The sequence below is a fragment of the Balaenoptera physalus genome (genome assembly GCF_965194825.1).
Source record: "Balaenoptera physalus genome assembly, chromosome: 10".
Taxonomy (NCBI): Eukaryota; Metazoa; Chordata; class Mammalia; order Artiodactyla; family Balaenopteridae; genus Balaenoptera; species Balaenoptera physalus.
Window position 1 is genome coordinate 42606684 of NC_138889.1, and position 106574 is coordinate 42713257.

The 106574-nt window shown below is 41.2% G+C and overlaps 1 protein-coding gene and 1 long non-coding RNA gene across 2 annotated transcripts; both read right to left on the reverse strand.

Annotated features, from left to right (window-relative positions):
• Positions 1-21181: 21181 nt before the first annotated feature.
• LOC309636726 lies at positions 21182-106360 on the reverse strand. Its single transcript, XR_014250180.1, has 2 exons — positions 106294-106360; positions 21182-21756 (listed from the first exon to the last, which is right to left on the reverse strand). It is a non-coding gene; the product is annotated as an uncharacterized lncRNA (long non-coding RNA).
• Positions 35625-43295, reverse strand: IZUMO1R (IZUMO1 receptor, JUNO). Its single transcript, XM_082410099.1, has 4 exons — positions 40067-43295; positions 39145-39333; positions 38572-38707; positions 35625-38437 (listed from the first exon to the last, which is right to left on the reverse strand). Exons 1-4 carry the CDS (start codon positions 40355-40357, stop codon positions 38169-38171), a joined length of 885 nt encoding a protein of 294 aa, XP_082266225.1. The 5' UTR covers positions 40358-43295; the 3' UTR covers positions 35625-38168.
• Positions 106361-106574: the final 214 nt, after the last annotated feature.

The following is a 106574-nucleotide window of genomic DNA, read 5'->3' on the forward strand; positions in this document are numbered from 1 at the left end:
ATTTCCTCTGGGTTTGATGATGTCAGTGGCCCCATATGGCCCCCTAGGATCTACAGGCAAATAGGAGGTAGTAGGGCTGGGTCTTGAAGAGGCTCGACATTTCATTTCAAGGAATCCTCTGATGAGGTTAGTACCGGTCTGTAAGCAGGGGGGACCAGCCTCATCAGATGGAGAGGAGGAACTGCTTCTTCGTGCAAGAGAGGCTCAGTGAAGTTTGGGGTTATTGGAGTCATCTTAATCCCCCACAAACATTCCTATTCCAATTTCAGGTGCTGCCTTTCCCCAGTAAATGCCTTAACTTTCACGTTAGAGAACAAATGAGGCTGTGAATTCAACCTATATTGAATTCAACTTATGTTCAACCTATGTCTGATTAACCACTGAATTAGCTACACGAGCCCTGCCTCTGCAGTTTTGAGATACAGGAAATTCTTTTAGGGCAAGCATGGACTATCCCTCATTCTCTGATGTAAAATCTTCAGCCCGTCATTTTCTTTTTAAAACTATTACAGCTGAGTTAGAAGCAGCCATCCCATCTCACAACTTGTCTATTTCTTATGTCCACTAAAATGGTCAATCACCGTGGCCACCAAAGCTTTGCCTTCCATAGGCAATTCATTCCAAGTGACTATGGTGGATCACTTAAGTCAGTGGTCCCCAATCCCCAGGCCATGGACCACCGGTCCGTGGCCTGTTAGGAACAGGGCCACACAGCAGGAGGTGAGCGGCAGGAGAGCAAGCGAAACTTCATCTGTATTTACAGCTGCTCCCCATTGCTCACATCCCGCCTCCTGTCAGCATTATGGTGAGCTGTATAATTATTTCATTATATATTACAATGTAATAATAATAGAAATAAAGTGCACAATAAATGTAATGCCCTTGAATCATCCCGAAACCATCCCTCCCCGCCCCTCCCCGCCCTGGTCCGTGGAAAAATTGTCTTCCACGAAACTGGTCCCTGGTGCCAAAAAGGTTGGGGATTGCTGATTTAAGTGACTGCTCAGCCAAAGCATGCTCTGGAACACCTGAGCCTCTTCCTGTGATGCTAAACCAATCCTCATTGCCTTCAAACCTATGAAACGAGATAATGAATTCTGGATTCCCATTCCCTTGAAAGTCTGTAGCCTGCCACCATTTCTGGAACAAAAATTTTTTTTTTGATTCAAGCATTTAAAAAAATTTATTGAAGTATAGTTGATTTACAGTGTTATGTTAATTTCTGCTGTACAGCAAAGTGACTAAGTCATACATATATATATTTTTTTCTTTTTCATATTCTTTTCCATTATGGTTTATCACAGGATATTGAATATAGTTCCCTGTGATATACAGTAGGACCTTGTTTACAAATTTTTTATTAATCAATGTTCTTTGTTACAGAAAACATAACCCACTCTAGCTAGTTTAAATCACTGGAAGAACTCTTTGACCTTCACATAGTTCACTTCTGCCTTTCAGGTATCTGTGTATCTGCTTTCCAGAACCTGGGTCACATGAAGATTGCTAATTGCAAATGTTATGGCATATGTAATTCTTAAAAAAGCATTCCAGGCTCTGTAGTATAAGAAAGCAGTTGGAATGGATGTCAAAATGAACCAGCCTGATGTAGCTCATATAGCAAAGATCCATAGGAAGTAATCTCTCTTGGTCTTTGAAAGTCTAAAAATTACTTTATTATCACTCTGAAATGGTAGTTTAGCTGTATAAAGAATAGCAGGTTGACATATTTTCCCTCAGCACTTTGAGGATATTATTCTACTGTTTCTGACATATATTGTTCGTGATAAGGAGTCTTCTGTTAGAATGTCTTTTCTTTGTGGGTAGCTTTAAAGATTTTTATCTTTGATGTTTTTTGAAATTTTGCTACTAAGTATCTGGATGTATATTTGTTTTTATTTATTCTATTTAGAACTGTCTAATCTTTCACCATAAGGATTTATGTCTTTTTTTCAGTTCTGAAAAATTACCTGGCAATATCATATTAAATATTATCTATTCCCATTTTCTCTTTTTCTCACCCTGTAACTCTTGCTTGCCATTCATTAGAACTTCTTATTAGATCCTCTTTGATTCTTAGTTTCCCTTTCATACTTTTCATCTCCTTATCTCTGTTTTCCATCCTATATGCTTTCCAGAGATCTTTTAATTCACCATTTCTCTTTAGCTGAATCTAGTCAAGTATTGATTGTATTTTTAAAAATTTAAACGACTCTTATTCCTAGTGTGACTACATACTCCTTTTTGAGATATATCTGCACTTTTCTCTTAATGTCTTCTCCTAGTATTATGGACACTATTCTTCCCTTTATCTTTTTGAACAGGTTAGTGATTCTTATGGCAAAGTCTGTCAGAGATTGAGCTAATATCTGTAGTTCCTTGGCTGCAAATCTTCCTGTTTGTTGTACCTGCTAACTCTCCTTTATGAGGGTGGATTTCCTTATGAAATCTACAATAATTTGTAGATTTCAATTATTTAAATCATGCAATTTGTTTGGCATGAAATATTTCCTCTGGGTTTAATGATGTCAGTGGCCCCTTATGGCCCCCTGGGATCTACAGGCAAATAGGAGGTAGTAGGGCTGGGCCTTGAAGAGGCTTGACACGTGTAGTGTTGTGTAATTTTTGCCTAAGAGCTCATATTTAGCAGAAGTTGTTTTCTGGAGAAGTACTGTGGAAATGCCAGGCGTGTGCATTATCCTGAGGAATGGGTTAGCATTTGCCTCTGTTGGGGGCCCCTGAATTTCAGATGAATTGCTTCGTTGTGGTTTAATCAAACTTTATTTTTTGACTCCATCATAATTTTAAAATGCATTCATTGATATAATAATCCCCTATCTTTAGATGAAAGTTTGGAAAGTCTCTATGCCTTTTAAAAATAAGCTTTTATCTTTTAAAATAGTTTTAGATTTACAGAAAAATTTTGAAAAGAGTACAGAGGGTCCTCTTCTACTCCACACCTGGTTTCCCCTATTAGAAACATCCTATATTAGTATGGTAGATATATCACAAGTAATGAACTAATATTGATACATTGTTATTAACTAAAGTTCGTACTTTATTCAAATTTCCTTAATTTTTACCTAATGTGCTTTGTCTGCCGCAGGATCCCACTCAGGATAGCACATTATAGTCAGCATGTCTTCTTAGTCTCCTCTAGACTGTGACAATTTCATAGATTTCCTTGTTTTTTGATGATGATTTCCTTGTTTTTGACTTTGAGGAGTACTGGTCAGGTCTTTTGAAGAATGTCCCTCAACTGAGACAGGTGTGATGTTTTTCTCATGATTAGACTGGGGTTTGGGGAAGGAGGTAAGGTGCTATTTTCATCATATCATATCAGAGGTACATATTAAGAACACGAATTGTATCACTATTGGCATTAAACTTGATCACCAGGCTGAGGTACTGTTTCTCATGTCCGTTTCTCATGTCCCCCCCCAACCACCCCTTTTTATACTTTACTCTTTGGAAGGAAGTCACCATGTACAGACCACACTTAAGGAGAGGAGTTATGCTCTACCTCCTTGAAGATGAAGTAGCTGCATAAATTATTTGCAATTCTGCTTTGCAGGAGATCTGTCTCTCCTTTCCCATTTATTTATTTATTCACTCATTTGTTAACATCATGGACTCATGGATATTTATTGTATACTTCAGGTTGCAATCTATAATTACCTTATTTATGTTGCTTCCCAAATTGTTCCAGTTTTGGCCATTGGAAACTCTTTCAGTTGGCTCCTGTATCCACTTGATATACCCCCATCAATGTGGGTCTTTTTTAAAGTACTTCCTTACTTTCTGTTACTATAAGATATGCTAGGATCATCTTGTTTATTTCCTGCCCCAGGCTTAGAATCAGCTAACTCTCCAAGTATTCTGGTTCATTTTTTTGGAGAATGGTATTAGAAACCAAGCTTTGCGTGCTAGGGGTGCCCATTGTTACTGGAGTGTCTTTAGACCTTCCAGGACCTCTCGGTTAGAAGAGTGAGGAAATAAACACATGCATACTAACCTTGTATATGTACGCATATCTATAAATATTTGTATATGTAACTCTCTATACCTGTATTAAGGTTGACATGAGTTCATACTGATATCTCCAACTTTAGTCCATTGCCAGATGGATCCTTGGCCTCTCCTTGTGTATATCCCTTGCGTTGTAAACTCCCACTCCAACAGTGAGAAACCTGGCTGCCACCATCTGCTATCCTTTTACTTAACTGTGTAAGTAAAAGTGTGCATGTATAGTAGTGAGGAGAGATAAGAGTCCTACCTTGATGGGGTGACTTCATCCTCTCTGGTATGGGCAGATGGTTAGAGCCAACTTTTTCTTGTAGGTGCTCTCAAGGTCTCTGCAGAGACCTTCCAAGGGCCCCACCCATCAACCACAATCCTCAAAACAAAGGAGATGCATTTGATTCCCTGGAACACTCTGCCCTCAGCCTCTGGTTCACATGCTGTTGTTCATGCCCTTCCTCATAGCTCCAGCTCCACTGTCTTTCTCCCATGTGATTCATGTTTGTTCACAGAAAAACACTTGGACATCCTTTTTCTATACATTAGAGCAATGCAGGCTATTCTAGCGTGGCAGCCTTCTGTTGGCTACACTACCAAAGCAATGAGGTAAAGTCATTCCTTATCCTGCTTTCCGTGATTGCCTGGACCCAAGTCAGACACGTGTCCACAGTATCCCCAGACTCCAGAGGACACATATCAGGCTCTCAGGGAAGCTCCTTCATTAGGCTTGAGATGAAGAAAGTAAAATCTCACACTTCCCATCTGAAGCAGGGGTGGGGGGTGGAGGGGAACTAATAGGCAACAGCTCTCTTCAAATAATGTTTTTCTGGAAATTTCTCCCCCTCTTCGAATCCAAGTCATTTCTATATCCTTGATTTAGCTGAGGGATTCAAGAAGAGGAGGTATGGTTTGAGCTCTGTCTCACATTCACTTTGGCATCCATCTGATAGCCATAGAATTGGTTCCTCGGTGAAACTAAAACCAGAAGAGTCCAACTTTAACAACTTCTTGTGTAACATAAGAATCAGAGATTCTAGGAATCAGAGGCTTCTAGCCTTGACAGAGCACAGGTACTCAACCCAGACATAGTCACTTCAAAGAAAGCTCTGTCTAGCGCTGAGCCTCAAAAATGCTATATGCGTGTTTAGATCTTACACACTCAAAGTAATTTTATCAGCCAGAGGCTTGGTTTTCTTTCTGGGGCGAGCTGAAATCTCTTCTCTCCCTTATTATACAAAGTTTTGCTGATGCGCTTTTTCTCACCTAAATTTTTGTTTTATTAAATTTCCTTACCTCTCCCAGGCCCTAAGGGTATTTGTTAGGTCATCACTTTAGAACTTCTTGTTCCTTCTTGCAGATCCAGGCTATAGAAAACAATTTTTTAAAAACTGAAGTCTCATCCTGCAACTATGCTAAATCAGTAATTCATTCTAGTAGATATTTATATATGTGTGTGTGTGTGTATATTTGAATATATATATATATATATATATTAGATGCTTTAGAATTGTCTATGTACATGATCATGTCATCTGCAAAAAAAGACAGTTTTACTTCTTTCTAATATATATAACTTTTATATCTTTTCCTTGTCTTATTGTACTAACTAGATTTTCCTGTACAATAGTGAATAGAACTGGTGAGCATGGATTTCAGATGTTGTATTTTTCAGTTTTAAAATTTTCACTTCCGGATTTTGGCCATCCAAATAGGTGTGTAGTGGTAACTCTCATTGTTGTTTGGATTTGCATTTCCCTGATGACAAATGATTTGGAGCATCTTTTCATATGCTTATTTTCCATCTGCATATCTTCTTCAGTAAGGTGTCTGTTGAGGTCTTTGGCCCATTTTTTAATCGGGGTTTTTGTTTTCTCATTGTTGAGTTTTAAGAGTTTTAACAGTCCTTTATCAGATGTTTTTTTCAAATATTTTCTCCCAGTCTGTGGCTTGTCTTCTTATTCTCTTGACATTATCTTTTGTAGAGCAGAAGTTGTTTTAAACAATTTAGTCCCATTTTAATAATTTTTATCTTCAAGAGCAATTGCCTGAACTTTTTATACCACCAGTACATATATCCCATCCTTCTCCTTTTGATTGTTTTTTATAATTTCTATTTGTTTGCTGAGATTATCAATATGTTCATTCATTTTGAGTATATTTTCTTATAAAATAATTGAGTAATTATAATAATGGTGGCTTTAAAGTTCCTTGTGTGCTAATTGGAACATCTAGGTCATCTCAGAACTGGTTTCTATTGCCTGATTTTTCTCTAGCATATGGGTTACATTTTTCTGTTTCTTTGCATTCCTATTGATTTTAGATTGATTGCACACTGGATACCACGATGCTATGTTGAAAAGACTATGATTTTATGTTTTTCTGAAGGATATTATTTTTCTTATATTGGTCTAGCAGGCAGTTAACTTGATATACCCTGTGGTGGGCAGCAGCTGAAATCTTTTCTCAATCCCCCCAACTCCCACCCACTGCTTATCAGCTGACTTCTCTGGGGCCTCCCTAACACATGTACAGTTTAGTGGTCTGCCAAGAATTTGGGCTCAGTTTATATTAAGATTTTGTGGCTCATGCCTTCTGCAGCTTCTTCTCCACAGTTTCTCCCCCTAGCTTTCCAGCCACTCCACAAGCTCTGAGCTTTGTCTTGTGCTATCTCAAGGAGTAAGGCTCTGGCTTTCTGCCACCCCAAGCTTCCTGCATATTGGGGAATTTCTGTAGGCAAAAATCCTCAAGTTTCCAAATCACACCATTTGTAATTGTTGTATTTTAAGAGTGGACCCTTGTCCAGTGTGTACATGCTTTTTGTCCCTTTGCAATGCTTTCATACAGATGTTTCAAAATATTTTCCCAGATTGTTAGATTAAGAAAGATTAATCTAAGCAAGCTATTACTGCCATAGCCAGTCTGAATGAGTTTCTAAGGTTGTTTCTCAGCCTAGGCTTTCCATACCCCAAGAGCAGTATGAATGTGGCCCCATATCCAGGTATAGAGCTGGGTTAGATTTCTAATTTCTTGTAACTCTATTTTCCACCCATGGTCCATAAGTGGGAAACTTCTATAGCACACTTCCCCTGGCCAATCAGTATTCTAGTTCCACTTCTACCATTCAACCTGATAGCAGCCACTTACAGGCTTGCAGCTTTAGGCAGAAAGTTCCAGCCCTGAGGCACCCCCTCCCCTGCTCCATGAATGCGGCCTTCAAATTCACAAAGGCAATACAACCTCAGCATTTAAAATGTATATTCAATCCTTTTCTTTTACTTTTATTTATTTTTTGGTTGCATCGGGTCTTAGTTGCGGCATGCGGGATCTTTCCTTATGGCGTGCAGGCTCTTTGTTGCGGCATGCAGACTTCTCTCTAGTTGTGGCATGTGGGTTTTCTCTCTGTAGTTGCAGACCATGGAGCGCAGACTCCAGGGTGCGTGGGCTCTGTAGTTTGGGCACGCGGGCTCTCTCATTGAGGCACACGGGCTCAGTAGTTATGGTGCGCGGGCTTCTCTCTAGTTGTGACGCAGGCTTAGTTGCCCCGCGACATGTGGGATCTTAGTTCCCCGACTAGGGATCGAACCAGCGTCCCCTGCATTGAAAGGCAGATTCTTTACCACTGGACCACCAGGGAAGTCCCCATAAAATGTATATTCAATCTTGATGTCCCTGTGGGCAGTTCTAAATCAACTCCTACTTACCAGTTTACCTGTTCATTTACTCCTTATTTATGGATTTCAGAGTTTTTTCATTTCTTAGTTTTAAGCAACATTCCTATGTGTTGGTAGTAGGCATGGAGCATCTTGCATAAGCCTGGTCACACATTTTCAACAAAAGCCCAATAATTCACTTCGCATAAGGATGTCTTAACGTATTTTTTTAAAATTCAGCTTCTATTATGCATTAACTACTTGAGGGATGGTGTGCAATTTAGTCAACTTCAAGTTAAAAGCTTACTTAAGAGTCACCATAAACAGAAAATGATGTGCACATTTCAAATGAGAATTCTGAGGGAAATTGCAATTTTATAGACAAATGAAAACATTCAGAAATTATTCAAGTATTTATTGATATAGGCACTTTAAGTGCTAGAAATATGGTAGGGCATTCTCACTGCAAACACTGTACTGTGAAGTGTTACTAGCCCTCTTTTATAAATGAGGAAACAGAGACTCAGAAAAGTGAGGCTGAAGTGATTTGTCCACACAGTTGGTAAGAAGTTTTTACTGGCTGTTAGACCCAAGTGTTTCTAGCTGCAGTGGTCATGCTTTTGATCACTATTCTGTGCAGCTGTGGGTCTTGTCAAGAATTACCTAGTAGCATCTTGAAGACCTGGAGTAGATAGCCCAAGGAGGTAGCTGACTTGGGCCTTAAATATCTATCTATGAGACTCTTGGGGCTGCTAAATGAATTTGGAGCTACCCGAGGAAGCCCCACATCAAATAGATTCTTGGCAGTCAGTGAGTTAAATCTGTGGTTTCAACAACTCACTAAGGACCCCAGAAGTCCATGATGTGTAGTAACTTACAAGTATGAGGCATGAATTTTTTTCATCCTTCAAAGTTTTTCGATATTATGTTTACAGTTTTAAAAATTATTGGACATGGAAAATATAAAAATAGGAACAAAAGTCTCTGGACCAACTACCTTTATACATTGTCTCACACCTTAGAAGCAGGTACATTGAACCATCTCAGTAACAGACGTGTAGGTAAGGTTAACAGAATACCATTTCCCCTTATCCCTTGCAGCTAAGAGTGACCAGGTTATGACTGCTATGGCCAAAAATATAAGCTAGTCCTCTGGTGCTATACCTTCTCCCTTACTTTTTATTCCTGCCTAGAATGAGGAATTAATGCCCAGAGCTGCAACATCCAATTTGTGACCATGAAGAAAAGGCCGAGAGAACTGCAGTGATGTTGGTCCTGACAGTGGATATTTCTGAGCCAATGCCAGCAGCTGTTTACACCTGCACTGCTTGTTATGGGTGATGGGGCTGGAGGGGAGAAACAACTCTATTGCTTCAAACTACAGCAGTCAGATTTCCTATTTTGAAGCCTAAAGCATTCTTAAATGGTTCACCTTTTTAACTTTGAATAATGTATTTTAAATTCCCCTTTCTTGAATTAACAATTCTCTCCAATATCTACTGATTTCCTTGCTATAAAACATGAGTAATTGGGACTTCCTTGGTGGTCCAGTGGTTAAGAGTCCTCCTTCCAATGCAGGGGACACGGGTTTGATCCCTGGTCGGGGAACTAAGATCCCACATGCCACGGAGCAACTGAGCCTGCACACCATAGCTACTGAGCCCACGTGCTGTAGAGCCCACGCGCCACAACTAGAGTCCGTGTGCTGCAACTACTGAGCCCACACACCACAACTAGAGAGAAGCCCGCGCACCGCAACGAAGATCTCGTGTGCCGCAACTAAGACCCGACACAGCCAAATAAATAAAGAAATATTAAAAAAAAAAAAGAGTAATTAGTTCACTTGCAATCTACCACTTCTTTACTTCTCTTGGACTCTGTCCCAGACCCTTACCGATTCCTACTTTTGTTGGTTAAATAATCATGTTAGATCTATCTAGGGGTATCATATTAGTTTGCTAGGGCTGCCACAGAAAATAAATCCAATAAACTACCACAGACTGGGTGGATTAAACATCAGAAGTTTACTTTCTGACAGTTGTGGAGGCTGCAAGTCCAAGATCAAGGTGCCATCAGGGTTGGTTTCTAGTGAGGCCCCTCTTCCTGGCTTGCAAATAGCACCTCCCCACTGTGTCCTCACATGGCCCTTCTTCTGTACAGACTTGGTGGGGTTGGGGACTGGAGAGCCAGAGAGACCTCTGGTATCTTGTCCTCTCCTTATAGGGACACCAGGCCTATTGCCTTAGGGCTCTGCCCTCGTGACCTCACTTAACCTTAATTATGCCCTTAAATGCCCTGTTTCCAAATATAGTCACACTGGGGCTTAGGGCTTCATATGTTGATATGAATTTAGGAGGACACAATTCAGTCCCTAACAAATACCATTATAAATAATTTGCTGAAATTTTCCTTCCTTGTTCTATTACCTTTATACCATTTATCTTGGTGACTCACCATGAAAAATGACTGAAGTAGCTTCCTACACTTACATCTAAGAGAAAGTAATTGTGATGGTCCAGAGATTAGACATTCAGGTTACTTTAAAGAGGGACAGGTTAGGAAGGACTCAAGTCTTGTTTTTTTTTTTTTTAATTTTTATTGGAGTATAGCTGATTTACGATGTTGTGTTACTTTCTGCTGTACAGCAAAGTGAATCAGGTATATATATATACATATATCCACTCTTTTTAAGATTCTTTTCCCATATAGGTTATTACAGAGCATTGAGTAGAGTTCCCTGTGCTATACAGTAGGTCCTTATTAGTTATTTATTTTATATGTAGTAGTGTGTATATGTCAATCCCAATCTCTCAATTTATCCCTCCCCCCTTTAGGACTCAAGTCTTTTTTTTTTTTTCTTTTTTCTTTTTTTTTGGCTGCACCACGCAGCTTATGGGATCTTAGTTCCCCACCCAGGGATTGAACCCGTGCCCCCTGCAGTGGAAGCACGGAGTCCTAACCACTGGACCTCCAGGGAATTCCCAGGACTCAAGTCTTTAATGTGAACAGGACAAATCCATACAGAAAAAAAAAAAAGATAAAAGGAGATTTTATGGCACTTTCAGTGAGTGTCCAATTTGTTTGTTAAGTAGAAGTTAAAACTTCAGTGAAAAATGAAAACTTAACTAACTTAGATTGTGAGGTTGTATCTAGGAAACATATGACTTGACTAAACTGTAATTTGGAGGGCAGTTAGGTGCCAGTATAAACGTTTTCACAAAGGTCATTCTGAGGGTTTTGTCAAAGTCTTGGGAGTAGCCCTTGAAACTGTCAAGGATTGCTGTCTTATGTCAATGAGACCTGAACAGCTTGTTTTTTCTTCTTTTGAAGGAAAATAATCAAAGTTCAGTATATGTTGTTTGGTGAATATTTGTCATTGGAACCATATGTTGCTAGAAATAGGCATATCTGTGGATGTGCAAGATGCAAGGTTGCTCTCAAACTTCAACATGAGAAAAAAAAGTATAGCAGTTAGTTAGAAAAGAAAGTACAAAGAGAGGAAAACAATAGCTTGGAGAGCATGCTAGATTTTTATCTCATCCCCCCACCCCCCGAATTCTATTCAAGGAAAAATAGTTTTGAGCCTCAGTCCCTTGGCAATGAATAATTTTTATTTTGCTCCCCCCGGCAATTTTATTTTCATGAGCTGGAGCATGATCTTGAAAATAATGAATGAATCATTGCTGCCAAAGAGTCCAAGGAAAGGCGAAGCTGTTTCTGATGAATGATGGCGACATCAGTATTTTGAAATAGCACTGTAATTTCATTTTCTTCTAAGTCTTTTTGAATAAACTAAATAAGAGTCCATGAGTTGAAATTACAGCAAGAAGCAATTAGGTTTTGACAGAAGAGAGAAGTTCTTGGGGCAGTCCCAGGGTGAGGCTTTAAGACATGGAATTGTTTCCTCAAGAAGGCTGAGACATCTCTCTCCTCAGAGGTCCTTGTCTGGGAAGTAGGGCTCAGTGAAGAGTCCTCTGCTGGGTATTTGTCTCATCCTGTGACTCTGAAGCCAAGAGGGGCAGGAGGGTGTGCTGGTTAATGTCGTGGCTCTGCTGGGGTTTGACAAACCAGGGCTTGAATCCATATCAGCCATGTGTGCTCTTGGGCAACTAAATTAACTTCTCTGAACCTCAATTGTATGACCTGTAAAATGGGCCACTTGAAAGGATGAAACAATGCACGTAAAGTGCTTGCCCTGTTGTAATTGTCCAATAAATGGCAGCTGCCATTATTATCTGTAAGGTGCCCTACAGAGCTCAGAGAGGAAGGGTGCAATGAATTGACAGCGGTGGAGCAAAGACTGGCTGGTACCATATGCTACCAGGACCTCCCGCTCACTCTCTCACTTAATTTTACAACTACATTGCACGGATTTATTCTTTCCATTCTTCATTCCGATGTGTTCCCATCCTTGAGGCTTTTGTTTTGGTTTGTGATTGGTTTATTTAGGGGGCATCACACTAAACGAGTTTGAAGGCCATTGCCTTGGAGCACCCTGTGGGCACCAAGGGGCTTAGACTCTTCCGAGCCTGCCTTGGGCATGGATAGACACTGGCCTCCTCAGCATGACTTTGGCTCTTAAAACTAAGCTACTCCTACACTGAAAAGCCACCGTGTCCTTTCTGATAAACTTGCTTCCACATTACAAGAAAGAACAGCTCTTTCTCCTCCATTGTTATGACCGTCTCCCAAGAACCCCCTCCTGAGCAGTCAAACCCACCTGGTGCACCACAGGAGAAAAGAACGAGCTCTTTTTGTCACACTCCTGGGCATGTTTACGTGTGCTATCGTGAGCTGGGCACATTAGAATTTCATTTTTAGTAAATACTCCTCTAGCTGTAGGGTTCCTTTTACAAAAGCAAATGTCTCAGTGACCATGTAAATGATCAGTTATTAATGCATGAGCCCATATTTGCCACCAGAGCTTGGACTAGGGTAAGCCAAGTGACGTGCTGAGGTCACAAAGTTTAAGGAGGCCCTTGCACAGCCCTGAGAGTGAGTACCTTCTTAAGTTTTGCAACCTTTGCACCTTGTTTGCCTCATCCTGGTTAACCCAGTGGTCTCTGAACAAGTCTGCATGTGCTGGTCGGGTCCCCTTCAATTAATTCTTCGTGCCATGGGTTAAGGTGACTCAGCTGAGCCTGTCATCTCCAGACTGAAACTCCTTAAAGGCCCCCATTGCCTGCAAAAGCCTACCTACCCATGTAGCCTCACCTGTCCTCTCTTTCCGCCTCAACTCCTGCTGGGCTGGGCTACTAACTTGAACTTCCTATGTGTTCTGGACCTTTGCACAGCCAGATCCTCCTGCCTGGGAGTCCATCCACCCTTTATTTACCAAGAAATTCTTTTTTAACTCCACTCTGTCTTTCAAGTATCAGCTGAGGACCACATCCCCACATCCTGACTGCCTAGTCTAGGTTAAGAGCCCCTCTTCTGTGAAAGCACAGAGCCCTGGTCTTCCTCCAGCCCTTTTTTTTTTTTAATCAGAATTGCTTCTGTGCTTGTCTGTCTCTCCCGTTAACTTGGTTGCTGCCTGTGGAAGGAAGTTAGACTTCTCTTGAGTGCCTAGCACAGGGTAATTGGGAATAAGTGTGGGTCAGATGTCTATGTAGCACAGGTAATATTTTACAAATACTGCTGTGTTTCTCCACCCCCAACAAACCTTAAGACATTAGAATTAGGCCATGAGACATACTGCCTCAGAGAAAAGGGTTGTAAATACCACCTAGAAGAAGACCACCAAGCAAGGGAGAAGGAAAATATGATGTAAAAGGGAGCTCCTTACACACGGGAAAAGGAAGGAGAAAGCCCCTGGGGTGCTGGGAAGATGAAAGGGAGAGAGAGTGAGAAAAGAGGAAGAAGAGGGAGAGGGAGAAGAAGAAGAAGGAGAAGGAGAAAAAGAAGGAGGAGGAGAAGAAGGTGTAAAAGGAGGAGGAGGAAGTGTCCTCCCAACTCATGCTCCTCTCCCCAAACCTTGGAGGGGTTGAAAGTAGAAACATCTGAACAGGGCTTAGATGCCCTGCCTTCTCAGATATGGATTGAGGAGACTTCATGCTTCACAGAGAGGCGTGTGCCTTGTCAAACATAGCAAGGGAGCCGTAGAGCAGCAAGGATGGAGTGAGGGTGGCTCTGTGTGAATAGTATATACATACTTAATTATTTCTTATCATGCCACAGGTATTTCAGTGGTGGCACTTGCTCCCTAGGGTATCTGATCTCATTATAAACAGTGCCATTCCATTTTGGGGGGAAAATACAACAATAGGGAACAGTGCCTGAGAGATGCTTAGAACCTGTGAACTCATCAGCTATTCAGCTCTCATGTCCTACCAGTCATTTCTCATTAGGATACAGAGCCGAGAGACACACACAAATTAAACTCCTGGGTAGCAGGGAGCCTCTGTTCTTCAGCAGAAAAAAAAAAAAAAAAAGAGCTGCTATGGTAGAGTGGAGCAATTACCCTGGTCTGTGCAAGAAAGAGTGAAGCAGAAGGAAGGCATCAAGTGGAAACTAAGGGCAGAGAGATGGGAGCACGGAACAGAAGGGTCACACATCCACCTATTTATCCACGAGCTCGTTAAATATGGACTGAGCACCTATATTTGCCAAGCACTGTGGAAACACAAGTAAAACTGATAAGGTTGAATCTTTTTCTTTCTAGTTGAGGAGATTTAAAAGTACATAAATATATCACTCTACAGTGTATTTTGAGATAGCACAGAAGAGGGAGGGGTTATTCTCTCCAGAGAGGGAAAGGCATCCAAGAAGGGGTAAATCTGAGTTGGTATTCCATTTCCACTCCTACTTGCCTAACACTAACTGGGTGTACTGCAATTCAGGTCCTACACTACCTACCCAGAGTTAGCACAGACCACAGAGTTTCAGGGCAAACTCCTCCACAAGGCTATTTTCACTTGAGATGTCAGCCACACGTTCCAGGGGCCCCCAGGCCACCTGTACTTCTGACTGCCTGGCTACAAATTCAGGGGTTCCCGTAACTCCCTCGGGTGGGATAAATCACTAGAAAGACTCACAGAACTTAGGAAAGCACTCTACTTAAGATTACAGTTTTATTATTATAGATACACCTAGAGTGAGGTATGGGAGGGATGCAGGGCTTCTGTGCCCTCTCCCTGTGGCGTCCACCCTACTGGCATATGGATGTGTTCACCAACTATATGAAGATCCACTGAGCTTCAGTGTTCAGAGTTTTTACTGAAGTTTCATTTCATTATATAGGCAGGATCGATTACATCATTGGCCATGCAATCTCCAGGCCCCTCCCATCCCTGGAGGTCAGTCTGGCCTAAAGTTCCAAGCCTCTAATCATGGAGCTGGACTCTCTGGTGATCAGCCCATCCTGAAGCTATCTAAGGGGTCCACTGGGGAATCACCTCATTAGCATAACAAAGGCATTCCTATCATTCAGGAAATCCCAGGAATTCCTGGACAAAGACAGACAAATTCTTCATCAGAGCACAGTTGGGTTTAGAAGGTTGACCAGAAGTTCAGTAGTTGGATATCCCAAGTGAGTCACCAATTTTTTATGTGACTGAGGAGACACTGCCAACCCTGGCCTCCAAACCATCTCTCCTCACTCTGCATGATGCAGGAACTGTAATTTCTACAATTATGACCACTACTTGGGAGTAAGTCATTGACAGCTCAGTCTGTCAACCTGGAGAGGAGGTGAGTGATCAAAGACCAATTCAAAATCAATTATCAGGTTAGTTCTGGTAGAGAGCAAGATCCCAGGAGGATCAAGTCTTAGGAGCAGAAAAGACTATGGTTTAGGGGGTTTGGGTTTAAACCTTGTCCTGGTAACTTAGCTGTGAAATCTTGGGCAAGTCACTTAACCTCTCTGGGCTTCAATCCCTCTTATCTCTAAAGTGAAGGCTTAGGACCACATGCCCTCTAAAGCCTGTGGCTGATACTACATGTAGGCTAACCCAACACCCTTTTGAAAAGGCCAAGAGAATCTCAGAAGTGCTGGCCTAAACCGCTGAATCTAAGCCAGCCACCTACTTCCCTGAGAGCAAAACACTGTCATGTGAGCAAAACAAGCCCCTATTTATCTGAGCACGGTTAGTTGGATTTTCTGTTCTATGCATTTGAACCCCTTGCTAACTGATACCAGGTTCCTATAGGTCTGGAATTCTAAATACTTATTGAAGGCTGATAAGGCATAAAGCACTGTGTGAGGTGCACAGATAATCATTACATATAGTCCTGCCTTCCAGGAATGCACAGCTTCAGGGGAAGAAGGGCTGGGGGGGGTCCATGGGCACTTTGCATCCTCTTTGAGGTCAGACTGGTTTGAATTCAGGCTTTATCGCTTCTGGGCTCTGCAACCTTGACTGAGCTCCCAGGCTTGTAACCTCATTCACAAAATGGGTATGATAATGTCTTTGTTAATGTGTACTACTCTCTGGAGGCTGAGCGTTTATCTTTACAGAAGCCTATTTCCCAGCACAGTAGGTTTTTACTGCCCTAAAACAAAAAAAAAAACAAAGCAAAAAATTAGAATATGCTTACTCTCCTCTGGTGTCCTGTATTCTAATGAGTGATCTGGCAAATCTGGTGAGTCACATTTTCCCCAAGGCCAAACACCTCTTAACTACTTTGTTTATGTAGTTACCTTCCTTTGTTACATTCTGTATTTCCTCTTAATCTGCAGTGTTTTATGGCCCTCCTGATAGGAAATTGTTTCCTTTGTTGAATAGGTGGAACTTTAGATACAGGAACCCCCTGCTTTTCACAAGTTCACTAAGCACTGCTTCACTACAACCTGTTTTCACTAACCGAAAGAAATCCAAGATGTGAATGAAAAACGTCACCTGCCATATAAAGAAATCCAAGATGCGAATGAAAAATGTCACCTGCCATATTAGTAAACAGAGGATGTTGCAGCCATCAAGCCAGCAGCCCACTGCAGCAGCCCCCAACTGTGCACCCCCTCCAGATGGAGAAAAGCAGGATACTGGCCCGAGATAGTTAAGGTGCATGTCAAAGAAATGATTTCAATGAGCCCAGACTCTTGCATCTTCCCATACATAGAAAAGTGCTAAATTCATTAACTTGAGATATCTGATTTTCTTCAATTAACAGTAATCTTTTGATGTTCTAGTTGCCTGGGTTTTGTTGCAAAAACTCCTGTATATCCTGGCTTCTCCCTTATCTCTTCAGAGCAGTCCCTCAGAGCAATCTGAGAGGCTGTCTTCCGGGCTCAAGTCCTCAGAAAATCCACCAAAGAAAACATAATTCTCAACTTTTGCATCATGCATCTTTTTCGGTCAACAGAGGATTTTCGTTTCTACAAAAAAAAAAAAAAAAAGGCAAAAATTGAAAATAGCATTCAACATTTGTTTTCAGGGAGTCTTAATAGAGGCAGCACACGTGCCAGGAGCAAAAGCAACACCGCCAAACTCCTTTCCCAGGAACCACATTCTCAGCATCTCAGCATCAAGCCGCCATAGCTTTGAACTGTGTGAACATCCATGCTTTATCTCCATTGATTTTGCGCATGTGGTAGCAAGATGTATCCCCAGGTAATTGTTTCTTTGCTTTACACTATTTTGGCTTACAAAATGTTTCATAGGAACGCTGTACTTTCAGATAGCAGAGAACACCTGTACTACAGTGAGTGCCAGAAAGTTGGGAATGGTTGGAGAAGCAGAGAAGTTATTTGAATATCAAGGAGTTTCTAGAAAGCTGTGGAAAGAAGCTAAGAAACTCCTCAAGCAGCCACATGTTGTTACCGTGTCCAAGCTCGCTCTGCTCGCTGCACGACAGGCCAATAAATCAGGAGACAAGGTGTTGAGGCTAGGAATACGACTTTATTTGGAAAGCCAGCAGACCGAGAAGATGGCAGACTAATATCTCCAAAAAAACCATCTTATCAGGGTTTGGATGCCAGTTTCTCTGATAGAACAGAGAGGGGGAGGAGGAAGTAAAATAAAAAGCCCATAAGTTTTACAAATATCTCCTGGAATGGCCAGCCTCGGGGAGGGGATGTGTTAATTTCTTCTTTCTTGTAACCATCCACAGGTGGACAGGGTCAGGATGTTTCCCTGAACAAAGGCACTTTGGTTTAACATTCAGGCGGAGGGGAAGGGTTCCCTGAGGCAGGCGATTGTGTATAGACAGTATCCTTTTAGTGAACGAAAGCGACGGGAAGCAAAGGTTAAAGCAAAAGAAACAGATCCAACATGGAGTCTGATTTCGCTCTTCCCTGTAACAATATCAGAAATCTCCCTGCTGGCCTCTTGGGTTTTCTATGGGATGGGAGGAAGTTGTATTTGATCGGAGAGAAGTAGTCTTGATAGAAAGTTGCAAAAGATTCTTTCATGCCAAGGGCCGGATATGTACAATTTCTGTGAAATTTCCCTCCTCTGAGATGGACTTGAGACTTTGCATAGCCTGTTCCCAAATGGTTTATGGCCACCTGAGAAATAGAAAATCGGAGATTCTATAAACCCAACACAATGTTCACTTCTCCAGTCTTGGTTTTTATAGATAAAAAATGGAAAGTGCAGAAACTGGCAAAAGTGTATGGGTCACTCAGCCTGCAGTCTAGAAATTATTTATAAATAATAGTAATACAGTGAAACAAGTGAACAGCAAGTAGATCCCAAGTGGTGAGGGGCAACTTGAGTTCATGGCCCAGAGGTGAGGGGTTGGGGAATGGGATGGTACAGAGCCAGAGCAGGCTAAAGAGGAATTTATGAGATAACATGGAGAAAGCATTTAGGACACTGCTGACACCTACAAGTGCTCAATAAACATTTTCTCTTCTTCTTATTTTTCCTTTCCTTTCCCCTCTTCCTCCTCATCTTGCCTGGGCTGCAGGGGCAAAACAAGGGGGATTGGCTTCCCTGGCAGCAGCCCAATGTTGGAAGCAGGAGGGATGGGAGTGGAAGTGATGATGTTGAATTTGACCTGAGCCCTGTGATCCTGGAAAGCAGGGAAGGTTAAGAAATCTCCTCACCCTTTGTGTTCTGGCAAATGGTTTACTGCAAAGACCTACCCTTCCCTATATGACTTAGATAAGGCTCAGGGGAACCCCCCTTGTTACCCTATGACAAGGCCAGACATAGACATTCCAAATTCCCATTCTTGGCCTCAAAAATGATTAGGTGAACTGTTTGGCCTCACTGATCAATAGGGACAAAATGCTGTTAACCAAACTTTGGTTAAAATTCTCTCATTTCTGAAACGCTATATGTTAAATGTATCTTATGATCATTCACAACACATATTAACATAGTAAAATTTGTAGTAAAGAAAAAAACATTTTTTTTTAAATTCTCTCATTTCCTCAGGCCCCTGACCTTCAGCCCACCCTAAGCTTTAGCCAACATATAGCCCCTCATTATGGTTTCTTTTGGAAAAGAGGCTGGCCTCAGGGTAAAACGTTCTCTGAACTACTGCATGGGACCCTTTCATCCCCCTTCACCCCATGGGTTCTTCCTAACCTTGTGTACTCTGCTCTACAAAAGAAAACTCCTTTCCCCCACACTCTTGAGATGCTTGCTGATCTTTTGGACAGTGTTCTCCTTATATAGTCCCTCTCCCCACCTTGCAATAATCCCTTTTAATAAAATCTTACATTTTTTTTTTTGACAGAATGTTGTGATAGACAGCTTCCAAGATGGTCCCAATGATCCCCACTCCTGGAATTCTCTCTTCACTCTTGTATAATCCCCACCCCTTGAATGTGAGATGGACCTAGTACTTTGCTTCTAATGAATAGAATACATGGCAAAAGCGATTGGATGTCCCTTCTGAGATTATAGGTTGCAAAAGACTCTGATTTCTGTCTGATATCAAATTTTCTGGCTGATTTCTGTCATAGGCTAATGAGTGGGAGGATTATTCCAATTATTTTGGGGAAGGGGCAGGGATTTCCAGGAATTGGGCCCCTGCCCACTTTTTGACCTTTTATGGTTGGCCTGAGAACTGTCATGGCACTGGTGGGTGTGTCATTTCAATGCTAATGTATTACAATGAGCATATAATGAGGCTCAAGGTCCACTGGAAGTCAGTCTTCCACCATCTTGGACCCAGTTGGTTCTAACCAGTCTTTGTCATGTCCTATGGCTATACCATTCTTTTAAAGGTTGTGCCCTGCCCCATTCCCTCCCGTTTCAATACCTTTGTAAGGGAACAAAATTTGCTACCCCAAAGTGTCTCTTTGGCATGCAGATTATTTCAAGCTGAGAACAGTCAAGGCCCAAAAGACTCAGGAAGATCTGTAGAAGCTATAAGGCTATAGTAAGGAGTTTATATTTTATTTTAAATGTGAATTATCTACACAAATCCTTTGCCCATATTTTAATTGGAGTGGTCATATTTTTAAACTGATTTTTAAAAATTCTTGTTGTATTAGGAATATTAACATCTATGTGTATGTGTTGTAGATATTTCCCTCTGTTCTTCATTTGTCTTTTTAACTTTGTGTACAGTGTATTAAAAAATCCCTTTCCCTTTCTTTTTTATTTTGCTTTTTAAAAATATTAGTAAATCTATGAATTTTTACTTTATAGCTACTGGTTTCAGAAAGTTCTTCTCACCAAAATTATTACAATATTCACTCAAATTTCCATCTTACTCATTACTTTCACACATCATCAATTTTTCAGTTATTTTTAAAAATTATTAAATCATGTGTAAGACAAATATTGGTCCCTCCAAGAGGTCCACCTCTGGACCTCTTGGAGGGACCAAGGCTGAGAAATGGGTTAGAACTGGGTGATGTTATACCTCTTACTTAATAACAAAACCATAGCAACATATATTACTTAATGTCTTGCTGTAGCTATTTTGATGCTCTTGGGGTGTGGAGGGGAACACACTGACTTATGTCCACAGAGGATAAACTCTAAACTTAGCCATTGGTGAGAAATGGGCCCCTTCTGTCTGCTTCCCTTTGTCCCCATCTATTATCTAGCTTCCTGGAGCTCTCTGCTAAGGCACCAGGATCCACCCCAGGGAAAATTGCTCCTTCCTTCCAAAGTTCACCCTTGAATTGAAGTAATCAGAGCCTGGTAAGTTCTAGGTTCTTCTTCTGCAAAGCAGGAGTCAGAGTACTGGAGCCCAGCAGTTTCAGTGGCTATTCTGGGATGGGGAACCACAGCCCCTGTCTCTATAGACAGATGCAGAGCTCAGAAAGGCCGGGATAAATTTAAATTTTAGGCTTTTTCATTGCTAGTGCCAACTCTTAGCCTCTCTACTCATGAAATGTCCTGGCCCTGAGAAAAATCCTGTCTTAGTTTTTTGAATCTCACCCTTGAGTGGATTTTCATCCTCTGGAAACTTTCCACAGATGGTGTGGGTAAGGATACACAAGCTGCCTGAGCTGTGAATTTGGAGAGCAGGAAGTGTAGAGCAGCTGCTCAGGCTTCACACTTTGGCTGGAATGCTCCCACTAGCCCAGGGGTTTGAGCTTCTAAACTCCCAGCAGGTGGCAAAGCCCCTAATGTTAATTGATTCAATGGTTTATATTTGAAGCATATTATTTTATTTATTTATTTATTTATTTTAACATCTTTATTGGAGTATAATTGCTTTACAATGGTGTGTTAGTTTCTGCTTTATAACAAAGTGAATCAGTTATACATATACATATATCCCCATATCTCTTCCCTCTTGCGTCTCCCTCCCTCCCACCCTCCCTATCCCACCCTTCTAGGTGGTCACAAAGCACTGAGCTGATCTCCCTGTGCTATGCAGCTGCTTCCCACTAGCTATCTATTTTACATTTGGTAGTGTATATATGTCCATGCCACTCTCTCACTTTGTCCCAGCTTACCCTTACCCGTCCCCATATCCTCAAGTCCATTCTCTAGTAGGTCTGCATCTTTATTCCCGTCTTGCCCTTAGGTTCTTCATGACCTTTTTTTTTTTTCTTAGATTCCATATTTATGTGTTAGCATACAGTTTTTGTTTTTCTCTTTCTGACTTACTTCACTCTATATGACAGATTCTAGGTCTATCCACCTCACTACAAATAACTAATTTTCACTTCTTTTTATGGCTGAGTAATATTCCATTGTATATATGTGCCATATCTTCTTTATCCATTCATCTGTTGATGGACACTTCGGTTGCTTCCATGTCCTGGCTATTGTAAATAGACCTGCAATGTACATTGTGGTACGTGACTCTCTTTGAATTATGGTTTTCTCAGGGTATATGCCCAGTAGTGGGATTGCTGGGTCGTATGGTAGTTCTATTTTTAGTTTTTTAAGGAACCTCCATACTGTTCTCCATAGTGGCTGTATCAATTTACATTGCCACCAACAGTGAAAGAGGGTTCCCTTTTCTCCACACCCTCTCCAGCATTTATTGTTTCTAGATTTTTTGATGATGGCCATTCTGACCCGTGTGAGCTGATGTCTCATTGTAGTTTTGATTTGCATTTCTCTAATGATTCATGATGTTGAGCTTTCTTTCATGTGTTTATTGGCAATCTATATCTCTTCTTTGGAGAAATGTCTATTTAGGTCTTCTGCCCATTTTTGGATTGGGTTGTTTGTTTTTTTGTTATTGAGCTGCATGAGCTGCTTGTAAATTTTGGAGATTAATCCTTTGTCAGTTGCTTCATTTGCGAATATTTTCTCCCATTCTGAGGGTTGTCTTTTCATCTTGTTTATGGTTTCCATTGCTGTGCAAAAACTTTTAAGTTTCATTAGGTCCCCTTTGTTTATTTTTGTTTTTATTTCCATTTCTCTAGGAGGTGGGTCAAAAAGGATCTTGCTGTGATGTATGTCATAGAGTGTTCTGCCTATGTTTTCCTCTAAGAGTTTGATAGTGTCTGGCCTTACATTTAGATCTTTAATCCATTTTGAGTTTATTTTTGTGTATGGTGTTAGGGAGTGTTCTAATTTCATTCTTTACATGTAACTGTCCAGTTTTCCCAGCACCACTTATTGAAGAGACTATCTTTTCTCCACTGTGTATTCTTGGCTCCTTTATCAAAGATAAGGTGAACATATGTGCATGGGTTTATCTCTGGGCTTTTTATCCTGTTCCATTGATCTATATTCTGTTTTTGTGCCAGTATTATACTGTCTTGATTACTGTAGCTTTGTAGTATAGTCTGAAGTCCAGGAGCCTGATTCCTCCAGCTCTGTTTTTCTTTCTCAAGATTGCTTTGGCTATTTGGGGTCTTTTGTGTTTCCATACAAACTGTGGAATTTTTTGTTCTAGTTCTGTGAAAAATGGCAGTGGTAGTTTGATAGGGATTGCACTGAATCTTTAGATTGCTTTGGGTAGTATACTCATTTTCACAATGTTGATTCTTCCGATCCAAGAACATGGTATATCTCTCCATCTATTTGTTTTTTTTTTTTTTTTTTTTTTTTTTTTTTTTTTTAATGAAATGTCCATAGCACAGGTTTAATTATTTTTCCCCAGGGAAATAGGTGAATACCTTGAAATAAACTTTTACAGAATCATGGATCTTAAGCATAAGACACTTTAGGGATAATGATATTGGTTGTCTTGATGGTCTTCATGTTCAAAGACGTGAGTGCAGAATCAGTGGTGATGGTGGGGTGTAACTGACCGGAGAAAAAGACGATCACATGAAATCCCTTTTGCTTCCTCCAAAATCATATATGTCATTTTCATAAGTATTACATCACTATACCAAATTTTTAATCTTCAAAATAAAACCATTACAAGATAATAACAGCATTTTATAGCTCCCATTAATTGTAACTGTTTTTTTATACTTGCTGATTTGCATATTTAAAATCCAGTATGAGTGTGGTGGTCTGGCAGACCCCTGGAATGGCTTCCTAGCTCTGTCTTTGCCTGTGGGTCCCTCAGGCCAGGAGAGGGTCAGCCAGGTGCCTGACTCATACTAAGTGCTCAGTAAACTTCTGTGGAACCAAAAATCACTTTATTATTATTATTTTTTTTACCAAAGGAATGTGTTGATGACTTCTGAGTTCCCTTCTCTAACATCGTAGAATTCTCATATTGAAAAATTGTAATTCTTGCAAGTTGATCAGTAATTCATATTAATGGGGGAGGGATGCTTTTAAAATTGTAACCTTAATTGGGTTGTAGCTGAGAACAAAATCAAACAGCAGAGGTGAGAAGGTCTTACTTTTCACTGTGATTTCTTGTCCAGACCCCCTATTTAGGGAACCAACACAGAAAGAAACATGAACTACACACTGAACCATTCTCAGGGCCTTTATAAGGATTCTGACTCTGTTCAAACTCTGGAATTTTCATAGAGCAGCTTTCAGCTTCCAGATGAGAACCTTGGGCCAGTGACCAATTCACCCCACTAGGGGTTTGTCATATCTCAACTGGGAGCAGCCCTAATAGCAGCAGCTACTTTGAACTAGAATTTGTCTGTACATGTGAGTGACTCACCAACTCTATATTTGCCTGGGTCTCGGGTGGATTTTTGCAGTGGGAATAGGTGTGAATCTGCAGCTGTGCAAGGTCAAAGTGTGTTGCTTTAAGGACAGCATTTTAATTTAGTTTGATTTATGTTGGCTCCTCATCTTCAATTCGTGTCCATCCATTTGCCCAAATGCTGGTACCATTTTCATAAAGCAACATTTCCCAAACCTTTAATGATTTTCCTCGCTTCACTCCTCCAGGCTTAGATTGTAGATTCTCAGGTTGGTTTTGTGCGATAGTAAAGGCGTGAATATTGTTTTCATTTCTTAAGATTCATCTCACATCTTCTGTGGGGCTTTTTCTGACCCACCCGAGTTAAAAATGACTCCTCTCTTTATTATCCCTTCCATATCTCATATGTCATAGAAACTATGGCAATACCTTGGTTTTCTGGGTTGTCGATAAGCTTTTTGAGAGCAGAGTTCTGTGTTTCTTTTCTTTGAATCCCCATAGCCTAAAATTAGGTGGTGAACAAACAAGCATACAAATGCACAAACAAATGCATTAATGCACTCATGTGTTTAATCAACAAATATCTACTGCACATCCATCATTTACCAGTCCTGGAGTGCTAGGAGTTGGGGATCCTATGAAGGAGACAGATAGGGTCTATGCTCTTGTGGAGTCACAGCCAAGCAGTGGAAATACATTAAATGAACAATTCAGCAGATGCTAGTAATTTATTATTAGGTGAAGGGAAAGCCCTAGTGTTATGAGAACATTTCCCAGAGATATGAGTGAGGTCAGGGAAGGATCCTGGAGGAAGCACTTTCAAACCAAATCTGAGGTTTAATATGTTTTTGAATGGAAACCATTGAGCATGCTTATGCATGCTACAGGAATTCTTACTGAGTACCAATTATGTGTCAGGTGCGAAGGATACAGTAAGGAAAAAGTCAGACCCAGTTGCCCATGGGTTTCACAGAGCTAACAGTCTATGAAGACATATTTAGATGACTCTTTGTGTCCCTCTTAATGTTGTTTAACTCCAAACTGTACTTAGTTTTGCAACAATGGTATACATTCAGTTCATACAAATGGTACCTATTATTTGCACATGACTAACTTGTGTACAAGTTCTGGCCATCATTTGTACATGGGCCTGGTTTTTCCACTCTTTTTTTTTTTTTTTTTTTTTTTTTTAAAGATTTGATGAAAGTTCATAATAATGCAGTTGACAAGAAAATTAGTTATTTCTGAGATATACATTTTAAAGTAATAACTAGGATTATGACTTATAACATTATACCAGAACATATAAGATTTTTAGAAATTTCATGTAATGTCTGAAACATTTATATTAACATATTTCCATACATATTTCCATACAAATACAAATATAAGATTTTTAGAAATTTCATGTAATGTCTGAAACGTTTATATTAACATATTTCCATACATATTTCCATACAAATACAAATATAAGATTTTTAGGAATTTCATGTAATGTCTGAAACATTTATATTAACATATTTCCATACAAATAACCCAATGAAAGTTTAGTATTAGTTGTTTTGTTTGTTTTTTTATACTGCAGGTACTTATTAGGCATCAATTTTATACATATCAGTGTATACATGCCAATCCCAATCGCCCAATTCAGCACACCACCATCCCCACCTCACCGCAGTTTTCCCCCCTTGGTGTCCATATGTCCATTCTCTACATCTGTGTCTCAACTTCTGCCCTGCAAACTGGCTCATCTGTATCATTTTTCTAGGTTCCACATACATGCATTAATATATGATATTTGTTTTTCTCTTTCTGACTTACTTCACTCTGTATGACAGTCTCTAGATCCATCCACGTCTCAACAAATGACTCAATTTCGTTCCTTTTTATGGCTGAGTAATATTCCATTGTATATATGTACCACATCTTCTTTATCCATTCGTCTGTTGATGGGCATTTAGGTTGCTTCCATGACCTGGCTATTGTAAATAGTGCTGCAATGAACATTCGGGTGCATGTGTCTTTTTGAATTACGGTTTTCTCTGGGTATATGCCCAGTAGTGGGATTGCTGGGTCATATGGTAATTCTATTTTTAGTTTTTTAAGGAACCTCCATATTGTTCTCCAGAGTGGCTGTATCAATTTACATTCCCACCAACAGTGCAAGAGGGTTCCCTTTTCTCCACACCCTCTCCAGCATTTGTTGTTTGTAGATTTTCTGATGATCCCCATTCTAACAGGAGTGAGGTGATACCTCATTGTAGTTTTGATTTGCATTTCTCTAATAATTAGTGATGTTGAGCAGCTTTTCATGTGCTTCGTGGCCGTCTGTATGTCTTCTTTGGAGAAATGTCTATTTAGGTCTTCTGCCCATTTTTGGATTGGGGTGTTTGTTTCTTTGATATTGAGCTGAATGAGCTGTTTATATATTTTGGAGATTAATCCTTTGTCCGTTGATTCATTTGCAAATATTTTCTCCCATTCTGAGGGTTGTCTTTTCGTCTTGTTTATGGTTTCCTTTGCTGTGCAAAAGCTTTGAAGTTTCATTAGGTCCCACTTGTTTATTTTTGTTTTTATTTCCATTACTCTAGGAGGTGGATCAAAAAAGATCTTGCTGTGATTTATGTCAAAGAGTGTTCTGCCTATGTTTTCCTCTAAGAGTTTGATAGTGTCTGGCCTTACATTTAGATCTTTAATCCATTTTGAGTTTATTTTTGTGTATGGTGTTAGGGAGTGTTCTAATTTCATTCTTTACATGTAACTGTCCAGTTTTCCCAGCACCACTTATTGAAGAGACTATCTTTTCTCCACTGTGTATTCTTGGCTCCTTTATCAAAGATAAGGTGAACATATGTGCATGGGTTTATCTCTGGGCTTTTTATCCTGTTCCATTGATCTATATTCTGTTTTTGTGCCAGTATTATACTGTCTTGATTACTGTAGCTTTGTAGTATAGTCTGAAGTCCAGGAGCCTGATTCCTCCAGCTCTGTTTTTCTTTCTCAAGATTGCTTTGGCTATTTGGGGTCTTTTGTGTTTCCATACAAACTGTGGAATTTTTTGTTCTAGTTCTGTGAAAAATGGCAGTGGTAGTTTGATAGGGATTGCACTGAATCTTTAGATTGCTTTGGGTAGTATACTCATTTTCACAATGTTGATTCTTCCGATCCAAGAACATGGTATATCTCTCCATCTATTTGTATCACCTTTTCTTTTTTTAAAATTTATTTATTTAATTAATTTATTTTTGGCTGTGTTGGGTCTTCGTGGCTGCATGGGAGCTTTCTCTAGTTGCAGCGAGTGGGTCTACTCTTCCTTGTGGTGTGCGGGCTTCTCATTGCAGTGGCTTCTCTTGTTGTGGAGCACAGGCTCTAGGCGCACGGGCTTCAGTAGTTGTGGCACGCAGGCTCAGTAATTGTGGCTCACAGGCTCTAGAGCACAGGCTCAGTAATTATGGTGCTGGGGCTTAGTTGTTCCGTGGCATGTGGGATCTTCCCGAACCAGGGCTCAAACCCATGTCCCCTGCATTGGCAGGCAGACTCCTAACCACTGCGCCACCAGGGAAGCCCTGTATCACCTTTAATTTCTTTCATCAGTGTCTTATACTTTTCTGCATACAGGTCTTTTGTCTCCTTAGGTAGGTTTATTCCTAGATATTTTATTCTTTTTGTTGCAATGGTAAATGGGAGTGTTTTCTTTTTTTTTATTTTTTTTATTTTTTTGGGGAGTGTTTTCTTAATTTCACTTTCATATTTTTCGTCATTAGTGTATAGGAATGCAAGAGATTTCTGTGCATTAATTTTGTATCCTGCTACTTTACCAAATTCATTGATTAGCCTTAGGAGTTTTCTGGTAGAGTCTTTAGGATTCTCTAGGTATAGTATCATGTCATCTGCAAACAGTGACAGCTTTACTTCTTCTTTTCCAATTTGGATTCCTTTTATGTCTTTTTCTTCTCTGATTGCTGTGGCTAAAACTTCCAAAACTATGTTGAATAATAGTGGTGAGAGTGGGCAACCTTGTCTTGTTCCTGATCTTAGTGAAGATGGTTTCAGTTTTTCACCATTGAGAACGAGGTTGGCTGTGGGTTTGTCATATATGGCCTTTATTATGTTGAGGTAAGTTCCCTCTATGCCTACTTTCTGGTGGGTTTTTATCATAAATGAGTGTTGAATTTTGTCAAAAGCTTTTTCTGTGTCTATTGAGATGATCATATGGTTTTTATTCTTCAATTTGTTAATATGGTGTATCACATTGATTGATTTGCATATATTGAAGAATCCTTGCATCCCTGGGATAACTCCCACTTGATTGTGGTGTATGATCCTTTTAATTCTGTTTGCTAGTATTTTGTTGAGGATTTTCGCATCTATATTCATCAGTGATATTGGTCTGTAATTTTCTTTTTTTGCAGTATCTTTGTCTGGTTTTGGTATCAGGGTGATGGTGGTCTCATAGAATGAGTTTGGGAGTGTTCCTCCCTCTGCTATATTTTGGAAGAGTTTGAGAAGGATAGGTGTTAGCTCTTCTCTAAATGTTTGATAGAGTTCACCTGTGGAGCCGTCTGGTCCTGGACTTTTGTTTGTTAGATGATTTTAAATCACAGTTTCAATTTCAGTGCTTGTGATTGGTCTGTTCACATTTTCTATTTCTTCCTAGTTCAGTCTCAGAATGTTGTGCATTTCTAAGAATTTGTCCATTTCTTCCAGGTTGTCCATTTTATTGGCATATAGTTGCTTGTAGTCATCTCTCATGGTCCTTTGTATTTCTGCAGTTTCAGTTGTTACTTCTCCTTTTTCATTTCTAATTCTATTGATTTCAGTCTTCTCCCTTTTTTTTCTTGATGAGTCTGGCCAATGGTTTATCAATTTTGTTTATCTTCTCAAAGAACCAGGTTTTAGTTTTATTGATCTTTGCTATCCTTTCCCTCATTTCTTTTTCATTTATTTCTGATCTGATCTTTATGGTTTCTTTCCTTCTGCTAACTTTGGGGTTTTTTTGTTCTTCTTCCTCTAATTGCTTTAGGTTTAAGGTTAGGTTGTTTATTTGAGATGTTTCTTGTTTCTTGAGGTAGGCTTGTATAGTTGTAAACTTCCCTCTTAGAACTGATTTTGCTGCATCCCATAGGTTTTGGGTTGTCGTGTTTTCATTGTCATTTTTTTCTCAGTGTTTTTTGATTTCCTCTTTGATTTCTTCAGTGATCTCTTGGTTATTAAGTAATGTATTGTTTAGCCTCCATATGTTTGTATTTTTTACAGATTTTTTCCTGTAATTGATATCTAGTCTCATAGCATTGTTGTTGGAAATGATACTTGATACGATTTCAATTTTCTTAAATTTACAAGGCTTGATTTGTGACCTAAGGTATGATCTATCCTAGAGAATGTTCCATGAGCACTTGAGAAGAAAGTGTATTCTGTTGTTTTTGGGTGGAATGTCCTATAAATATCAATTAAGTCCATCTTGTTTAATGTATCATTTAAAGCTTGTGTTTCCTTATATATTTTCATTTTGGATGATCTGTCCATTGGTGAAAGTGGGGTGTTAACGTCCCCTACTCTGTCTAGAAGTGATCAATAGCAGAATAACTGAGGCAGAAGAACGGATATGTGACCTGGAAGATAAAATAGTGGAAATAACTACTGCAGAGCTGAATAAAGAAAAATAAATGAGAAGAATTGAGGACAGTCTCAGAGACCTCTGGAACAACATTAAACACACCAACATTTGAATTATAGGGGTCCCAGAAGAAGAGAAAAAGAAAGGGACTGAGAAAATATTTGAAGAGATTATAGTTGAAAACTTCCCTAATATGGGAAAGGAAATAGTTAATCAAGTCCAGGAAGCACAGAGAGTCCCATACACCATAAATCCAAGGAGAAACATGCCAAGACACATATTAATCAAACTATCAAAAATTAAATACAGGGCTTCCCTGGTGGCGCAGCGGTTGAGAATCTGCCTGCCAATGCAGGGGACACGGGTTCGAGCCCTGGTCTGGGAAGATCCCATATGCCACGGAGCAACTGGGCCCGTGAGCCACAATTACTGAGCCTGCGCGTCTGGAGCGTGTGCTCCACAGCAAGAGAGGCCGCGATAGTGAGAGGCCCGCGCACTGCGATGAAGAGAGGCCCCCGCTTGCCACAACTAGAGAAAGCCTTCACACAGAAACGAAGACCCAACACAGCAAAAATAAATAAATTAAAAAAAAAAAAAAGGAATTAAATACAAAGAAAAAATATTAAAAGCAGCAAGGGAAAAACAACAAATAACATACAAGGGAATCCCCATAATGTTAACAGCTGATCTTTCAACAGAAACTCTGCAAGTCAGAAGGGAGTGGCAAGACATATTTAAAGTGATGAAAGGGAAGAACCTACAACCAAGATTACTCTACCCAGCAAGGATCTCATTCAGATTTGACAGAGAAATTAAAACCTTTACAGACAAGCAAAAGCTAAGAGAATTCAGCACCACCAAACCAGTTTTACAACAAATGCAAAAGGCACTTCTCTAGGCAGGAAACACAAGAGAAGGAAAAGACCTGCAATAACAAACCCAAAACAATTAAGAAAATGGTACTAGGAACCTACATATTGATAATTACCTTAAATGTAAATGGACTAAATGCTCCAACCAAAAGACATAGACTGGCTGAATGGATACAAAAACAAGACCCATATATATGTTGTCTACAATAGACCCACTTCAGACCTAGACCTAGGGACACATACAGACTGAAAGTGAGGGGATGGAAAAAGATATTCCATTCAAATGGAAATCAAAAGAAAGCTGGAGAAGCAATTCTCATATCAGCCAAAATAGACTTTAAAACAAAGACTATTACAAGAGACAAAGAAGGACACTACATAATGATCAAGGGATCAATCCAAGAAGAAGATATAACAATTGTAAATATTTATGCACCCAACATAGGAGCACCTCAATACATAAGGCAAATACTAACAGCCATAACGGGAAATTTGAAGCATTTTAATTCTGAAACTGCTTTCTCACATTTTCTCTCTTCTCCTCCTATTTCAGTGGAAAAAGTAGCCCACTTCCTTCCCAAGGTCAATCTTTGTGTTTATACCCTAGTTTACCCACCGCCCTTGAACTTATCTCCCCAGTTCTTCTGTCGTCTTTTAAGTTTATCTCCACTAGCACTTTTTATTTATCTTACAAACATGGTCCCCAACTCTCTCTGAGTCTCTTGTATGTTTCCTTCCTAATAATTGTCTCATTTGTAGTTATTTTAATTTGTATTGTTTGCTCATATTTTTACTGTATCCCTCATTATTATTTATGTTCCCTAAGGACTGGAATTATGTTTGCCCTGTTCATTATTGTATCTATGGAAATAAATGAAGAGCAACCAGATAAGAACAAGCAAAACCTTTTTATAAAGAGCTTGCAAGGGAGTCAGCTACCATCACTTGAATTTTGGCAGAACCTAAAAGGCAGGCAGAACACTGGAAAAAATAGAAGGCTTCAGGTATGCCCTGATTGGAGGCTGTTAGCATGGGGATGCTGTAGGCATGCTAACTAGAAATGAGGCATTGATGTGATTGGTTAGAGAAGACTCTTTGGCTTTCTCCAGTTGGTCTTAAGTTGGTAATAGGGACCAAAAACAGAGATGCTATCAGTGCTTAATCAAGTCTGGCCATTTAGGGCTGATTGTTAGAAGGGTTATTATTTGGCTTCCTAGACTGGTTGTTGTAGAAAATAGTTTGACTTCTTGGACTGATTATCACAGATAGTAGGTTGGCTTCCCTCACTGGTTGTTACAGGTTATGGGGCATAATCTTAGTTTTATATACAGTCTAGTCATTGTTTATTTGTATATTCAGTCCTTCAGTCCCCAGGACCAGCAATGTCTAGCACAGAGTAATAACTCAATAGTTATTTATGAATTAATTAATATATGATGGCAACTCAGAATATGCCATTGCCCCTCTGAGATGCAGTTCTTTGCATTTCTCTCCTACCCCTAGCTTCTGCTTTCTGTCCCTTCACTAGCTTCTATTTGTAAGCAGCTCTTTGCAGGAAACTGCCCTCAGTAGGAAACCCCTTCTCTTGTCACTTTAGCAAAGCTACACTGTAACTAACTTTTACATAAGGCACCCCCATGCTCTACTCATCTCTGGCCCGAGCACACCTTTCAAATATTTTGATCACACAATACTTTGCCTAAACTCTTGGTTCTTTCCATAGATCAAAGAAGTAGAAATTAATAAGTAATTAACAGATGACCAGATCTATTCCCTAGCTTCCCCTTTAGTAATCTCGTGAACAAACTATGTGAACAAGATAGCATCTAAAGAAAGATCACAAGACGTTGACAAGCTTGCATGCAGTGGGAGATGATGATGAGTCTGATTCCCTATCTCAATGATTAACTGAGATTACGTCCCTTTTCCCTTTAAAAGCTTTCATGGCTGAGCAGAATCTTCAGAGTTGGTTTTGGGGGTATGTGTCTGCCTTCTCCCCAGATTGCCAGCTTTCTGATGAAAAGCAACTTTCCTTTCTACCAGCACTTGCCTCTCTCTTGGGTATTGATTTTCAAGCGGTGAGCAGCTGGACCTGAGTTTGGTAACAATGTCACCTGTCATCTTCCAACTGGCAGGTAAGCCAGAGTCTCTCCACAAGTGTTCTGTTTTCCGCTCTACATTTTTCTTAGAACTTGTCTACTTCCACAACTCCAAGCAACACTTCCAGGAAAGTGATTCCAAATTACTCATCTCCAGCCCTGACCTCTCTCGTGCACCCCAAGCCAATTATTTGAAGGACATCTCCATGCTGACATCCCACCAGCATCTCCAAGACTATCAGCAGTCCCTCCTCCCTGGGAAGGCCTCTCTCTTCCTCCAGATTTTTCTATGTGGTTCATTTGTGGCAAAAGCAATACTGAAAGTGATTTCTGATTTTGGGAGAAGGTAAATCTGAGGATGGACTTGAGCAGAACAGAAGGAAGGACGGAAAATGAAAAATGGGTGATGATTGATTTTGTTGGCAGGAACACTGCCTCCTTGGGATGCAAGAAGAGACTGGATACTCAAGCTGTCTCAAGGGCTGGAGCTGGGAAATATGATCCAATTTGAAAGACACCAGCCTGGGACACCAGAAAAGTCTCCAAATCTTGGTCCCCCAATAGCAAAAGCAATGGGACATTGGCGAGTACCCAAGGAGCAGTAATTTTTGTGGAGTGGGTCAGTGGAGATTGGATGGGAAAGGACTGGGCAGGGACATGGTGGCAGAGGAATGGGAAGGGTGGTCACCCTTTTCAGGCAGCAGAGGAGTGGTCTGGGAACAGGATCTTAGGGCATGAATGTCAGGCTGCAGGGACTTCTGCACTCGGGGAAGGGGTCTTACTGAGGAGATTTACTCAGAAAGGAATCTTAAAACAAAGGATGCATACAAAAGAGGGCCATTTTGTTTTGTTTTTCACCTGCTACTTAGGACTCCCCAGAATTCTCTGAGGAAGGACTTGAATAGAGTTTGATGTTACCGTAGCGGAAAAGTGACTGGGTTGAATCCAGTAGAAGGAATGCCCTCTGCCATCTCCCCTCCCACCCAAGACCTAGCACAGCCTAGGCTAGGGAAAGGACCTCTTACAAACGGGAGTGTCACAGTCGAATTATCCAGGACGGTTGGTTCCTTTGAGATAGTTCTCTCCCACATTTCATCTTATACTTGCTTTGTGGCACTGTATACACAAGTATGGCCCAAATTTCTCTAGGTGCTATCTTCCTAACAGTTCCTGAACTTATACCTTTCTGGTCCACTGTCTCTCCTGTAGCCTGACATAATACCTCCTAGAGCATAGCTCACAATTAGGTTCCTATCACCTGCATTTCTTATTTCATTCCCCACCTGCAAATTCATCCTACACATTGTCCTCAGCCTCCTTGTCTTCAGTTTGGCCCCCTTTTTAATGTACTTATTACACAACAATGAGATCTTTAAAAAAATCTGCAGCTGCTGGTTATCGAAGGTGGAATGACTAACTGGGATCTCGCTAAAATGATTATTTCTTTTTTTAAAAAATACATCTTTATTGGAGTATAATTGCTTTACAATTGTGTTAGTTTCTGCTGTACAACAAAGTGAATCAGCTATATGCATACATATATCCCCTGACTGTTTATTTCTAAGTGTTCCCTTACTAAGAGAGTGTGAAGGAAACCATCACTGAACAAGAGATTTCAACAAATATTTAGAAGATGAAAAGCACAGGAAAACACACCAAGGGGACCAGGGGTTGCCAGAGGAGGAGGAAGCAGCTGCAGCAGAAGGAGCTGATCTGTGGGGCAGAACCTCGGAGAGGCTCTGAGTTGGCAGGTGTGGGAGCAGAGAGAGAAATACTACATGCTCCCTCCTGTGACCTCTGCCCAAATCTAGAGCTCAGGCAACCTAACTTTAACCCCTGAGGTTGGGGGATCCTGGAAGACGTTCTCTAAGTTAAATTCTGGATAGTGCTGCAGTTTTACATATGATGAAATAGCTGATGCTGGCACCCCAGGGAGAACCATCCTTATTCCAGTATTTGAGGGGGTCTGCACTCCAATATAGCTCCTGCTGACTCCGTCTTGAGACTGCAAATGGACAATGGCCAGATGTATATAAAAATAGAATTCTAATCCATCATCTGCAGTAATCAGCCCAGAAAGCCAGCCTACTATCTATAAGTCAGAGTGATAGGAATTTGGACAACTATCTTTACAAACAGCCCAGGAAGCCAAACAATAATCCCTCTGACAATCAGCTCCACATAGCCAGGACTTGATTAATAGCTAACAGCTTCTTTGATTTTCCTCTCTCCTTTCAACTGAGGACCAATCAGAGAAAGCCAACTATGCACCTCTAACCAATCACCGGAGGACCTGCTTTGTTATCCTACCTCCAGCTTCCCCATGCCAACAGCCTCTAATCAGGGCACACCTGAAACCTTCTTTTTTCCACTCTAAAACTTTCTCCTTTGAGTCTCTGCCAAAATGCAAGTAATGGTGGCTGACTCCTTTGCTATAGCAAGCTCTGAATAAAGAGGCTTTGCTCGTTCTCACTTGGTGGGTTTTCATTATTTCCACACTCTGAAGCAAAGTCTTCCAGTCAACGAACCCTCCCCATGTACCCAGAACTCCCCACCAGCTTTGTTAGTCAGGGGAAAGGAGACCCACATATACAACCATGGAGGACACCTATACCGCTTGCATAGAAAAATCAACCCGGTGCCTCATTCTTAAGTACGGACACACAGCCAAGGTCACCAAACACAGAGAAAACCAGCAGCACATAGGAGATCAAGATAAACAGATTGACCTTGGAGAAAACAGGTCATTCAGAGACTAGAAACAAGCTTTAAAAAAAATTCTAATTAGGGCTTCCCTGGTGACGCAGTGGTTAAGAATCCACCTGCCAATGCAGGGGACACGGGTTCGAGCCCTGGTCCGGGAAGATCCCACATGCCACAGAGCAACTAAGCCCATGCACCACAACTACTGAGCCTGCACTCTAGAACCCGCGAGCCACAACTACTGAGCCTGCGTGCCACAACTACTGAAACCCCTGCCCCTAAAGCCTGCGTGCAGCAACAAAGACCCAACACAGCCAAAAATAAATAAATAAAATAAATTTATAAAAAAAATTCTAACTAGACCTTCAGTGAGATGTGAGAAGATATTACGGCCATAAAACCAGAAAACAGCAGGCTGTGAAGAACAAGGGAGTTAAAAAAAAAAAAAAGTTTCCTGGAAATTAAAAATGGATTTCCAAAATTAAAAAGATTGGAAGATTAAGTTGAAAAACTAACAGAACAGAGAGCAAAAAAATAGTCTGAACGTGTGGCAGAAAGATAAGACACCTTTTGTAACTTTCTCATAGCTAGATCCAGCAGTGGCTAGACGTGGGCGCCTCTGGGCAGGGGCCCTGGGGCCTAGGGGCCGGCCGCGGCTCTGTGGCTCAGTGTGTGCTAGAGATCATTTGACCTATGTGTTTTAACCAAGTGCATGGATACTCTGATTAAAACAAACAATCTAGCTGCAAATCTGACGGTTCCACTCCACTGCTTGAAACCCAACACTCCTCACAACCACATATGGGGAGAGAGATCAGTCTCCTTCCTGACCACAGCCTGTCAGGAACCAGCCTCCCTCTCTCCATTCCCCACGTCCGCCCCAGCCCCACTCAACAACCTGCCAGGGTGTTCAGTGTAAGCCTTACGACCTGGAACTCTGGGGTCACACTTACCTGGTTTCAAACCCACATGCTTCTGTCCTAATTTGAAAAATGGGGGTGCGAGAGTACCTCTCAAGGCTTTTGTGAGGATCAAATGAACTAATGCATGTGAGGGGCTTAGCAGAGCCCCGGGCACAGAGTAATCAATAAATAGTAACAGTTACTAGGGCTCCCAGAACTAGTCTTCCTTTGTGCGTCTCAACTTTAACCCTACTTTGACTAATTTTTATATTTATACATAAAAACACTAAAAAACAAAAAACAAAAACCAAACCTCATTAAACTCTCAGCTTTATTACCAAAGACACACTCTCAGACACTTCATTCAGTCCTCAACTCTCAAGAGATGTTACCTATACATATTTTTGAAGCCACGATTGATTGATTGAAGAAAAATGAAAGGTACTGCTTCCCACAGTTCATGCCTTGGGGACCCGGCTGGGTTTTATCTCGCAATTTCCTCCCTGTTCTCAGTGAAGTGACCCTTCTTCACCCAGGCTCAAGCCTCACCTTTTTTGTGAGGCCTTCCTAGGACCCCACCCAGGCCCAGGCGTTCCTGCAGACTGAAGTGCTTTGTCACCGCTGCTGCTGTCTGCTTCCTTCTCCAGACTCTGAGCACCTCACTTGCAGGGCTCTCTTCATGAGTTTTAGACCTCGAGTGTCCTGCCTGTAACAGGCTTGTGCTTTACGCAGTGAACGAGCACATTAAAGGTAAGTGTGGGAGGGACGGGGGTGGCGTTGGTTGGCTTTTCTAACTCAACTGCAGACATATTAGAAGCCTCTCTTTGACAGAGAAAAGTTTGTGGGAAGGCACCATCTATGCTGGGAAGCTGCTGGGCTTCAGGCTCCAGAAGGTTCTGAGTGGGTGCGTCGGCTGTCGGTCCACTTACAGACGGGATGTGAAGGCTGTCTTGATGTCCCTTCTCGGGTTCAGTTCTGACTCTTCTCCCTCAGTCTTTAGGACATGGCACTGCCCAAGAAGCACAGTCTGTATCCCAAAACACAATGGCACTGCCTTTTTCCTTTTCTTTTCGTAAGTTAAAATCATCTGGCCCAACTTTCTCATTCCTCCAGCAGAGGGAAACCACGACAGTCTTAAATGAAGGTCAAAGGACTTGCCAAAAGTCATACAGAAAGTGGTAAAGACATTAGAACTTAGGTTTCCAACATTTCAGACCAGCATGTTGCGATTCTGGAGTTAAAAAGAAGAGGGAAAGCCGAAAGCACTTGAGACAGCTGCTTCAATCTTGGTACCCAAAACAAAGCCGATGGTCTGGGTGGCACCACGGTTGTCCCGGCTTTGGGTCTTTTTTATGGTGTGTTGCTTATTGAAGAAAAGGGAGTGTTGAAAGCACTCCCACCAGAGAGCTGTTGTGAGGATGTAACGAGAGGGCCTGGCATGTGTTAAGAAGTTTATCATCATTAGGAAAGTAACAACCAACTAGGAGATTTCAGTGCAGAGGGCAAACCGGCTCCTGCTTCCTGCAGCCCGATCCCTGACTATAGAGCTAGGACCGAGTGGGTCAGGCAGAAGGAAAGGTCGACTGCTGTTTTGTTGGAGACACCATCGTGGGAGGGGAGGCCAGGGCAGTCACCCTCAGCTCTACTGGGTAGGGGGTGGGCGTGCACTGGATGAGAAGGGCCTGGAATCCCACCTCAGAGTCCCCCATCCTTAAGACAGGAGGGGATGGTCACCTGTGGCTTCCCAGCCCCCAGCTGCCTTCCAGGCCAGGAAGGTGAAGCAGAGCAGAACCAAACGTGGGAGGCTCAGGCCCCAGCCCCCAGCCTGTGCTGCTCATTTCAGGAAGGTGCTAAGGAAGGAGGCTGCCATGGCCGGGCCTGGCCCACAGCTGGGGGAACGCAGGCGTGTGTGGAAGGAGGAGGGACTCTCAGGAAAGGAGTAGCTGGAACAGAGAGAAAGCCAGGAGCATGTCAGAGAGCTCCCAGGATGGGGCAGGGCTGGCAAAGAGGCGGGCCACGGCCACATTGGGGTTGCCCCCAGCAGGCTTGAACCACTTCTGCAGACACCGCCCGCTGGTCCTATGCTCCGGGCTTGCCTTGAAGGAGTTGCTCCAGATCTTCTCACATAGGTCAGCCGGGGTGGGGAAGTAATGCAGGAAAGGGTGACAGAGGGCTCTGGCAGGGCAGCGGGGCTTCCCTGAGGGGAGATCCAGGCACGGACAACTTACCCGCTCCTGTCCTCACATCCCCATCATTTACCCCCAGGGGAGCGGAGGGCTTGCAGCTGCCCTCGGGTGGGGGGCCTCCCGGGCCCTGCCTAGCATCACTCACCCCGACTCCAGGTCCAGCCGCCGTGCCAGTTGGATTTGCAGGTGTAGGATGTGCGGCAGTCGGCCCACCACTGCTCGCAGTCTTCCCGGCACAGGGGCGCGTCCAGAATCCGCTCCGCCCGCCCACTCGGGTCCAGCTGGGTGCGGGCAGAGCAAGAGGCAAGAATTATAATAGCACCAACCTGAGGACTATCAAGAGCTACAATGGAACTTGGGTCAGGTACCATCAGAACATATTCTCTTACGAAATCACTAAATATTATTTTACAAATGAGAATGCTGAGGCTGAGTTAAATAGTCTGTACACAGCTCTGTTCCTACAAACAGAAGACGTGACTCAAATAGTCCCTCCATCCCGCTGTTCTCCTGTGACCACTCTCCATGCATGCCGTTCTCTAGGGCCAGAGGTGACCTCCTCTCCATCTCTGTCCCCCACAGCGGCCTCTGACTCTGCTCTTGTCCCTAGGGGGACAGCATCTCCTGTTCCCGCTAGCAGCCTGGAGCTCAGGCGCTTATGAACAGGGCACTGATGGACGCGTCTCCTGCCCACCCACCCCAGCCCACTTCTTCCCACCCGCTGGATCCAAGGCCCCAGGTTGGGAGAGCACTCGTAGAAGCAGATGGCCTGGAGGAAGTGCTTCTGACAGCCCGGCATCATCAGTCCGCAGTGAGCCAAGCTGAAGTTGTAGAGCAGGGACACTTCCAGGTGGGCTTCCCAGCTCGTGTTGGCCGTGCAGCAGGCACTGTCCTTCCAGGGGATGCACTGAAGGTGGATGAAGAAGCAAAAGGCGTGGGGAGGAGGGGCAGGGGGTTGATGAGTGTCTGGGCCAGAAAGGTGAAAATGTCCCCTAGAAGAGGACCCAGCAAGTGGGATGCCTTCAGGCCAGCGACCCCTGGATAGAAGGAATGCCGATAAATTGTCAATATTCACACCCAGAGGGCGCCTGCACACTGGCCTCCCCGCAACAGACTGTGAGTCCCCTAGGAACGGGGCTTTCAAGGTCTCAGATCCTGGGGGTGGCGGTAGCAAGGTTGTCCCCAAGACCCAGGGGAATGTGGGGTTGCACTGGGGCAGGGCACGTGCGGCTGAGAAGGGCTCATAGGTACATGCCAGCCCTGCTCGTCCTCCCTGCTCCCTGTCAATTGCCTTTAGGGACTTGGGGAGGGGTCCCTTAAGTCTTATTTTTTTTCCAGGGCCTGCTGGTGGGAGGGCAGAAGAGGGGGACCTTGCTTCATGGAATCTAGGCTGAATATCTATGAGTCTCCGGGATCATCATCTGCCCCTGCTCCGAGTGGCCGTGCAGCTCAGGGATGAAAACTGTAAATCATTTGGCAATTAGCACCCCCCTCCAGTGGCCTTTGCCGAAACCCAACCTAGGGAACCAAATGAGTCAAGATGGATAGGGGTTCAGAAGCCATCTTGGCCTTTGTGTCCCTTCCCCGATCTAAGAAGCCTCCACCCACCCTGCACCCCATGCCAGTTCTGGCTTCCATACCTCCTCGTAGAGCTTGGCCTCCGGGCTGGGCTCTGGCTTGTGGGGCTTGGCGTTCATGCAGATGTTGAGCAGCTCGCGCCCAGCCCACACGGGTGGGACTGCCCACAGCCCCAGCAGGAGCTGCCACCAACACCCCATGGCCTGCTGCAGAGAGGAGCTCCGCCTGTGATGGAGAGGACACCTCAATCCACGCCCTCCGTCATCCCTGGGAGCAGGCATGGGCTTCAAGCCTCCCTCAAGCAACCATGATACTCTGGCTGCTTCTAGAACCTTTATCTGAGGCAGCGTCATAAAATATCCAGTGAGGTCTGACACTCACCCCTAACAACCTACAGATGCAGAAACTGAGGCCAGGGAGGGGAAGAGATCAGCCCCAAGGTGAAGGAGGGTCACGGGTAGAACGGTTCCAGCTTTCCCTGGGGGAACTTTCCCTGGCCCTTCTCCACTCAGAGGCAGCCTTTCTAACTCAGTGACATAGGGGCTGGGAATTCAGAGCTTTGATCTTGAGTAACTGAACAAAGGCTCAGTAACTAGATTCTACATGGGGCCAAAGGCGCAGTGGGACTGGGTAGTGTGAAAAATGCGATCCTTACTCCATAGAGTGCCAACCCTAACGCTAACTCCGGCCCCTCTGAAAGGTGCACACAAGGCCCACAGCTCCTCAAGCATCTGGCCTCCTCCCCAGTTCCCTCTGGCCAGAGTCCCTTCCCCTAGAGCAGTGGTCCGCCTCCACCAGCCTCAACCCATCTCAAACCCAGCCTAAGCACAAGGCTGAGGCAGCCAGGCGCCCAGTGGCCTTGCTGGCATCTCAGAGCCAGGGAGCGTGACCAGGCGTGAGCCAACTTCAGTCTTCCACATCCAAAGCTGGTCCCCGTTACTGGAATGAGGAGGCTGGCTTTTCCCTTGATGTTTGTTGTGCACTGTTTCCCACTCTGCCCTGGGTAGTTCTCATAAATGGAGAGAGTAGAAAGAGAAGCAAACAAAAAGGGCAGAAGCACATCCTGCCCCAAGCACCCAATGATGCCCACGGCCTTCACCCACCCAGGAGCCCAGGCCCGATGCCTCTCAGGAACCGGCTGTGGACCCATCACGATGAACCTGAAAACCTGTGGCTCAGCTCAAGTTGAGAGCCTCAAACATCGGAGGGGGAGACGCTAGTTCCACCTTCTGAGCCCATCTTTGAGCCTAAATCTAAAGCTGCTCTCTCTCTGCAGCTCCAGTTTCCAGCACGGCCGCGGCCATGGAGTATTTCAAGGAATCGGGTGTGTCAGGTGAATAGAGGAAAATGCCGCCTCTTCTAGCGTTTTCTTCATACTCACTTTCAAAGCAGGAGCGGCGCTCTCCCGCCTCCAGAGATTGTGAGGCTGAGGAGACGTCTGTGATCCTGCCTATTTATTACCCCTCCGGTTCCTGTTGGGTCCAGGTGCAGGAGCAGAGCTCCAGGTGGCTCTCGTTAACACCATCCATCTTACCCACGTGTTGGGACCTTCTGTGGGCAGAGTCAGGAGGGTTTCACTTTCCCAGAGAAACAGACCCCATAGAGGGTAAGATCCTGTGCTCCTTAGTCAGCTACTGAGTTCTGCTCTCAGCTCTGCTGCTTACGAGCTGGCCGACCTTGAGAAAATGCCTGAAACTCTCTGTCAGTTTCTCTACCTGTAGAAAGGGCTGTTATGATGGGACTGTTGGGGAAAAGAAATGAAAGAGAAAGTTCCTGAAAAGGACTTGGCATCAAGCCTGGCAAAGATAAATCTAAATGGTTTTTATTCTTATCCTTTTATCCTACCAAGCCTTTCTCTCTCAGCCCTATTCCAAAGCTCTACCTGCCTCTTCATCAGCTCAGTTACCTGCCATGGACCACCTGGGTTTTAATGGTAGCGATATCTTCTCTTAGCCCACAGGAGCTAGGCTTCCTGCTGCAGTGGAGACTGGGCAGCCCAGTGATGCAGAGATGAAATGGGGCCTCAGGGACCCAAGGATTTAAATGTATGTCCCAAGCCAAAGCAAACAAAACCAAAAAAGTCCCTCCAAACCCAGGAAATGGCCTCCATTAGCATGCAGAGACCGCTGTCCCGTGAGAGATTCTGCAAGTGTCCTCAGCAGTGATGAACTTCACAGGAATGCCTTCCTCAGCTAAGGAGAGGCTGGAAACTTGGCCAGGACACTTAGGAGAGTCTCAAAGATGATGAAAATGATGGAAAAGGAGCCCATTTTTTTTTTTTGCTTGTTTCTTGTAACAATTTCCGTTTCCAAAGAGAAGTAACCAAAGTCACTGGCATTTTCTTCATACACAGGAAATTGAAGCACAATAAAAGCATTTTGTAATTGAAGAAAGCATGCTGTTCAGCTACATAGGTGATGTGCAGACATGAATTAATCATCATGCTGGAAAATTACATTCGCCACACCTAGGTCATCCCAGCCACTGAGTTCTGAGTGCCATGAAGGACCCAGGCACTGGGCTGGAGCCTTCAGTATATGGTCTGGCTTACTCCTCACAATGACCCCCCCGAGTGAACGCCCTCCCTCATTTTACTTGTGGGGAAACTGAGGCTCAGATGGGGAGTGGCAGAGCTAGGACAGCCATGAACTCAGATAGCCATGACTCCATACCTGGTGCATGAGGACCGGGTGAGGGGAAGACCTCCAGGACTGAAAGGGTAGATGCTGTCTGGGTCTCAAGTCAAGTCTGTTTAAAAAACAAACAAAAAGTCAAATTCCATAATCAGATTGTATGTTGGGAGACACGTGTGGGCTTTATCTGAGAACAGAAATGATTACAGCCCAGTCTCCCACATTCCTGCCTTAAACAGAGTCAGGAGTCTCCTTTTTTTAGGGTCTGGTACCAAGCAACCCAGGTCTCTCCCCGCGGCATCCAGGGGAAGAGCAGGTGTGCGTGTCTTGTTCAAGGCATCACAAATATGCAGGAGGCCCTAAAGCTTGACGAGGTAAGAGAGTTTGGGTTTAACATTAATCGTCAGATGGCTGTGGATGTGGCAGGGACAGAAATCCAGCAATGAAGTGCAGCCCTAATTACTAAAATGGAAAAACACGTCCTCTGGTAAATGTCCTTCACACAGAGGGATGGAGGACGAGGGGGAATGTGCTGGCGGTTGCTGGGACAAGGCTGTAGGAAATGAGCTGAAATGACAGCCAGCGCAGGTGCCAGGGGAGGGAGGGTGGGAGGGATTGCAGAGCTGCTTCTCGGAACAGGCTGACACCTGTGCTCCCAGAAAGGCAGTTTGCGGCCCTTGAGGAAAACTCAATTTTGCCTTATTGTGATCGAGTCTTCCAGAGAGATCTGCTTTCTGCCAGATGGCTGATAAACCAAAGCTGGCCGCGGATGAAGCCGTTTGAAACTGCTGGTCACAAGCAATTTTGTTCTTAAACAAAACAGGACAGTTACATTGCCAACAGCAGAGCTAGAGTGGCGTCTGGAGGGTTCTGAGAGAGGGGGGAGGGCAGGGCAGCGAAGGAGCAGCCCAGGCTCTGGTTTGGGACCACAGCACAAGGCGGGCAACGGTAATGCTCTACTCCCTACACACCAGTTCGTCCATGGTGCTGAAGCCCACAGACTTCCAGAACAGACTCAGAAAGCAAAGAGCTAGTGCCAGGAATTTCCTGAACCCGAGGTCAGAGGCCAGCGGAGGGAACATTGGTAATTGGAGTTCTTAGTGGACCTTATGACTCCTTCCTCTCACCCCAAAGACCCCAAGACCATCCTTGTCTCAACTTGTAATTGGTCTGTAGCTAAGGTAGGTAAAACGGGGCTGCTGTTTATCTCAACCTCTTCCTTCCCTCTAGATCCATCATCCCATTACCAGAGCGATTGATTTAACTTTCTAAACACCTCTTGAATTCCAATCCTTTAATCCCAGTTTCTCTCCCTCCGATCTGGTCCTTGACCATCTCTTGCCTCCATTACTGCCAACAACCCCCTAACGGACTCCTTTGCCCCTTTCTGAAGCTTTATCCAAGCAGCAGCCAGAATGATCTAATATCCGAGGATTTTATTATAAAAAATTTTAAACATAAAGAAAGTTGAGAGAATTTTTCAACGAACCCCCATATAGCCACCACTTAGATTTTGCCGTTACCATTTTACTCTATTTTCTTTCTTTTTTTAAATGAATTTTTAATATCAGTGTGTATTAGGGTTCTCCAGAAAGCAGAATCAATAGAATGTATATGTGTGTGTATATGTATATATTACATATATAGAGAGAGAAAGAGAGAGAGAGAGAGATTTTGAGGAATTGCCTTGTGCAGTTACTGAGGCCAAGAAGTCCCATGATCTGCTATCTACAAGCTGCAGACCCAGGAAAGCAGGTGGTATAATTTAGCCTAAGTTTGAACGCCTGAAAACCAAGGGAACCAATGGAGTACATCTCAGTCTGAGGTCAGGAAGAGATGTCCCAGCTCAATCAGTAAGGCAGAAAAAAGGAGTACATTCCTTCTTCCTCCACTTTTTGTTCTATTTAGGCCCTCAATAGACTGATGATGCCCACTCCCATTAGGGAGGGCAATCTATTTTACTGAGTCCACCAATTCAAATGCTAGTCTCATCCAGAAACACACTTGCAGACACACCCAGAATTAACATTTAATCTGGGCAGCCTGTGGCCCATCTGAGTTGACACATAAAATTAACTATCACACAGTGTCATCATCAAATGGGGTGACTTTTTTTAAAAATTAATTAATTAATTTATTTATTTTTGGCTGTGTTGGGTCTTCATTTCTGTGCGGGGGCTTTCTCTAGTTGCGGCAAGCAGGGGCCACTCTTCATCGTGGTGCGCGGGCCTCTCACTATCGCGGCCTCTCTTGTTGCAGAGCACAGGCTCCAGACACGCAGGCTCAGTAGTTGTGGTGCACGGGCTTAGCTGCTCCGCGGCATGTGGGATCTTTCCAGACCAGGGCTCGAACCCGTGTCCCCTGCATTGGCAGGCAGATTCTCAACTACTGCGCCACCAAGGAAGCCCTGCATTTCTTAAAAACACTTTCAATTCAGACACTTCCCTGGTTTAACCTGACCTAGCTCTTCTCCTTGCCCCGCCCTCTTCCTGCCCTCCTCTCTTCGTCACTCTCCTTTATCCTCACCTTACCTGTCTTTCTCATCTCTGGTTTGAAGTGACTTCTCTTTTCTTTCCTTCCTCTCTCCATCCATCTCTCCCTCCTTGGCCCCCATCTCTCCCCTGCCCTTCCCTCCTCTCTTTCCTTCACTCTCTCCCTTCCCATTCCTTCATTCTATCCTTACCTACCCTTCTCCCCTCTAGTTTAAAGTAACCTCTCCATTTCCTCTTGCCTCCCCCTCTCCTTACCCATCTCCTCTCTCACTCTGTCTCCCATCTGCCTTCCCTCTCCCTTCTGATTTTTCTCCCTCACCCTCAGACTTTCAGATTGGACCATCTTCAGTTTCTGATGATTTCTGTGAGATTTCAGAGTGTTACTGCTCGGCCCTTTCATCACCACTTGAAGAAGGCCTCTTTTTAGGTCTAATCACAGCAAAGGAAATGAGTGTGAAAGCTATCAGGTGTTGAAGAGAGTCCAGGTAAGAGGAGACAGATAGATAACATCAAAATCCTATGGGGAAGAGATTAGCTGAAAATCAGAGATGGGAGAAAGATCGCATAGAACAAGTATCTTTATTTGCCTGCTTATTTTTCTACTTGGATTGCTAGCTCCTTCTCTCTTCAGTGTGAACTTTCCTTGGTGCCAATGTCCCATTGTTACATTCAACCCAGGCTGCTGCTGGGTCCACCAGACAGGGTTACTACTAAGTAACTAAGGTTTACATGCAGTTGTACCATGTGCAACTGAACTCCATCATTTTCTCTTTCAATCCTCCCAGCATCCCTCCTTCCAACTGTCCCTTGACCAAGGGTGAAGCCACCAACTTGTCTCTTGTCTCTTTCTCTTCCCAGACGTTTCCTATAACACCTGTTCATGTTCCCTGTGGCTCCTCTGTGTCACCTCACATTCATCAACCACTGCCATTCAGCTTCTACTCACCACCCCATGGAATCCACTCTCGCCAAATTCACCAGCAGCCTTCAAACTGTTCTATCCAATGGGAAGGGTCAGTCCATAGCCCACTTGACCTCTCAGCTGCCTTTGACCAAGGGTATCCCTCCTGCCTTCTTGAAACTCACCTTTTTATTGATTCCCAGGGCTCTACCCTGTCCTGCTTTTCCTCCTACATCTCAGCGTGTTCCTTCTCGGTCTCCTCTGTGGCCTCCATTTCCTCCATGTGTGTTTGAGTGTTTTCTTGAGCTCTGTCCTTGGGCCTCTTTTCTTCTCACTGTACGTATGCTCTCTCTGCAACTTCATCCCCGGCATGGCTTCCATGATCACCTATATGCGGGTAGCTCCTAAATCTCTCTCTTCAGTCCTGACCTGTGTGTGTGTGTGTGTGTGTGTGTGTGTGTGTGTGTGTGTGTGTGTGTGTGTGTGTGAATGTGTGTGTATATTTATGTGTACATGTGATCTCTGTTTCTCTCTCCCTCTCCCCTTTTACCCCCTCCACCCCCAATAGTTATAATAGTTAAAATCCAGTAGTATTTTACTTGGATTTTCCACAGGTACTTTACATTCAGTATGACCCACCTGTTCTTATCCCCCCATTCAATCTGCTTTTCCAAGCTGGTTGATGAGACCCTATACCCTTAGTCACTCAGGCCATAGGCCAGGAGTTGTCCTGGACTCCTCTTCCTCTACCACACCTCATGCAAACACTTGCAAGGCCCTTCATGGTCTGGCCAGTGGTTACTACTGACCCTTCTCCCCTCCCCTCACCCTGCAGGCTCACCATGCTGGATGACTTGCTGCTCTCCGAACGTGCCACTGCTCTGGACCTTTGCACCTGCAGCCCCGTCTGCCAGGAGCGACCTGTCCCTGCTTCTTCACTCAGCTTCTTAGCCTTTAGGGCTTCACTCAGGCGTTATCATCTCTAGAAAGCCTGCCTTTGCCCCTCCCTGGTGTAGACACCATGGCTTTCTGAACTTCTTTTTAGTATTGCATTTAGTACAAGGGAGTATAAACTTCTGCAGATTTGCTTGCCTCCCCATTTTGTTCTGACTTCCCTGAGGGTGAGGACTTTACCTTGTCCTTCTGTCACTAGCCCCTAGCACAGTTTATGGTGCACAGGAGAGCCTGAGTTAATGAGTGAGAGCTCTGGCCTGATAGCCCACAGGGGCCTGAACCTGTCTGTAGCATCCAGTTCTTCTGAGCCCATGGACAGTGCTTTCCTCATAGTTTACTTTTCAACACCCATCCTTGGCATGTCCCATCCTGCCAGCCTAGTACGTTTAAAATTGAAAGTATGTTTGAACAGGCACAAACCTCTCAGTAGCTCCTCTCAGAGGACTGAGACACACCTGCATATGTTTCTTTGAGACTGGGACAATTTTGCGTGGTTATGATACACATGGTCCAGTGTGTTCTAATACATATGGTCCATGCCTGTCCAGACATGGCTGCTTAGAGCCTGACTCTTAGCATCACTGCATCCCCCCTGCATCTCCCCCATCCCACCATCTACGGGATGTGATCTGATGCTGGTATCAGCCTTTGAATTGTACCCATAATCCTAGCCTCCCTGGTGAGAGAAAGAGACAGGGTCCCAAACTCCAGCTAAAGGGAACTAGCTTTAATACTTTCAACATTCTGTGATCACTGTGGCTCCAGGCCTGCACACATGCTTTCCCCTTTCAGCTGGGACCTCCCCCTCATCCTCCACACTCTTAATACCTTCCCTTAGCTGATGCCTTCTTTTTTTAGGTCTCAATTTAGAGAGGTCCACATTCAGGGAGGCCCATGTCTGGATTAGGTGTCCTTCCTGGTGCACTCACAGCCCTTGGGTCACCTCTATCAGGATGCCACACTCTGGTGGAATTGCCTGCTGGCTTCTGTGTTTCCAGTTAGACTAAAGCCCCTGAGCCAGTAGAGACTGTTGCTGTAACTGCAGTTTCACAGCTGTAACTGCAGTGCCTGGTACACAGTAGACACTCAGTAGGTATTTGTAAAATGAACAAGTGATTTTCTTTGGTAAGAAAGCTTCTCTCATATGATTCATTTTTACAAAGAAGCATACCAGGAAAAATTCTGGGAAACCTCAGTGATTTTGCGATGGTCACAGTTATTAAGTGTTACGTGTATGTGATGTGCAGGCTTGTGGATTTTCACCCTTTAAAAAAAAGTTGTTTTTCCACCCTCATTCACCTCTCACTTCTGACTAGATAACTTGTGCTAGGAGGTGTCAACTTGCTCATTTTTCTGACTCCCTGCAGCTCTATTAACCATGTGGCTTGGCAAATTGTTTTTCTCTTAGGCACAATCTCTCTTAGTACACAATTTCATGTGTAAAGAATGGAATTGGATCAGTTTATATTTCATAGATTAAAGAAAATATACATCTTTCTAGATTGTTTTGATCTTTATGTCTTTGTCTTACATTAAAAATGTCTGAGAAAATGCATAGAAGGGTTGGAAGGTCCATATGTGTTTTGTGGTTTATAGAAAGAAAGCAGTGGGAAGTAAATCGTTTTAAGGTGACAAATATTTGACTCTTTATGCCCTTGTGCCTATAAATGAAATGCTAGAGAGGGGGAAAATCAATTTTCCAAAAGACTATGGGTACATTGCCTTCTGGTAATGCAACGATTAAGCAGTTACCATTGCTAGAAAAATATATTTTGTGATTCTTCAATGACCTCTATTATAAGTCAATATATATAACATGTGAAGCTGTTGAATGTTTTATCTTTTCTTAAGACTAAGTTCTCTGGATAATGTTAATGGTTGTAAATATTACAAAACTAGATTTTAGCTTACTAAATGTCTCCTCATACTTGAGTTGATGATTCTGTTTTGATCAAAGCCTGTGGAATGTCTGGTTGCCATGGATACTGGGGCTTAAGAGGAGCCATTGAGTCATCTCACTGTATTGTCCTTAAAGGTAAAACACTGCACCCATCTGCAGAAATGTAGAAATTCTCTTAGCTTCTCCAAATTCCCTGGCATGGTGGTTTCTTTGGATCTGGAAGAAGTTTCCTGGGGCTGTTTCTACTGTAGGATGAATGATCCCTTTGGGTAGAGTGAAAAGACACAGGCTATGGCCTGTGGTTATTCTGAGAGCTATGCCTTCCCCATTCCAAGAAGAAGGGGAAGTCAATTGAGGTTTCTCAAGCATCACTCTGTTCCAGGTCCTGTAACCAAGCTCCTGATAGACCTCATCTCATTGCCTTGTTTGCTAGTCAAGGGCAAAGATTTAGTCTAGTTCAATACTGTATACGATGTAGTTTATATTGATTAGTACAAATGATTGCTGAATGAATGAGCAAATAACCATGCATAAGTATTATAAACCCCTTTTACAGATGATCTCAGAGAGGTTAATTGAATTGCTCAAGGTCTTTTCTCCTTATCATCTAACATAAGATGTATATCACAGGATGTCAAAGGAGAAGAGTGAACATCATTCAAGGATCTGCAGCCTTTTCTGGGGAATGGATTAGTATATTTTTGGTTGTATACAGGATAGTTGTGTCACGTGAAAGTATGACTTTGTCTTTCTTGGAGATTAAGTATGATTTAAGTTGTGTATAGGTGCCAAGTTGACAAAAGTGGACTGTGGCGGTCAGTTTTCTATGTCAGCTTGTCCAAGTTATTGGTCTCTTTGATTCAATCAAACACTAATCTAGGTGTTGTGATAAAGGTAGTTTGTAGAACTTATTAAAGTCCATAATCAGTGGTGAGTGATTAACATGTATTTGAGTCTTGGTGTATCTAACTTCTAAGTTCGTGCTCCCCTGTTTTACATGAAGCAGTTAAAAAGTCTACTGACTTATTCCTTGACACTTAAATCTTATAATAAAATCTGCAAAGTATTGAGTGCCTGCCATGTGGCAGGACTGAGCTAAGTATGTCACTCAGGTTATCACACAGCAATGCTAAATACTATCACTCCAAATATGGTCATAAAGAAAGTGAGGTATAGAAAACCTCTGTATTATGCTTAACTCCTTCCTACATCATTCCCTAAAGGGTGTTCCCTGAAGCTCCAGTCTCTAACACATGAGATTCTTTTCATGACCAAAGAGTTTGGGAAATATTCAAGCTATCACCACTTCCTGAGGACTCAGTGTACATGCATAATGTCTTACAGACTCTGAGGAGTCCTGTAGTAAAGACATTTCTTGAACTCCATTTAATCCGGCATTTCCAAACATATTTGACCACAGCAGCCCTTGTGTGTATTATCGCCATTAACAGCATGGCATGAGTGTTCTGCCAATCACACTTAGAGGAATGCTGGCTTGCCACATGGCACTAGACATCAGTTTCACAGCAGCAACAGTGGAAAAGGTGCTCAGACCATATCAAGCTCCTGGGTCATACCTATTATTTAGATATTGCTTCACATTTATTTAAATTACATTTTTGCTAAAAGTCTTATGTGGGCTGAATTTCTGTTTAGAGAACCTTCATTTTGCCCATGGACTATGTGTCAAATTCCAATGTAGGGCAATTCTTGCATCTTTTGGCAGAATTGGAGAGAGAACTTCCAATTTTTTTTTTTTCATTTTTTTCTTGGTGCCATTTTGATTTTCTCATTTCTTTTTTGTATATTCCTTACTTATTTTCTTAGTGACTACCCTGAGGATTACAATTAACATCCTAAATTTCTGAAAGATCAGAAAGAGAAATTAAGGAAACAATCACATTTACAATTGCATCAAAAAGAATAAAATACCTAGGAATAAACCCACCTAAGGAGACAAAAGACATCTACTCTGAAAACTATAAGACGCTGATGAAAGAAATCAGAGAGGACACAAAGAGATGGAAGGATATACCATGTTCTTGGATTGGAAGAATCAATATTGTCAGAATGACTATACTACCCAAGGCAATCTACAGATTCAATGCAATCCTTATCAAATTACCAATGGCATTTTTCACAGAACTAGAACAAAAAACTTTAGTTTATATGGAAACACAAAATACCCCAAATAGCCAAAGCAATCCTGAGAAAGAAAAACAGAGCTGGAGGAATCAGAGTCTCTGATTTCAGACTATACTACAAAGCTACAGTCATCAAAACAGTATGGTACTGGCACAAAAACAGACATATAGATCAAGGAACAGGATAAAAAGCCTAGAAATAAACTCATACACCTATGGTCAGTTAATCTATGACAGAGGAGGCAAGAATATACAGTGGAGAAAAGACAGTCTCTTCAATAAGTGGTGCTGGGAAAACTGGACAGCTACATGTAAAAGAATGAAATTAGAATATTCTCTAACACCATACCCAAAAATAAACTCAAAATGGATCAAAGACCTAAATGTAAGGCCAGACACTATAAAACTCTTAGAGGAAAACATAGGCAGAACACTCCTTGACATAAATCGCAGCAATATCTTTTTTGATCCACCTCCTAGAGTGACGAAAATAAAAACAAAAATAAACAAATGGGACCTAATTAAACTTAGAAGCTTCTGCACAGCAAAGGAAACCATAAACAAAATGAAAAGACAACCCACAGAATGGGAGAAAATATTTGCAAATGAAGTGACCAACAAGGGATTAATCGCCAAAATATACAAACAGCTCATGCAACTCTATATCAAAATAACAAACAACCCAATCCAAAAATGGGCAGAAGACCTAAATAGACATTTCTCCAAAGAAGATATACAGATGGCCAAAAAGCACATGAAAAGATGCTCAATATCACTAATTATCAGAGAAATGCAAATCAAAACTACAATGAGGCGTCACCTCACACCAGTCAGAATGGCCATGATCAAAAAGTCTACAAACAATAAATGCTGGAGAGGGTGTGGAGAAAAGGGAGCCCTCCTACACTGTTGGTGGGAATGTAAATTGGTACAACCACTATGGAGAACAGTATGGAGGTTCCTTAAAAAACTAAAAATAGAACCACCATATGATCCAGCAATCCCACACCTGGGCATATATCCAGAGAAAACCATAATCCAAAAAGATACATGCAGCACTATTTACAATAGCCAAGACGTGGAAGCAACCTAAATGTCCATTGACAGAGGAATGGATAAAGAATATGTGGTACATATATACAATGAAATATTATTCAGCCATAAAAAAGAATGAAATAATATCATTTGCAGCAATGTGGATGGACCTAGAAATATCATACTAAGTGAAGTAAGTCAGACAGAGAAAGACAATATCATATGATATCACTCATATGTGGAACCTAATTTTTAAAAAAGATACAAATGAACTTATTTACAAAGCCGAAACAGACTTACAGGGCTTCCCTGGTGGTGCAGTGGTTAAGAATCCACCTGCCAATGCAGGGGACATGTGTTTGAGCCCTGGTCCAAGAAGATCCCTCATGCTGCGGAGCAACTAAGCCCGTGCACCACAACTACTGAGCCTGCACTCTAGAACCCATGAGCCACAACTACCGAAGCCCGCGTGCCACAACTACTGAAGCCCATGCACCTAGAGCCCATGCTCTGCAACAAGAGAAGCCACCACAATGAGAAGCCCACACACCACAATGAAGCGTAGCCCCCACTTGCTGCAACTAGAGAAAGATCACATGCCGCAACAAAGACCCAATGCAGCCAAAAATAAAATTAAAATAAATTTAAAGAAAATCCAGACTTACACATATTGGAAACAAATTTATGGTTACCAAAGGGGAAATGTGGGCGGGGGGAGGGATAAATCAGGAGCTTGGGATGAACACACACACAGTACTAACATTAAGATAGCTAACCAACAAGGACCTACTGTATAGCACAGGGAACTCTACTCAATATTCTGTGATAACCTATATGAGAAAAGAATCTAAAAAAAACCGAATATATATATATGTATAGCTGAATCATTTTGCTGTACACCTGAAACTAACACAACATTGTAAATCAACTATACTCCAATAAAATTAAAATATGTATTAAAAAAATAAAGAGCACTACATCATTAAGCAGAATGAAAAAAAATCCTAAATTTCTAACAATCTAGTTTGAATTGATAAAAACTTCACTTTGATGGCATATAAAACTGCTTCTGTACAGTGTCACATACTCCTTTATGTTGTTATTGTCACAAATTACATCTTTGTACATGTGCATGTCTGTTAACATAAATTTGCCATTATTGTTTTATGCACTTATATTTTAATTCATATAGGAAAAGAGGAGTTACAAACAAAAAGTACAACAATACTCTTTTTTATATTTACCTATGTAGTTACCTTTATGATGTTCTTTATTTCTTCATATGGTTTTAAGTTACTATCTAGTGTCCTTTCATTTCATCCTGAAAGACTCCCTTTAGTATTTCATTTGTAGGGCAGGTCTACTAACCTTTGTTTATGAGAGAATGTCTTAATTTCTCTTTCAATTTTGAAATATACTTTTGCCAGATACAGAATTCTTGGTTGACAGGTTTTTTCCCTCTCTCAGCACTTTAAATCATTCACCCCATTGCCCTCTGACTTCCATGGTTTTTGATGAGAAATCAGGTGTTAATTTTATTGAGGATCACTTGTACATGACTAGTTGCTTCTCTTTTGCTATTTTCAAAATTGTCTTTCAGCAGTTTGATTACAATATTTCTCAGTGTGAATGTCTTTGAATTTATCCTACTTGGAGTTCGTTGAACTTCTTGGATGTATAGATTCATGTCTTTCATCAAATTTGGGACTTTTCAAACATTATTTCTTCATTTATTTTTTCTGCCTCTTTGTCTCTCTTCTCCTTTCTGGGGTTCTCATAATGTATATGTTGGTATACTTGATGGTGTCCTGCAGGTCCTTTCCGCTCTGTTCATTTTTCTTCCTTATTTTTTCGTTTGGCTCCCCAGACTGGATAATTTTAATGGACCTATCTCCAAGGAATTGATTCTTCTGCCTGTGAAATATGCTGTTGAATCCCTCTAGTCTGTTCTTCATTTTAGCTATTATTCTTTTCAGCTCCAGAATTTCTGTTTGGCTCCTTTTATACTTTCTCTTTATTGATATTCTCTATCTGCTGAGACATCATTCTCTTGATTTCCTTTAGTTTTTTTTTTTTTTTTATGGTATCCTTTAGTTCTTTGAGCATGTTTAAGATGGTTAATTTAAAGTCTTTGTCTGGTAAGTCCAATGTCTGGGCTTCCTCAGGGACGGTTTCTGTATACAGTAAGTCCCCTACATATGAACGAATTCCCTTCTGAGAGCACATTTGTAAGTCCAGTTTGTTCGTAAGTCCAACAAAGTTAGCCTAGGTACACAACAAACACAATTGGCTACATAGTACTGTACTGTAATAGGTTTATAATACTTTTCATACAAATAATACATTAAAAACAAACACAAAAAATAAACACTTTTAATCTTACAGTACAGTACCTTGAAAAGTACAGTAGTACAGTACAACAGCTGGCATACAGGGGCTGGCACTGAGTGAACAGGCAAGAAGAGTTACTGACTGGAGGAGGGAGAGGAGGTAGGAGATGGTAGAGCTGAAGGATCATCAACAATAGGAGACAGAGGGCAAGCTGCAATTTCAATCACACCTGATGCTGACGGCACAGGCTCTGGTTCCTTGCTGGATTCAGTTCTATCTCCCCTCTTGAAAAAATGATCCAGTGATGTCTGGGTAGTAGCTCTTTTTTTCTCATCATAGATGACATGGTAGCACTGGGTTGCATTCCAAACGGCTACTGCAACCTTCGTGTACCATTCTACATTTGGGTCGTGTTCCTCAAAAACTAACAGTGACTCCTCAAATAAAGAAAATCCTCTTGCCATTTCCTGCATCGTGAATCTCTTCGGTTCTTCAGCTACTTCTTCTCCCTCTTGTCTCTCTTCGTCCTTTCTCTGGGCACGTTCACATCTTTGAAAGTTTGCAACTTGAAGGTTCGTATGTAAGGGACGGTGAATGGGCCATGCTTTCCTGTTTCTATGCATGTTTATAATTTTTTGTTGAACACTTGACATTTTGAATATTAAAATGTGATAACTCTGGAGAATCTGGAAATTCTGCTCCCCTGATTTGCTGTTACTTGTAAGCTGTAGTCATCTATTTAGTGACTTTTCTAAATGTTTTGCAAAGACTGAATTTCTTGTCATGTGTGGTCATGCATGTCTCTCTTCCATTATCTCAGCAGTTACCTGGTGACCTGAGAGATATTTCTGGAACCAAAAATAAAACAAAACAGAAAACACTTCGCAGTCTTTGCATACTGTTTCTGAGCTGGAGATCTTCAATTCTTAGCCAAACCACCGACAACTCTGTGTTAACCCTCTCCTCCTCTTACTTGGAGCCCAAAGATCAGCTGCAGGTATAAGCATAGGATCACCTCAGGTCTTTTCTGAGCATGGATTCAGACTTTGGTATGTGCATGGCCCTCTGTATCTCCTGGTGTACCTGGGAGCCCTTCAAAGCCTTTATTCTCTTATGTATCTTCCTCCTCAGTCTCCTTCTTCCCAGGATTTTTGGTCAGTCTGCTGCTTGTCTTATTCCCCATCCCTTACCCCAGGTGGAAGTCAGTAGTATAATGCCTTTAAGTGCTTTTGACAAATGCTGCCCAGGAGGCCATTCCACACCTGAGAAAATTCTAAAGGGGCAAAACAAGGGCAAGCCTCTGAGCCAATCCCTCAGGGATCCACCAGACAGGTCAAAATACACAGCCACAATTCTTTGATAACAAGGTCCGAATTGCTCCCTCTGGCACCAGAAACCTCCACCATCAGGAACATGAGCTTCCATCACCATGACCACTGGCCAAGATGGGGAACAGAGGATGGCAGGTGGGTAAGCAAAAACACCATACACTCTCTTATCAAAATTTAGCAACCTCTTCTTCACTAAGCACTCCCCTGGTAATTTTTAATTTTTTTAAATTACATTCACAATGTTGATAGTTTTTGCCAGCTTAATGTTTTCTTCAGTGGAAAGATGGATCCTTGAAGCTCTCTACGCCACCATTTTTGGTGACATCAGTCCCCCAAATTCTTTTTGAACTTAGGTTCTATAATTTCATGAATTACCAAGACTTGGGATCCATGGGAAAGTTTGGAGAAAACCGTTAATTTTAGACCGTGTTCATGTTTCCATCCTCTTTTGATAGTGCATAATTTTAATGCTACCTCATAGTCTAACATATAAATATACCATAATTTAGTCAATCATTTCTCTAGGATTGACCATTTAGTTCTTTCAAATTTTTATTATTATAAATAAAGACATCATAAGCGTTATTTTATTCAAGTCTTTGGATTTTGAGGATTCCTTGAAGTGAAATTATCAGGTCAACGTTTTAAAAGTTCTTGACACATTTGAAACAATTTATATTCCTATCAGCACTGTTTTAATGATGATATCAAAACCTCCTTGACAGTGAGTATTAACATTTTAAAACCTTTGCTGGTACAATATTCAAAATGTAGTAAATTTAAATACATTTTCATGTTTGATTTAGTAGCTCTTTCTAATACCTACCTCATAATGCTACTTTGCGATTAAAAGAGGTCACGTATGAGAAGTATTCAGAGCAGCACCTGGCACATAATAAGCATTATATTATTGCTATTTTTGTTGTTGCTACATTGTAAATTGTTCATGTCTTTTGTTTAATTTTTAAAATTGGACATTTCCAGGTTTTCTTTTGTATTTTTATTTATTTGTCTAACTTCCCATCCTTTGATTCTTTACTCTGTTTTAATGCCTCTTGGGTAATGATAAATGTATCAGTTTACCAAACTCTTCCATTAATTGGAAAAAGCCAGCCAACTCTCAACATAGGAGAGCTCTTTTCTGAACAGTGTTTCTCTAGAGTTTGTATAAGGACCCCCTGCATAAGAATCACCTGAGTCACTTATTAAAATAAAGGCTCATGGACACTACCCTTCAGATTCTGATTCAGTAAACCTGGGGCAGGGCCCAGGAAGTTTCCTTTTTTAACAAGCTCCTCTAGATGATTCTTAGGCTCATGAAAGTTTAGAGAACTATTCAGACAATAAATGTGAATTAGTGAAGGTTCTCCCCACTCTCATGGTCTTCTTATCTTTTCCTTCCCAATGAACTCTATTATTCCTGGTGAGTGTTTGAAACTCTTTAATAGTCTGATACTGTTTCGTTAATACACATGCTTCCTCGGTAAAAAGCCAGAAGTTCCCTCTCGTCTTCTAATCTACCTCCACGGTCCTTGGTTTCTCAGTCTGTGAAGCAAGGGTGTGGAACAGCACTAGACCTCCTTTCACTTTCACTGTCTCTTCCTGTCTTCACCCTGTGATGAACACCTATTGCTTTACCTGCCCACATACTCCCTGCTTCTGGGTTTGGTTATGCCCTTCTTCTGAGGACTGCTTCTCCTTTGGCTCCCTTCATGTGGAGGAGCTTCTCTGTTTTTTCAGGACCCACTCCTTGCCATAGCTGCTTGGTGTACAGCCATGGGACTTGACCCAACCCGGGCCAATGAGATCCTCATCTGGATTATTGGACATGGTATCAAATCTATCAGGTTACTCTCTCTGCCATAGTTAAAACTAATAAAATATAAAGTTCACATCTCCTGCCATGTAGAGAAATTCAGTTTTCAATGAGAAAAAGTGGATCTGATGTGTAGAGAAAACACTGACATGAGATGAGGAAAAAAGGTCCTGACAACGTTTTATTCCCTGGTTTCAATTATCCCCAGGACCCAGCAGCACCCATGACTTTCCTCTTTCCTGGGACATCCAATACCTTCAAATAAACTGTCTTTTGGGCTTATTCTATTTGAAGATGGATTCCTGCCATTTGCATGCAAAGGATTCCTAACATACAAATTTTCTGTGATTTTTTTTTTTTTCTCTCCATGGTAGTGTGATTGCCTCCTCTCATAAGACTTGGAATACAAGCTACCACTGGTGAGAGAAGGACAAGAAATTGCTTTAAGTGTTAGCGTAAGTGGCCCAGCTTGAGGGTCACTTACATCTCAGAGGGGCAAGACTGCTGTCGGCTGAGACTTTTTCTCTAGAGCTGAGGCATCAGGAAGCTTGAGATGAGGAGGAGAAAGAAATGTATATCATCTTGCTTAAAATATAATTTCTAGCTAGAGAAAGATGTCATTTAACCGTTATTTATTGAGGACAGTATCATGTCTTCTGTCTTGGACTGAATTCAGATCCTTCTCCTCCTCCTCTTCAGCATTCTTGTAGTTCAGCTGCTTCCCCTTGGCTTGGAGTCTCACCTAAGGAAACAGAAGTCTGTAATCCCAAAATTAATTAAAAGAGTGTAAGCTTTATTCAATGTCTTGATGAAACAAAATGTTCAAGAAAAAAAACAACCTTTCTCTCCCTTCCTCCTTCCCTCTCACTCAATATTCCTCCTGTGTGGCAGCCCAAACTATCCCTCTTCCCTTATTCTGAAGTCTCCCAAACTCATAAGCTCAACCCACACATGCTTCTTTTTTCCTTTACTTTTTCGCTTCTTCCTCCATCTCCTCCCTTCCCGATAACTCTCTGCCAGCACAGAGGTGAAGACATGAGGCCCATCTACTTCTCTGGGTATTCTCATTATCCATCATTCTGATCTGAATAATAAGGTCCCAGGAGCCAACCAGCAAAACAAAACTCCCCTGGTGGGTGGAGGTGTGGGAGAGGTGATGAACACTCAGTCACCTATGATCGGTCTGCATCGCTTACCCTATGAACTAATTCAGATCCAGGCCTCCATCTGAATTCAGGAATGCTGAGAATAGGTTTTCCTGCCATATAGGTAAACCCAGGACACAGCTCTTAAAACAAAACAAAACAAGCCAAAAAAACCCTCTTTAAGCAGCTGTATAAACTGAACTCCCCATACTGAACCAGGCAAAATTGTTTGGAAAAGGTAACTTATCATAGCCCCACAGACCTTGGGGCCTGTTCCCTACCCAGCAAGGTCTTTTTGGAATATAAATGATGTGAAGTTGTTTCTCTCTGGCCTGAAGAACTACCTGCAACATAACAAGTTTTTGTTTTGCTCCCTACTGAAACTGAGCAGGTGACTTCGGAATAAGGGGTGGGGTACATGTGGTCAGCAACACCCTCTTCCTTTTGGGGGTTAATCCAGCATTCTGGCTTGCCCCTTCATGCTGCAAGTTTTTCAGGGACAGGCCCCACTCAGGAGGCCTTCAGTTGTTTACCACTGCTTGTGGTTGGGCAGGGAAGCCCTGTTCGAAATTTAGTATTAGGAAGTCACATTTTCCAATATTGACTTTATGGGTAGTAAAGCCAGCACTTGACTGCCCATCTGTCTTCTCTACTGCTCATTGGTTCCAAATTCATATGGGGAAAATTAATGCTGTTTATTTTGTCTACCTCAAACCCCCACAGAATTTTTCTCATTTGCTAGCAAGATCTTGATGGCCCATATTGACTCAAGTCTCCCTAGTTTTGTACTAATACTTAAATTTCTTAACATTCTTTTTTTCACTATTTCAGCTATGGCTGGTTATGGCTTGTTTCTTGAAAACTGCAATTATTTGAAAATGATTTCAAAAGAGGAGGTTTTCTCCCTCACTGGTGACATCTCAGTGTCTAAGGTTAGTAGTAACAGTTATGCCTTAGAGTAGTGTTTTTCACACTGTAGGTCAAGACCCATTAGTCAGCAGTAATAGCAATGTAATGGGTTATGACAACATCTTAAGATGATAAGATGGAAGCTATCAGGCTGCATTGCACGCAAAAGTTATTTTATGAGAGTTTTGTTCTAATTATATTTGTTTTGAGCATGCATATGTATATGTGTTTGTGTGCATGTATGTGTGAACTGGGTAACAACATAAAAAATACTTTGTGCCAAAAACTAGTCATTTTCCAATGAGCACACAAATGGACAACACCTCACAGCTACTTTTGTTCTCAGGATTGGCTGTGTGGCTGAGTTTTAGTTAATGCATGTCATTGGAAGCGATAAATGTCCCTTCTACGTCTGGTCCATAAATATCCTCCACACAGTCCTCTATTCTCTTACTTCCTGTATACCACCTGGAGGCTAAATGCTGAGCCCAAGACAATGATGGAAACTCTATGTCAAAGATGGCATTCTTCATCAATACAAATCCCCAGATGACTGTGTAGAATAGACCCCCTTACCACCTCCCATCCTCACCCAGAGGCACCAATGGGACTCTACAAGAATGAGAAATAAACTTCTAATATGTTACACTACTGAGACTTGAGGCTGACCTGTCTCATCAGATAGTGTTACTTTAACTAATAGATATTTCTTACTATGTGTTTGAAAGCCACTGTGAAACCTGGAGGACATTATGTTACATGAAATAAGCTAGACACAGAAAGACAAATATCACATGACCTCACTTACATGTGGAATCTTAAAAAAAAAAAAAAAAGTCAAATGCATAGTAACAGAGAATAGAATGATGGTTACCAGAGTCTGGGGGTTAGGGGAAAGGGGAGATATTGATCAAATGGTACAAAATTTTAGTTATAAGATGGATAAGTTCTGGAGCCCTAATGTTGAGCAGGGTGACTATAGTTAATAAGAATATATTGTATACTTGAAATTTGCTAAGAGGGTAAATCTCAAGTGTTCTCAACATATATAAAAAAAGTAACTATGAAAAGTGATGGATATGTTAATTTAATTTTGGTAATTATTTCACAATTTATACATATACTAAAACATCATGTTATACACCTTAAATATATACAATTTTTATTTGTTCCCCCCTCCCCTCCAAAACCCACTATGAGACGATTAATGTTTCAGGACCCTGGACAGCGGCACATGCCTACTCCCAAGAAGCAGGAGCTGTCAAGGTAAGCCTGCAAATTCTCCTAACACAGGGCAGGCCAGACTGATGTGTCTCTTATTATGTTGCCCTGGTGATCCTAGGGAAACCACATTTGCTTTGATTGGCTGGAATTTGTGCAAATGAAAAGTGGGAAGACCACTCCAAGTTGGGAACCAGTATGAGCAAGTATGAGCAGTTAAGTGCATTTGTTTACAGTGAGCACATTCATATAGACGTAACGCAAAATGCCTCTACCCTATAAGATAGGTATCATATTTTATAGATGAGGAAATTAAAGCACAGAAAGGTCAAATCACTTACCCAAGATCCCACAAATAGGTGATGGCAGAGCTAGGGTTGAACCTAGGCAGTTGAAGTTGTAGTCTGAACTGCTAGCCATAATGCCCTGGAGGGGTGGTTCATTCATTGTTAACTGCCTCTTCAGTATGCTGGATATTATAGACAGTTGTCCTTAGGTTACCAGGAAAGAGGCTGTTACTGGGATTCAGAAACGAGTTCAAATTTCCACTTTATGTAAATATACATCTTTATTAAACTTAACTTGTTCATAGATTTTATATCTACTTAGGAGGCAACATGGTACAGGGCAGGAGTTATGAAACACTTTCTAGAAGGCCCTTTTCTTCCAATGAAATTATATGTGAAAGCTCAATACCTAACAAACACATATGGAAGCAAAGATGCTATGGTCAGAGCAGGGATAGCAGACCTGGAGCTCCACTCTCCCAGGCAGCCACTCCACACTATCCCTCCTCACCTTACCCCAGGCTTTTGTGGCACACTTGCTTCCTTTATCATTTGATTTATGCACTCATTTATTCATTGCTCAATAAATATTTATCGAAGGCTGTGGCCTAGGCACTGGTTTGAGTCTTGGCCTCACTGTTTGTCAGCTGTGTGACTTTGACACCTTATTCTCACTGGGTTTCAGCTGCCTCCCCTGCATTGATACCTAGTGAGAACCACCTCATAAGCCTCCAGGGTCCTGAGAGAGGCTGTAGCTGCAGCACACAGTGCATTTCCTGCCCTTAGTTGAGGTGCTCAGAAGACGTTTATTCCTCCTTCGCTTCCTATGCAGATCTTTAAAGTATGATGTCATTCAGAGTGAAACCATTTTAAAACATATTTAGCACACATGCACTTTAGGAACACTTTAGAAACAAACCTACATGTTCTCATTCATTGCCTTTTCGTTTGTTTGTTTTTCAAACCTGTGCAGCTTTGAAAGGCTTCCTTTTTGTTCCTTCTCACCTTCACCTTAAGACCATTTCTCCAATCCTGCTCTTGGCCACAGCCAGCAGTCACCTGTTTATCAATCTTCTCATTTTCTCAGCCTGTACTTCCCCAGTGCACACTCATTATCTCCTCCAGAGCAGCTGACCCCAGCTTCTCTCTCAGCATCTGCTGAGCCCTCGCTTTCCATAATCCCTTTTCTGCCCAGAGTGAGTCTCCAGCATCTCCCAGTTATCAGAGGATTCTACCTTCGTCTCTTCTGTTGCTTCCGTGCTGGTGGAGAACTAACCACAGCCTTCTTTAAAGAGGGGCCATTAACGACTGAGGTTAGTACTGAACAGGCTTTCAAAAGTTCCCACTAGCAACAACTATAAGATGTTTAAAATCATATCATTCAAGTCAGCAAAGAAAACTGTATACATTTAAAATTTTCTCTAAGGTCAAATACTTCACTAATATTGGGAGGAGATGTCTCCAAATCTCAGCTCCTCCTTATGTTAGCGCTATGACCGTTGCACAATGCCTTGGCTTTCTTATTGGGAAATGAGCATATTAATAGTACCTATCTCATCACACTCTTATGATATATAAATAATTTACTTAAAATGTTTAGAACATTACCTGACATATAAAAAGCACCAAGCAATGTTATCTATCTATTATTATCATTATTTTTTACATGGTGCTCTGGATAGCGGATGAGTAAGGCTCACACAAATTATAAGAAATCAGACAATTGTCAGGGTGTTTAGGAGAGAGGAAAAGCAAGAAAGCATCTAGAAGGTAAACCCTTTAGCTCTCACCACGAAGCAGGGGGATTATATCCATATCCTCTGGTCTTTCCCTGCCTTCTCTCTAGGAATATGGTAGGTAGGCAGTCACGGTTGTAGAATCAGTGAATAAATGAATAGATGAGAAGTGAATGAATAAGGGAATCATCAGTAACGGAACAAAACAAACTTTCCATAGTCTTTGATGCCCAGTTTCTCATACTTGACCCAAACACGTAGGTCTACTCTGTTCTAGTCTTTCTCAAATTAAGAGTACTGTTGGTCCCTGTCCAGAACCCACCATCTTCCTCCCACACACACCAGAAAGAGGATTCTCAGTTTGTGACTGTGCTTTCTCGGCTTTGTGATTCTGCCCAAAGTCCTCTGTGCTCCGCAGGTCTGCCCCTTTGCTTCTCTTCTCCAGGAAGGACAGCAGGAATCCACCTGTCCATCACAGAGAAAGCTGATGCTATCAGCAGGTCTTGGCATTGTCCTGGCAAGAAACAAAGATGGTGCCATGTGTCTCTGCTTTCCAGAAAGACTGGAGGACAGTCACAGAAAGACCGGGTTATTCAGGAGGAACAGGACTGAATTTTCTTGCAAGAACTCTTAGACTTGGGTTTTATGATGGAGAGAATTTCCATGGGAGGCTATAGAGTGTTAGCATACCTGCTAGGTATTTCTGTTCTATATTGACTAAAGTCCTGCTTTTCTGATATTGTATTGACATACAGTACAGTGGGATGAGACAGTGAGCAGGTATAATTTCACCAGGAGTGACCTTGTACAGAGGCTTCCCTTCAGTTTTCCTAATGCACTGCAAGTGGAAGGAAGCCATGCTTGCTGTTTGGTCAGACCAAACTGTAGGTACCAACAATTCAATTTAACACAGAACACAGTGAATTTGGATTACAGCAATTGCAACAATCTATTGTTATACTCAAGTACATTTTCTTATTTCTTGCAGCCACTAAGGAGCAAGGGACAACCTAGCACAAGGGGTGAAAGAGGAGGAGTTGTCAACAGCCGTATGTCAAGGCGTCGTGTCAACTATCAGGTGCTTCACTGCCAAGTTAGTTTAATGGCACTTATTGTTATTTACAAAATTTGCAGATGGTGCAAGCCTAGGATGTAGAGTTAACCACATGGCTGGCAAACCCCATCAAAAATTACCTTGACCCATTGAATCCAACAAACTTAAAAGTGAGAGGGGTCAATGTCAAGTCCTACCCTTATATCCAAACCAACAACTGCACAGACGAGTCTGTAGATTACAGCAATTCAGAGAGCTGGCTTGGGGTCAGACACACCTGATTCGAATCCCACTTCTACTACTTATAGTATTGGGCAAATGGGTAGACTTCTATGAGCCTCAGTTTCCTTACCTATAGCATTTGGTTGATTATACTAGCCTTGAAGGATTATTGAATAATTCTATAAATTAAAGCTTGTTAAATGCCTGGAACTTTAGTAAGTACTCAGTGAGTTTTTTCCCCTCCCTCTCTCCACTCCTCACTGGCTCCTATAACCCTCCAGAGCCTCCCAAACTCCAAGGAGGTCACACTCCTGTTTTGTAATCTCTGCATCAGGAACAAGGGAAACAGGGGTCTGCCCCACCTCCAATTCAGGATATGTTTTGTTTCACTTCCTCCTAATATTTACCTGACAGGATTTTGACTCTTGGCCATTGTTAAGTTTGTTGATGATTTCCATCCTTTTTCTTTACCTCTCTCTCCACAATATTCTTCCTGATGTGTCCTTGGTACTTGCAGGGTCTCTCCCTGTGGGGAAAGTGGAAGATGAAGTGGCTAATTCCTCTTGGGATTAACACTAACACCACTTCAGTGTTCTTTGCAATTCTGTTATCAGGCTTGTTTTAAGGCCACTTCCAATAGCTTCCTCTCCCATGGCAAAAAGGAACACAAAATGGTGATAATGGTGATGAGGTGTGTATTGGCAAGAAGAAGGGAAGGGAAGGAAAATATAATTGTATCACAAATCAGGCACTTATGCAATTTTGTAATTTCTATAAATACATTAACAGAAAATATAGGCAATTGAAATCCACAGTCATAGCTTAAGTAATAGTATCTATCTCTAGAAAGCTTTTACTCAGACTGCATAAAAAAGTTCATCACAGTTACTTTATCCGAAAGAATGTGTGTAATGAGGGACCTCAGGGCCCAAGAGCCAGTATTTAGTATGGGAAATTGGAGGCTTGGGTTCCAGCTGTGGCTTTCCCTTCAACGCTCTGTGTGACCTTGGGTAAGGTACCCTCTCTGGCCTCAGGTATCTCATCTTGCAAATTCGAGATAATATGATCTACCTGGCAGGGCATGAGCATTAAATGAGAGAATGTGTATAAGATGCCTGACACAGGGCCTGGCATGTTGAACAGCTCCCTTTATGGATCCTAACACCTTCATTAATACATTGAGGAGAGTGGGGCCTCCTTGAGACCTCACTGCTGCTGAGAAGAGGACATGTTTTGAAACAGAACTGATAAATGTAAAGTGTTCTTGGGGTTCGACACAGGACGATCAGCTTGCACACAGCTCATGCTCAGCAAACGTTTGATGCCAGTAATGATGACAGAATCTTGGGGAACTCTTGGTTTGGTACCCCTGAGAAGAGAGAGTTTTGCGAAGAGTTCCTTTCTAACTCTTTGGGTGTGTCTGCTTCATTCACATTTACATTCAGGTGATCTCAAAATCTAAGAACGAGGTTGTGGGCTTGGCCACAGTTTACTGTGCCATCCTTCATGTTAAAACAATCCTTCTGGTCTCTGATTTGGTGGAAAAAATTAGGTAGATCCATGGGTCTACAGGAGCTCAGGCCTGGGGTTTCAGTAGGGGGAACGTGGGTCTAAAAGGCATAGAAATTAAACTTCTGAGGCCTGGGAACCCCATGGAGTCAGGGAGAAGGCTTGTCACTTGTACCTGATCTTGCACCTGACGCAAAGTTGGTACTTAATAAATATTTGTGCCATGAGAGAATGAAAGAGATTAAGTCCTGTGCTGGTAGGGGTGGGAGACACTCTCAGAAATCAGTGGAGCTGAGTTCTGCTATAAATTTTATAATTTTATAAGTACTACATTTAACTACATGTAGGGCATGGCCAACCAACTCTGGCAATTTGTAAGTTTCATTAATAGTGGCTATAATGTATTAAATACTACTTATAAGTCCAGCACTATGTTAAGCACTTTACAAACATTATTAAATTTAATACTACAACACTGTGTCAAACCAAACCCCACTGGTTACCTACCCTTTAGCCATACCTACCTCTTACTTAGTAACTAAACCCTGTCTTTTTTTTTTTTGCTGAGCCACAATGTGCCCAGAACCAGGATATAAATTCTGGTTGGTTTAAGCCAATAAAAACAACACTATTCTCCAGTTTCCCAGCTCCCTTGCTGTAAGAGTTGCCATATGTTCTGGTTCTGGCTAACAGGATCTAAAGGGAAGACCAATACAAGAACTACTGGTAAGACTTCTATTAAAAGGAAAGATGTAGCTACCTTGAATATAAATGTGATATCTGGAGCCACAGCAGCCATTTTGCAAGCATGAGGCAATAAGGATATAGGAAAGGGCAAAAGAATTAGGGAGATATTATTGAGATATTGAATCAACACAATTAGTCACCACTTCCAGAGCTCTTGTTAAGTGAGAAAAACTATATTCTTTTCTGTTTAAGCCACTTGAGTCAGGTTTCTTTACTGGCAACAAACTTATGCAAACCGTGTGCTATAGAATACTATCATTTTCATCTTTGGATGAGAAGATAGATTAAAGTAACTAGCTCAAGGTCACACAGCTGGTAAATTGTGCTAAATTCAAATCTAGTTCTATCCAAATGTAAAGCCCGTCTTCTTGCAACCTAAATGTCCATTGACAGAGGAATTGATAAAGATGATGTGGTACATATATACAATGGAATATTACTCACACATAAAAAGGAATGAAATAGTGCCATTTGCAGAGCGGTGGATGGACCTAGAGATTGTGAAGTAAGTCAGAAAGAGAAAAACAAATATCATATAATATCACTTATATGTGGAATCTAGAGAAATGGTACAGATGAACTTATTTGCAAAGCAGAAATAGAGTCACAGATGTAGAGAACAAACTTACAGTTACCAAGGGGGGAAGGAGGGGTGTGATGAATTGGGAGGTTGGGAATGACATATACACACTACTATGTATAAAATAGATAACCAATGAGAACCAACTGAATAGCACAGGGAACTCAATGCTCTGTGGTGACCTAAATGGAAAGGAAATCTAAAAAAGTGTGTTTATATGTATATGTATAACTGATTCACTTTGCTGCACAGCAGAAACTAACAACATGGTAAAGCAACTATATGCCAATAAAAATTAATTAAAAAAATAATAAAGCCCGTCTTCTCAACCCCTATGCTGTGTTTAAATTATCAGTATTGTCAATATAAAGTCATTTTTCAGTCCCTGGGAACTCTAAAGAATAGAGTAACACAAAAGCAGAGAAGAAAAGAGGAAAAAGCAGGATGTCCAGAGTCTTTGCTCTATATCTGGGGCCCAGGCCTTTCTGAGCTGGGATGCTGATCTCCAGTAAGAGGCTGGAATAACCCTGCAGACTTATTTGCTACCACATCTGGGAGCTTTCCCAGCTGCTGAAGAAGACAGGTGGTGCCCACACGGGGTGAGGTCAGAGGGGAGCAGCTAGGATTGAGGCAAAATCTCAATGTCCAGGCTCTGCTGAGGGAGCAGGAAGCAACTCTGGGGAGCTAGGTCGGGGACTGGATTGAGACCCAGCCTTAATGCTGACCCAGTGGGCATTGGATGTCCAGCCAGAGCCTCTGCACAGAGTCAGGGGTCACGGCAACTCAGGGCTGATGAGACAGGAGCCGGAGACTGCCACTAGTTCACAGAATACCTATAATGTTAACAGGAAGCAGGGAGAATCTGCCTGAAAACCATACCCCAGCATGCCCAGGTCATGATGAGGCTGTGGGCCTGCCTCAGGGAAGCAGCTAGACCTGCGGTCCCAGCCTTTTCTACTGGGAAGTGAGGGCAAGGATGCTTTCACTCTACCCTAACCAGCAGAGCTGAGTTCTGCTATCAGTTTTGTGATTTAGTAAGTACTATATCTAACTACAGGTAGGGCATGGCCAACCAACTTTGGCAACTTATAAGTGTCATGAATTAATAATGGCTATCATTTATTAAAGACTACTTATAAGTTTGGCATTGTGTTAAGCACTTTACAAATTATTAAATTTAATACTTACTACAGCACTGTGTCGAACGAAACCCCACTAGTTACCTACCCTTTAGCCATACCTACCTCTTACTTGGTAACTAAACCCTGACTTTTTTTTGGTCTAGGCACCTGAGAACAAAGATGATCACGTGTCTGTACAATGTGCCAGGCTCGCAATCAGGTTCTTCGTGCACATTATTTCATTTAATTCTCACCACAACCCAATGAGGTAGTTGTTAATATTCTTAAATTGTCAATTTTTAAAAACTGAAGCTCAGAGAGATTAAGAAAGTTTTCCAGGCTTCACAGCTAGAAAATGAAGCCGGAATTCCACTAGATGTCAATCTGTCTCCAAGGCCACACCCCGCTACACCGACTCCCGACGAGCTCAGAGTGGAAGAAAATATATGGCACATAGAAAGCCATTAGTGGTTTCTCATGTTTAATAGTGGTATGAAATCTGCAGGGGAGGGGATTGATGGCAATCCTAGAATTAACAGCCCTCGGCATCCATTAGGGTCAGCATCTGAGATGGCAGGGTCCAGAAGGGGAGTTCTCAAAGCCAGGGCCAGGGGAGGTGGCTCCTTCTTCTGAAATCACTGTGGTTCTGATTCAGACGGTCGAGTAGAGACACATTTTCCCCTCTGGGTTTCTTCAGTACCCAGGAGCTGTGACCCAGGACCTGTGTCCAGCGACAGACTGGAGACGGAGGCAGAAAGGCGCTAGAGCGCGTCAGCTCTAAGGATGAGAGCAGAGGCTGCCGGAAGCAGATCAGATGTGCAAACAAGGTCGGGTGTGCTCCTCCAGTGGTTACTCTGCTGCGTTGATCTCATTCTTCACGGTTCTGAGTTCATTAAACAGAATCTCCATTCCATTACACTGAGTCCCTAAGTGGGCGTGGTTCCTGAACCACGTGGTGGAAGCCTCTCAAGAGAGAAAGAGTACCCCCGCCAGGCCCCAGGACACTCACCCTTTCCTGCGCATGCCTGCTGCAATCACAGCAAGTCCTCTCGCACCGCAAGGCTTGGGTTGCGTTACCCTCCGTTTTCCCTTACCAGACCCCTGCCTTGCATCCCTCCTGCCGTTCGCTTTGAGGCCGAACTCCCTTCACTACCCTGAACTCGAGGCCAGCTCTCCCACTGCCGCCACGCCCTCTCCCTGCCTTTGGAGCAGATCCCCTCCTTTCTGCCCTGCCCTGCCCCTCACCACTCACCTCAAAGCTTCCTTGGGCTGCCCTCAGAGTCCCTTCCCAGCCCAGAGCTGGCCTGTCCCGGTGCCCCAGTTCTCCCTCAGCACCACCCCATCCTAAAACTGATCCCATGCCAATCTTCCACCCTCTCTGTGACCGTTCCTGATCCCACAGAGTCCTGGAGTATGGAGGGGCCTGGCAATAGGTAGTTTGGGAGAAAAAGATGCCAGACAGGGGAAGGGATCAGGCAAAATGGAACTCTGGATAAACATCTGCAAGGATCATTGTTACACATGATGGCTAGCTTCCAACATGCTATTAGATTTGGGCTACAAGAAGGGTTAAATTACTTGAAAATCTGTTTTTCATATATAGACAAGTATATACTTTCCTTCTTTTTATTTATTTATTTGTTTATTTATTTATGGCTGCGTTGGGTCTTTGTTGCTGTGCGCAGGCTTTCTCTAGTTGTGGCGAGCGGGTTCTGCTCTTTGTTGCGGTGCATGGGCTCTAGGTGCGCGGGCTTCAGTAGTTGTGGCATGCGGGCTCAGTAGTTGTATGCTCTAGGTGCGTGGGCTTCAGTAGTTGTGGCACGCGGGCTCAGTAGTTGTGGCTCGCGGGCTCTAGAGTGCAGGCTCAGTAGTTGTGACGCACAGGCTTAGTTGCTCTGCAGCATGTGGGATCTTCCCGGACCAGGGCTCGAACCTGTGTCCCCTGCATTGGCAGGCAGATTCTTAACCACTGCGCTAACCAGGGAAGTCCCCTAGACAAGTATATACTTTCTTAAACAGTTTCTCACGGTGCTTTTTTAAAAAATAATTCTGTTTAAAAATTAAAAGTCAGCTAATTTATAGCAATAAATGAAGCAGAAAGAGAAGCTCAGTATATTTATAGAAGCTTGTTTCATATCATACCACTATTAAAATATTCAGATGTACAATTACAGAACAAAAATCTACTCAGTGTATGTAAAGGCAGATGTTTCCCAGCAGCAGCATTTCTTTGCACTGAATTTTGGGTCATAAAGCCCTTGACATCAGGTCTTCCGTGCAGGTTTTAGGCTGAGTGTAAGCCAGCCTGATCCTGCTGGTGAAAAACAGCAATATTAGGTTTATTGTTTTTAATGTTATGAACAGAACCCTTATACTTGGAGAAGTTCAAATAGTACAAATTGAGGTAAGTGAAAACCTAATCTCTTAAACTCTGCTTCCCTATCCCACCCCTCTGTCTAACTTCCCAAAGGCAAACACTTTTTTTTATTATTATTAATTAATTAATTAATTAATTTATGGCTGTGTTGGGTCTTCGTTTCTGTGCGAGGGCTTTCTCCAGTTGTGGCAAGCGGGGGCCACTCTTCATCGCGGTGCGCGGGCCTCTCACTATCGCGGCCTCTCTTGTTGTGGAGCACAGGCTCCAGACGCGCAGGCTCAGTAGTTGTGGCTCACGAGACCAGCTGCTCCGCGGCATGTGGGATCCTCCCAGACCAGGGCTCGAACCCGCGTCCCCTGCATTGGCAGGCAGATTCTCAGCCACTGCCCAAAGGCAAGCACTTTTAACCATTTCTAAGTTTACTCCTTGTTTTGTTTATTACCATAATAATAGATGAGTCAACCAGTATTGACCTCCTGTCAATGATGGTGAATTTCATCCATTTGCACTGTCCTCCACATTATCCCATGAGCTCCACAAGGGCAGGAAACGTGCCTGTTAGCACTACAGACATGCTCAGCGCTGCATCTCAGGACCCAGAGGGATACTGGCATGTGGAGGGCATTTAATAAGTAATTTTAGAATGAACTAAACAATATATTCAAATATGTACTTCTGGTTCAGTAAACTTGACAGTGTCATCACTGGGTAAGTGGACACATTAGGGCTGATACAACATCTTTCACCTCTTCTTTTGTCATTTACGCTACTGTATCGTTTTTACAAGGTTATACCATTTGAATTTTGTTCTGTACCTATAATTATATCTCTCGTGTTATCTACAGATCAATTTCAAAATAAATAAATAAATAAATAAAATGTCATCACCAATATTATACATATTTTTCACTTATTACAGAACCAAATTCTCATGAAATCATATGTCACTAACCCTGTGCAATTCCAGGGAGAATGTTCCAACACATGGACCAAATGAATTCTCCTTTGACTTTACATCATTGCTCAAAATCATGCCATTTAGTTCTCTTCATCTTTGCGATGGGATTTTCTCGCACTTGTTTGTTTTTCCTCGAATTTCTAATTCTTTCTTTTTTTCTTGTCAAGGGGAAAGAGTGACTTCCTTATTGAAGTATGAGATTCTTCCATGTCTTTAATACTATTTGTTGATTGAAATTCATTCTTTGAGGTTGTCATCTTGGAGTCCTTTGACCTCAAATTCTAATTTGGGACAATTGTTTTATAAACTCCCTGTGCAGCTGTCATCTGTCTTTACATTGTATCCTTGAAATAATTCCATATTTTGGTAGATCCTCCCATCCATTTTTTCTTAAATTCTTCTTTTTTTGCTTCATTTTTCAGTTTCCAAGTAGATTCCCAAGTCTTTTATTTTTTTTTTCAAAAGACTATAGGAGGTAAACTCTTCAACTCCTTGCAGTTCTGAAATGAACTTAGTCTCCATGGTGACTGACTGGAGCAGGAACTGGCTTCAAATGTGGATCTGCTGGAGGGCAGGTGCACTCGCAGACTGACCTTGGGTTCAGTCTGTCTCACAGTAAACATTCTGGAACATGCTGGAGTCATCATCAGCTACTTGCTCCTGGTGGGCTGGCAGGAAAGAAGAGAGCGCAATACAAAATAACACCAAACAGGGCTTCTCAAATGGAATGCTCACCTGAAACAGGTGGTGCAGTAGCAGCTGTGTACCTTCAGGGAGATGTGAAGGCAGAGAGTTTGTACTCTGACTCTGCTGCTGGCCTGTGTTCTGTGCGACTGTAAGTTGTACCTTCTGTCTACGTGGAAGGACCCAAATGTTCTGCTTATGTCCTCTGCCTCTCTCCATCCATCCCTTGGGACAGCCATGCCACTGGGTGTAGGGTCATGGGTTCTATTTTCTCAGCACCTTGGTGGTATTGCTAGAATGTATTCTACCTTCCAATATTGATAATACAGTGTCTATTGTCGATCTAAGATTTGGCCCTTTGTAGTTGACCTACTTTATGTGTGCTTCATTTTTCTTTATGGCAGCTTTTTTTTTTTTTAAAGGAATTCCTTTATTTTTATTTTTATTTATTTATGTTTGGCTGTGTTGGGTCTTCGTTTCTGTGCAAGGGCTTTCTCTAGTTGCGGCAAGTGGGGGCCACTCTTCATCGGGTGCGCGGGCCTCTCACTATCGCGGCCTCTCTTGTTAAGGAGCACAGGCTCCAGATGCGCAGGCTCAGTAGTTGTGGCTCACAGGCCTAGTTGCTCCGCGGCATGTGGGATCTTCCCAGACCAGGGCTCGAACCCGTGTCCCCTGCATTGGCAGGCAGATTCTCAACCACTGTGCCACCAGGGAAGCCCCTATGGCAGCTTTTAGGAGTATCTATCCTTAGTAAGATTTTACACTGATGTATATGTATCTTTTTATATTCATGTTACTCAGCTTATGGTGGACACATTTCCTTCTGAAGATTTGAGTGGTGTTTTTTGGGTTTTTTTGCCTCTGAGAAATTTATTTTTTTACTTCCTTAATTATGTCCTCTTTTCATTAACTTGTTCAGTTTTCCTGGGATGGATGTTGAACACCTGGTTTGGTGCTTCATGTCTTTCATGTTTGGTATCCTTTTTCTTTTCTTCCATGATCTTAACAGTTTCCTTAATCTTATCATCCAGCAGTACTACTGAAGTTTTATTGCAGAAATCACATTATTTTCTGAATGTCCTATTTTTTAGCAGGCTATTCATACTCCATTGATGCATATCTTCTCAAATATCTGAGCTGCCAACAGAACTCTCTCCAGGGAGGGCTGCAGCAGAGGGGGAAGTTCTGCTCCTAAATGGAGACTCAGAGTAGGTCCAAGCTCTGAAAGAGCAGATATTAAGAGTAGAAGAGAGATACGGGGCAGTAATCAAGGCAATTAATCTACTGAACAGGTGAGTCTGTTAGTCAGATACCTTTCTCTGTTTCTACCACTGGCCCCTCAGCACACAGAGCAATTGACAATAGCAATATTTGCCCCCAACAAGAAATCTGAGACCTGCTCTTGGAGGAACAGTCTGCCTGGAGAGGCCAGGGCTCTCGGTGAGGGAATGTGCTGCCCACCTCAGAGTAAGTCTTTATTTTACCATGAGGATGGAGGCAAGGGTGAACCTGCCTGTCTGTTCCCCACAAACACACCTGTATGGTCATCTCTCACTCAGCACACGCTGCACAAGCACACAGAACTCACTGCCAGCCCTTTTCATTTGGGAACCCAGGTATCAAAGAAATGGTAGAGGAAACCTGCGCCAGCATCTCTATTAATTGACCTAATTTTTCTTTCATAGATACAAAAGGAAACCCAGGATGACAAGCATTTTGAGGAAGATCAGAAAGTTAAAAGAGAAAGACCAAGGTGAGAAAACAAAACAAGAAACTAGTTCAGAACAAATTTTAACAAAGAAAAGAAAATCTGACCTTGGAGGAAACAGACTATTTAGGAAAAGAAGGAAAATTTAAATGATTTTTATGAGTATCCTCAGATATCTGAGAAGATATTGCAACAATGGAGCATGAATAGGCTGCTAAAAACATAGAACATTCAGAAAATAATTGATTAAAAATTTAAAATGTGGAACAGTTTCACTCATATGAATTCGTGTTGTTCGGTAGCCCCCAGTGAACCAAGTTCCCAGCATTCATACGTTGCGTAGTTCTCCCCCTTTGCATCTGACCTAGCCCTGTGATGTGCTCTAAACAATAGAATGCAGTGAAAGTGATGCTGTGCCAGGTATAAGGCTGAGCCTTAAGAAGGGTCAGCAGCTCTACTTTGGTGCTCAGGCTGTGAGGGAAGCCAGCTATTATTCAGGAAGTCTGAACACCCTGTGAGAAACCCAACCTAGCCATGTGGAAAGGCCACCTGGATGAGAATTGAGGCCCCTGGCCGGCAGCCACAGCTGAGCTCCCAGTCAACAGACAGCAGCTGCCAGCTGTGTGAGTGAGGCCATCTTGGAATTTCATCCTCCAGCCCCCAGTGATCCACACCAGCTGATACCATGTAGAACAGAGATAAGCTCACCTCACCAAGCTCTGCCCAAATTTCAGAATCATGAGCAGATGAATAGAAGAGTGGTATTTTAAGACACTGGATTTTGGAGTAGTTCATTATGTAGCAATAAATACCCAAAACAAGTATGTCCCTTGACTGATATGTATATGAACTGGTTCATCTCCATACTTGCCTGTATCTCTGAAACTGCTATTTTTTGTTTTGTTTTGCTTTGAGATTCTTCTAGAAACAATTTTAATTAAAAGATACTTAGACCTAGAGGGGTGGGATAAGGAGGGTGGGAGGGAGATGCAAGAGAGTGGAGGTATGGGGATATATGTATATGTATAGCTGATTCACTTTGTTATAAAGCAGAAACTAATACACCATTGAAAAGCAACTATACTCCAATAAAGATGTTAAAAAAAAAAAGGTACTTAGAGCCTCAGAAAGATTAAGCCTCTTAATGGCTGTGATCAGTCTTATATTTTTAAATATAGCTTGCTAATTATAGGTCATGGTTCAGCATCCTGATGATGTTCCCTTTTAAAATGTTGTGTCTAAAATATGTATTGTCTAGGAAGTGGAATTATGTGTGCCATTTCTGCTAATGTACATGTCCTTTGGGTCCCAGGGAAATTGTAAAGAATCTTTAAAAGAAGGAAAGAAATGAAAATAAAGCAGAACAAAAGAGTTTCAGAAGCAGGAAGGAGCTTAACCTGCTTTCATTTACAAGATCTTTCAGTGACACTCAGTTCTATGTGTGTGACTCAACTTTTGTTGAATTTGACTAACATCTATCCTTCAGTTCCTACAGTCCTTTCTGTTCACCTGGCAACTTGAAGTATTATGTCTCATCATATCACTCTTTTTAATTACATTGCATGGTGTGGCCTAATGAGAAGAAATACACATGATAGGGACTTCCCTGGTGGGCCAGTGGTAAAGACTTCGCCTTCCAGTGCAGGGGGTGTGGGTTTGATCCCTGATTGGGGAGCTAAGATCCCACATGCCTTGCGGCCAAGAAACCAAAACATAAAACAGAAGCAATATTGTAACAAATTCAATAAAGACTTTAAAAAAATTAAAAAAAAAAAGAAGTACACATGATAGAGCTTGATTTTTAATTCTGGCTGTGACTCATTCTTCTCATCATTAAACTAAGAAAATGTCCTCAGGACCATATTGCTGTTAGAAAGGAAAAAAAATCACTGTCCAGGAATGCTCTGTCTAAAACTGTAGACACTGTCCATATGTAGCTATTGAGAATTTGAAATGTGGCTAATCTGAATTGAGATGGTCTGTAAATATAAAATACATACTTGATTTCAAAGATTCAGTGTGAAAAAAGATTGTAAAATATCTCAATAATGTTTATATTGATTACATGTTGATGTAATTTGGATGTTTGGATTAAATAAAATATATTAAAATTAATTTTATCAGTGTCTTTCACTTTTATAATGTCCCTACTAGAAAACTTAAAATTACTTATGTAGTTCACATCTGTGCCTTGAATTATATTTATATTGGACAACATTGGTCTAGAGTGCTGTCCAATATATAAATAGAGAGGCATGATTGTATATTCAGGCTGATATCACAATATCATCATTTCACATTAACTGAGTCCCTATATTGTGGCCTGACAATCTTAAGTAACTTCAGTGGCTATGACAGACTCGTTTATTCTAATTAAACCACCAACACCTCCGCTGGCCCCACCACCTTCAGCAAAGTGCCTCCAACCCTACCTTGAGGAAATTAGAAGCCATCGAAGAGGTATTTTCTTAATTCCATGCCACAAAACCTGCAAACTTATTTTTAAAAATATTGTTAAAAGGTGACTAAGCAAAAAAAAAATTATATCTATCTATCTATCTAAATAATTGGAAGTCTGTAACATATGGTGAAATAAAACGTATGACAACAGTTGCACAAGGGCTGGGAGGAGGAAAATGGGAGTATCCTACTGCAAGTTTCTTTGACCATAATAACATCATTTAAAGGCAGACAGTGACAAAGATGTATACTATAGAATCTACAGTTACCTCAATTATAATTATAGAACTATAATTAATAAAAATGCATACTCTAAAATCTAAAGCAACTATGAGAAAAACACACTGAGATATAGCTAATAAGCAAATAAAATAAATAAAATGAAATTATTTAAAAAATACATAAAAGAAGGTAGGAAAGAAAAGGGCAAGTACAAAAATAGATGGAATAAAACAAATAGCACAATTGTAGACTTAAAAACAACTACATATTCACATATGACATGATCATTTATGTAGAGAAATCCTAAGGAACCTAAAAAAAAAAAATGAGAACAAAAACAAAACAAAACTACAAGAACTAAAAATTAGACTACCAAGGTTGCAGAATCCAAGTTCAATATATAAAAGTCCATTGTATTTCTACATACTTTATATAAAATGTAAAGTTTTAAAAATGCCATTTACAATAACATGCAAGAAATTTAATAAAATATGTGCAATACCTGTTCACCAAAAAGTATAAAACATTGCTTAGAAAAACTAAAGAAGACCTAAACAAATGGAGAGATATACCATGTTTATGGATTGTCCTCAAATTGATCTGTAAGTCTACAGAATCAATGCAATCTCAAGAGAAATCCTCCAGGACTTTTTATAGAATTTGATTAGCTGATTCGAAAATTTATTTGGAAATGCAAAGGATCTAGAATAGCAAAAATAATTGAAAAAAAGTTGGAAGAGAGGACTTATATAACTTCAAGTCTTGTAATCCAGACAGTATAGTTGTATTAAGAGGTCACAAACATAGGTTAATGGAACCTAATAGAGTCCAAAATGGACTTTGATAAATATGGTCAATTGATTTTCTACAAAGTTGGCAAGGTAATTCAATGGAGAAAGGATAGTCTTTTCAACAAATGGTGCTGGAACAACTGGATGTACCTATGGAAAAAAGTAAATTCTGAACCTTATCTCACAACGTACACAAAAATTACCCGGAAATGAATAACAGACCTAAATATAAAAGCTCATGTTATAAAACTTCCAGAAGAAAATATGAGAGAAAATATTCACAATCCTGTGGCAAGCAAAATTTTCTTAATAGGAAAATCATAGAAGAAAAAGTTGATAAATTAGACTTTATCAAAATAAAAACTTCTGATCTTTGAAAGATACCATTAAGAAAATTAAAAAAACAAAAACAAGCCTACCTACAGATTGAGAAAAAAAAACCCGCAATACATATATCTCGCAATAGACTTGAATCCTGCTTATATAAATAATTCTTACAACTCAATAATAAGATTAACAACTCAGTAAGATATTGGCAAATTATTTGACTAGATACTACATCAAGAAAGATAGATGAATGTTCAATAAGAAAATGAAAATATGCTCAATACCAGTCATCCAGGAAACACAAACTAAAACCACAATGAGTTATCACTTCATATTAGACTGGCTAAAATTAAAAAGAGTCACTACACCAAGTGATGTCAAGAATGTGGAGAAACTAAAAGTCTCGTAATTACTAATTGGGGGTTAAAATAGTGCAACCACTTTGGAAAACAGTTTGAAACTTTCTTATAAAGTTAAACATACACTTATCATGGACTGAGTGATTCTAGTTTTAATTACTCACAAAAATTTTAAAAACAAGTTATGCCTACAAAAAGAATGCACAACACAAATCTCAGAGCAACATTATTCATAATAGCAAAAAAAAGAAAAAGAGAGAGAAAACAAACAAATAAACAAAAATGGGAAGCAAACCAAACCTTTGGATTTATCCAAAGGTAAATCTGTGAACAAACTGTGGTATATTTATACCATGCAATATTCCTCAGCTATGAAAAGAAACAATCTCACACATGCTAACGTCAAATTGTTCTCCAAAGTGAATGTATCAATTTGTATCCCTACCAGCACTCCATGAAAGTCTCCAATGTTTTATACAGTTGCCACTTTTGGAATTTTTAGATTTTTGTCAGTCTGATGGCTATAATACTTAAATGAGTGTTTAAAAAAAAATCAATGGTACAGGAATAAACAAATCAATGGAAAAGAATAGAGAGCCCAGAGAGAGACCCACGTTTTGCTGGGACCTTGGCATATGACAGAAATGGTATAACAAATAGGTGAGAAAGAATGGATTATTTACTAAATCATACAATATGAATAAAGATAACATTGATCCCTATCTATCTCCTACCATACACAAAATAATAACTAGATAGATGGAAGACCTCCATGTGAAAATCAAAACCTCAAAGCTTTTAAAAGAACATGTAAAAGACTATTACATCAGAGTTTGGATAGAATTTTGAACAGACACAGAAGGTATCTGCCATAAAGGTAAGGATTGCTCTGACTAGCTCACAGTTAAAACTTCTCAATGCAAAGAGTGCTATAAACAAAAGAGAATTTAAAGACTGAGAAATTTTTCTCAACATATTTACTGACCAACTCTTTCAAATCAATAGAAAAGAGTTCAATAGAAAAAAAAATTGGGCTATTCACAAAGGAAAACCAAATGGCTATATAAACATATGAAAAGATGTTGACTGTCACTAACAATCAGAGAAATAAAAATTGAAAACAACCATATCATATAATTTCCACCCTCAAACTGGCAAACATTTTCAATTTGATGGTTGCAGGGGACTCTGCTCTGATTGCAGGGGACTAGTTATCATGAGTTTAGGGGACCTGAACCCTACAAAGACTTCCCAATCCTCCCCTGGCTCCATGAGCTTCCCAGAGCAGAACTGATTCTTTGCTTTGTTCCTCACTGTTAACTCCTATAGCTTTTCTCTCTGCTTTACACTTTATGACTTGTGTATGTGTCCCTGACTAAACCATGAGCATGTGGAAAGCACATTGGACACCATCTTTCCTTTTTGCGGCCCCACTCCTGGAACTCTTTGTGGCTGGTAGTGGGCTTGTGATGAACGTTTGCCACATTGAATACAATCCTGTTTTCTTCCAGAAAAGCACAGAGGCCAGTCACTGACAAGTTAATCTGAGTTTTTGTAGTTTGGGCTTATGATTTGTAAATTATGGAGAAGCCTACTTCAGAAATCTACATGTCAAAGGATACCGGGGAAGAAGTTGATTCTTAGATATGAACGCATGGAATGTTTCTATTGCTCATCACTCTGGATTCTCTAACACCCTGTACTTACTCCAAAGGATTTTCTCCTGGTGGGAGAGACTATGGAGAAAAGTGATACGAGGCTATTCAGGCATCAAGAACATTTCCATCAGGCATTAATAATTTGCATCTTATTTGGAAATGTTTACCACCATAGGCTGTGGGTCCTGAGTTGGTATCAATTTACAAAAATACAAGACACCAACAGGGACTGGAGTTGTTTTGAGTTAAGATAAGGTCCTCTGTGGCTGCAGAAATTAAAATCATGGCTTTGATCATCTGTCTCCCTTATGGAATTGTTCTGCAGATCTGATTCTGTTTTTAATGCAGGAATTTTAGGGGGCCTTTGGGGAGATGGAGAAACAAGGAGAGAGGAGAGCAAGATATACTACTTCTGGTCAATTATACTCTGCCGAGGAGAAGGCAGCAGGAATGGACTTCTGGGATTCGTGTGTGTGTGTGTGTGTGTGTGTGTGTGTGTGTGTGTGTGTGTGTGTGTGTGGAGAGAGAGAGCAGGTGAGGTGGTAGGGCAGCAGCAGGATGAATGATTTACTGTTATTTGGTTATGTGTCTGTCTCAACTAAACCATAAATATATAGAAGGCAGAGATATCTCTCTATCAATTGGAAATTGGCACTTAGGAGAGACATTGGGGATGAAGGTACAGATCTAGGAATCACCTGCAGAGGTGTAATAGCTGAAACTGAGGAGATAGATGAGACTATGGAGAAAGATAGTCAGAGAGAAGAAAACAAGGACAGGGCTTGGACAAGACATTCATTCAAAAGAACTTTACTGAGCACATTATTATAGAATCAAGAACACAGAGTCTGGGAGAGACAGACCTGTTCTGCCTCTTACTAGCAATGTGGCCTTGGGCAAGCATCTTGAATTCTCTGTGCCCCAGTTTCTTCATCTGATTTTAAAAGTTAATAGATGTAAAGAGTTTAGTGCATACCTGATGTACTCTAAATGCAATGTTAGTTGTTGTTATTGTATAAGGGTTAGCTGTTCCTGTTGTAATAGTTGTTCTTATAAGGGCTGGGCACTGAGTTAGAGTCTCTTAATACAATAATGAAATATATAAGTGTGTGTGTATATATATAACTGAACCACTTTGCTGTACACCTGAAACATTGTAAATCAACTATATTTCAATAAAAATTTAAAAAAACTAAAAAACAAAAATGAATTATACACACATTTACTCTTAAAGAATAATCTAGTGGTGGAGACAAGAAAGCTGCTTATTACAACAGTGTGGTCCATGGCACAGTGGAGACAAGTACAGGGCACCTTTGTGACTGCAGAGGAGGGTGCCATCCCAATTACGGGGTATCAGGAACTACTCCCTCTATTCTTTTCTCCTGCCTGTGCTTTTGCCCTGTCCCGCCCACAGCAGCCTCACTGGACTTCCTTAGCAGCCCTGAGACCTAAGGAAGTTGGGCAACTGGGCTTCCCGCCTGCCCCCAGGCTGCGAGATGCCTCTGCCAGTGCTGGTGACCCAAGGCTTTGGCTCCTGAGCTCTGAGGCTGCTCTTTTTCTTACCAATCTTGGAATTCAGTCTCGTTCAAAGTGTAGACAATTCCTTCCTTGACCTGGTTCATTTCCTTTTATCCAAATTGCCTTTTGTGGTTTCCATAGAAATGATGGCTTCTTGCTGGGCCCATCCCCGTGGAAACTTTGAGGAGATTAACAGGCACCATTGCCATTTTTATTTCTCACTTTCTGGTTTGATTAAAAACTCACAATTCAGCTCTTTCTCTCCCTGATGCAAGGGAGGGGGAATTCATCACTTTGTTAGTAGGTTACATATACATTTGATTTGTAACCACTGTTTTATGGTTGTGTCAACATCACATTTGCTGGCTTGGAGTAGAAAACATACGTGAATTTCCATAGATGCTGATGATAGATGAAAATGGTTGACTTCAATGTTCCCTTGTTAGCTGATGGGATCCTGAAGAACAGGACTGGATGCCATCTTTTAGACGGTCGTGCTGGTTCTGAGTGACCCTATACTACTCTAGGTCACATACAGCCACCTTGAGTTTTTATCCCCCAAAGTGACAAATCCCTCAAGGCAGGGAGGAGTCCACAGGGAGGCTGGGAAGGGAAGAGTGTGAAAAGGTAGGCTTGTCCTATACGGCACATAGACTATAACCTCAGCAAGCTCAGAGGTGCAGCCCAAGCCTGTGTGGCTATCTATCTTGGTGCGCTAGAATGAGAGAATTCCTGTGTTTGTGCCTTTCCTTCTACTGTTATTTTCCAAAGCAGGTTTATTGAGGTAAAATTTAATGCAGTAAAATTCATTTTTTCATTGTACAGTTCTATGAATTTTGACAGAGTCATGCAGCCATCTCTATAATCAAAATATAGAAAAATTCACCCCCCCCGCAAATTCTTTTGTGCCCCTTTGTAGTCCACCCTTCTCCCACCTCTTGCCTCTGACATCCACTGATCTGTTTTCTGTCCCTGTAGTTTTGCTTTTTCCAGAATGTCATATATAAATGTAGCCTTTTGATGATTTACAATAGCCGAGACATGGAAGCAACCTAAATGTCCAACAACAGATGAAAGGATAAAGAAGATGTGGTATGTATATGCAATGTAATATTACTCAGGCATGAAAAACAATGATATAATGTCATTTGCAGCAACATGGATGGACCTAGAGATTATTATACTAAGTGAAGTCAGAGAAAGACAAATATCATATGATATCACTTATATGTGGAATCTAAAAAATGATACACATGAACTTATTTACAAAACAGAAACAGACTCACAGACATATAAGACAAACTTATGGTTACCAACGGGGAAAGGGGGGAGGGATAAATTAGGAGTTTGGTATTAACATATACACATTACTATATATAAAATAGATAACCAACAAGGACCGACAGGGAACTATATTCAATATCTTGCAATAAACTATAATGGAAAAGAATCTGAAAAAGAATATATATATGTATATATGTATATATACATACATCATATATATATATATATATATATATATATATATACACACACACACATACATATATAAAACTGAATCACTGTGCTGTACACCAGAAGCTAACACAACATTGTAAGTCAACTATACTTCAATAATTAAAAAAAAAAGTAGCCTTTTAATCTGGCTTCTTTCTCTTAGCATAATGTGTTTGAGTTTCATCCACGTTGGTGTGTGTCTCTAATTCTTACAGTAATTCCTCACGATAAAAGTTATCCTAATTTCATAGATAAGGTTCCCAAGGCTCAAAAAAGAACCATGGTGCTGTGGGAGAGGAAAGACTGTCCCTACCCTCTTAATCTGGGTTTATGAAGTAAACTGATAGCAGGAAGATTAACTGGAGAAAAATATACAAATATGAATATAAAATATTCACTTTTAATATTACGTGCACAGGGGCATCACACGCAAAAAAGTGAATACCTCCCAAAGCAGGGAGATTTGAGAGCTTATATGCCATCCTAATAGGGGAAAGGGAGTGGGATGCAGGCAACGTAGGGTTAAGTAAATGATTTTTAGGAAAGATGAATGGGCCCTTAGAAGAATAGATGGGATTTTTGACAGTTTGTGATAAAGTGTCTCTGGGTGTGGTGTTGATTTCTAGTCTCCTCTCCTGTGATGAGTCAATCTTCCCTGATGGGTGAAATGCCAGGGGAGTGGACTTATGACAACTGATTTCCTTTTGGAGGATGGCTCTTTTGGCAGATAAGGGGAGTTCAGAGAAAATCTCTCTCTGCATTTGCTGTATTTCAAGTGCCTTCAGTTCAAAATAATCAATATAGCAAAGTGGCATATTTTAGGATGGCATGTCCTGAACTCCTTCAATGCTCTAAAGCTCACCCAGCTCATAAAAGTGTACCTGGGTCCGGTCCATCTGATTCCCAAGTCCACACTCTTTCCACTGTCCCTCTGGCAAAGGTGATCCTGGCCCAGGAGGCTGCATCTCTCCGTATTCTTAGCAGCTAAGAGAGGAGAAGATGAAGAAGGGACCCCATGGTAAAGACCATCCATCTGAGGGAAGAGCTAGCCCTCCCTCCCACCTGCCTGCCTCTGTGAGCCTTTCTGGGTGTCAGGATGTTTGCATGCCATGTGCACCCCATAGCTAGGAGTGCTCCCATACCAGAATGTGGAGAATCTCTTTCCTTGTGTTTGGAGGTCTCCTGTGAGTGTGTCTGTATGTCCTACTTATTTTTACATTGCAAACCTGGTATTCTGGAAGAAGGCTTTCCAGGGAAATACTTGGGGTAGGCAACTGAGTGAGTCACAGTGGGCAGAGCGGATCCTCTGAGCTGGGAAAAGAACAGAAGCATGTACTACCAAGTACTGTGCTTCACTTTCTTTTTAACAAGTGTCTTTTTTAAAGTTGATATAGAACATATTCCATCTGTGTATTCATTATTTATTGCTGCATAACAAATTACCCCAAAACTTTGCAGCTTATAAAAATAAATATTTATGATCTCATAGTTTCTGTGGGTTGGGAATCCAGGCACAGCTTAGCTGGGTAGTTCTGACTCAAGGTCTTTTATAAGGCTGCAATCAAAATCTCAGCAGGGGCTGTGGTCTCATCTCAAGGCTTGGCTGGGGAAGAGTCTGCTTTCAAGTTCATTGGCTGTTGCCAGGGCTCAGGTCCTTACGGGCTGTGGGTCAGAAGCTTCACTTCCTTGCCATGTGGGTCTCTCCATAGGGTAAGCTCACAACATGGCAGGTGGTCTCTCCCAGAGTGAGCAAGAAGAACAAAAGAACAAGAGAGTGTTCCAAAAGCCACAGTCTTTTTGGAATCTAATCTCTGAAGTGACAACTCATCACTTTTGCCATATCTACTTGTTAGCAGTGAGCAACTAAGTCCAGCCCACATTCCAAGGGAGGGCATTGTACAAGGGTGTGAATACCAGGAATTGAGGATCATCTTAGAAGCTGCCTACTACAAGGTATAATTTTATTACGATAAAATGCACAGATCTTAAGGATTTAAGTCAATGAGTTTTGACAACTGGCTGCACCATGTAACTATGGCTCAAAATAAGATTTAGAATATTTCCATCCCTCTAGAAAGTGTCCTGATGACCCTCTCCAGCCAATTCACCCCGCCCCTGCCACACCCATACACCCACATTCCACCAACCGCTTCCTTATTTCTATCACCATAGACTCATTTTGCCTGTTTGTGGAATTCATAGAAATGGAATCATTCAACCTGATTTTTAATTCTTATTCTTTTCACTACACTTGGTTTTGTTTTTCATGCTCCATGTCCTGGTACTCAATCTGCCAGCACTTCACTCAGACCTGCTTTAGGGTTTTTCTCTCTTCCAAAATCTCCTTGGAAATTCAATTATATTTTCAATCTCTTAGATTGGTCCTCCAAGAAAGAACTTGGCTCATAAACTTGCTACTCAAAACATAGAAATGTTACTGTTTCCTCCAGCAACAGATTGCTTTAAATGCCTAAATTTTTTTCCACGAAGCAGTTTATTTTTTATTTATTTTTAATTTAATTTAATATTTTTATACATCAAGTTCTTATTAGTTATCTACTTTATACATATTAGTGTAAATATGTCAATCTCAATCTCCCAATTCATCCCACCGCCACCACCCCCTGCCCGCACTTTCCCCCCTTGGTGTCCATACATTTGTTCTCTACATCTGTGTCTCTATTTCTGCCTTGCAAACCGATGCATCTGCACCATTTTTCTAGATTCTACATACATGCGTTAATATACGATATTTGTTTTTCTCCTTCTGTCTTACTTCACTCTGTATGACAGTCTCTAGGTCCATCCACTTCTCTACAAATGACCCAATTTCGTTCCTTTTATGGCTGAGTAATATTCCATTGTATATATGTACAATATATACCACAACTTCTTTATCCATTCGTCTGTCGATGGGTATTTAAGTTGCTTCCATGACCTGGCTATTGTAAATAGTGCTGCAATGAACATTGGGGTGCATGTGTCTTTTTGAATTATGATTTTTTCTGGGTATATGCCCAGTAGTGGGATTGCTGGGACATATGGTAATTCTATTTTTAGTTTTTAAGGAACCTCCATACTGTTCTCCATAGTGACTGTATCAATTTACATTCCTACCAACAGTGCAAGAGGGTTCCCTTTTCTCCACACCCTCTCCAGCATTTGTTGTTTGTAGATTTTCTGATGATGCCCATTGTAACTGGTGTGAGGTGATACCTCATTGTAGTTTTGAATTGCATTTCTCTAATAATTTGTGATGTTGAGCAGCTTTTTATGTGCTTCTTGGCCATCTGTATGTCTTCTTTGGAGAAATGTCTATTTAGGTCTTCTGCCCATCCTTTTATTGGGTTTTTTAAAAGAAATATTGAGCTGCATGAGCCGTTTGTATATTTTGGAGATTAATCATTTGCAAATATTTTCTCCCAGTCTGAGGGTTGTCTTTTCATCTCGTTTATGGTTTTGTTTGTTGTGCAAAAGCTTTTAAGTTTAATTAGGTCCCATTGGTTTATTTTTGTTTTTATTTTCATTACTCTAGGAGGTGGGTCAAAAAAGATCTTGCTGTGATTTATGTCTAAGAGTGTCCTTCCTATGTTTTCTTTTAAGAGTTTTATAGTGTCCAGTCTTACATTGAGGTCTTTAATCCATTTTGAGTTTATTTCTGTGTATGGTGTTAGGGAGTGTTCTAATTTAATTCTTTTACATGTAGCTGTCCAGTTTTCCCAGCACCACTTATTGAAGACTGTCTTTTCTCCATTGTATATTCTTGCCTCCTTTGTCATAGATAGTTGACCATAGGTGCATGGGTTTATCTGTGGGCTTTCTATCCTGTTCCATTGATCTATAGTTCTGTTTTTGTGCCAGTACCATACTGTCTTGATTACTGTAGCTTTGTAGTATAGTCTGAAGTCAGGGAGTCTGATTCCCCCAGCTCTTTTTTTCTTTCTGAAGATTGCTGTGGCTATTCAGGGTCTTTTTTGTTTCCATACAAATTGTAAAATTTTTTGTTCTAATTCTGTGAAAAATGCCATTGGTAATTTGTTAGGGATTGCATTGAATCTGTAGATTGCTTTCAGTAGTACTGTCATTTTCACAATATTGATTCTTCCAATCCAAGAACATGGTATATCTCTCCACTTGTTTGTGTCATCTTTGATTTCTTTCATCAGTGTCTTATAGTTTTCTGAGTACAAGTCTTTTATCTCCTTAGGTAGGTTTATTCCTAGGTATTTTATTTTTTTGTTGCAATAGTAAATGGGATTGTTTCCTTAGTTTCTCTTTCTGATCTTTCATTGTTAGTGTAGAGGAATGCAAGAAATTTCTGTGCATTAATTTTGTATCCTGCAACTTTACCAAATTCATTGATTAGCTCTAGTAGTTTTCTGGTGGCATCTTTAGGATTCTCTATGTATAGTATCATGTCATCTGCAAACAATGACAGTTTTACTTCCTCTTTTCCAATTTGTATTCTTTTTATTTCTTTTTCTTCTCTGATTGCTGTGGCTAGGACTTCCAAAACTATGTGGACTAGTAGTGGTGAGAGTGGACATCCTTGTCTTGTTCCTGATCTTAGAGGAAATGCTTTCAGTTTTTCATGATTGAGAATGATATTTGCTGTGGGTTTCTCATATATGGCCTTTATTATGTTGAGGTAGGTTCCCTCTATGCTCACTTTCTGGAGAGTTTTTATCATAAATGGGTGTTGAATTTTGTCAAAAGCTTTTTCTACATCTACTGAGATGATCATATGGTTTTTGTTCCTTAATTTGTTAACATAGTGTATCATGTTGATTGATTTGTGTATGTTGAAGAATCCTTGCATTCCTGGGATAAACCCCACTTGATCATGGTGTATGATCCTCTTAATGCGTTGTTGGATTCTGCTTGCTAGTATTTTGTTGAGGATTTTTGCATCTATATTCATCAGTGATATTGGTCTGTAATTTTCTTTTTTAGTAGTATCTTTGTCTGGTTTTGGTATCAGGGTGATGGTGGCCTCATAGAATGAGTTTGGGAGTGTCCCTTCCTCTGCAATTTTTTGGAAGAGTTTGAGAAGGATGGGTGTTAGCTCTTCTGTAAATGTTTGATAGAATTCACCTGTGAAGACATCTGGTCCTGACTTTTGTTTGTTGGAAGATTTTTAATCACAGTTTCAATTTCATTACTTGTGATTGGTCTGTTCATATTTTCTATTTCTTCCTGGTTCAGCCTTGGAAGGTTATACCTTTCTAAGAATTTGCCCATTTCTTCCAGGTTGTCCATTTTATTGGCATAGAGTTGCTTGTAGTAGTCTCTTAGGATGCTTTGTATTTCTGCTGTGTCTGTTGTAACTTCTCCTTCTTCATTTCTAATTTTCTTGATTTGACTCCTCTCCCTCTTTTTCTTGATGAGTCTGGCTAAAGGTTTATCAATTTTGTTTATCTTCTCAAAGAACCAGCTTTTAGTTTTATTGATCTTTGCTATTGTTTTCTTTGTTTCTATTTCTGTTTTTATTTCTGCTTTGATTTTTATGATTTCTTTTCTTCTACTAGCTTTGAGTTTTGTTTGTTCTTCTTTCTCTAGTTCCTTTAGCTGTAAGGTTAGATTGTTTACTTGAGATTTTTCTTGTTTCTTGAGGTATTATTGTATTGCTATAAACTTCCCTCTTAGAGCTGCTTTTGCTGCATCCCATAGGTTTTGGATTGTCATGTTTTTGTTGTCATTGTCTCTAGGTGTTTTTTGATTTCCCCAAATCAAGAAACACCTAGAGAGAAGCTCCTTCAGGCTCCTTCTTTCCAGAAAGCAAGACCCTGAAAGAGCCCGTGATTGCAAGGACAATCCCAGCCAAGGTGTGAAATGTCTCAAGAGCTTCTACTTGGCTTCATCTCTCTTCCCTTAGATGGAAGCAGGATTTCACTTGTCAGAGCCTGTGGGCATCCCAACTCCTTGGATCCACTGCTATATGACCCATCCTGTCCTAAGAGAAATGATGGTCCTTCAAGGCCTAACTGGAGACCCACCAATTCCAGGAAGCCTACCTTCCTAACCCTGGGGTCCTGTGATACTTTCCTTCTCAGGAAAGAACCTATAAGAGTTAGAATAGAACCAACAACCAGTGAGTGTGAACGCTCATTAAAGATATTAGAGACACACACAGATGATCAGGTAAGTGAGTGGTGGCACATTTAAGGCAGAGGTTCTCACTCTTAACTTCATATTAGAATCACCTGGGCAACTCTAAAAAGTCCCAAGACCCAGACTCAAATCCACTAAATCAGACACAGTAATTCAGGGGTGAAGCTCAGACATCAGTATTTTTTTAAAAGCTCCCTTGAGTGTCTTTTAAGTGCAGCCAAGATTAAGAATCACCATTCTAATGGCAGCCCTGGGCCAGATGCCCAACAGAATAAAAACAGGCTGTCCTGAGCTTCCTCCCAAGTGAAATGAATCAGGATTCTGTGGGGCCCTTCTGTGTCTCCTGTTTCTTGTTTTTAGGAAATAGGCTTCATTCAGCCTCCTCGACCTTTCCTGGGTTCCAAAGGGCAGAGTCAAACAGTTGCTTATCAAGAAAGAGAGGGAATGCAGAAACAAGAGTGGAGCAGTCAAGAAACAGTAGTGCAGGACTTACCTGGTGGTGCAGTGTTTAAGAATCCTCCTGCCAATGCAGGGGACAAGGGTTTGAGCCCTGGTCTGGGAAGATTCCACATGCCGCGGAGCAACTAAGCCCATGCGCCACAACTACTGAGCCCACATTCTACAGCCTGCTAGCCACAACTACTGAAGCCCGCATGCCTAGGGCCCATGATCTGCAACAAGAGAAGCCACTGCAATAAGAAGCCTATACACCGCAACAAAGAGTAGACCCTGCTTGCCGCAACTTGAGAAAAGCCTGCACGCAGCAACGAAGACCCAATGCAGCCAAAGATAAATACATAAATAAATAAATTTATTTAAAAAAAAAAGAAAGAAAGGGGCTTCCCTGGTGGCGCAGTGGTTGAGAATCTGCCTGCCAATGCAGGGGACACGGGTTCGAGCCCTGGTCTGGGAAGATCCCACATGCCACGGAGCAACTGGGCCTGTGAGCCACAACTACTGAGACTGCGCATCTGGAGCCTGTGCTCCACAACAAGAGAGGCCGCGATAGTGAGAGGCCCGCGCACCGCAATGAAGAGTGGCCCCCGCTCTCCATAACTGGAGAAAGCCCTCACACAGAAACGAAGACCCAATACAGCCAAAAATAAATAAATAAAATTAAAAAAAAAAAAAAAGCAAAACTTAAAAAAAAAAAAGGAAAGAAAGAAAGAAACAATAGTGCAACCATGGGTCAGGGTCCTGGTTCCTCCTCATGGAATATACATACAATATCTTTGAGTTCTTCTGCAGGAACTAAAGCCCTCACCCAGGGGGAGGATGGTGACTTCAGGCTGAGCACAAGATTCTTGGAACACCACCCTGTTACCTCACCACCAGCCAATCAGAAGAAAGTCTGCACACAGTGGAAGATAACAAAGACTCTGACCCCTTCCTCAAATGATTCTCCCTTTAAAAACTTTCTTGGTTGAGCAGAATCTTCAGAGTTGGTTTTCGGACATGAGTTCACCTTCTTCCCAGGTTGTTGGCCTCCTGAATAAAGCAACTTTTCCTTTCCTACCAACACTTTTCTCTTGAGCATTGGCTTTTGAGTGGTGAGGTCAGTAACACAGGCACACTTTCTCCTTTCTTCTTTCTCGCAGGCTGGTGTCTACTATGTCTGCCCACCTGCACCTCAATGCTGATCATACTCCCACACAGAAACTGGTGCTTGTCCATTCAGACACCTGGGAACTAAGCTGATTTTACCCTGCACACCTGGCCTTACCTCTCAGGCTGGACATCTCTCGACCTTACTCACCCTAGTCAAAACCCTCAGTCTCCGTCTAGCTCTGATCAGCAAAGAGACTCACATAGCTTTGTATACTATTATATATGATTCTCAGATTATTTCAGGAATGTCTCATTTCCTTAAAGAGATTTTGTACTCCTCAAAATCAGACTCCTAACCCATTTCCAGGAGGGACTAACATACAGTTGAGCATAGAGCAGACAGAGCCTCAATGTTTTTATCTGTAAAATGGATATATTTATAAAATTCATAGACATGCAAATTATATCCTATTTCAAAAGAGATGTTTGAGATGATGCATGCAAATTGTCCAGAATGATCTGGAACACAGTAAATGCCCCAGAAGTGGTGGCTATTGTTGGATCCAATGAAACCCAAGCATTATGACTTCCAGACCAGTGCTTCTTCTAGATCTTATCAAGTGACCAAAATGACGACGAGTCTGAGAACACTTAAATTTGTAATGCAGAAGTGCTGAGTATTTGGCTCCACTGATTGGCTACTAATTGCAATCCCTGATCAAGAAATGAACATTTTGACCAGGGAATTTCACAAGGCCAATTATCATGAGACTTTTCTGTCAACATGACCTACCAGAAAACAATAGTATCTGAGTACTAGCGGTGTGACACAGGGACTGTATCAGCCACATCAGCATGCCTGTGGACCTGACACCAGGTCAATGCTTAACTCACTCTGTGAAAGACACAACAGTCTGGGGTTGTCCTTCCTCTCCTCTCCTCTCCTCACTCTGCCTGGCTCTTCTGAGAAGATGGTGAGGACCTACTATTCTGAACAGTGTGCTCTACGGGCAGCTTGTTCTGCTGCTCAGCAGGACAAAGGACACATGCTTTTTTTTGTCATCAAAGGAAACAACTTTCAGATGTCGCAGAGTTGGCAGTGCAGAGAGAAGGCAGAACTTTCCAAATTCTACCTCAGTGCAGCCTCTTCTGTTAAGAAGAAGGAAGATTTCTCTACACCCTCTCGAGCATTTACTGTACTTTTTGATGATGGCCATTCTGACCAGTATGAGGTGATACCTCATTGTAGTTTTGATTTGCATTTCTCTGATAATTAGCGATGTTGAGCATATTTTCATGTGCCTCTTGACTATCTGTATGTCTTCTTTGGAGAAATGTCTATTTAGGTATTCTGCCCATTTTTTTATTGGGTTGTTTGTTTTTTTGATACTGAGCTGCATGAGCTGTTTGTAAATTTTGGAGATTAATCCCTTCTTGGTCACTTCATTTGCAAATATTTTCTCCCATTCTGTGGGTTGCCTTTTCTTTTTCTTTGTGGTTTCCTTTGCTGTGCAAAAGCTTTTGCGTTTAATTAGGTCCCATGTGTTTATTTTTGTTTTTATTTCGATTACTCTAGGAGACAGATCAAAAAAGATTTTGCTGTGATTTATGTCAGAGTGTTCTGCCTATGTTTTCATCTAAGAGTTTTATAGTATACCTGTTGGTGGGAATGTAAATTGGTACAGCCACTATGGAGAACAGTATGGGGGTTCCTTAAAGAACTAAAAATAGAGCTACCATATGATCCAGCAACTGGGCATACATCTGGAGAAAAACATGATTCCAAAAGATACATGCACCCCAATGTTCATTGCAGTGCTGTTTACAATAGCCAAGATATGGAAGCAGCCTAAATGTCCATCAACAGAGGAATGGATAAAGAATATGTGGTACATATATACAATGGAATATTACTCAGCCATTTAAAAGAATGAAATAATGTCATTTGCAGCAACATGGATGGACCTAGAGATGATCATACCTAGTGAATTAAGTCAGACAGAGAAAGACAAATAGCATATGATATCACTTATATGTGGAATCTTAAAAAAATGTTACAAATGAACTTATTTACAAAACAGAAACACTCACAGACTTAGAGAATGAAATTATGATTACCAGAGGGGAAGGATGGGGGCGGGGGGAGGGATCGATTGGGAGTTTGGGATTGACATGTACACACTACTATATTTAAAATATAATTGATAACCAATAGGGGCCTACTGTATAGCACAGGGAACTCTGCTCAATATTCTGTAATAACCTAAATGGGAAAATAATTTGAAAAATAATAGATACTTGTACATGTATAACTGAATCACTTTGCTGTACACCTGAAACTAACACAACAATGTTAATCAACTATACTCCAATATAAAATAAAAATTTTTTTAAAAAGAAGAAGGAAGAGTTGCCAGATTGGAAAGGGCAAGGTCACATTAGCCAGAGGCTAAAGAGATCCAGGAGAAATAAAGACCACAAAAGAGCTCAGAACTCATCTAAGTGGCTTCGAACCCTCCCCTGGTAGAATATTTCCTATTGTGCTGAGAGAGGTAGCAGATGAAATTTTGGAACCTATCTTGGTTCCTCAGGGAAAGTGGGTGGAAGCGTTAAAGGGGGCCCTGTGTTATCCCATTTATTTTATTATATTCCTATTTTTTTAATTGAAGGATAGTTGATGTACAATATTGTATAAGTTACAGGTGTACAAAATAGTGATTCACAAATTTTAAAGGTTATACTACATTTAAAGTTATTATAAAATATTGGCTATATTCCCCGTGCTGTACAATATATCCTTATAGCTTATTTTATACACAATAGTTTGTACCTCTCAATCCCCTGCCCCTGTATTGCCCCTCCCCCCTCCCTCTCCCCACTGTTAACCACTAGGTTGTTCTCTATATCTGTGAGTCTGCTTCTTTTTTATATTCATTAGTTTGTTGTATTTTTTAGATTCCACATATAAGTGATATCATACAGAATTTGTCTTTATCTGATTTATTTCACTTAGCATAATGCCCTCCAAGTCCATCCATGTTGCTGCAAATAGCAAAATTTCATTCTTTTTTATGGCTGAGTAGCATTCCACTGTGTGTGTGTGTATGTGTGTGTGTGTGTGTGTGTGTGTGTGTGTTTATACAGCATCTTCTTTACCCATTCATCTATCGACGGATACTTAGGTTGCTTCCATGTCTTGGCAATTGTAAATAATGCTCCTATGAATGTTGGGGTGCATTATCCCACCTATTTTAGTTAAGGTGACACTAGCTGCTGTATCAGCTAATCCCTGCAATCTCAATAGCTTAATATAATACAGGGTTATCTCTCCCTCTGACACAGACTGCTGTGGGTGGCATGGCCCAATAGTCTTCCACCTCAACATTCAGGGACCCAGGCTCTTTCCATCTTGTGGCTCCACTCTCCTCATGAGCATCAGAGATCATCCCATCCAACTGGAAGATGGGGACAGAGACTGTGGGAAATGTACACCAGCTTCTTAACTGCTTCTGCCCAGAAATGACACATATCACTTCCAGACATATTTAATTGGCCAGAGCTCAGTCACATGGCCACATCTGACTGCAAGAGAGCTGGGAAGTGTGATCTAGCTGCCCAGGAAGAAAGGGAAATGGGCTTGACATGACAAAGCAGAAAGCTTAAAGTTAATTGAAACAAAGATGCCAGACCACAATTGCAGACCAAGCCTCACTCCTCCTGTACTACAGGTTTGGTTTTCTTTCAAAGACAGTCTGAACCTTCTTGCTGATTCCTTTTCTATATTTACTTTGGCTACTACAAAGCTCAATTGTAGAACTTTACAGTGTGTACTTCTATGTATAATCTTTTTCTTCTTGCCGAATATTTCAGTCTACATTTATTTCCTCCTGTCTCAGATTTCTTGTCTATCTGGGGGAGAAAGATTTGCATTAAAGGAAATATTTTGGGGCTCCTGCTTTTGGGGTGAGCCTAAACCACAATTCAGAGTCTGGTTGTTTGCTTAGGATCATATGGGTTTGTTCTGGGCTCTTCTGGGGTCTAGTTTCATGAACTAATAGAAAGGGCATTTGCTTTCCTTTGAGATTGGGAGGAGAAAGGGGAAATGAAGGAGGAAGGAGCTGTGTGCCCTGGTGCTTAGGGAAACAGTCAGAAATGATGCTCATGGAGTAAGTGGCATGGTCTGGGCCCAGCCCAGACTTGAACCTCTGTGAGAATGTTCAGGGCCCCAAGCTGCAGGGGTTGGCTCAGGACAAACTTTTTAAAAGAAGGCAGGAAGGTGACAAAGTATAAACAGAGGGAGAGAAAGGGTCTAAGTCCCTACCACGGCCACAAACCACAATGCAGTAATGGAAATGCAGCGAGCCTACAAGTGGAGAGTACGCTCAAGGTGTCACCAGCCGCAGAGGTGGTAAGATGTGGCTCAGTGTGGAACAAGGGCACCAGAGAGCAAGTGCGGTCCTCCTCCATGGTGGGAGAATCTCTCAGAAAGAGCTCTTTGGTTTGTTGCTGTTTGGTTTTATTTTGGAAGGGTGCTGAGATTCCTCATAAGTAGAGAGAAATTGCCACAGTAATTGAGAGGTTAATGATGGTATGAATGTGACTTCCTTCATACTCTAATCTGGTGAGAGGCTTGGGACATCCCAGTTTCTTTTGTCAGACATTTTGAAACTTCAAAACTTTTGAAAATGAGATGGAGTTGGTTATGAGTTGAATTTTGTCTCCCCAAAAGATATGTTGGAGTCCTAACCCTCCGTACCTGTGAATGTGACCTTATTTGGAAACAGGGTCTTTGCAGATGTAAACACATTAAGAGGAAGTCATTAAAGTGAGCCCTAGAGAGACCTTCAAGATGGCGGAAGAGTAAGACGTGGAGATCACCTTCCTCCCAACAAATACATCAGAAATACATCTACATGTGGAACAACTCCTACAGAGCACCTACTGAAAGCTGGCAGAAAACCTCAGACTTCCCAAAAGGCAAGACACTCCCCAAGTACCTGGGTAGGGCAAAAGAAAAAAGAAAAAACAGAGACAAAAGAATAGGGATGGGACCTGCCCCTCTGGGAGGGAGCTGTGAAGGAGGAAAAGTTTCCACACACTAGGAAGACCCTTCACTGGCAGAGACAGGGGGATGGCGGAGGGGGGAAGCTTCAGAGCCACAGAGGAGAGTGCAGCAACAGTGGTGCAGAGGGCAAAGCGGAGAGATTCCCGCACAGAGTATCGGTGCCAGCCAGCACTCACCAGACCAAGAGGCTTGTCTGCTCACCCACTGGGGCGGGTAGGGGCTGGGAGCTGAGGCTCCGGCTTCAGAGGTCAGATCCCAGGGAGAGGACTGGGGTTGGCTGCGTGAACACAGCCTGAAGGGGGCTAGTGCGCCACAGCCAGCCAGGAAGGAGTCCAGGAAAACGTCTGGATCTGCCAAAGAGGCAAGAGACCATTGTTTCAGGGTGTGTGAAGAGAGGGGATTCAGAGTACTGCCTAAACGAGCTCCAGAGATGGGTGTGAGCTGCGGCTACCAGCATGTACAACTGATACGGGCATGAAACGCTAAGGCTGCTGTTGCAGCCACCAAGAAGCCTGTGTGCAAGCACAGGTCACTATCCACACCTCCCCTCCTGGGAGGCTGTGCAGCTCACCATTGCCAGGGTCCCGTGATCCAGGGACAACTTCCCCAGGAGAACACACGGAGTGCCTCATGCTGTTGCAATGTCATGCCTGCCTCTGCCACTGCAGGCTCGCCCCACATTCCGTACCCCTCCCTCCCTTTGGTCTGAGTGAGCCAGATCCCCCTAATCAGCTGCTACTTTAACCCCGTCCTGCCTGAGCGAAGAACAGATGCCCTCAGGCAACCTACACGCAGAGGTGGGGCCAGATCCAAAGCTGAAACACAGGAGCTGTGCAAACAAAGAAGAGAAAGGGAAATTTCTCCCAGCAGCCTCAGGATCAGCGGATTAAATCTCCACAATCACCTTGATGTACCCTGCATCTGTGGAATACCTGAATAGACAACGAATCATCCCAAAATTGAGGCGGTGGACTTTGGGAGCAACAATATATATACTTTTTTCCTTTTTCTCTTTTTGTGAGTGTGTATGTGTATGCTTCTTTGAGTGATTTTGTCTGTATAGCTTTGCTTTTACCATTTCTCCTAGGGTTCTGTCTGTCCGTTTTATTTTGTTTTGTTTTGTTTTTGTTTTTTTTAGTATAGTTTTTAGTGCTTGTCATCATTGGTGGATTTGTTTTCTAGTTTGGTTTCTCTCTTCTTTCTTTCTTTTTCTTTTCTTTATTTTATTACTTTAAAAATTTTTAATTTTTAATCTTTATTTTAATAACTTTATTTTATTTTATTTTTCTCTTTCTTTCTTTCTTTCTTTCTTTCTTTCTTTCTTTCTTTCTTTCTTTCTTTCATTTTTCTCCCTTTTCTTCTGAGCCAGGTGGCTGACGGGGTCTTGGTGCTCCCACTGGGTGTCAGGCCTGTGCATCTGAGTTGGGAGAGCTGAGTTCAGGACATTGGTCCACCAGAGACCTCCCAGCTCCATGTAATATCAAACGGTGAAAGCTCTCCCAGAGATCTCCATCGCAACACTAAGACCGAGCTCCACTCAACAAACAGCAAGCTACAGTGCTGGACACCCTATGCAAAACAACTAGCAAGACAGGAACACAACCCCACCCATTAGCAGAAAGTCTGCCTAAAATCATACTAAGGTCACAGACACCCCAAAACACACCATCAGATGCAGTCCTGCCCACCAGAAAGACAAGATCCAGCCTCATCCTCCAGAACACAGGCACTAGTCCCCTCCACCAGGAAGCCTACACAATCCACTGAACCAACCTTACCCACTGGGGCCAGATAACAAAAACAACGAGAACTATGAACCTGCAGTCTGTGAAAAGGAGACCCCAAACACAGTAAGTTAAGCAAAATGAGAAGACTGAGAAAGACACAGCAGATGAAGGAGCAAGATAAAAACCCACCAGACCAAACAAATGAAGAGGAAATAGGCAGTCTACCTGAAAAAGAATTCAGAGTACTGATAGTAAAGGTGATCCAAAATCTTGGAAATAGAATTGAGAAAATACAAGAAACGTTTAACAAGGACTTAGAAAAACTAAACAGCAAACAAAGAATGATGAACAACACAATAAATGAAATTAAAAATTCTCTAGAAGCAATCAATAGCAGAATAACTGAGGCAGAAGAACGGATAAGTGACCTGGAAGATAAGAGAGTGGAAATAACCACTGCAGAGCAGAATAAAGAACAAAGAATGAAAAGAATTGAGAACAGTCTCAGAGACCTCTGGGACAACATTAACCACACCAACATTCGAATTACAGGGGTCCCAGAAGAAGAAGAGAAAAAGAAAGGGACTGAGAAAATATTTGAAGAGATGATAGTTGAAAACTTCCCTAATATGGGAAAGGAAATAGTTAATCAAGTCCAGGAAGCACAGAGAGTCCCATATAGGATAAATATAAGGAGAAACACGCCAAGACACATATTAATCAAACTATCAAAAATTAAATAAAAAGAAAAAAAATAAAAGCAGCAAAGGAAAAACAACAAATAACATACAAGGGAATCACCATAAGGTTAACAGCTGATCTTTCAGCAGAAACTCTGCAAGCCAGAAAGGAGTGGCAAGATATATTTAAAGAGAGGAAAGGGAAGAACCTACAACGAAGATTACTCTACCCAGCAAGGATGTCATTCAGATTTGATGGAGAAATTAAAACCATTACAGACAAGCAAAAGCTAAGAGAATTCAACACCACCAAAACAGCTTTACAACAAATGCTAAAGGAACTACTCTAGGCAGGAAAAACAAGAGAAGGAAAAGACCTACAATAACAAACCCAAAATAATTAAGAAAATGGTAATAGGAACGTACCTATTGATAACTACCTTAAATGTAAATGGATTAAATGCTCCAACCAAAAGACATAGACTGGCTGAATGGATACGAAAACAAGAGCTGTATATATGCTGTCTACAAGAGACCCACTTCAGACCCAGGGACACATACAGACTGAAAGTGAGGGGATGGAAAAAGATATTCCAGGCAAATGGAAATCAAAAGAAAGCTGGAGTATCAAACCTCCTATCAGACAAAATAGACTTTAAAACAAAGACTATTACAAGAGACAAAGAAGGAAACTAGATAATGATCAAGGGATCAATCCAAGAAGAAGATATAACAATTGTAAATTTTATGCACCCAAAATAGGAGCACATCAATACCTAAGGCAAATGCTAACAGCCATAAAAGGAGAAATCGACAGTAACACAATCATAGTAGGGGACTTTAACACCCCACTTTCACCAATGGACAGATCATCCAAAATGAAAATAAATAAGGAAACACAAGCTTTAAATGATACATTAAACAAGATGGGCTTAATTACATTCCATGCAAAACAACAGAATACACATTCTTCTCAAGGGCTCATGGAATACTCTCCAGGATAGATTATATCTTGGGTCACAAATCAAGCCCTGGTAAGTTTCAAAAATTGAAATCGTACCAAGTACCTTTTCCAACCACAACGCTATGAGACTAGATATCAATTAAAGGAAAAAATCTGTAAAACATACAAAAACATGGAGGCTAAACAATACACTACTTAATAACCAAAAGATCACTGAAGAAATCAAAGGGGAAATCAAAAAATACCTAGAAACAAATGACAATGAAAACATGATGACCCAAAACCTATGGGATGCAGCAAAATCAGTTCTAAGAGGGAAGTTTATAGCAATACAATCCTACCTCAAGAAACAAGAAATATCTCATATAAACAACTTAACCTTACACCTAAAGCAATTAGAGAAAGAAGTACAAAAAACCCACAAAGTTAGCAGAAGGAAAGAAATCATAAAGATCTGCACAGAAATAAATGAAAAAGAAATGAAGGAAACAATAGCGAAGATCAATAAGACTAAAAGCTGGTTCTTTGAGAAGATAAACAAAATTGATAAACCATTAGCCAGACTCATCAAGAAAAAAAGGGAGAAAACTCAAATCAATAGAATTAGAAAAGAAAAAAGAGAAGTAACAACTGACACTGCAGAAATACAAAGGATCATGAGAGATTACTACAAGCAAGCATATGCCAATAAAATGGACAACATGGAAGAAACAGACAAACTTTTAGAAAAGCACAACCTTCTGAGACTGAACCAGGAAGAAATAGAAAATATAAACAGACCAATCACAAGCACTGAAATTGAAACTGTGATTAAAAATCTTCCAACAACAACAACAAAAAATCTTCCAACAAACAAAAGCCAGGACTAGATGGCTTCACAGGGAAATTCTATCAAACATTTAAAGAAGAGCTAACACAAATCCTTCTCAAACTCTTCCAAAATATAGCAGAGGGAGGAACACTCCCAAACTCATTCTATGAGACCACCATCACCCTGATACCAAAACCACACAAAGATGTCACAAAGAAAGAAAACTACAGGCCAATATCACTGATGAAGATAAATGCAAAAATCCTCAACAAAATACTAGCAAACAGAATCCAACAGCACATTAAAAGGATCATACACCATGATCAAGTGGGGTTTATCCAAGGAATGCAAGGATTCTTCAATATATGCAAATCAATCAACGTGTTACACCATATTAACAAATTGAAGGAGAAAAACCATATGATCATCTCAATACATGCAGGAAAAGCTTTTGACAAAATTCAACACTCATTTATGATAAAAACCTGCCAGAAAGTAGGCATAGAGGGAACTTACCTCAACATAATAAAGGCCATATATGACAAACCCACAGCCAACATCATTCTCAATGGTGAAAAATTCAAACCATTTTCACTAAGATCAGGAACAAGGCAAGGTTGCCCACTCTCACCACTATTATTCAACATAGTTTTGGAAGTTTTAGTCACAGCAATCAGAGAAGAAAAAGACATAAAAGGAATCCAAATTGGAAAAGAAGAAGTAAAGTTGTCACTGTTTGCAGATGACTTGATACTATACCTAGAGAATCCTAAAGACTCTACCAGAAAACTCCTAAGGCTAATCAATGAATTTGGTAAAGTAGCAGAATACAAAATTAAAGCACAGAAATCTCTTGCATTCCTATACACTAATGATGAAAAACCTGAAAGAGAAATTAAGGAAACACTCCCATTTACCACTGCAACAAAAAGAATAAAATACCTAGGAATAAACCTCCCTAAGGAGACAAAACACCTGTATGGAGAAAACCATAAGACACTGATGAAAGAAATTAAAGATGATACAAACAGATGGAGAGATATACCATGTTCTTGGATTGGAAAACTCAACATTGTGAAAATGACTACTATCCAAAGCAGTCTACAGACTCAATGCAATTCCTATCAAACTACCAATGGCATTTTTCACAGAACTAGAACAAAAAATTTCACAATTTGTATGGAAACACAAAAGACCCCGAATAGCCAAAGTAATCTTCAGAACGAAATATGGAGCTGGAGTAATCAGACTCCCTGACTTCAGACTATACTACAAAGCTACAGTAATCAAGACAGTATGGTACAGGCACAAAAACAGAAATGTAGATCAATGGAACAGGATAGATGGCCCAGAGATAAACCCATGCACATATGGTCACCTTATCTTTGATAAAGGAGACAAGAATATACAATGGAGAAACGACAGCCTCTTCAATAAGTGGTGCTGGGAAAACTGGACAGCTACATGTAAAAGAATGAAATTAGAACACTCCCTAACACCTTACACAAAAATAAACTCAAAATGGGTTAAAGACTTAAATGTAAGGCCAGACACTCTAAAACTCTTAGAGGAAAACATAGGCAGAATACTCTATGACATAAATCACAGCAAGATCCTTTTTGACCCACATCCTAAAGAAATGGAAATAAAAACAAAAATAAGCAAATGGGACCTAATGAAACTTAAAAGGTTTTGCACAGAAAAGGCAACCATAAACAAAATGAAAAGACAACCCTCAGAATGGGAGAAAATATTTGCAAATGAAGCAACTGACAAAGGATTAATCTCCAAAATTTATAAGGAGCTCATGCAGGTCAAAATCAAAAAAGCAAACAACCCAATGCAAAAATGGGCAGAAGAGCTACATAGACATTTCTCCAAAGAAGATATACAGATTGTCAACAAGCACATGAAAGAATGCTCAACATCACTAATCAATAGAGAAATGCAAATCAAAACTACAGTGAGGTATCACCTCACACCAGTCAGAATGGCCATCATCAAAAAATCTACAAACAATAAATGTTGGAAAGGGTGTGGAGAACAGGGAACACTCTTTCACTGCTGGTGGGAATGTAAATTGATACAGCCACTATGGAGAACAGTACGGAGGTTCCTTAAAAAACTAGAAGTAGAACTATCATATGACCCTGCAATCCCACTACTGGGCATATACCCTGAGAAAACCATAATTCAAAAAGAGTCATAACCGCAATGTTCATTGCAGCTCTATTTACAATAGCCAGGACATGGAAACAACCGAAGTGTCCATCAACGGATGAATGGATAAAGAAGATGTGGCACATATATACAGTGGAATATTACTCAGCCATAAAAAAATGAAATTGAGTTGTATGTAGTGAGGTGGATGGACCTAGAGTCTGTCATACAGAGTGAAGTAAGTCAGAAAGAGAGAAACAAATACTGTATGCTAACACATATATATGGAATTTCCAAAAAAAAAAAAATTGTTCTGAAGAACCTAAGGGTAGGACAGGAATAAAGACGCAGACCTAGAGAATGGACTTGAGGACATGGGGAGGGGGAAGGGTAAGCTGGGGCGAAGTGAGAGAGTGGCATGGACTTATATACACTACCAAATATAAAATAGATAGCTAGTGGGAAGCAGCTGCATAGCACAGGGAAATCAGCTCGGTGCTTTGTGACTACTAGAGGGGTGGGATAGGGAGGGTGGGAGGGAGGGAGACGCAAAAGGGAAGAGCTATGGGGATATATGTATATGTATAGCTGATTCACTTTGTTATAAAGCAGAAACTAACACACGATTGTAAAGCAATTATACTCCAATAAAGACGTTTAAAAAAAAAAGTGAGCCCTAATCCAATATGACTGGTGTACTTATGAGAAGAGGAGAAGAGACACAGAAACACACGCTGGGAAGAAGGCCATGTGAAGATGGAGGCATAGATTGGAGTGATGCACCCAGAAGCCCAGGAACACCAAGGATTGCCAGCAACCCCCGTGAGCTAGGAAGAAGGAAAGATCCTTCCCTCGAGCCTTCAGAGAGAGCATGGCCCTGGTGACACGTTGGTTTTGGACACTGGCCTTTAGAACTGTGAGAGGTTACATTTCTGTTTTAAGATACCTAGTTTATGGTCATTTGCTATGGTGACTAGGAAACCAATGCAGGGCTCTTAATAATTATTAAAATGTGAAAGTAGAAACACAACAGGTATAAATACTTGGCATTTCTGTTTTACAAATATCAATACTTTTGTATCTCTACCTTCTCTTGTGATGGTAAATAATAGAGGATATGACCAAAAAAACCTCTTGGACCTTCAGAATTAAAGGTGTGCTCTCCCCCCACCAGCAGACAAAGCAGTGCCAGTTACTCATTCAGCCACTTTAGCCAATTTCCCCATGATGTAATTAAATGATAAAAAAAAATAAATACTCTGCCCAGACAAGCTCCTTTCTAAATTGGAAGTGAATGCCTATATTTTATTCCTTTGAAGTCTGGCATGAAATCTCTGCCCCCAGTTTGTCTGCTGCATTTCAAATGTCAGAGTGGGCAGAGGGCATCCAGGAACACCATGGGGAAAGCCAGATACTTTTGTAAGACCAGCAGCTGAGAGTGAAGGCCTCTCTTAACTCCACCACCACTGTGGTGCCTGACATGGTATAACTGTAATTATGGGATTCATTTATCTGTCCCTGTTTTTCTCCCACTAGAATGTGAGTTCCTTGAAAGCAGAGACCATGTTTTATTTTATCTGTAGTCAGTCCTGGCAGCTATTGTTTTTATCTCTCCAGCATGCTTTCCTTTCTCCTTTCTTCTGGTAAGGGGGTTCCCTTTCCTTTGGGGACCTCTTTGTCACCCCATGTGGTCCTGGTGGACTTTCACTTATGATGATTTCACCCATTCAGTGGGATATGCATGTGATCCAGACAGGGCCAACTATAATTCAGTGCTCCTTCAAAGCCGTGGATTTGTCCAATTGTGAGCACATGATTTAAGGTCAACCATCAGAGTCTTTTATAAAATTCTCTGAATTAGAGGGAGTAGGGTAACCATTTTTCTTTTCTGAGATGGGAAGAATGTTGCTTTGGGGCTTCAGTAGCCCTCTTCCCTGATACCAAGTAAACCTATCTGCAGGAAAAAGAATGAGGCCAAGACACAAGGAGAACCAGAGACAGGCAGCGATGTACAGAGTGTGGAGCCTTGAGTCCCCTACTCCAGTTTCTGGGTAAGGTCTTAACTCTTAAACTTCCTCCTTTGATTCTGTCACCTCCCCAGGACCCCTGCAAGCCTGTAATCCAATAAGTCCTACTTTTTTGTTAAGCAAGCTTGAGCTCAATTTCTGTTGCTTACTACCAAAAGAATCCTAAAGTACACATGGTTATACACTCAATGCCCACTGAAAATATTAATAATGGAAAACATTTATATATGCTTCCTATGTACCAGGCATTGTTGAAATGCCTTATATATATTAATTTTTTCAAAAATGATGTCATTGGGTAAATACTAATATTTTCATACCTCTTTTAGAGATTAGAAAATCAAGGCACAGAAAGGCCAGAGAACTAGTAAGTAGCAAAGCTAGGATATAAAACTAGGAAGACTGGCTCCAGAATATGTGTTCTTAACAGCTATGCTATTTTGCTTCTTAGAAATCAAATACTTAACATTATTCTGTAGAATAAATGAGGGGCAGAAAAGGAAATGTAGGAAGACCACATTGCTTTGATGGCTGTAAGGGGGAACTAATGCTATGTTCCACACCTGAAAGCAGAGGAACAGTTCTGCACTTAAAGATTAGAAAGAACCAAATGTCCATCAATAGAAACTGCATACCCTAATGCTCAGATTGCAGTCTCTAAATTCCATTTCTTTCTAATGGGAACAAGGTTCCTTGTAAAAATGGCAGTTTCCAGATCTGAGACAGAAAAATGAACAAGTGGAGTTTAGAACATCACATCATACTAGAATGTAGGGCATTTACTGAAAACCACTAGTGTCTTAAAAAAATTCAGGAAGTAACTTGGAGAGGCTCCCATTGACCACTGATGGGAGAATTTGAGCAATGATACGGATAATAACTGCAGTGGATTGAAACATACCAAATAGATTTAAATCCAAGATTATATTATATATATTATATTATGTATATTATTATATTATATATTAATATATTGATATATAATATACTATATATTATTATATTATACATGTAATATATTATATATATATTTATATATATATATATACACACACACACACACACACACACATACACACACAAAGAAAAACATCATTGATTGTCCTTGGGGGATGATCAGAAACAAGCTTATTATTTGAAAACTGGCAAATAAAAGAAACAACATTTTTTTCTGTCTTTCCTCTGGGTAACAAATAGTAAATGAGGGGAAGTCTATATATAAATAAAGAAGGAAAGAAAAAAACTGGAAAATCACTGTTTGCAACCACTAATTAATGGATCTAGGCAATGATCAGCAACAACTGTTGACATCACAAAAAGAGGAAAAACCAGACCTGATATGCCTCCTGAAAGAAGTACCCAGCACCACCTATAAGGGTGTCTTGCCAAAATAAACAAATGTGAATCTGATTAAGTCTTTAGAACTAACTACCAATTTACAGGAAATACAGCGGACAAGGAAACATGTTAAGTGACACCATAAGGATGAAAGCAGCAAAATCAAACTGTGGAAAACTCTAGAGGACAAACATCTTGTTGTCTTCAACAAATAATTGCAAGGGGAAGAAAAGAGATGAAGGAGGTATTACTAGATCAAAAGAGACTTGTCAGATATAAAAATAAATCACAATAAATGGATCTTAGTTGGAACTTGATTCAAACAAACTATATTAACAAAAAGATTGTTGACAGAATACTTGTTATTAGGAATTATTATTAATATTAAGGTTTGATAAATGTGTTGTAGTTGTTTTCTAGAGTCTGTATCTTTTAGAGATGCATACTGAAATCTTTATGAATAAAATTATGTGTTGACTGTAATTTTCTTCAAAATAATCCATGGAGTGAGAGAAGTATATGGGAGTATAAATGAGCTGAAAATTGCTGAAGCTAAGGAATGGATACATGGGTCTTCTCTACTTCTGTATGCATTTGGAATTTTTAGAATTTTCTGTGATAAGCAGTTTAAACAGATCACATCTGTCAGAGCTGGCTTGGAAATTGGGTCACAACAGAGGCTTCAAGAGGGGATGGATATCAGTAAGGCCAATTAAGAGGGGTTGTGGACCTGGGAAAAGAGCCAAGCCAACATGGGAATTGGGACTTAGCCTGGAAATTTGCATCCTGGGTGCTTGTGTAATCCTTTCCTCGCGTGCTCACACATTTCCTCCCAAGCACCCACTTACCAATCCACCTCTTCTCCCAAGCACTACCTTCCCAAGCCATGTATCTAATCACCTTCTACCCCCACTCACAAACCCTTCATTTACTACTGACTTTGTTTTCTCCTCTTCCTCTATGCTTGAGCATAAAGATGAGGTGGTAGATACGCCCATAACTGTTCAATGATTGACCAGAATGAAAAATGAGGTTGGTTGTAGTAAATGGCATTGAGTTCCTAGAATTCAGTAAACCCCTTACTGGCAAGGAGGGACTTCTACTTCTATATTCCCTCACAAATCCTAGGCCAGCCCTGCACATTCAGTTAACGTTTCATCCATAATTATTTTAGTCTGACTTAAAGAATGACTTAATTTAGAGGCTTGATTTTTTTTTTTACACACACACACACACACACACTGTATTTTATTTTTACAAGACATAAATAGACTGACACCAAGCATTGTACATGGATGACCACAACAAAAGCAACAATGATTGCAATTACCAAACATGAAACACACTCATACTATGTCATAATATTGACATTCAGTCCAGTAATCCTCCACTGTAACAGCTCCTTTACTTTGCAGTGAAAATTGATTTGTATGTTCTTTGTAGAGGCCTGATATTTTCTAATTTTGCTTTATAACATTTCTGGTCACCTCACTTTTTCCACTGAGTGAG

What these genes read in the sequence shown, in the direction of transcription:
- IZUMO1R (XM_082410099.1), bottom strand. Translation starts at nt 40,357, where the DNA reads ATGACGCTGCCTCAGATAAAGGTTCTAGAAGCAGCCAGAGTATCATGG. An exon ending in AGGCCAAGCTCTACGAGGAG is followed by an intron (nt 39,334 to 40,066) that starts GTATGGAAGCCA and finishes ATCCACCTTCAG; the next exon opens with TGCATCCCCTGGAAGGACAG. An exon ending in TGGGGCCTTGGATCCAGCGG is followed by an intron (nt 38,708 to 39,144) that starts GTGGGAAGAAGT and finishes GCCCGCACCCAG; the next exon opens with CTGGACCCGAGTGGGCGGGC.